This window comes from Panthera onca, chromosome D4 (assembly GCF_046562875.1).
Source record: "Panthera onca isolate mPanOnc1 chromosome D4, mPanOnc1 haplotype 2, whole genome shotgun sequence".
In the NCBI taxonomy this organism is placed as follows: Eukaryota; Metazoa; Chordata; class Mammalia; order Carnivora; family Felidae; genus Panthera; species Panthera onca.
Window position 1 is genome coordinate 32,801,671 of NC_138351.1, and position 121,896 is coordinate 32,923,566.

Genomic DNA, 121,896 nt, shown 5'->3' on the forward strand with positions numbered 1-121,896 from the left:
ACCTCAGCCGCAGCAATTTCTTACTTGACACATCCCCAAAGGCAAGGGAATTAAAAGCAAAAATGAACTATTGGCACCTCATGAAGATAAAAAGCTTCTGCACAGCAAAGGAAACAACCAACAAAACTAAAAAGCAACCAACGGAATGGGAAAATATATTTGCAAATGACATATCGGACAAAGGGCTAGTATTCAAAATGTGTAAAGAGCTCACCAAACTCCACACCCAAAAAACAAATAATCCAGTGAAGAAATGGGCAGAAAACATGAATAGACACTTGTCTAAAGAAGACATCTGGATGGCCAACAGGCACATGAAAAGATGCTCAACATCACTCCTCATCAGGGAAATACAAATCAAAACCACACTCAGATACTACCTCACACCAATCAGAGTGGCCAAAATGAACAAATCAGGAGACTATAGATGCTGGAGAGGATGTGGAGAAATGGTGACCCTCTTGCACTGTTGGTGGGAATGCAAATTGGTGTAGCCACTCTGGAAAACAGTGTGGAGGTTCCTCAAAAAATTAAAAATAGACCTACCCTATGACCCAGAAATAGCACTGCTAGGAATTTACCCAAGGGATGCAGGAGTACTGATGCATAGGGGCACTTGTACCCAATGTTTATAGCAGCACTCTCAACAATAGCTAAATTGTGGATAAAGCCTAAATGTCCATCAACTGATGAATGGATAAAGAAATTGTGGTTTATATACAATGGAGTACTATGTGGCAATGAGAAAGAATGAAATATGGCTCTTCGTAGCAACGTGGATGGAACTGGAGAGTGTTATGCTAAGTGAAATAAGCCATACAGAGAAAGACAGATTCCATATGTTTTCACTCTTATGTGGATCCTGAGAAACTTAACAGAAACCCATGGGGGAGGGAAGGAAAAAAAAAGAAAAAAAAAGAGGTTAGAGTGGGAGAGAGAGCCAAAGCATAAGAGACCCTTAAAAACTGAGAACAAACTGAGGGTTAATGGGGGGTGGGAGGGAGGGGAGGGTAGGTGATGGGCTTTGAAGAGGGCATTTTTGGGATGAGCACTGGGTGTTGTATGGAAACTAATCTGACAATAAATTTCATATAATAAAAAAATAATAAAATGAAATAAATAAAATAAAATAAAATAATTAGCATATTCTCTCAAAAAAAAAATAAACATAGCTAACCATTATGCATAATATGGTTTCTAAGGAGAATGCATCCTGAATTCTATATAGCTTACTTCAAATGGGCCATTGGAATTCTTCCATTCTTACATGAAGACTGCCTGTGCAACATTTAAATGAGGGAGGAAGACACATTGATGTCTTCTAGGACTTTTAGGTTCATAAGACAAGGAAAGATCATGTGTCCTTTTTGCTTGAAAGCTTCCTTATATTGCCTTTTGATCATTCTAGAGGTCAAGGAGTGTGTTCGAAAAAAAAAAGAAATGTTTCAAAAAATGAAATATGTTTCTTTCCTTCTGGCTAGGTCTTGAAGGATTCTGAGGCCACTGACCAACATATCCATTGATTCCTGTAGAGTCAAAAGCAAGGATGTTGTGTCTCACTTGCTTAGAAATATAAAAGAACAAGTAAAAATTGAAAAGAAATTTAATTTTAGCTTCTTTGGACATTTTGATCATGAAAATTGCTAAAATATATCTGATTCAAGTGACCCTCCTTACTGAAGCTTAGAGAATTTTTATCTAAATTTGAGTTATTAAACTTTATTTTATTGTAGCAACTTTAGTATAATTGTAGGTGTGTGTTCATGTGTATATATGTGTGTGTAAGGGAGGGAGGGCAGGAAGAAAATGCAGTCTTCTTAGTAAAACTGAAAGTTTAGTTAACTCTGAAAAGATGCCAATACTATGTGAGCTATAGCTCATTGTTTATATGCAAGCTAGCCACCAAATCATATTTATCCTTTTTGGGAGTCCCTTGGCAAAACAATGCAATCAATTTCTAGTACATGGAAATATTCCTACATTGCAAGGTTCCCCTGCCCACCCCACCCCCCGGGCGGTGGGGCGGGGGGAGAAACATCATTTGAAAATAGCAAGAGATGAAACAGGCATTTTCATATTATGATTTGGTAATTAACATTTTTACATATAAGAAATTCCTACATTGTGCAAGTGGATCGAGGAGGCTCAGCTCAGCCAGCCCAAGAGCTGTGACCAGACCTTCAGCATCATGCACGAGCTGGTGATACATGTCACCATGGAGCATGTAGACAGCCTGGAGCAGAACAACTACATCTGCTACTGGGAAGAGTGCCTTCGTGAGGGCAAGTCCTTCAAGGTGAACTACAAACTGGCCAACCACATTCAAGTGCACAAGGGCCAGAAGCCCTTTCCATACCCCTTCCTGGGCTGTGGGAAGATCTTTGCCTGCTCCAAAAACCACAAAGTCCACAAGAGGATCCATAGAGGGGAGAAGCCTTTCAAATACGAATTTGAAGGCTATAACAGACACTTTGCCAACAGCAGTGACCACAAGAAGCACACACATGTGCACACCTTGGACAAGCCTTTCATCTGCAAAGTGTGCAACAAGTCCTGCACCCAAGCTCCCTGCACAAGTGCATGAAGGTTTATGAATCTCAAGGGTCAGATTCCTCTTCTGCTGCCAGTTCAGGCTATGAATCTGAATCCTCTACTCCACCCACTGTAGCTTCTGCAAACAGCAAAGATACCACTAAAACCCCATCTGCAGTTCAAACTAGCACCAGCCACAACTCTGGACTTCCTCCCAATTTTAACAAATGGTATGTCTGAGGACAAACACAAAAACAAACCCTGTTAACCATAGAATGGACCAAATGGATTTTAAAGAGAAAACTAAGACCAAGCAGATGGAAATGGAGTTTTAAGGCAAGAGGTGGGGTTACATCTTGGTAATTGCATTTGTCTGGGAAGGTTTGGGGGCAAGATCCCAAAGTAGCCATGCCCTTTTCTCAGGATTAGAAAATATGTTTTGGAATTTGAAGGATTTTTTTAAAACTTCTTTTCACTGCTTTTTCTCCCTTTTTTCTTGCTCTCTGCATACCACATTCCTAAACTCCTTCAGTTCATTTTAATGCCTGTCTTGTTTATTGAGAGGAAGTTATAGAAGGCCTGTTCGTGGTGGTGATGTTAAACTGATGGAAATTCTTCACCTTATTGGTGATTGTTTAAATTCTCAGTCTTTTTTTTTAAGTTTATTTATTTATTCTGAGAGAGAGAGAGAGAGAGAGAGAGAGAGGATCCCAAGCAGGCTCTTTGCTGATAGCACGGAGTTCGATCTCACTAACTGTGAGATCATGACCTGAGCCAAAATCAAGAGTCAGATGCCTAACTGAGACACCTGGGTAGGCATTCCTCAACTCTCAAGGTCTTAAAGCATGCTAAAGTCCTGTTATGTCTTGAACTTCTCCTCAAAGCATTACACTTCTGAATGTATTTTTGTCTAAAGGGTCAAAGCTGTTCAGTATTTTTTTCAGGCTGAGGATGTGATGTTATCTCTCCACAGACTGTAACGTTAAGTACACAGTTTCCTTTTGTAACAACTTTTTTTTTGTAAATACATATCCATTGTTGTCATAGTTATCATTTGTAATTTGATTATTGATACAAGTGCCAGAAACTGAACAATATTAATGGAAAAATATTTTCTAACAAATGCTGTACAACTTTTGATTATAACTGCTTTAGCATTAGATTTTATTGTTTTGAAAGAGGAACACAAGTTACAGGTTTTGAGCCACTGATTCCTTTCTCTTGTTTTATAACAGCCACCTTCTACAAAGAGGAGATGTATGCAAATGGATCTTGCTTGTTGGTATTTATAACTCACTCATATTCCTTTCATAATTGTTAAATTAAATTGTTAAATTATTTTCTTATTTCAGTGCAGATTCCTTACAGTGTCAGTTTCCATCTGGGGAGATCCTCCTTTAACTGCAAGTTTAAATGTGTTTGTCCCGGATTTTCAGCATGCAAATCAAATATTACTGATCGGTTTTATTAGTGGCCATAACATCTCAATCTTGTATTTCAAAGACTGAGAGCTGGATTTAATCATCCCTTCCCTACATACATAAACATAAGGTTTAAACTTAAGGTTTATATCCCCTAGTTTTTTTATTACCTTATATAAAAATGAACATTGCAGCAGAATGCATGTCTGTATATATTGAGAGATCACCCTTATACATATATATTTATATATTTTTATCTATGACCTATCTAATCTGCCTATCAAACCTACCTATCTATATATTTTCAAAAGTTACCATATGTCTGAAACAGTGGTGATGAGTAAGGCCAGTTGAGCCATGCTTTCTTATGGTTAAAGTGCTTCATAAAAGAACCAAAGTCCATTTACAATTTTGGAAGGCAAAGTCTGATTTGTTTTACTGTATATAGTTCAATTGATAAATATCACAATTATTCATAACATTTTTATAGCAGCTTTGAAATGACATTGTGGAAAGAAAAAACATTTGCAAAATATGGATTTTTAAAGTTCATGGTGTGTAGGCACAGATGTTAAGAGCATTGTTTACATTAAAATCAATAACAATGAAAAATGGTTATTTGCTTTGTGATAAAATATTAACAATCCGTTTAATCTTCAGTGAAGAAACTCATTTGGGCAAACAGTTATTTTATAGTTGTTATATGTTACTTTTGGGGGAGAAGGTTGGATGAGTAAAGTATCCAGAGACTTTTTAAAACTAATTTAGGGTGCTGTTTAATATTGAGAGCCCAATCTCTACATGAATAACCAGCTTGCAAATGAGCAAATAGAATGGTTGAGATAAGGAATTGTAAATAATTTAGAAATGTAATAAATAGGCTTAAGTACCTCCTCCTCTTGAAGGGGCAATGCTCTAGGTTTTTTGGTGGCAGTCATTTGGTATTCTACATAATAATTTTGAATTATAGAATTTTGTTTATTGTTCTTTTTGAAGAAACAAAATCTTGGCACATCTTTAAAAAAAAGAAAAAAGAAGGAAATGTTCTGCAAATATTTAAAGAGCCTTCATAAGCATGAGCACAGTGATAAAGTCTGATAAACCTTCATGTCATGCATTTATTTGAGTGCTACGTTCTAAGGTCTGTACACCGATTATCTTCTTTAATCCCACCAAAACACTTTAAGGAAGAAATTTCACAAATGTAAAAATTAAGGCAGGAAGATTAAGAAACTTACCCAAATCTCTGCAGCTTGTAAATGGCAGAGTGGACATTTGAGTCCAGGTGTATCTGACTCAGATCCAAGCTCTCAGCTATCTACTGTCTCCCAAATGGCAGAAGTCCTGCTGCCACTACTAAGCATCAGTCATTATTACCAAAGATTGTTTGGGTACTTCTTTATAGTGCAAACATCATGCGTAAAACATTCCCAAAAGTTTCCTCTGTACAAAAAAAGGCACTTGCCAGAGGAAGTATCCCTATACATTAATTGCCAACAACAAATCTTTATAATTAATCTATAATTTTTGTGCAATAGATGATCTTTAAGCAAGTATCTTTTATAAGTAGAATATGAGTAATGCAATCTGCATAAAAATAGTCATGATGTGTGATAAGGATATAGGTGACTTGCTTTGGGGAGCTGACAGAGGGGAACAGGTATGTACACAAACACATGCACATGCCTTGGAAAAGTAGCCTTGCTATCACGAGAGAGACGGAAGCACAGTACGTGCTAGTTTCATTTCTAGCCTTGTACAAAACCTTGTTGATATATTTTTAACCTGTATTTATTTAATTTAATTTAATTTACCTATCTATCTATATTTAAATTGAAATTAGTTAACATATAGTGTAACCTTGGCTTCAGGAATAGAACCCAGTGATTCATCTCTTACATATAACAAGTGCTCATCCCAGAAAAGTGTCCTCCTTAATGCCCATCACCCATTTAACCCATCCCCCCCATCGACCTCCCTTCTAGCAACCCTCAGTTTGTTCTCTGTATTTAAGAGTCTCTTATGGTTTGCCTTCCTCTCAGTTTTTATCTTATTTTTCCCTTGCCTTCCCCTATGTTCATCTGTTGAGTTTCTCAAATTCCACGTATGAATGAAATCATATGATATCTTTCTCTGACTTACTTATTTCCCTAACGACTTGTTAATATTGAAAGGCTCAAGCCTGGTGACCTGAGCTAGGTTATTACATAATCCTCTCTTGAGGCTGTGGCTGAATTGTGATGGAATTTTGGACCACGCCTGCCTCATTTCCCCGCATGATAGCCCATAAAGCTCTAGAGGTGTCAATTCTTCCTCCTAGCAGATAAGCAATACCTATCGGTGGACCTTTATTGCTTCCCCTCTGGGCTTCAGGAGCAGAGCTACCACCCTCCACATCTTTTAAAATGCAGTATGTTAGAAATGCAATCAGTTTGCACCCACCAGCACCTCCCTCCTTCTCCAGTTCCCAACCAAAGCTCTGGATATTCACAAATCATTATGACTGCTTAATTTCAGAGAATTCTGCTGAATTGCCTCTACATTTCTCTGGATTGGTAAATAGGGATGAGCCTAGCTGCCCACAACAGCTGCAAGCCCCAGTAACTATGAAAGCGTGGTCTGTATCTGCATCCCAACCTACACTGACTGGGTGGACCCAACAACAGGAAACTGTCTGTGGGGCTCTGAATTTTCCTTCTGTAGTGTCATATTCTCTGAGCCCAGGAACTAAAGGAAAACAGAGCCATTGCCTTGTTGCCATGGCAACCAAGCAGGTGCTCTGAATCTGGTGGTTCTTAACAAAATGCTCAATTTCTCCTCGCTGGGAGGCAGAGGTTGTTTTAGCTAGGGCAGAAGTTAGATTGCAAGTGCTCAGAACTAGAACAGTGTTTGCCATGTGGCATCAGGAGGTCAGACACACCAGCGAAATCAGACTCCATTAGGGAAAGCTTACAATTGGAAAGCTGGCAAGACAAAGAACTAATACTTAACCCAAATCCAGAGGTTGAGATTGCAGAACCAGGGTTTGAGATTCAGGCAAACTGGAGTTCATTTTACGGAAAGGTAGAATGCAAAGAAAGGTATCCAAGGGCACTGCTGTAAAGAACCTCAATGTGTTTGTAAGTGAAACCAAGACAGTATGAAACATAAACATTTGGGGGCGCCTGGATGGCTCAGTCGGTTAAGCGTCCGACTTCGGCTCAGGTCATGATCTCATGGTCAGTGGGTTCAAGCCCCGCGTCGGGCTCTGTGCTGACAGCTCAGAGCCTGGAGCCTGCTTCAGATTCTGTGTCTCCCTCTCTCTCTGACCCTGCCCCGTTCATGCTCTGTCTCTCTCTGTCTCAAAAATAAATAAACATTAAAAAAAATTTAAAAAAAAAGAAACATAAACATTTGTCAGCTTCATAGCAAAGTGTAGCCTTCTATCTCCTACCCAGCTCTTACGTGAGTTAAAATAGGCTTTGTTTCTAGTTTCAGGCCTGGGGTATACATGGTGAATCATATTATGGAAAAGCTCCTTCCTCAAGTTATGATATTATCTTGGTCTACTTTGGTCTACTTTGACCTCTGCTTCACCACAAACTCACTGAAATCTTAAGCCCCTTCCTTCAGAAGGTCTTCTGTCTCAAAGTTTCACAGATAAGCCTCAGACAAGGTCCTAATCAGCTCTTACTTAAGGCTCTGCAGACCTAAATGCAGTCTGACTGGCAAACAACCATACCAATAAACAAAAATCTAAATTCCTTGTCTTCAAGGCTTATCTCATCAGTTTCATCCTATTACCACAGCCTCCCATGTTTACCTCCTTTCAGCTTCACCAGTCTTTTTGTTCCTCAATCATCCCTACTTCCCACATCACCCATAAACCCAGGCCCTGCCCCAAATCCTGCATTTTATAGCTTTCCTTCCTCCATGCCACTCCCTATAGAATGAGGTCCACAGGCCAAGGGATGTGCCTATCAAAACCCAGTATCTCTCATTCTTCTAAATCACACATGAGATTGCTAGGACCACAGAAAGCTTTTTCCAAACAGCATCAAGCCTCCTCCTAGAGCCTGCAAGGACCTCTTCTGAGGTCTACCCTCCTGAGGCAACCACTCCCACTGGTATGTACATCTGTAGAGTCTGTGTTACAAGCATATCATGGAATATAATGAAATAAAAAATAATTATTAAATAACATGTTTCGTTAGGTCTGTCCAGAAATAAAGGGTCAAATTAAAAGCAGTGTCTTCAACTGTGCCCTGAAGGTCAACTCATTAAGGCTCTGTTAAACCAGAAAGACAGGGAACCTCAGAGCTCAACTTTCCCCCAAGACACCTTGACTGGTCTCCCCTTCAGTCAATGGACTCTGGGTCTATTTAGTTCTAGAAACTGGGTGAGTTTTCATTGTAGCACTGATGTCAGTTTTCCAGCTCTCAAATTTTCTGTTATCCAAATCAAGCAATGCCTGATAGTTCTCCATGTATCTTGCCCCTAAAATACTATGGGTACATCGCGGCCAATACACTCTAACTGCTATTCTGATTTTGATGTCCATTGTGTTAATTATGTACATCTTGCCTCTGAGAATTAAGTCCTGCCATAGGTCTCTGTCATTCTGGAATCCCATTATCCTCATTAATATTAGGCAGCCTAATTTCCATTCCACATCTACAAGCATCACTTGCAGAGAACAGGCACCACTAAGCTTCCTAAAGAAACTGAAATACCCAGCACTAGTATATTTCCTATTGCCTTAGAGATAGGAGTGAGCTCTGAGTCTTTCAGGGAACATAATCAGCAACAGGTTCTCAGGTTGTACATAGTAAATCCATTCTAATATTCTTGCCTTCCTGATCCATATGTCCTCACTGCTCAATATAATGCCAATACAACTGGCAACTTCACCTCACATACCCTGGGCCATTGTCATGACCAAGTTTAAAGAAGCCAACCTGACAGTTTGTTTAGAGCAACTCTAGGTCCTGGAACATTGAATCCTGAGTCATGGAAGATACCCCCATACCTGTGACTTCTCTCCTGTCCAGCCTTATATTCCCCTGATCTGATATTCTCAAAATTCACTCCTATACATATTCCCTTGTTCTCTGCTAATATATGTAATGGCCAGATTCTGTCATTTAATAGGTAGTCTGTTTCTTCCCTAAGCAGGGACTGTACCCTTTCTCTCAGACTATGCTGAATTATGACCCTGGTTATTGGCCTGGATGTGATGAGTTGTGGCAGAAGCAGCTTTTAAAGAGAACAAGTATCATCTTATTAGGCACCTGCTTTAGGTGAGGGCATTGTACAGATTTAGGAAAGGGGAGGGTGTTTTCCTTTAGCAAAGGAAACAGATATATTCCACTGTCCCAGGAATATTTCAGGGAAATTTTTAGTTGAGGGTTCTTAGGTTTACCCATTTAAATATCCTCATAACAGATTTTTTGTGCCCTCTTTCCTACCTGGCTCCTGGTTTTAATATAGTATATACATATTAAGCTACAAATTTAAATTCCTTTATATCTTTACTGTGCTTATAATTAGAATCTGGATCTGATTTTCAACCCATTCTACCCTGAGGCCAGACTGCCATTGATCCTGCTGGTTTTCAGAGGATCCCTTAAGTTAGCCATTAGCTGCCCAGAGTATATAATTTTATTTTATTTTTTTTTCTTTAAGAATTCAGTTTTTTATTGAACAGTTTACAGAAGAGGTTTATTCAGAAAGACCAAAGCCTATGTCATCATCAGACTCCTCTGATTCTTCTTTCTTTGTTTCCACTTTCTTCTCAGCTGGCACAGCCATGGTAGAAGGAGCAGTGCAGTGCCAGCTGCTGGGGCAGGTCCATCAACCCCTACAGTGCAGATGAGGCTCCCAATATTGACATTGGCCATGGCCTTTGCAAACAAGCCCATCCAGAAAGGTTCAACATTTATACCTGCTGCTTTAATAAGGGCATTGATCTTATCCTCTGAGACTGTCACCTCATCATCATGCAGGATGAGGGCCAGTAGATGCAGGTGAGCTCCTAGACAGAGGCCATGGTGTGGGAGACTGCTGAGTGGGCGCTGCTGGGCCACACCCCAATGCAGATTTCCCTGGGAGGAGTAAAGATGGTGGAAAAGTAGGGGGGTTGGGATTTCCCCTCATCCTTCCAACACAATTGTATAGAGGTTAGATCACTTGGAACACAGGCACAAAAACAGACACATAGACCAATGGAATAGAATAGAAACCCCAGAACTAGACCCACAAACGTATGGCCAACTCATCTTTGACAAAGCAGGAAAGAACATCCAATGGACAAAAGACAGTCTCTTTAACAAATGGTGCTGGGAGAACTGGACAGCAACATGCAGAAGGTTGAAACTAGACCACTTTCTCACACCATTCACAAAAATAAACTCAAAATGGATAAAGGACTTGAATGTGAGACAGGAAACCATCAAAACCTTAGAGGAGAAAGCAGGAAAAGACCTCTCTGACCTCAGCGGTAGCAATCTCTTACTCGACACATCCCCAAAGGCAAGGGAATTAGAAGCAAAACTGAACTACTGGGACCTTATGAAGATAAAAAGCTTCTGCACAGCAAGGGAAACAACCAACAAAACTAAAAGGCAACCAACGGAATGGGAAAAGATATTTACAAATGACATATCGGACAAAGGGCTAGTATCCAAAATCTATAAAGAGCTCACCAAACTCTACACCCGGAAAACAAATAACCCAGTGAAGAAATGGGCAGAAAACATGAATAGACACTTCTCTAAAGAAGACATCCAGATGGCCAAGAGGCACATAAAAAGATGCTCAACATCGCTCATCAGGGAAATAAATCAAAACCACACTCAGATATCACCTCACGCCAGTCAGAGTGGCCAAAATGAACAAATCAGGAGAGTATAGATGCTGGAGATGATGTGGAGAAACGGGAACCCTCTTGCACTGTTGGTGGGAATGCAAATTGGTGCAGCCGCTCTGGAAAGCAGTGTGGAGGTTCCTCAGAAAATTAAAAATAGACCTACCCTATGACCCAGCAATAGCACTGCTAGGAATTTATCCAAGGGATACAGGAGTACTGATGCATAGGGGCACTTATACCCCAATGTTTATAGCAGCACTCTCAACAATAGCCAAATTATGGAAAGAGCCTAAATGTCCATCAACTGATGAATGGATAAAGAAATTGTGGTTTATATACACAATGGAATACTACGTGGCAATGAGAAAAAATGAAATATGGTCTTTTGTAGCAACGTGGATGGAACTGGAGAGTGTGATGCTAAGTGAAATAAGCCATACAGAGAAAGACAGATACCATATGGTTTCACTCTTATGTGGATCCTGAGAAACGTAACAGAAACCCATGGGGGAGGGGAAGGGAAAAAAAAAAAAAAGAGGTTAGAGTGGGAGAGAGCCAAAGCATAAGAGACTGTTAAAAACGGAGAACAAACTGAGGGTTGATGGGGGGTGGGAGGGAGGGGAGGGTGGGTGATGGGTATTGAGGAGGGCATCTTTTGGGATGAGCACTGGGTGTTGTATGGAAACCAATCTGACAGTAAATTTCATATATTAATAAATAAATAAATAAATAAATAAATAAAGATCACTTGGAACACCCAGGAATTCAATCTATGGAGTGGCAGAAGGATCTCTACAGGTGGAGGGAAATAAGCTTGGTGAGATCAAAGTGCATGCATGTGCATTGGGGGAGATAAAACAGCTTAGGCGTGAAGGGGAGGGAACTGCTTCTGTGGAGAGACAAAAGGAAGAGAAAGACAGAGGGGATGTGAAATTACGATATTGAAATATTATGAAGGAAAACCTCCCCGGACCAAGGACTGGGGAACGAGAAATACGGAGAGGCCAGTTTCTATTTTCCAAACAGCCCTAGGAGCTGAAATTTCAGAGGTTTCAAAAGTCTGACTTTCTTCAGGCCACAGTTTACAGAAGAGGCATGCACCTGATGGAGAAGGAGCCAGCCCTGGGGTGCTATAGCAATCTCAGGGGAGCACTGGGAGAGGACACTCTCCTTCCTTGTGTTCTGTGGGAAGAGGGTATATTGCCAAGGATGAAAGACCCTGCAGGCACCAGCCAAAGGCCTTTTATCGGCAAGGCACTACACCTGAACAGGGTTTGCGTGGTGCAGGGCCCTTTAAGACATCGGGTTTCGAATGCCAGCTAAGCACCTAGAAGATGAAGGATAACTGTGGAGCCAGGCAAGCTGATCACCCACGCCAGTTCTGTGAGGGCTGCCTGAATAGCATGGTTGGAGACACCCGGTCCAAGAAGGAGAGATTGGAGTGTTGCCATTTTTCTCCCCAACAGCAACACATGGGACTTAAGGGAGCAGCACGGCAGCCCCCGATGGAGGCGGGACCTCTTACACCAAACCCCACCCCTCCTTGCATGGCAACTGCTTACTTGAGGAAGACTGACACTGAGCCAACCAGACGGCCTCTCCTGCAGACCAGCACAGTCACTGGTCCCAGTCACCAAAAGACAACTGTTTTTTGTTTTTGTCTATCTGTTTGTCCGTCTGTCAGTTTGTCTGTTTGGTCTTCTCTTCTCTTTTCTTTTTCCTTCTACCCTCTTCTTTTTCTCTTTTGGAATCAGGTGCATAGTTTCTGATTTGTTTTTGGTCAATTCTTGTTACATATATACATACATATTATATTACATATATTATTACATATATACATATTATATTACATATATACATACACATACATACATATATATACATATGTATGCATATATGTATATACATATGTATGCATATATGTACATATATATATATATATATATACACACACACTATTTTTTTTTCTGTTTTGTTTGTTTAATCAGGCATTTTTACTCTATTGTTTTTATACCTTTTCTATATTTTCTGCTTCTTTGTTTTCCTTTCTTTCTCTGGATTAAGCATTATAGTTTGCTTGACTCTCTGCTTGGTCTTCTTTTCTTCCCTTTCATTTTTCTTTTGTATGGGATCAGGCTTCCCCCTCCTTTCCTGTTTTTCCAGGGTTACCTCAACGAACAAATCAAAGCACACCTAGTTGAAGGTCCAAATACTCCACCACTACTAGCAAGGAGGAGCTTTGCAGAGGACTGACCAGTGGGACAGAGCAGCCAAATACGCAACAACAGAGTGTATGCAACACACTTCAAAAACACTTCCTAAAGTGCCAGGCTCTGGACAGTGTGTGACCCTTTTTTAATATAGTAGTACTTGCAGGTGCAGGACATGTAACAAGTTATTAAAACATGTAAAAGAGGGGCGCCTGGGTGGCTCAGTCGGTTGAGCGTCCGACTTTGGCTCAGGTCATGATCTCAGGGTCCGTGAGTTCCAGCCCCGCGTTGGGCTCTGTGCTGACAGCTCGGAGCCTGGAGCCTGCTTCAGATTCTGTGTCTCCCTCTCTCTCTGACCCTCCACCGTTCATGCTCTGTCTCTCTCTCTATCTCAAAAATAAATAAACATTAAAAAAAAATTTTTTTTAATAAAAAAATAAAACATGTAAAAGACAGAAACCTAGCCAAACTGATGAAATGGAAGAATTTGCCTCAAAAGAAAATTCAGGAAAAAATGACAGAGAATTGTCCAAAACAGATATAAACAATATATCTGAATAAGAATTTAGAATAACAATCATAAGACTAATAGCTGGGCTTGAAAAAAGCATAGAAGACAGGAGAGAATCTATTGCTGCAGAGATCAAAGACCTAAGAAATAGTCACAATGAATTAAGAAATGCTATAAATGAAATGCAAAATAAACTAGGTACAGTGACGGCGAGGATGAAAGAAGCAGAGGAGATAATAGGTGAAACAGAAGATAAAATTATGGAAAATGATGAAGCTGAAAAAAAAAAGGAAAGGAAATTACTAGATCATGAGGGGGAGAATTAGAGAGCTAAGTGATTCCATAAAACAAAACAAATCTGTATTAGAGAAGTTCCAGAAGAAGAGTGAGAGAAAGGGGCAGAAGGTTTATTTGAACAAATTATAGCGGAGAACTACCCTAATCTGGAGAAGAAAACAAGCAACCAAGTCCAGGAGGCACAGAGAATTCCCTTCACAATAAAAAAAAACAGGTTAACACCATGACATATCATAGTGAAACTGGCAAAATACAAAGATAGAGAATTCTGAAAGCAGCTAATGGCAAAAGATCCTTAACCTACAAGGTTAGTCACATACAGGTAGTAGCAGACCTATCCACTGAAACTTGGCAGGCCAGAAGGGAGAGGCAGGAAATATTCAATGTGCTGAATTGGAAAAATATACAGCTAAGAATCCTTTATCCAGCAAGTCTGTCTTTCAGAATAGAAGGAAAGATAAAGACTTTCCCAGACAAACAAAAACTAAAGGAGTTTATGACCATTAAACCAAAGCAGACTTTGCTTCCCTGGAAAGATCAACTACTTTAGAGGCAGCTAAGGAAAATATGCTGCCCTCCACCTTGCATCTCCTCCCAACTAACCACAGGCAAAACTTCATTAATTGTGATTTCACTGCCAGGGATCATTTAATACCCCACTTACCACCAGAAATAGGATCTTTATTGTCTTTAGTTAAGTAGGTAACCCAACTCAAAAATTCCATCCTGAGGGTTTTCTTTTTAGGGCTAATCCTGGAATCCATTTTCTTAGCCTCAATTTCCAAAAAAAAAAAAAACCAGGGCCTGAGGCAAAAATTTTGTGCTAATGTTTTATTGGGGAGTGCAATCTCAGGGAAGCAAGAATGAAGAAAAAGAGAATTCCATCAGGTAAGGAGAGAAGGCAAACACAATAGTACATCACTTAGCTGATCATAGCTTCAAAAAGCACACAATGGATTGCTCAGTGTCACAGGACCTCTCTAGAAAAGGCCATATGGAGCCATCATGTCTTGAAATCTTCTGTTAGAAAGAAAGATAGGCAATTTACCTGCTGATTCCTTCCTGTTTCCTGTTTTCCTTTACTCAAGTTTGCCCACACAGCATTAATGCCCCTGCACTTCCACATTGCCTCTGAATGTCCGCTGGTTCCAGATGGATTAGACAAGACCCTAGAGCTACTGTGATAAGCAACCAAGAACCGTGGAACCTGTGGGGTTGAATTAATCTGAGAAGATCCATAAGCTATGTCTGGTACAGCCATAGCACAAATGGGGACGTGGGGGAAATATCATCTCACAACTAGATCCATTCCAACTTATTATGAAAACTGCCAAAAAGAAACAAAGCCAGACTCTAGTTAAAGGCAGTAAAGACAGATTTACTCAATAACTACTGCAGTTGGGAAAAGAATCCACTATAAATTGAGTTTAGCTTTGATTCATGTAGAAGTGACTAGGCATTTTAAAGGGAGAATGAGGGAGTAAGGAAAAAGAATAAGTAGGAGCTTGACAGTCTGGAAAATGGGAGATTACAAAAAAGTCAGTAGGTAAGTTGGTCAATGTGAACAGGCCATCTGAGTTTGCTAACTGGTACTTATCAAAGTTAGGCTTCTACCCTCTCACAGAGACTGGGAGTCAGTGGCCCTATTGTCAGGTGTTGACTGAAATAAACAGTAAATTATTTTGGCAGACTTGAGCTCTCCCAAGCAGGAACTTCCCAGGTATATGGCTTTGAGCTTGTAGAAACCTGCTAGAGTTTGTTCCAGTCTTGGGGGTGCTGGGAGACAGTGAATAAAATTGTTTATGCTGAGAGTCTGCAGTCTTTATAAACCAAGGTTGAGGCCTGGTGGAAAAGAGGTCTTAAGGGGACCCTGAATATGGTCAAGGAAAGAATCTCTCAGAACATCATGTACTACAGACTAAGGTGTCTGATACACAGCACTGTCTGACATCAGCCAATTCTCTAGTCGTTAAGTCCCAAATTATGAATACAAAAGCAAGCCTTATAAAGATGATGCCTTTTACTGCAATCCCTTTATCTTTTATGTCAACCATTTTTTTAACTTCTTGAGGGATGATAACAATTTTAAATGAAAAGATGTATATAATAAATCATTCAATAAATATTAGTTCCTTTATATGTTGAACTTCACTAAGAGACCCTCTGATACCAAATCTTTGTTCCCAAGGGTAATTCCCTCACAAAATGTCATCTTCAGTGAAGCCCTGGACTTTAAGCCTGAAGCTCATGTATATTTACTCCCACACTTCTCTGAGAAAGCTGAGGCCTTTAACACTTCCTGCCTGACTCACAGATGGAAGCCTCAGGCACCTTAAAATAAGACTCCTACTTCAGTCTCCTAGAGCCAGAAAGTCTCTTTACTTTTCAACCCTTCCCGGACCTCTGGGCATTCTCTCCTCCTAACATCCATTAACACCATCAGGCCAGCCTTGGCTTCCAGGCTAACTCAGTGTCCTAGGGCCCTAGGTTGGCAAGAAAATTTCAGAAACATTTATCCCAGTGAAAAAAATCATCTTCCTTTGCAGCTGACTACCACCTCTCAAACCCGAAAAAAAACCAAGAAAACCTGATAAAAATCCCCTTGTTCACCACCATTCTTCTTTGCAAGACACTAGGTAGCTACACTGCAATTTAGTCAAGATTAATTAAGGCCCTAAACCTCTAAAAGTGTTAGTAAATTAACTGTGGTTTTCTACTATCAAAAAAAAAAAAAGAGTATTTTGTTGTTCTTGTTTTAGGAGATAATGAGCGTTATCTCCTTATTATAAATTCAGGTTTTAGTATCATTGGCTTATAAGAGACATGGTTTTTAGAGAACAAATTCTTTCATTTACCTTACTGTAGGTTTATTTAAATTCTGTTTAATAGCAAAGTGACTTGGATAAAAACTAAAGTGAGATTGCCCCTATGAAATTGTTTAATACATAAGAAAGAATGTATTCCATATCAGAATGCCTAAAATAAAAAAGACAAGAAATAGTAAGTGTTGGCGAGGATATGGAGAAAAAGGAACCCTCATACTGAAAGGGCGGGCCTATGCCGGCAGACTCCATCTTATTCTGTGTCCTTCACCTTGACCACACCTCCTCCCCTTGAGCAACCCCCCCCCCCACCTGCCTAATAGGACTCGGACCCTTCCCCAGCCAATCGGCTGAGGCCACAGCCATTACCTCACCAACTGCCCCTAGGCCCCAATAAAACCTTTGTCCTTTTGAAAGTCACTCTCTCTCCCCAGTATCTCACCGCTGGGTCGGTGCAGGTAGGGGATTGAGCTCGGGCTAGCTCGAATAAAGGCTCTTTTGCTTTTGCATCGGCCTCGCTCCCTAGTGGTCTTTGGGGATCACGAATTCTGGGCATAACAATACACTATTGGTGGGAATGTAAATTGGTACAGCTGCTGTGAAAAGCAGAATGGAGGTTCTTCAAAAACTTAAAAATAGAAATACTATATAATCCAATAATTCCACTACTGGGTATTTACCCAAAGAAAACAAAAGAGTAATTTGAAAAGATATATGCACCACTATGTTTATTGCAGCATTACTTATAATAGATAAGATATGGAAGCAATTTAAGTGTCCATCAATAGATGAATAAATAATATGTGATATATATATGACATATATATTACATGACATATATATTACATATATAACAAAATATTACACAGTCATGAAAAGGGATGAGATTGTGCTATTTGTGACAATACGGATGGACCTAGAGGATATTATGCTAAGTGAAATAAGCCAAACTGAGAGAGATAAATACTGTATGATTTCATTTATATGTGGAATATGAATGAAAAAACAAAACAAATGAATAAACAAACAAAAAGCCCAACCATACATATAAATACAGAGAACAAACTGATGGTTGCCAGAGAGAAGGCAGATGGGAAGGATGAGCAAATTGAGTGAAGGGGTGGGAGATGCAAGTTTCTGGTTATGGAATGAATAAATCACAGCATAAGGAATATAGTCAATGATATTGTAATAGCATTGTATGGTGACAGCTACACTTGTGGTGAGCATAGCATAACATATAGAAAACTTGAATCACTAGGTTTTACACCTGAAACTAACAAAATATTGTATGTCAAATATACTCAAATTTAAAAATTAAAAAAAAAAAAGAATCTGAGTTACCTCTGAATCCTAATCCAACTCTGAAAAACCCTACCTTGTGTGCTTTAGAGGATCTACTCCTTACTGCTAAGATGCATTTAAATTTTTCAAATATCTAGTTTTCATTTTTTTTAAATAAATCTGAATATTTAGATTGCCAAAATCTCTATCACAGAAAAGCTAGACCAAGAGAATTCTTTTCCAAAAAGTTATCTCTCCAGAGTTAATCAAGGAGGGATTAATCAAGGAGGAGAAATGACCTAGATGAATTTTTTTGTTACCTTAACCAAATTTTTTTAGAAGACTGTGGGTTAATTAGAATCATAAAATCTCATCCTTGAGTTAAATATTTTGACCTGATCACTTTGGTTGATATTTTGCAAATTCTTGGGACTTGCCCCAAATCAGAATATGTTAAAATGGTGTGTTAAGAATCTGCATTTTTAACAAGCTGTGTAAGTGATTCTTATATCCACTGAAGTTTGAGAACTAGAATGGAAGGAGACAGGCCCTCATATACTGCTGATAAGAGGGCAAGTCAATGGAACTTTATTGGAAAGCAGTTTAGTAGAAACTCTCTCAACCAATCCTGAATTAACTAAATTATTAGATAAACTGACACTGTATTCTTTCTATAAAACACACTGATGGCCTGGACCCATTGGGTCCAGCTACTTTATAGGCTTTATAGGCTACTCTTTGATCTGCTCTTGACATTTTGAATTTTCTTTTTATCAAGAGTCAGTGCTTTTTATTTTAACACTTTTATGTCAATTGTACTTGTTTTGCAATTATGTTATTTAATCGTATTATGTAAAAGAAAAGAAAAAGAGATGTTTCAGGGAAAACTAAATGAAATGCTTTGGATAGATTCTAAAGACATACCACACACACAAAAATGTCAAAATAGGAGCAAAATATAGGAGGAGGAATATATATTTTTTTCAGTTTTTGCCCCACCTTAAAAAAAAGGAAACTAAAAACCCTAAACAATTCATTGCAGATGTCATTTATCCAACAAAGATTACGTGGAACTTTAATCATGGGTCCCATTGTCAACAACAACAGCAACAAGAATAAATTCCATTGACCTAAAAACAAATTTTAAAATTTCATTCAAATGGGTGAATGAATACATTTGTAATTTATATTTTCTAAGTAAAAGTAAAATGCTTAAGATACATGTATAGATTTTATACATATATATGCTTGTCTGTGTGTATAAATATATATAATAATATACATAATATTTTTATGACTTCCCTCTTTAGCCACCTATTTTGATTAATAGGCCATTTACCAGCTTTTATTTCTTTGGTTAAGAGGGCTTCTACCTTTCAAAATATGCATGTTCTTTAATCCAGTGAATATATATCTAGGAACTTATTCTAAACAAATATCATTTATCACTTATAAGGATAGATAGGGATAGATATGTAAATATACAGATATAGCTATAGATATGCGTATGTGTGCATGTGTGTTCATGTAGGTATTTTTTATACGAGCAAAACTTAGAAGCTTCCCAAATATCCACCATTGGGAGTTTGTTAAATATGTTATCCATTCAATAGATATTATGCAAAACCATCAAAAATATCAAAATAGATCTCTATATAATAACAAACATTGTTCAGGTTATTCTGTTAAGTGTTAAGTAAACATTACATACACATAGAAAAATGACTAGAGTATTTATATTAAAAAATTCACAGTGGTGGGGCACCTGGGTGGCTAGTCAGTTAAGCATCTGACTTCAGCTCAGGTCATGATCTCATGGTTTGTGAGTTCGAGTCCCGCATCAGGTGAGCTTGAGCCCCGCTTCTGGTGGACATGAGCCCCACTTTGGGTGAGCCCCACTTCTCTCTCTCTCTCTCTCTCTCTCCCCCCACCTTGGGATTCTCTCTCCCTCTGCCCTTTGCTCACTTGAGCCCTCTCTCTCTCTCTCTCTCAAAAAAAAAAAAAAAAATTCACGGTGTTTTTTTCTAAGAGATGGTAGAAATTCAAGTGATTTTCCCCCATTCTGTTTATCTCTAATTTCTACAATGAATATGTATTGTCTAGGTACTAAAGATAATAAAAGACAAATGAAAAACTTTGGGGCTGAGAAAGAAAATAATTTCTGTTTTAAAACTGACCAATTCTGATTCTTTGACTACTTAAAATCATATTTATCTTTGTGGACCTCAATAGAAATTACAACAATATTCTCTAAATTTTCTCCTAAAAAGTTGTCTTTAGAACATACTTATCATAATGGGCGTTCTGTGGTTACTTCAACAGATTTTTATCACTGCTTTATATCATTGAAGGGCATTTATTTACCAATGTCAGAAGGGGGAGTGGGGGAAAGACTTTCTTTCTTTCTTTCTTTTTTCATAAGCCATTCTAGAAACCATTAAAGTTAGACATACAGATATATAAACTTTTTTTTTCTCTCAGAAAATATCATTAAACAGCAAAAACAAAAATAGATGAATTTTCCAGGAAAATTAAAATATTTACAGTGGATAAAACCTGTGGTTATCCATGCTTGCAAAATGAACAGATTGCAAATTTTTCTACCTTTAATTTTAAAAGCAAACTTAAAGTGTCTTTTATATCTATAGCTTTATGGGATCATAATATCATATTTTAAACTCTAATGAAGGGTTTGGACTGTCAAAATAGGAAGAATTTCTCTGAGAACAAGCACACCAAACTTGCCAGCACGCAAGAGCCACTCCAGATTTGCAGAAAAACCACAGGCTTCTTCTCTGGCATCCATGCCATGTTTATTTCAAAAGTAGGAAAGCCAAATCAGAGCAGCAATCATCTTTTAACATGATTTATCTCAGTACTCTTTCCTCATTTTCTAAAAAAATAGCTATTCTTAAAACATACGTATCGTTTCTATCTCTTTAGGTCATATATACAAAGTTCTTTGTTCTCTCATTACATATTTTTAGAACTTATTTATTTACATTTTTGAGTTCTTTGCTTTTTTAAGGAAAGTGCATCTTAACTATTTAGCTTTAGAAAGCAAAATTCTTTAGGTATTTTAGGGTTTAACATGATTCATTAAAAGGAAAAGTTCTGAAAAATATCTCATCTAGATTTTCTTAGATTTGCAAAGCAAAAAAGATCAGGTCATTACATTCTTTCTCACAGTTGTTTTTGTTATTTATTTGCCAATGGTTTTACTAACATTTAAGATAACTGAATTTTCTAAGATTAATATTCAACATCTGGTTATAATTCTTTCAGCTCTTAGCAATCTGAGGTTCTACCTGGCTGAAGTAAACTTTAAAATCCCTAAATTAGTTCCAAGGTTTTTTCCAATAGCAATTCATCCTTTACTTAAGGTATTTTGTTGTTTATAATTAGCAGTAAGTTGCAATCTTAAAAGGCAAGTGGGTAATGATAAACTTCAAGTTCATGAGTGTGGCAATATCCTATGAACTGAATTATGTCCCCCTCCCCTCAAACTTCATGTTGAAGTCATAACCCCCAATATGACTGTATTTGAAGACACAGCCTTCCAAGAAGTAACTAAGGTCAAGCAGGTCATATGGGTAGGACCCTAATTGATATGAATGATATCCTTATAAGAGGGAAAGGCATTAGGAATGCACATGTACAGAGAAAAGACCATGTGAAGACAAAGCAACCAGGTGGCCATCTGCAAGCCACAAAGAATGGCCACAGGAGAATCAAACCTGCTTGATTCAAGACCACCTTGAACGTGGACTTCAAGCCTACAAACTGTGAGAAAATAAATTTCTGTTGTTTAAGCCACCTAGTTTGTGGTATTTTGTTATGGCAACCCTAGCAAACTAATACAATATCTGAAGCATTCAAGTATTTTTGAGCCACAAATAAATGCCTACTAATGAGGATAGGAAAAAAAAAAAAAAAAACGACTTCAGGAATTCTGCAAATAATTTAACAGAAAATAATAAACTGGTTCCATACACAGTAGCAGATACAATGACCATGTAGGTCTGGATGCTTTAATGACCATGGTTGAATTGACTGCTCCAAAATGGGGCCACATTCAGAGTTACCATCTTAATCACTACATATGGATTAGGACTGAGCCCAGAAAAGACAGAAGGAAATCATGCTACATTTAGTATTAGCCTGATTGGACTTTCTGCTTCAAAGGAGACATTCAGGAGAATACATTCTATTTTTACTAACATTCCAAGACTATGGGACATATAAAAAAAATCTTCCAGTAATATTTGAAGGGTTGTTTTGTTGAAATTACTGAATACAAAATCTGACAAGGGCAAGCCCCTGACTCAATTACATTTACTCTTGTTGAGTTTCTTTTGTCATTTTTGACAATTAAAATGTATTTAGCCTATTTGCTGACTATGGATACAGTTGGTGAAGATATGCACAATTTAAACCACATTTATTTCTAATCCATGATTTCCCCCACTGATCTATGAATAATTTGGAATAATTTAAATCCTCAAGGAATATACTTTAAGTATAACCCCACTCTTTAAAATTTGTACCTTGTTTCAATTTGTTCTCATACTTTCATGATAACAGTAAGCTAAATGCAAATGCATTTTAGCTCTTTATTTTGACTTTTTAAAATTGTCACGCATTTTAAAATTGAAACACGCATGGGATGTTTCAAAATATGGTAAAAAATCCAATAGGTTGCTTTCTTTATGATCTACTCATTTACATGTCATTCAGTCTCTTCTTCAAAGATCCAAAACCACACTGTGAGCCAAGTGTCTGCTCATTCTCCCTCATCTTTCCCAGCCCTGCCTTACCTCAGAGGGTTTGTCTCCCACCCCCACCTGCATTTGTCTATGTTGCAGCAGCTTCTCTGTTGTCACATAGTGGGGTTCGACTCACTTCACTCCTGGTGGCCTCGTAATTTCTAGGATCATCGTCCTCCCTCTCTATACCCTGTGGTTCCAGTTACACTGACCTCAGAGATGGTAAGGCTGCTCTTCCGTTTACTGCCTTGTCTCTTAATTCCCTTGCCACTGTCCCCACAACACCCCTAACATAAGGCTGCAGAATGGGTACTATGTTTTTCTGAAGAATTCGGAGAAAGGTAAAGTGAATTAAAGTGTAGGAAAAAACATAGAACCAGACGCTACATGGTCCAAAAAACAGAAATAAGTGTCCCCTTGACAGAGCAGCATAGTTCCTAGACTTCCTTCCATCACCCTCCTTCAAAGGTCACTTTGCCTCAGAGATCCCCTCCATTTACCTTCACACTGAGATTCTAACCCTACTTTAGAGTGATGTACTGGTCCTAGGCTCTGTGCCTTGTGCCCCACTTCCACCTAGAGCAATTCACTTGAAGGTAAACATTTCCCCAAAATTGCATTGTTATATCTAGAATAATAGTACTCAGTATCTTCAGCAGAATTTGGGAACTTAGAGCATACACTTTTGCTATTTTACAGGAAAGCTATGCCTCCTAGCTCCCCCTATGGGAATCTAGTAGAAAACACACATGCACCCTCATAGACACTCATGGGCACACATACATGCATCACGTGTGCGCACAACATGTGCACACACAGGGTCACACACATTCACACACATATGCTTGTGCACACACCACCATACCTTCCCCAAAATACAGAACAACCAACCTCTCATCAATATCCTTAATCGCAGAACCTGCAGAAGCTTTTAAATTTTGCTTTTCTTTACCTTTGACCAGATCAAACTCTTATACTGGGATTTCTCCCTAATAAATCTCTGAAAAAGGAGAGAGAAAAGCAGAAGGTTTTTTAATTTCTCTCTACAGATCAACTCTGAAGCCTGGGGTAGAATTTACATTTTCATTTGTATTACCCATAGAAATAAGAAGTCCACTTTTTCTAAGAAGGATATCCATATAACTATGTGAGTGTAGGTATAATATAAACATTTGATATACATAAAATGAACACATCAGAAGTAATTTTTCCATATATAAACCCGCCTGTGGCCACTACCCAGATCACAATATAGAATATTACTATCACCGAGAAGTTTCTCTTACCCAGACGTTTTCTCAGTCAACATTGCCAATTCCTTCACTCCCCAAAGGTTTGACTTCTAACACTATGAATTAAATTTGCATTTTCTTGAATTTTATATAAGGAGACATATAGCATATGCTTTTTGTGCCTGCCTTCATTTACTCAGCATAATTTTTTTGAGATTCATTCATGTGTGGCATATATTAATAGTCCATTCTTTTTTATTGCTCTGTAGTATTCCATGGTATAAATATATTAAAATTTGTTCATTCATTCTCATATGTATAGATATTTAGGTGGTTTCCAACCTGGAGCTATTATAACTAAGGCTACTACAAGCATTCTTGCACATTTCTTATTGGACATACGCACTAATTTTTATGGCATATATACCTATGAGTGGAATTGCTCTTAGGGTGGGTAGGTAGAAACTGCCCAGGTTTCAAATTTGGTTGAATCAATTTGCATTCCCACCTGCATGGTATGAAAGTCCCAGTTGCTCTTTACTCTTGTTAACACTCAACATTATCAGTCTTTTTATTTTTAGTCCATTCTCCTGGGACTTGTGGTAAGTTTTAAGAAACTAAGCATTGTTGTGATATTCTTTTTAATGTTTTTAAATGTTTATTTATTTGTGTGAGAGAGACATAGCGTGAGAAGGGAAAGGGCATAGAGAGAGGGAGACACAGAACCCAAGGCAGGCTCCAGGCTCTGAGCTGTCAGCACAGAGTCTGACACCGTGCTCGAACCCACGAATCGAATCGCGAGATCATGACCTGAGCCAACATGGGATGCTTAGCCAACTGAGCTGCCCAAGTGCCCCTGTTGTGATGTTTTTAAAAACATTTTTTATTGCTATGAATTTAAAACAAATACCACAATCTGTGGTAGAATGAGAGATTGGAGTATTATGAAAAATAGAGTGATAAGCTTACTAATGCTAGAAAAGTATACCAATGGATAAATATTACTTCTAGGATTAGTAGGAGATGGTGATTAGATTTAGATTTAGATTAATTACAAAAATGGCCATAATTATTTCCCTCCCTACCCCTTTATGAGTCTTTGCAGCTCCTCCTGTCAAGAAGAAGAGTCCATTTTTTCTCTCCTTGAATTTGGGCTGGCTTTTTGACAGCTTTGGTCAATACTGATGAATTGACATTGTGCCAATTCTAAGCCTAGGCCTCAAGAGGCCTTGCAGGGCTCCACTGGCTTTCTCAGAACCCTGCACATTCACTATCTGAACAAGTCCAGGCTAGACCCTAATGGTGCAGTGACAGATCATTTCAAGTCAGGCCATTCTAGATCAGCCAGCCATCATCTGAAACCTGAAGAACTGCTCAGCTGAGCCTAGTCCACATTGTTAACATTGAGAATTATGAGTTAAAAAAATGGCTGTTTTTTTTAAGCCTGTGAGTTTTGGAGTGGCTTGTTGTGCTGCAAAATCTAACAAATATAGGAAGTATATCGCGAGTCCTTGATGAAGAAAAAATTCTTAATTATCATTATGAAAAACTCAAACATAAATTGTTTCTGAGTCCTGCCAATAGTTGCTGCTGCTAATGATACTCAATATTCACTGAATAGCATGTTAAGTACTTACATATATCTCATTTATTCTTACCATAAATCTATTAGGTACCTAAATGATTACAGTTGAGAAAACTGAGGCTTGCCTCACAGAGTTGATTCCAAAGCTGTCTCCAAAGCTTAAGCTATGAGCCACTGCACCACGAGCTAAGAACTATTGGTTTACTCTAACCCAATACTACTTTTATTGCTCATTACAATTTACAGATAGGAAATTGATAGCCAAGAAAAACTACAATTTGCTCAAAGCTCTCTCTGCTATCTCTTACTCTAGTCTTTCACTAAAATTCTTTGTAGTCTATAAATTATATTAATGTTCATAATAAAAAATCTTCATGGTAGTTTGTAAAAGAAAATATGTGAGCCAAATATCCTTTATTTTTTTAGTCGCATTTTTAAAATTAATTTTTTTTTAATTTACATCCAAATTAGTTAGCATATAGTGCAACAATAATTTCAGGGGTAGATTCCTTAATCCCCCTTACCCATTTAGCCCATTCCTCCTCCCAAAGCCCCTCCAGTAACCCTCTGTCTGTTCCCCATATTTAGGAGTCTTATGTTTTGTCCCCCTCCCTATTTTTATATTATTTTTGCTTCCCTTCCCTTACATTCATCTGTTCTGTGTCTTATTTTTTTTAATTTTTTTAATGCTAACTTATTTTTGAGAGAGAGAGAGAGACAGAGCACAAGTGGGGGAGGGACAGAGAGAGAGGGAGACACAGAATCCAAAGCAGGCTCCAGGGTCTGAGCTGTCAGCACAGAGCCCAACGCGGGGCTCAAACCCACGAGCTGTGAGATCATGACCTGAGCTGAAGTCGGACGCTGAACCGACTGAGCCACCCAGGTGCCCCTGTTCTGTGTCTTTAAGTCCTCATGTGATACTTGTCTTTCTCTGACTAATTACACTTAGCATAATACCTTCTAGTTCCATCTACATAGTTGCAAATGGGAAGATTTCATTCTTTTTGGTCATTGAGTATTACTCTATTGTATATATATACCACACCTTCTTTATCCATTCATCCATCGATGGACATTTGGGCTCTTTCCATACTTTGGCTACTGTTGATAGTGCTGCTGTAAACATTGGGGTGCATGTGTCCCTTCAACACAGCATACCTGTATCCCTTGGATAAATACCTAGTAGTATAATTGCTGGGTCGTAGGGTAGTTCTACTTTTAATTTTTTGAGAAACCTCCATACTGTTTTCCAGAGTGGCTGCACCAGATTGCATTCCCACCAGCAATGCAAAAGAGATCCTCTTTCTCCGCATCCTCACCAACATCTGTTGTTGCCTGAGTTGTTAATGTTAGCCATTCTGACAGGTGTGAGGTGGTATCTCATTGTAGTTTTGATTTGTATTTCCCTGATGATGAGTGATGTTGAGCATTTTTTCATGTGTCAGTTGGCCATCTGGATGTCTTCTTTGGTAAAGTGTCTGTTCATGTCTTTTGCCCATTTCTTCACTGGATTGTTTGTTTTTTGGGTGTTGAGTTTGTTAAGTTATTTACAGATTTTGGATACTAACCTTTTATCTGATATGTCATTTGCAAATATCTTCTCCCATTTTGTCGGTTGCCTTTTAGTTTGATTTAGTTTTAGTATGATTGTTTTCTTTGCTGTGCAGAAGCTTCTTATTTTGATGAGGTCCCAATAGTTCATTTTTGCTTTTGTTTCCTTTGCCTCTGGAGACATGTTGAGTAAGAAATTGCTGTGGCCAAGATCAAAGAGGTTTTTGCCTGCTTTCTCCTCCAGGATTTTGATGGCTTCCTGTCTTACATTGAGATCTTTCATCCATTTTGAGTTTATTTTTGTGTATGGTGTAAGAAAGTGGTCCAGGTTCGTTCTTCTACATGTCGCTGTCCAGTTTTCCCAGCACCACTTGCTGAAGAGACTGTCTTTATTCTATTAGATATCCTTTCCTGCTTTGTCAGAGATTAGTTGGCCATACGTTTGTGGGTCCATTTCTGGGTTCTCTATTCTGTTCCATTGATCTGAGTGTCTGTTTTTGTGCCAATACCATACTGTCTTGATGACTGCAGCTTTGTAGTACAGCTTGAAGTCTGATTGTGATGCCTCCTGCTTTGGTTTTCTTTTTAAGATTGCTTTGGCTATTTGGGGTCTTTTCTGGTTCCATACAAATTTTATGATTATTTGTTCTAGCTCTGTGAAGAATGCTGGCGTTATTTTGATAGGGATTGCATTTAATATGTAGATTGCTTTGGGTAGTACTGACATTTTAACAATATTTGTTCTTCCTATCCACGTGCAAGAAATATTTTTCCATTTTGTTTGTATCTTCCTCAGTTTCTTTCATAAGCTTTCTACAGTTTTCAGTGTATAGATTTTTCACCTCTTTGGTTAGATTTATTCCTAGGTATTTTATGGGTTTTGGTGCAATTGTAAATGGGATCGACTCCTTGATTTCTCTTTCTGTTGCTTCATTGTTGGTGTATAAGAATGCAAACAATTTCTGTGCATTGGTTTTATATCCTGAAACTTTACTGAATTTATGAATCAGTTCTAGCAGGTTTTTGGTGGAATATTTTGAGTTTTCCATATACAGTATCATGTCATCTGCAAAGAGTGAAAGTTTGACCTTCTCCTGGCCAATTTGGATGCCTTTTACTTCTTTGTGTTGTCTGATTGCAGAGGCTAAGACTTCCAATACTATGTTGAGTAGCAGTGGTGAGAGTGGACATCCCTGACTTATTCCTGACTTTAGGGGGAAAGCTCTCAGTTTTTCCCCATTAAGGATGATATTAGCGTTGGGTCTTTTGTATATGGCTTTTATGATCTTGAGGTATGATCCTTGTATCCCTACTTTGAGGGTTTTTATCAAGAAAAGATGCTGTATTTTGTCAAATGCTTTCTCTGCATCTATTGAGAGGATCATATGGTTCTTGTCCTTTCTTCTATTGATGTGATGAATCACACTGATTGTTTCATGGATATTGAATCAGCCCTGTATCCCAGGTATAAATCCCACTTGGTCATGGTGAATAATTTTAAATGTATTGTTGGATCCAGTTGGCTAATATCTTGTTGAGGATTTTTACATCCATGTTCATCAGGGAAATTGATCTATAGTTCTTTTTAGTGGGGTCTCTATCTGGTTTTGGAATCAAGGTAATGCTGGCTTAGGTTAAATATCCTTTTAAAAAAACCCTCTCTTTTGGATGCCTGGGTGGCTCAGTCAGTTAAGCGTCTGACTTCGGCTCAGGTCATGATCTCATGGTTTGTGAGTTCGAGTCCCGCATCCAATGAGCTTGAGCCCTACATCAGGTAAGCTTGTGTCCCTCTTCGAGTAAAACATGAGCCCCTTTTCAGGTGAGCCCCACTTCTCTCTCTCACTCTCTGTCTCTTTTTCTTTCTGTGCCTCTTGTGGGATTCTCTCTCTCTCTCTCTCTCTGCCCCTTGCTCACTTGCACCCTCTCTCTCTCTCTCTCTCTAAAAAACAAACAAAACAAAAAAAAAACCTCTTTCAACAACCTAAAGGTAATAACAAAATTCCTCACTGTATGGAAACTTTATAAAATACAATTTTAATAGTATAGTTTTGTAGGGAGTACATTAGATATATTTGGTTTATTTGTATGTTTTAAACATCATTTTAGGTACCAGGTAGAAAATGAGACTGTTATATCACTGTAAATATTTTTGCAATTGTTTTGTGATTTTTTTTTTGGCTTTGCAAAGTTATGTTTTAGATTTTAAATTTGGATTCTGGGAATGAGAAGAGAGAAGGCAAACAGTAGATCTTTCTGAGTTTTGGAAATCCTCTGGGATTTCACAAGAGGCTAGAAACCTTCTTAAAGTGCCTTGTAAGTATTATGATTTATTTGTTGAACTAATGAAACACAATAATAATTTAGATATATGTAAATTTGCCAAGCAAAGTTAGCACTTCATAATTCATCTCCATCTTGAGCTGACGGGAACCCTATCAGAAAGAGCTTCCTCAAGCTCATAAACATAAATCCGTAAATCCATAAATGGATTTAAAATGACAACAGTGCTTCCCATTACAATTTCTTTATTATCTGAAATCACCAACAGAATCATTTGAAAACCAGCATAAATTCTATTGACAGAATGCATTCATGAATTGTGACAAAAACAAAGTGCCTACTCAATGAGACTTTGTCTCATTTGTTTCTTGCGGCGTTCTGTATTTTGGACACAGAAATCAAGGCTCGGAGAAATTAATTAAGTTGCCCAAATGCTATGACACTGGTAATTAGCAGATTGCAGGTTTAAATTCAAGTGTCCCTGATTTTGGAGCCCATGATCTTTCCATTATAATACACACTTTAAAAAAAATTTTTTTAACGTTCTTATTTATTTTTGAGAGACAGAGTGTTATGTGGGGGAGGGGCAGAGAGAGAAGGAGACACATAATCTGAAGCAGGCTCCAGGCTCTGAACTGTCAACACAGAGCCTGACATGGGGCTCAAACTCATGAACTGTGAGATCATGACCGGAGCCAAAGTCAGATGCTTAACCAACTGAGCCACCCAAGTGTCCCTATGCTACGCAATTTCATTAAACCTACATTAAACAAACTAATTACTAAACGGATATAGATCAATTACAAAGGGTTTCTTGCTCAGGCAAATCAGCAAAATAGCATCAACATGTGTTTTCAACTGGAAAATGGGGGGAAACACCCTACTATAGAAAGTGTTTATGTTAATAAGTTTTCCCCTTCACAGGCAGTAAATCCTAATAGCAAATTAAATATTATATTAATGAAATTGAAACACTGTATTTTCTCTCTCTGTACTATTCTAGAGAAAAATCTATTTTTTGATTATGTCAATTTTCTTGTTCGTCATAAATAGCAATAGTTTTAAAGCTGTTTAACCTCTTAAAACCTGGTAATTTAGATTATAAGAAAATGTACAGAAAAGTTTTTTCTAGTAAAAATTATAATTATCTGTATAAAAGAATACATGATTTATCTGCCTCCCTGCAAAGAAGAGGTAGGAGAGCATGAAGAAATGCTCTGTGGTAAGTTGGTGTAGCATGATGAAGAAAGAGGAATCTCCATATTTAGAGGCCTACAGATTACACAAATTTGTTTTTTGTTCCAATTAGATACCTGAATAGACTCTAATTTCTCCCTCCCTCCCTTCCATCCTTCAACAACCACTTATTAAATATATCTAGGTACCACGCACTGAATTTTGTGTTGGAAACAAAGATAATGAGACTGACTCCTTGTCCTCTAGGGAATAAAAAATTTAATGGGGCAAGACAGTCATGCAAACAAATAATTACAGCTCTGAGTTAAGTGTTAAGAGTAGAGACATGATCTAATTATGAGAATACAGGAGAAGCATTTCCTTCAGCTGGGGAGTATCAGGAAAGGCAGCCTGGAAGAAATGGCATTTGAGGGAAATCTTGACATAAATGTTCTAGGCAGAGAAGTCATGGTAAGAAAGCGCCAGGTCAAGTTCAAAAGATAGTGGCTAGAGGGGTCTAAAGATAGGAATTTGCTGACCTTTATCCTCAAGAATAAAAGATGAAAACAAGAGTCAAGTGAGGCTTCCCACAAATCAAAATTTAGCAAATCTGCCAATTTTATTCCTAAGTCAGTGTTGCTCAAAACTTCTTAAGGCAGAGGAGTATGATAGGGATGGGGTTGGAGATGGGTTATAACCTAGAGTAAGTTTTAGGGAACATGAGATATCTGTAGTATTATAATTGTTATATTAGGGCTTAGGTAAGCAATGCTGCACTCTGAATTTATTTTTATAAAATAAAGTTTAATCAGAACATAGGCACACTGAGCCATGTCTAGGTGGCTCAGTCTGTTGAGCATCTGACTCTTGATTTTGGCCCAGGTCATGATCCCAGGCTTGTGGAAATGAGCCCCATTTTGGGTTCCATGCTAGGCATGGAGCCTGCTTGAGATTCTCTCTCTCCCCCCTCTGTCCCTCTCCCCAACTCATGCACTCTCTCTCTCTCTCTCTCAAAAAAAAAAAAAAAAAAAAAAAAAGAGAACACAGTCACATCATTCATTTACATATTGAATAGAGCTGCTTTTGTATTGCAACTGTACAATGAAAAGTTGCAAGACATCGCTTGTCCAGAAAACATATTTACCATATGAACCTTTAAGAGAGTTTGTACTAGAGTTATATAGTAACATAAATAAATCTCAGAAAAAAAATTGAGTTAAAACATAAATTTCAATATTATAAAGAATCATGTTATATAAACCTTAAAAAGACATCAAAGTTGTTTGCTATTTTTAGAAATACATGTATTTTTTTTACACTCATTTATTTTTGATAGAGACAGAGCACAAATGGGGGAGGGGCAGAGAGACACAGAATCTGAAGCAGGCCCAGGGTCTGAGCCATCATGTACATGTATTAAAAGCATAAAGACAGGCCTAATAATAATAAATATCCAATTCAAGACAATGTTTATCTGTTTGAAAAAGGAAGAGAATGTAAGCAGAGAGGGTTTTAACTACTCGAAATATTTTATTTCCAAAGCAAGGTGGTGAATACAAGAGTGTCTATTATATTATTCTCTGTATCTTTTTTGTATTACTGATGTATTTCATAATTTATTTTTGTTAAAATTTTTTTCTAATGTTTATTTAATTTTTGAGACAGACAGACAGACAGTGTGAGCAGGGGAGGGGCACAGAGAAAAGGTGACACAGAATCTGAAGCAGGCTCCGGGCTCTGAGCCATCAGCACAGCTCCCAACACGGAGCTCGAACCACGAACTGTGAGATCATGACATGAGCCTAAGTCGGATGCTTAATTGACTGAGTCATCCAGGTGCCCCTGTATGTCATAATTTAAAAACTCTTTGGTTATACAAAAAATTAGATGAAGTTATGCTACAGTTCTACTTCCTCAAAATGGCTGCAACAATATCTTCCATCCCATATGTTCTTCTTACATGATTTTGATACCCCTCCCATCGAGAGATGGGGTATCTATCCTGTCCCCCTGACATTGAGTGGGCTTTTGTGAATGTTTTAGTCAAAAGATTATGGTGGAATGATGCTATATGTCTTTCAAACAAAGCCATAAAAAGTGATACAGCTTATACTTTGCTGAGTGCAATTCTCACCCTTGAAGTCTTCAACTACCGTGTAAGAAGCCTAAGTACTCTAAGGCAGCCATGCTGTGAGAAAGCCCAAACTAGCCCAAAGAGAGAGATCACATGGAGAAGTCTGAGGGAAAGTCTCCTAGGGAGAGATGCCTAGCTAATCCCCAACTTCTCTAGTCCTCATTGTTCCAGTTTGAGCTGCATCTGATTATAATAGCTTAATGAATTCTGAGCCAGAACTCAGGCTCTCCAACTGAGCCAATTCAGAACTCCTATGCCACAGAAGCTGTGTAGTCACTATTGCTATTTTAAACCTCTAAAATTTGTTTCACAGAGCAAGTTGTAACTAGCACTGACCCCGTAATCAGAAAGTTGAGCCCTAACTGCCTTCAATGGGGGAATCTCAGCTGAATTGATCCAAAGACCATCAGAAAGGTTCAGCAATAGGAGGACCAATTTTATAGGGCAGGAAGGGTGCCTGGCTGGCTCAGTCTGTAGCCCATGCTATTCTTGATCTCAAGGTTGTGAATTTGAGCCCCACGTTGAGTGTAGAGATTACTTAAAAATAAAATCTTAAGAAAATTTTTTTTGGAAGTCAAGAGAAAACATGTGACTGAAAACATGGATAAATTTTAAGTCTTTGGTGAGAATCCCAGGTCCCCACTTCTATGTGAGCCATCAAAGAACCAGATACACTGCAGGGTAGGATAAGGATTATTCTCTGAACAAAGTGAATGGAGAAGCCTTGACAGAAACAAAAGAGGGGTGGCTGAAGAGTAAAGAACTCTGGCAAAAGAGGAAGAACACAGTGGGTCACATGTCTGTGTCCAAATCACTTTCTCATTCGTTAAAGACAAGGTAGACCGGAATGATCTCTAAAGCAGATGTGCACAGTAAAAATCTGTGATTCTATCAAAAAGAAAGAGCATACCCTTCAAAACATAGCTAATTTAAGTAATAAGCCACAATATGAAGTGTTTTTTAGTCAATGGAAATTCTAGTTCACTTCTCATAACGTGTAGTTCTTTTAGAAATAGCACTAGAGATTATAACAAAATCTTCAATTAAAAGGGTATGGATGGGCCATGGTATAAATCTAGGGCTGTAGAGCTGTTACAATTTGTAGACCCAAAGCAACAAGAGAAAGGAAAGATTATCAGAACATGCAAAAGTGAGTCATGTAGAGTAGGCCACTGTGAGAGGAATAGTGACTTCCCAGGAAGGCAACAGCTAGAGGTGAACTTTCAGAGGGGGAAGCCAGAAGAATAAATATGCTGACCTTATTCTTCCAGTTTACTGTCTGTGCTTCCTCCCTACTGGCTAGATTCAATTGGAAACCTGAGAGCACTGATTCCATTGATGTATTCCTTGCCCTTAGACTCCAGGAGAGCAAGCAGGTAGCTCTGGTGGAACAAAAGGAAGACCACCAACATAGAGATGCTGATGAAAAGATGATAATCCCACCTTCAAAGAGGAAATTGAAATTCATTTTTAATGTATATGAAAGTTCTTGAGTTTGAACAGTAGGTGAGAAAACTGGAGATATTCTGTGGTATGAGGAGTCTAGAATAATTAGTTCAAAAACCAATCTTTTTCTGTTTTGCCTGTTTTGACTTGCAGAAATATTGAGTCATGACTGATGGCATAAATTTTAGTATTTACTCTTTATCCGTGAAAATAATTCCTCTTCTCTTCGATTATTCACATCCAAGTTGTGTCAGCTATACATGTGATAATAAGGTATGTTTATGTCAGAACTGTCTCATATTTTGTTTTTTGTCAGAGAACTTCTATCTTGCTTTTGCAACTTAGGAATTTTCCTAAGCAGGAAAAAGCACTGTAGGGAAAGAGGTAAAACCTTAGTTACAATATGTACTGTGCAATGAAATACAGAAACACATTTTGTTACATACAGAATGTATTGTTACATACAGAATGTATTTTGTTACATACAGAATCACTATTTGCAATTACTTATTTATATCCTAAGTAACTTACTACACACACAAGCTTATGTTTCCAGAAGTAATTAATTTGTTCTCCACATGACAAATATATCTTTTCTGGGTCTCACACCTCTAAGTCCTGTCCTACCAATCCTTTAGGATCTATATTGACTAAATTAACATAAATCCCACACATTCCAAATAGATACCACTCTTGACAGTTGTCTTTTCCCCCCAAGAGTTCTCCTCTACATTAACAAGGATAAATCCCCTCATGGGGGTGAGTACAGAGGTCTTGACTAGTTCCTCTGTCAGAACTTTTCTACTTCCCTTAAAAACTTTGGACTTATTTTTCCAATGGTCAGTTACATATCTCCATCTAGGTCAGTTTAAGAGCATCACCATTTACCCAAGCCAACTCATTTTTCTCCTAGACTAGAAACTTGGGAATTATTCTCAGCATTTCACATTTCCACAACCCTCATATTCACACATTTTACAAGTGTGAATGAACAAGGGTTCATTTTCTAGAATATTCTGGAATCTACCCTTTCTTCTCTTAGCCACTGCCACAAAATTTCACTGAAAATGACACAATTGCTTCTTCACTAAACTTTCTGACTTCATCTCCCTTTCCTTTCCCTGTCCCTTAGTTTTTCCCTAAGACATCCTACAACAAACCTTGTACTGTCTTTCCAGATGCATATTTAATCACATTGGTGGGCTCCCTAAAATTTTAGTTTCTCCATGGGGCCCACAAAACCTACTGCTTTGAATGCTAATCTTCACACTCTGCCCTTCTCTATTTAGTCAACCTTTCTCTGATATGCGATCTCTTCTGACCTGTAAAAATTCATACCCTCAGTCTGTGCTTATGCACTCTCCCCTCTTTGGGCATTCTCTGCTTATCTAAATCCTCTCCATAATAATAGCATGAAAATAATTTATTGTGTGCTACCAATGAATGGGTACTACGTTAAACACTATATATTCATTAAATGTTGTAAGCACTATTTTACACTGAGGAAATTAAATAATTTGTTCAAGATCACATTTGAAGTAAATGTCAACACTAGGATTATAATTCAGATCTATCTCAACCCATGAGTTGAACATTTAAATTCTGTCCCCATTACAATATAACATCTAACTCAGGTCAAGCTGTACCCCATCCTTACACTCTAGTGTAAGTGTAGTCCTCCTTCTCTCATTGCTAATTACTGCTTAAACTGACAGCAAACTATTTTATACTAAATGATTCTTTAGTATTTTCATTTTTCTAAATCTTACCTAAACTAGGTTGTAAATTCTCTGTACACAGAGAATTAAAGAAACTCTTAACATGCCTCCACAAGGGTATAGCATATTCTTTTTAAAAAAAAAAAACTTAATGTTTATTTTTGAGAGTATGAGTGTGAGCCGGGGAAGGGCAGAGAGGGAGTGGGACACAGAATCTGAAGCAGGCTCCAGGCTCTAAGCTGTCAGCACAGAGCCTGACACCTGCCCAAATCCTACAAACCATGGGATCATGACTTGAGCCACGCAGGTGCCCCTAGCGTATTCTTTTCATAGCAAATAGCTATCCCTTATTGAGGCAGGTTAGAAGTGTGCTTTACATATCTCCATCATCTCATTTACACATATAATGAATATTCAATATTTGCTTTACTTAAATCAGGAGCAGACAAGATGAATTATGTTTAGAGGATATAAGTGAATGTAAAATTTTCAGCAAGAGCAGACACCCAAAATATGTGTATGTATTCCATTTTTTCTGTCTCTTCCATGTTGGGTCATCCTTTTTTAATGTTACTCTGGACTTCTCTGTACTTGTAATTATTTGAACTGGTTTTTACAAAAATGCTGCTCTGCCTTTATGGTAATAATTAGCATCAGACTGAATATTCAAGTTACGGATTTTGGCAAATATAAAGTCCAAATCTTGTTATATATATATATATATATATATATATATATATATATATATATATAATTTTATACCTATATCTCTAAAGTATTTCTACTTTCATATGTTAAGCAATGCTGCGATAGGCCTATTTCTGAGAATTTACTCCTGGTAGGATCTTGGGAGTTTTTTCCTCTGAGGGGTGTAGTTCCGCATCCTTTGTTAAGTGTTTTCCATGACCCCTCCATCCCTTAGGTCAAAAGCGCACCAGTAAGGAAGGTCCACAAACAACGTCCTGGAGAGCGGCCCACCGGGCGACCCACAGAGGTCTAGGTGTGACCTCATTGGATCGGAGAGATAGCAGCTGGACCAGCGGCCTGCGGAACTGAAGCCGCCACCTCTGTCCAGCTGTGGAAAACCGCAGGAAGCAGGTTTCCACGCGAAGGCAGCATTCGGGCCCGGCGGGAAGTTAGCGAAGCAGGATCCTGGGTCCTTTCCTGGGCAGCGGGCCCCGCCAGGCCCCATTGGCGGGCAGTGTCCCGCCGAGCGCGGTGGGACAGGCTCACTTCCTTGGGTGCTTTCTCAGAAATCTAGGCCGTGCCCACCCGCACCCCCATTTTCATGATCATACAAGTGGACGCCAGAGTTTATTTTGGACATGTTTTTGAGATCACATAAGCTGTATCCACTAGACCTGAGGAGTTGCTCAGTCCCAAAACCGGTACTAAGCCGGGAACCCCTGTGGTAGGCTTTGTAACGGCCCGAAACCCAAAGGCTAGAGGGCGTGTTCAGGGCCCAGGTGCAGGCCTAGAGACATGTAACTGCTCTCGGCAGCCCCGCCCCTCAACCCGCCCTCCCCGCACCCTCCCATCTTAGTTCTCTCTGGTCTGTAGCTTCTTCCCTCGCTGCTTCCTCTTTAAGGCGGAACCGGCCGTCGATCTCGCGAGATCCGGGTTGGCGCCGTGACCTCCATGTGGGAGCTAGAGCTCTCTATAAGTAAACACTCCGCGCGGCGCAGACAAGGCTTCTTCCTATTTGTGAGGCGGCGGTTGCGGTAGTGGCGTACCCTGCGACTGGTTCCGGTTTCCTTTCCTTCTTGGCTCCGCTGGGCGGGCGTGAGGTCTAGCAGTCGCCGCCGCCAGTGGGGCCCAGCGTCTGGTCGGTTTCCTCCGTTTGTGCGCGCGCTCGCCCGCCACCCGCAGAGAGCCGGAGCCTCTGGGGAAGTCGCACGGGCCGGGCGGGGCGCGGCGTCCGAAGAGGGGGGGAGACAAAGCCCGGCCAGCCCCCTTTCCCGGAGCCAAGATGTGGATCCAGGTTCGCACCATCGACGGCTCCCAGACGCGCACCATTGAGGACGTGTCTCGCAAAGCCACAATTGAGGAGCTGCGCGAACGGGTGTGGGCGCTCTTCGACGTGCGGCCCGAGTGCCAGCGCCTGTTCTACCGGGGCAAGCAGGTGAGGCGTGCCCACCGCACCCTCTCGGGAAGCCCGGGCTTCCAGGGCGCCTCCAAAACGCGTGGGCTCGGCGGGCCGGAGGGCTTGGTGCGCAGCGCGTGTAGAGAGCACCTGGCTCCTCCTGGGATGGGCAGCTCGCGAGGCTCATAGCGCAGGCCCAGGGCCCGCCGAGGGGGTGCAGCGGGTCCCTACCAGCTCGTTGTGGAAGTGCGCCTAGAGGGGTGAGAGGAGGGGACGCCCAGAGCGCGGAGACCTCACCCCTCTTTCTCAGCTGGGCAACAGCAGCTCGCAGCAGAGCCCGCTAGAGCGTCTGGGTTCCCTCGCTTCCCGCGCTCAGTGGGGTCCGGCGCCCCTGGAGGCGGGGAGGGCAGCTGGCTCTGGCGGCCATGCCACGGTGCGGGTGGGGAGGGCTGACCCGGCTAACGGCTCGCAGTGCTTCCGCGGCTCGCAGATAGGAGACGGGAAACTTAAAAATCGCTTCCTCTTTGGCACAAGATCTCTAGTTCTGCCTGCTCGCTGTGAAGGGTTTTGAACACACTGAAGATTCGAAGGTTTTCCAAAACTTCTGGCTCCCCTCCTTCACCTTCTCTTCTAAAGTTGAAATCTGTCTTCAAGATTGGAGACTTGGGCTGAAGGAGCGAGCTCTTGATGTAATTCGGAATCGGGTTTAAGCTGCCAGGTATAGGCAAGGGGGATTATTTTCACAGTGGAAAAGAGTACGAAAGGCTGTTTTATTCTTCCTGTTCTCACTTTCTAATGTCCCCCTCACCCAACCTTTTAACACTGCAACTGGACCATAACCAGCGGTACGTACAAGGCTGAAAGTGGTATTGGCAGTGAGTGAGGGTGTTTGTGGGTGTCTCTAGTAGTTACATGCATGGTATGGCCTTGCCCTGACATATTGAATATTTTACCTATACCAGAAGTCTCTCATGGTCTATACCTAGAGGCAGGTCTCTATTTTGTCTTTGCCTTATTATCATTTTTTAATTCACTAAAAAAGGTGGCATTCTCCAGTTGGGTAGACCACAGTTTGGCTCCAGTTCTGTGGTTTGGAATAAATGTAGCTTGTTGATTTGGTGGAAGTAACGTTTTTTTTGTTTTGTTTTTTTAATTTTTTAATTTTTTTTTATTTTTGAGAGAGACAGAGACAGAATGCAAGTGGGTTGGGGCAGAGAGAGAGGGAGGCACAGACTCCGAAGCAGGCTCCAGATTCTGAGCTGTCAGCACAGAGCCTGACACGGGGCTCGAACTCTGGAGCTGTGAGATCAGGACCTGAGCTGAAGTCGGCCACCCAACCTACTAGCCACCCAGGCACCCCAACGTTTTCCTATAGCCACAAAGGATTTGAAAGGAATATTTTTCTTCTCTTCATAGGTTTAGCTTCAAAAACTACCCAGAAATTTCAGAGTAACAAGATTATACTCAGAGAAAGAGCCAAGGTTATTTTAATTTGTTTTTATTTTTAATTTATTTTAATTTTTTTTTTAATGTCTACTTATTATTGAAAGAGCATGAGCAGGGGAGGAGGGGCAGAGAGGGGGAAGCACAGAATCTGAAGCAGGCTCCAGGCCCTGAGCTGTCAGCACACAGCCGGATGAGGGCTCGAACTCACAAACCGCGAGATGGTGACCTGTGCCACCCAGGCGCCCCTATTTTGTTTCCAAATAAGTGGTAGCATCTTTATATGTGTTTGCAGCTCTTTTACGTCGATCATTTACTGTTTGGCTTGTAAAACACATGTTCAATTTTTAGTTGTAAATCTTGCTTTTGAAATCGTGTATGTTAAACCCCATGTAGCTTTATATTGCTGTACCTCCAGTGATCCCTTTTTTATCTTTTGGTCAAAGATGAAAATTAGGTTATCAAGTCTTCTGAGTTTTATTTTCTAGCTAGGGATAATAGTACATGAATTCTGGGATACTTAGGTGACTTCAGCACGAGAGAGAAATGAAGCATGAGAATATATTCCTGGGCAACACGCCTAAAGTCTAATTATCAAATATGCAAAAAGAGAACCTGCACATGGCTGTCTTGAGGAAAAAGTAGAAATAGAGTTACATTTAGGTCAACAAAGTAGACTTCCAGTAAACCAGGAAGTCAGTTCCAGGTTTAGGGAAAAACTGTTCAGGGTAATTATCCTTTTGTACTTCTTCCCCCAGGACTCTTAACTCACTACTTTGATTTCTTCAGCTCAGTGATAAACCAGTAGGGATGAGGAATGGACCTTCGGTGCCCCATTGAGTTGAAGACAGAAGGATGACACTGCTCTGTTTTGTTTACTTCTTTGTGAGCTAAGTAGCCATGGCAGTGATTATTATCTCTTTGGAGTTCACAGTGCGTGGAGAGAGTAGTATGTCTATAGCAGACAACTACTGGATTAGCATCACAGGGCTTTCTCTCACTTGTAAACTGCCTTTGTGCTTATCAGAAAAAGGCACCCCTTACTACATAGTGAGAAAAAAAGTCATAGATAAATTTATGGTGTCTGTGATGTAAGTGGTACCCTTTCTCCCTTATTCCCCACCCCTTTTTGTTAGGACTGTTACTTATAGTCTTTGGTATATATCACTTGTGGATATTTATTATAGATGCTCAGCTCACCCCAGAATTGCAAGTGGTTGAATATAACAAGACCGCATGGGAGATTCTCATGACCACCAGAGTTGAAAAATAGTCGGTCTCCTAATTTCTTACTCTTCAAAGTATGGTCCCTGAATCAGCAGGACCTGCAGCCTTAGCTTCACCTGGGAGCCTCACGCTACACCTATCGAAGTAGAATCCATATTTTTAATAAGATCCCCAGGTGATCTCTATGCAAATTAAATTTGAGAAGCAGAGTAATTGATTCCACTTTTGTGGGTCAAAATAGCAGTTCTGGGCTGTGAGTTCTGGTTAGAGTAGGGTAACCTCACTTGGACATTATTCTGGGAGTTTGAGTGTGCATCCTGGGGATTGGATCTTTAGGGAAGAGTTAGGTTGATGGATCTCTAAATATTTTGAAAATCCGGAGCTTTCCTACTTTTAAAGGAATTTCTTCCCTCCTCTTTTTTTCATTTGTATCACTGTAGATGGGACATGAACCAAAGCTGAAGAAAAACAGAGTAGTTGCTTTTGCCCCTAGATTCTGTTTTCACATGGATTACAAAGTAAAAGTTTTTGCCTATTTAAAGGGGAAAGAGAATGTGTATGTCATATTTATATTATATATGTGATGGGAAAGATACATAAAAGTTGTCAACCTCATGCCCTTTACCTGCATTCTTTATCAGTAACCCCTTTGGAATGAATTCTCCTCCCCTGACTTCTCAGCAATTGTCAGTTGGTGTTTGCTTCCTAGTTTTCCCTTGCATCACTTTTCTAGTTCTTGCTGTTACCTGGAATTTCTGACTTCAACCCAATACAAATTGAAGACTGCAGTCTAGCAAAAAAAACCAAAAAACAATAATAAAAAAATTCTAGGGCCATTCCTGCCTTTCTAGTATTCTAAGACTGTGCCCCTGTCTTCTAGGATGGCAGTCGGAAATGTTTTCAGCTATGAGACATTGATGGACTATAGTTACATGCCTGAAACGCATAGGTGTTTATAATTTCTAAGTGACTCAATCTCTTTCTTACAGTATAATATAAATGACAGTAATTCCAGTCTGCACTTTCATTAATTTGGGGGCACTTCACTACTTTTCAAGTAACATTCATTCCAACATTATTCACAATAGCCTAGCTGTGTGGAAGTTACTATGCAATGGCTGATAATCACTTTTTTTTGAAAACTGAATACCTATGAATTAGGGAAGGAGTAGATAATCTGGGTAAAAGTGACTCTCCTAGCAAGCATGAATAATTGAAGGAAAAGTTACATGTTAATGTAAACCTAACTTCTATTATAGGGCCTCATGCCTTGATATGCTTCGTGTTTTACTACACACATTGCTTTTCCTTTCAAACGAAATCCCATTTGAAGCAGCTTATGTTATTTGGACCAATCACTTGGTAGAAACTAGTCAGAGGTATTGAATATGAGAATGTCCCCACTATCGCTCTGACTCTTGTGCCTCAGATTTCAATGGAAAAATGTTTATGGAAGCACTTTGGATTTCCAGTTATTTTACTGCCTTCACAGCTCTCTTCATTTTAGGAAATGTCCTTCCAGTTAATTTATATGTACTGTACTGTTTTGGTTTGGTTTGCATGCCCTATAAATGTTAACAGAGTTTTTATTTTCTGCTTTGAACACTGTCATAATGTGCAATAGTTGTATGTTTGATCAAATTGTACTTTTTTAACTATTCCAGAACTAGTATGTTCTCACCTTTTTTGGGGGAAAGGAGTATTGGAGAATGTCAAATGAAGGTGTGAATGTTTCAAATGAAAAAGGTGTTCTTTTTGCTCCTTGAGTTTGTTTTCTCCAGGAATTCAGGATTAGAGGAAGTTGTTGTTTGCTAATATTGCTTACCTTATTTATTTTTTATTTTTTTATTTTTTCAGTATATGAAATTTATTGTCAAATTGGTTTCCATACAACACCCAGTGCTCATCCCAAAAGGTGCCCTCCTCAATACCCATCACCCACCCTCCCCTCCCTCCCACCCCCCATCAACCCTCAGTTTGTTCTCAGTTTTTAACAGTCTCTTATGCTTTGGCTCTCTCCCACTCTAACTTCTTTTTTTTTTTTCCTTCCCCTCCCCCATGGGTTTCTGTTAAGTGTCTCAGGATCCACATAAGAGTGAACACATATAGTATCTGTCTTTCTCAGTATGGCTTATTTCACTTAGCATAACACTCACCAGTTCCTTCCACGTTGCTACAAAAGGCCATATTTCATTCTTTCTCATTGCCACATAGTACTCCTTTGTGTATATAAACCACAATTTCTTTATCCATTCATCAGTTGATGGACATTTAGGCTCTTTCCATAATTTGGCTATTGTTGAGAGTGCTGCTATAAACATTGGGGTACAAGTGCCCCTATGCATCAGTACTCCTTTGCTTACCTTATTTAAAAACAAAACAGTCTCTAATCCCTATAGGGATTTATCTGCTTATTGACCTGAGAGACTCCTTAGGCTTATTTGGAATAAGTATGTTAACTAACCTGTGAGATGGTGTCTAATTCCCCCCTGGGAAATTTGTGAATTTTTTGATCCCATATTGTAGTTAAAACTGTAACACCTGTAATGTGCAGGATTGTGCTAGATGTGTTTTGGGACCACTTGAATTAAAATTACTCATCTAGTACATTTAGTAAGTCTATCAATATTTATGGATAAACTTTCATTCTTTGGTGGATTTTGGAAATATGGCCTTATTGTGTTAGGGAGTTGAGGATTGGTGACAGGAATGATATACAAAGAGGGGGAAATGAATAGTGATTAAATTAGTAATGTTTCTGGGGAAATGATAGTTTTGATATTTATGGAGTTTGGTTTTATTATTGTATCATGGTGAAATAGCCAACTGACTTTATAAAGAAACAAAATGGAGACTTTTAGTTTTCGAGGGTTTCTATAACAAAGTACCAAAACTTACATGGCTTAAAACGATAGAAATTTATTGTCTTCTATTTCCAGAGGCTATGAGTCTGAAATCAAAATATCATCAGGGTCATGTTTCCTGGTTCTAATAGAGAATCCTTGTTTCCTTCAGCTTCTAGTGTTTGCCAGCAATCCATTGTTAAGTTCCTTGGCTTGTAGGTGCATTGCTCCAGTCAGGTGGCTGCCTCCACATCTTCCTTCTGTGTTTGTTTCTGTGTTCCAAATTTAAACTTTTTATGAGGATGTCAATTACAGTGGTTTAGAGCCCACTCATATGACCTAATTTTAATTGATTACTTCTGTAAAGATCCTGTTTCCAAATAAAGTCACATACTGAGATATTTGGGATTAGGACTTCCGCAAATTGGGGAGGTGGGCAAGGTCTCTACCAAAATATGGGTAAGTTGCAAGATAATTTATTCACTATTCATCCTGGAAGACTTTTCATGATACAACTTGACAACCTTTACAAATAGAATTAGAGAACTTTAGGCAAGTGGAATACCATGAACAATAATTGTAATTATTCTTCAATTTTTTTTTGATTTAAAAAAAAATTACTGTGCTTCAGAAACATAAAATTTTTAACTTAATGTCTTTATGAACACAAGATCATAAAACCTCTTACTTTCAAAATTCACCTTCCTTTCTTACAGTGGATTCAGATACTGTTAATTAAAATAAATAAGACCTGGTGAGAAATCTAGAGTTTTTCTGCCTGGGTGTTGAAGTCACAGAAGCAATGGTACATTCTTGGTTTCAGTGGCTATCCGTCTTCCTGATAGGTAATACAGAATGATTCTTAAGAATTTATTGAGGTCCTGAGAAGATGCTGACATCTGAGGCCATAAAGTAGTAGGAATGGTTTTAAGTTCACTAAATTGCATTGCTATGAATTTTGTTTTAATAATTTGGCTAGGACAGTTGAGTAACTAAAGATGTAGAAAGATCAAATTTTTAGAGAAGCATTTTAATCTTTTTTATTCTTTTTTTCTAGTTGGAAAATGGATATACTTTATTTGACTATGATGTTGGACTGAATGACATAATTCAGCTACTAGTTCGCCCAGACCCTGATCTTCCTAGCACATCTAAACAGACTGATGTACAGGCCAAACCCTGTTCTAATAGCCCACCTAAAGTAAAGAAAACCCCAAGGGTGGGACTTTCTGGTCAGCCGTCTACATCAACTTGTGATTTTCTTATTGATCCTGGCATTGGGCTATATAAGGTATGTTGTCTTCTTTAGACTTCATAGTTGTGAGAATACAGATGTCTGTTCTCTTTAGAATGTTTCAAATGGCAATCAATCTTCACTTATTTGCAAGTAAAGACTGAGCTGTTGATACTTTAACTTTTAAAAGTAGTCTTTAAAAATTGTGAAGTATATAGATAAATGTATATAAAATGTATAAGTACAGTTTAAAGAATATAAAACAAAAACCTATGTAATTGCAGTGAGGTTAAGTAGAATAATGCCAGTTCCTTTTTAAAGCCTTTTGTGTGCCTCTCCCAGAACATATCTCCCTCTTATCTGAAGAGGTAAACTATCATGATCATTTTGTTTTGTTTTTCTTTAGTGTTACTACTTATGTTACCTCTAAAAAAATGATTTGCTTTGCCTATATTTGAAGTCTATCTAATGGAATTCTACTTTTTCACAGCTTTGATTCTCATGCATATAGTTGTATTTTACTTTTCATGATTACATTATTCTATTAACATGCTACAGTATATTTAATCCATGATTAATAGATACATTTGGACTTTTCCCAGTTTCAGCTATTTTGAACCTTTGTGTATCTAGGTGCACATGTTCTAGAATTTCATTAGGAATTTTTGTCTAGAAATAGTGCTCGTTCACTCACAGGATGCTGCATAACTGCTGTCTACTGTGTTCCATTGGTCTGCTTGTGTATTTCTGTGCTTATACTATTCTAAGTACTAGTAGCCTAGTAGACTGTTACCTCCCTACCCCCAATCTCCCAGATCTATTCCTAGTCAAGGGTGTCTTGCTTAACACTTGGATGTAAGAATTTTAAAATTAGTTTGCCAAAACTCTGCAGATAAATAATATGGGATTTTGATGGGAACTGAATCTATAGAGTAACTTGGAGAATTGACCTTCATTCTTGAACATAATGTCTCCATCAACTTCGATCTTTACCTCATTATCAGTTTTCTCTATATATCTTATTCTAGTAGCTGCATTTTTAAATGCTATTATAAATGGTTATCTTTTAAAATTGTGATTTGTTTGCATACATATGGAAGTGCAATTGATAATATTTATTGACCCTTGTATCTACCAACTTTTTCAAATTCTAATAAATTTTGTAGAAATAATTGACAGTTTCCTTCATCCTTTTCTATCCTTAAAACTATTTTTCTTCATTCATACTGGTTGGGACAAATTGGGACCTAGACTCAATTTTTTAGAGCATTTTTAAGGCGAAAATTTAAAAAATTGGTAGCTGAAATAAATTATTTAAGAAAATGCAAATAGAGATAATTTTTGATCTAAGGAGAAATGCAGAAAGTCCATATGTATATAGAATCAAGAAAACCCACCAAGACCTATATCTCCAAAGTACCTGGTCTAGATGGCTACACTGATAAATTACCTTAAACCTCTATTGTATTATCTAAATTGACCCACATCTTAAAAAAAAGGAAAGCTTCCAGTTGCTTTTTAAATTTAATATAATGCTGATTCTAAAACATGACAAAAAGGACACCAGTATCACTAAGTTATTGATGTAAAACCTAAGTTATATTTAGCAAATAAAACTATGATTATATGTTAAAAGAACATAATACCTTGACCAAGTATGGTTTGTCAAGAAGTGGGGTAGTTCATTATTTGGATTTTTTTTTTAAATAGAAGTTTCAAGTTATATAGCTTTATAGTTTGCCACCTAAAATTCAGGTGTACAGCTTTATAATTTGATAACACTACGAGGTGATCACCACGAGTCTAGTTACCTTCTGTTACCACACAGTTGACTCCCTTCACCCATTTCACCCAACCCCCAATATAGTAATATAATTCATCATATTAATAAATAAGTGATCTAATCTTAAAAGGGGGGGTCCATTTCTAAATTTTAAAAAATCCTTGGTAAGTGAAACAAGGGGAGTGGATGAATATTTTAAACCATACTTCATATAATAGTGGGGAAAAGCCAAAAGCCTTCCCATTAAAGACAGGAGCCACAGAAGTCAGTTAATGCTGTTACTTAACGTCTTTCTAGATGATGCAGATAGGCAGGAGAACAACAAAGTGTAAATATTGGAGAAGGCAAAGTTATTTATGGATATATGGAAAGACTAAGATAAACCTATTAGAAGGATGTGAACAGTCAGTAAGGTGGCTCTTTAAATACCAATAGCTTTCCTTGTTACCATCATTTAGTAAAAGAAAAAAAACTTACAATAAGAAAATGTAAAGTCTGGGAATAAATTAACATGATATGAGCAAGACATATCAATTAAAACTTTTATGGGGGTGCCTGGGTGGCTCAGTCGGTTAAGCATCCAACTTCAGCTCAGGTCATGATCTCACAGCTTGTGAGTTTGAGCCCCGCGTCAGGCTCTGTGCTGACAGCTCAGAGCCTGGAGCCTGCTTCGGATTCTGTGTCCCTCTCGTTCAGCCCCTCACCTGCTTATGCTCTCTCTTTCTAAAAATAAATAAAACATTAAAATAAATAAATTTAAAAAAACTTTTATGTAGTACTCAAAATTTAGACAGAATTATTAATATTGAAAGTCCCCTTTTGGAGATTTCATCCCTCTGAGTAACCAGTATTTTCTATGTTTTTTTTCTAAATAAATTTGTTATTTTAGGACAATTTTAGATTTATAGCATAATTGGGAAGATACTAGAATTTTCCATATATTACACACCTGGTTTGCCCTGTTAACTTTAGCATTTTACATTAATGATACTATGGTACATTAGTTATAATTAATGAACCCTGTCTCCTTAGCTTCTATCTAATGTCCTTTTTCTATTCCAGAATCCCATCTAGGGTACCATATTTACATTAGTGTGATAGAGAATGGTTGTTGAATTTCCTTAGGCTCCTCTTGGCTGTGACAGTTTTTCAGACTTTTCTTTTTGATGACCTTGACAGTTTCGAGGAGTACTGGTCAGATACTTTGTAAAATACCCTTCTATTAGTATTCATCTTGTTTTCCTCATCATTAGACTGGATTTACATATTTTTGGAGGAAAACCACAGAAGTATAGTGCTATTTTCATCACATCCTATGTAGGGCACAAGCTATCAGCATTCCATTTGCTAATTATAGCTTGGGTTTTTACATCAGTAGTTAAGTTATCCCTGTTGCTATGAACCTTAATTACCTGGCTGAGGTAACATTTGTCAAGTTTCTTCACTGTGAAGTTACTCTTCCCCTCCCCCTTTTTCCATGCTGTAGTCTTTGAGATGAAGTCCCTACCTGTAGCCCAAACTTAAGGAGGGAGTTATGAACTCTACTTCATGAAGGGTAGATTACCTACAAAATGTATTGGGAATTCTACATGAGAGACTGATCTCTTTTCCCCCATTTATTTTTTGTTAGTCATTTATTCACATCAGTAGGGATATTTTTTTCCACATATCCCTTCAGTATACCTCCATTTTTGTGGGGTTTTTTGTTTTTGTTAAAGCACCTTCTTTCTGGCCCTAGAAGTTGCTCCAGGCTCATCTTAGTTATTTCTGCCCCAGCCCTGGAATCAACCATTTCCTTAAGGAGCCTTGATTCTTTAATTGGGGAATGGTATTAGAAACCAAGATCTGGGGACTAGGTATGCTTCTTGCTACTGGAGTATCATTGCTCTTATTACCCTTAGATGCCAGACTAAGGAGGTTTATGTATGTATATATAATTCCTGTATATCCATATATCCATAAATATGTATGTAGCCATCTGTATCTATGTTAAGTTTACATTTTGACTTCTTGGCTAAGGGTAACAGTTGAGAAGCTGCTACATTTGACTTGATAGATTTTGGGCAGTGAAGGTATAGAATTTATTTTCATAGGAGGGCCAGCTTATGTATTGTCCAGGTTAAGCTGTCTAGTCAACTTAAATTCTTTCTGTTTAGCATATTTCTCAGTACCCTTCCATGTCTCCAACCAAATTCAGAAGACCATTATGAGAAACTGCTTTTCTCAGCAGATCTATGCATTTCATTTTCAGTATTACTACTTTGCCCACTATTTCTAGCACCTAACTTTTTTTAATACATTTTTTTTTCTTCTTTTTTTTTTCTTTTTAAAGAGGATTTTATGTATAGGACACAGGAGTATTTTTTGTCGGTTTTTTTTTTTTTTTTAAAGCTTTACATCCAGTGTGGGGCTTGAGTAATGGCCCTGAGGTCAAGAGTCATATGCTCTACTGACTTGAGCTGGTCAATCACCCCTCATGTACCTAACTTTTTAAACAACTCTTATATTTCATGTTAATATATAGCGTAGAGGTTAAGGTATTCAGTTTTGTCATCAGACTTGCTTTCAAATTCCAGTTCAGCTGCTTCCCAGTGGTACAAATGTGGCAAGTTTTACATGGTCTCCCTTTCCTCATTTAGGAAACACATGAAACACACATACAAGCTGGAACTTAAACTCTCAAAAGGCTGTTATTTGTAATGTTTAGTCAGAGCTGCATTTAACTTACTAGTTGAAGAGAGTAACAGATTTATTTGCTTTTTTCATTAAGCTTAGTAATTGTCATAGGTATTTGAAATTTTCACTGATTTTTTTTTTTTTTTTTTTTGATGTAGAAGTGCTTATTTCTGGGTAATTCATTCATCGAATAAATGGTTATCTAGTATATATTTGTACTAGATATTAGAGATGCAAGGATAAACAAATGATATTGCCCCCTGTTTTCATGGAATGTTGTTAGCTATTAAAACTTATCTTTGGCTAACCTGAAAACTCTTAGAAGCTGCTACCTTTAAATTGGTTTGTTTTGAATATTTTCCTTTAAGCAAGTCTCATCAAAATTAAATTGTTCCTAGCTCAGTAAAATTGGGAGGGTTTTTTTTGCCTTTATCTTGAATTACTGCTTATGTCACTTTTGCTTTGCAAAGATTTTCCTTTCATAGACATAGGACTGTCTGTAATTAAAATTGCTTTATGGATGAGCAAACAGATTTGGGGCTTTCCTTTTTGCCTAAACTTTTCTTTGGACCTCAAGTGGATACAAAAAAATGCATTTTCAAGTTAGTATCTCAAAAGTGGCAAGGGTAAACATTTAAACTTAATACATGAAGATAGAATTTTAATGAAATTCTTACCCACCGTCATTCTTGTTTCGCCCTATTTGGTAACTGAGCAACATTTGGTCAGTTTCAGACATCTTTTCATAATGAAACTAGGTATCATTATCACACTCAGCCTGTGGAAGATTGTGCAGAGGCTGGGTCCATCCGTTCCCATTGTTTCTGAGAGGTAATTTTCTCAAACAAAGTGGACTTTTAATACCTAAATAGAGTTTGGTTCTGGTTTTTGGATGCAGAAGCTTTGAATGACTCACAGTAGATCCTACTGTTGAAATGACTGTCATCTTGGCCTAAATAACTCTGGAATGATGATGCTAATAAGCCCTTTAGAGTTTAGTTAAGTGTGTGGCACTGTTAAATTTTACATATATTCTAATGCTCATTATAGGAAATAAAGGAAAGAGGAAACTTCACAATAATTACTAAGTAAAATTCCTGGATACTTTAGTATTTTCTTTTACATATAGTGCAGCTCTTCTTGATTTTTAACCTTTTTGATTATGAAGTGTAATAGACAATACAAAAAAGTAGAGCTTAGTGAAATATTATGAAGTCAATGTCTGTAAATACCACCAAATTAGGAAATATAAAGCAGTCCCCCATGAACTTCCCAGGGGCCCCCTCTTGATTCTTACTCCCTCCTCCCTAGTTGTAACTAATACCCAAACTTCTAAAAAAATTTTTTTAAATGTTTATTTATTATTGAGGGACAGAGAGAGACAGAGCATGAACATGGGAGAGACAGAGAAAGTGGGGAGACACAGAATCTGAAGCAGGCTCCAGGCTCTGAGCTGTCAGCACAGAGCCTGACGTGGGGGTCGAACTCACAAACCACAAGATCCTGACCTGAGCTGAAGTTGGACACTTAACTGACTGAGCCACCCAGGCGCCCCACTAATAACCCAAATTTCTATGGTAATTATTTCTTCACTTTTTATTAACTTTATCCTATTATTACCCTTTAATAACCTCTTAATAACCTTTAACCTATATTGGCATCCCTTATTTTCTTTCTGAACTCTATGTAAATGGAACCACATTGTTCTCTGATTTGTAAATTTTAGAAAACAACATGATATAGTGAGAGAGTCCCAGAGTCAGAGAAACCTGTATCAGCTTTATCACAGTTCCCACTTCTAGCTGTGTATCTTCTGAGGACTAGTGTATTTACTTCTGTACCTCATTCGAAAATAAGAATGACTTTGTATTATAGTTATTAAAGGAGTTAATGAGCATAATTATAAACTGCTAATATCTTTACTAAGAAGACTATGGTATTAAGACTATACTGAGGTTTAATGAGTCTTATAATTGGACATACTGATACTTAGCAGAAGGAGGCAAAGTTGTTTCATTTGTGTCTATGCTTGCTAGGTTGGCACATCATGTGGATTTTGTCACCCAATCTCTTAATACACAGCAAAGTATATAAAGATGCTGAGGTGAGGGAGGTTAAGTAATTTGTTCTAGGTTATATCTAGTAGATGTTAGAGACAAACTTAAACCTAGGTTTATCTGCAGAGCTGGTGTGTTTTAAACAGAACATATAAAGTGCTTAGGAGTACACCTGGCATATAGTAAATTTTCTAGTATTTGTTGATATTTCATTTTTTAATGATTTCTCCTTGCCTCCCATACTTCCTTTTTTTCTTTTTTTATATCACCTACTTGGATGTGGTAGATTCTTCTCTGAATGTGGCTATGTTTTTTATATTTACCTAATTTATATAATTGGGTTTGTTTTGTTTTTAACTTTATCTAATGACTTCAGCTCAAACACCTCTCCCCCATTAATTTGTTTTCCTGTATCTTTACATGTTTTGATGTTTTGACCTCTTTGGGGGAGGTACTTGCTGGCTGAGGATAGATTACCTCTTTCTAGATAGACCATAAACAACTTGTCAGTGAGCCCACCTTCCCCTCCCACCCACACCATGGTGATAGGAAGATTTTTATATAAGAATTCCGTTTGTTTATTCAGGGTAGAGGTGTTTAGATTTTGTATTTCTTTTTATTTTATTGCAGTATAGTTAACACAGTTATATCAGCTTCACATGTGCAGTATAGTGATGCAACATTCTGTATATTAGTGCTCATAATGATGAGTGTACTCTTTAATCCCTATCACCTATTTCCCTTTTTTTTTTTTAAAGTTTATTTATTTATTTTGAGAGTGCGTGCAGAGGGTGGGATGAGAGAAGGCACCATGCTTGATCTCATGAACCCACGAATGAGTTCATGACCTGAGTTGAAATCAAGAGTCTGATGCTTAACCCAGGCACCCCAACCCATCACCTATTTCATCCATCCCCCGCTCACTTCCGGTTTGATAACCACCAGGCTGTTCTCTGTAGTTCAGTCTGTTTCATGGTTTGTCTCTCTCTTTTTTTTTTCTTTTGTTCATTTGTTTTCTTAAATTCCACATGAGTGAAATCATGGAATTTGCCTTTCTCTGACTGACATTTAGCATTGTACTCTCTAGCTCCATCCATGTTATTGCAAATAATAATAAATAAAGGAATGCAAAGATTTCATTCCTTTTTAATGGCTGAATAATACTACATGTGTGTGTCTGTGTCTGTGTGTGTATACACCATGTCTTTATTCATTTATCTATGGATACTTGGGCTACTTCTATAATTTCGCTGTTGTAAATAATGGTGGAACATGGGTGAATATAGCCTTTCAAATTAGTGTTTTTGTATCCTTTATAAACACCCAGTAGTGTGCTTTACTGAATAATAAGGTAGTTTTATTTTTAACTTTTTGAGGAACCTCTATACTGTTATCTACAATGGCTGCATCAGTTTGTACTCCCACCAACAGTGCAGGAGGGTTCCCCTTTCTCCACATCCTCACCCACATTGGGTGCTTTTTGTGTTTTTGATTTTAGCCATTTTGACAGGTGTAAGGTAATATCTCCTTGTAGTTTTGATTTGCATTTCCCTGATGATAAGTGATGTTGAGCATCTTTTCACATGTTTGTTGGCCATCTGTATGTCTTTTTTGGAGACATGTCTATTCATGTCATCTGCCCATCTTTTAATTGGATTGTTTGTTTTTTGAGTATTAAGTTTTATCAGTTCTTTATATATTTTGGACACTAATCCTTTATTGGATATGTCATTTGCCAATATCTTTTCCCATTCATTAGGTTGCCTTTGAGTTTTGTTGATTGTTTCCTTCACTATGCAGAAGTTTTTTTATTTTAATGTAGTCGTAGTTGTTTATTTTTCCTTTTATTTCCCTTCCCTGAGTATAGTGATTTATGACAAATCATATGGCCATACTGAGGAGATACTATGGCCAGTGTCGGAGACACTACTGCCTGTGCTCCCTTCTAGGATTTTGATGATTTTAGGTCCCACATTAGAATTTATTTTTGTGTTTGGTGTAAGAATGTTGTCCAGTGTCATTCTTTTGTATGTGGCTGTCCAGTTCTTCCAACACCATTTGTTGAGGAGACTTTTTCCCATTGGATCTTTATTCTTCCTTTGTCAACAATTAAATGACCATATAATTATGGGTTTATTTCTGGGTTTTCTGTTCTGTTCCATTGACCCATATGTCTGTTTTTGTGTCAGCACCATACTAGGTGTTTTTGGGTTTTTTGTTTTTATTTTTTGATTTGAGAGAGTGCAAGCAGGAGAAAGGAGCAGAGGGAGAGACAGCAGATCTTAAGCAGGCTCCATGCTCAGCACAGAGCCTGATGCAGGGCTTGATCCCACGACCCTGGGATCATGACCTAAACTGAAATTAAGAGTTGAACGTGCAACTCACTGAGCCACCCAGGTGCCCCAGTATCATACTGCTTTAATTATTATCTCTTTTTGTAGTATAACTTGAAATCTGGAATTGTGATACTTCCAGCTTTGTTTTTCTTTTTTCAACATTGCTTTGGCTACTCGAGGTCTTTTTTTGGTTCCATAGAAATTTTAAGATTTTTTTTTTCTAGTTCTATGAAAAATGCTGTTGGTATTTTGATAGGGATTGTGTTGAATCTGTAGATTGCTTTGGATAGTCTAGACGTTTTAACAGTATTTGTTCTTCTAATTCATGAGCATGGAATGTCTTTCTGTCTTTGTGTCTTGAATTTTTTTCATCAGTGTTTTATAGTTTTCAGAGTACAGGTCTTTCACCTCTTTGGTTAAGTTTATTCCTGGATAATTTTATTATTTTTGGTGCAACTGTAAATGAGATTATTTTCTTTTCTGCTATTTCCTTATTAGTGTATAGAAATGCAATAACAACAAAAAGAAATGCAACAGAGTTCTGTACATTGATCTTGTATCCTATGACTTTACTGAATTCATTTATCACTAACAGGTATTTGGTGGAGTCTTTCAAGTTTTCTGTGTATAGTATGTCATCTGCAAATAATGAGAGTTTGACTTCTTCCTTGCCATTTGGATGCCTTTTTTTTAAAAAATTTTTTTTTTTTAACATTTATTTATTTTTGAGACAGAGACAGAGCATGAATGGGGCAGGGTCAGAGAGAGGGAGACACAGAATCTGAAACAGGCTCCAGGCTCTGAGCTGTCAGCACAAGAGCCTGATGCGGGGCTTGAACCCACGGACCGTGAGATCATGACCTTGAGCCGAAGTCGGCCGCTTAACCGACTGAGCCACCCAGGCGGCCCCATTTGGATGCCTTTTATTTATTTGTCTAATTGCTGTAGCTAGGGCTTCCAGTGCTAATTTGAATAAAAGTGGTGAGAGTGGACATCCTTGTCTCGTTCTTGACCTCGGAACAACTCTGTTTTTCACCATTGAGTGTGTTAGCTGTGGGTTTTTCACATAAGGCCATTATTACTGAGATATGTTTCATCTAGACCTACTTTACAGAGGGTTTTTTTATCATAACATATCCTAACTTTTTATCAATCAGTTCTGAATTTGAACTGGATTACCATGAAATCCAAGAAATTTACCATGGCAGTATCCTATTTTCATGTTAATCATATTAAGTACCGTCTTCTATACTATATTCAAAACCTAGGCTTTACCTTTAACTTCTTGCATGCATTTTGACACATTCAAATTTGACCTAGTTTAGTATGTCCACATAATGTGCTAAAACCTTACTTTTTAATTAAAAGGCATTTTTTCCCCACCCAGGTTATATACATTGTCATATGCTTAATGAAAATTTGTAGATCTTGTTTACAATTATAAGTCTCAGGTTGCTGTACTCAAAAGATGTCCTACCTCTTTGAGATAGTAAGTTCTCTTATGTGTGATGTATAAGCAATGGGAGTATTTTTAGATTTCCTTATGTTTCCTGTTACTATTTCAGTATCCATTGCATGCCACATTTTCTTCTATAATTATGTAGTGCTACATACAATCTTATATTTTGATTTGCTGTGAAAGAATAGTCTCAGTTTATTCTCCCAAGTATGATAGACCTTAACTTTAGTTTTTGTTTTACCTAATGTTGCCTGTAAGAAAGTAAATGTCTTTAAATTTGTCAGTGACTATTGAAGAAAAGCATTTGTGTCCAAATGAATTAATTTGTGTAAAGTATGTCGTGTTTCAGCTCTGATTCTTTCTTATGTCTAGACTGGTTTACCCTTACATCTTTTTCTGTCCTCCTAAACTCTTTGTTCTCATATTATGTCAGATGTTATTATGTCTTTGAAACTTTTCATTTGCTGTTGTATTCATTATTTACAGTACTTTTGGTCAGATATTATACCTCTAATGGCAGTGATTGTTAATATTTTTTGGTTTTGTCTATAGTCTACCTTGTATGTTAGCTTGGTAGTTTGAAACCTTTATATATATACATATATATTTTATTTATATGTACATATACATGTATATTTTATTTATTTATTTATTTATTATTTACTTATTTATTTTGAGAGAGAGAGCGACCATGAGCCAGGGAGGTACAGAGAGAGAGGGAGAGAATCCCCAGTAGGCTTCATGCTGTCAGCGTGGAGCCTGATACGGGCTGGAACTCAACGACTCGTGAGATTGTGACCTGAGCCAAAGTCGGACGCTTAACTGACTGAGCCACCCAGGCGCCCCTGATAGTCATATTTTCTAATGTACAGTTTTCCTTTTGTCAGATTGCATGGTTTAGTTCTGAATCATCCACTAGACCTGAGTTACATCTATTTTGCATCTTATACATCTGTTCTCTTTTTTATTTTCTTTGTTCTTTGAAATACTAAATAATGTATTTGTTAGTGAATTATTAACAGGTAGTGGAACTTACCCCATTTTATATATATAGGTTCACTAGATTCTTCTCTTTATTCATGTGTATAATTTCCCCCATTTTCAAGTTTCTTCTGTTTAATACTTAACTGTTTTCTGTTGAACTGACTATATAAGTTATTGCTAGGATTCTGAAGAAATTAATGGAGCAAATCAATAACAGCCACAATACTATGAAGTCCCTGCTTTTCACTAAGTGAAATACTTATTTAATGACTTGCTAGAACAACTCTTGGGAACACAAGAATGATATTTTTAAAAGTCTAATGTAGACCCAGGCAAGGAGTAAAAGAAAACATCTATTTCATTGAACAAAATTGGAAGGAAAGTTAATTTTCATATTAGTAAATAACAGATTTCACAGTATAGTCCAAAAAGAATAGTTCTGATCTAATCTTTGAAATTAAACATGAATAGCTGCAAATGTTATTAACCTTGATAATTCTCACAGTAACTTGAGTTATAGTATGGTTTTTGAAGCAATAGATGAAATTAAGCTTCATTAACTAATTTTAAACTTTTTTTAGGTAAATGAATTGGTGGATGCCAGAGATGTCGGCCTTGGTGCTTGGTTTGAAGCCCGTATACGTAGTGTTACTAGAGCTTCTGATGGACATTCACGTGGCAAAACTCCACTGAAGAATGGCAGTTCTTGTAAAAGGACTAATGGAAATGTAAATCATAATTCCAAAGAGAACACAAATAAATTGGACAGTGTGCCCTCTACGTCTAATTCAGACTCTGTTGCTGCTGATGAAGACGTTATTTATCATATCGAGTATGATGAGTAAGTGCTCATGCTATTGAGGACTTCATTCATATTTTTGTTTATAGAAGCAAAGCCTTCCATCCAAGATTGTTTTCAAATAATAATCTCTCTGGAGAAATCTTTTAGGGGTCATGTTCAGTCTGTTATCCTTTGTTTAATGGTTGTAATAAGGGCTTCTTAATGCTTAGTCATCTCTGGCTCCTAAGTGGTTTGTTGTTTTTGGTATCTTAATACCTGGCTTAATTTAGCATGTAATAGTTTCTCTTTGTCTCTTCCTCTGTGATATTAGTGGGTTTTTTTGTTTATGTGTATTCAGTAATGTTTTAGAAAGCATGTAATAACATGTAGAGTAGTAGCTTTTAGGATGAGGTTAAGAATGTTTGTTGAATAGCTTACTGAGAAAATTCACATACACAGTTTACCCATTTAAAGGGTACAGTTCAGTGTTTTTAGTGTATTCACAGGATTGTTCATGACCACAAAGTAATTTTTGAAGATTTTTATTCCTTCCCCACAAAAATCCCCATACCCAGCAGTCACTCCCTTCTCCCCCTCTCCCAATGAAATGTTTTTAAATGTTCATTTGAAAACTGTTAAGAACTTGCCTTGAGGGTCAAGATTCTAAAACGGAATTTTTTTTTTTTTTTAATTACCTATTTTCAAAATCCTACTATAAAAGTTACCATTGGGGCAGATTTAGTATTTATTCAACACACTAAATGAACTTGAGTCATCATGATAACCTTAATGTGTGGAAATATTAGACTACCAAATCTTTATCTAGTATAAGAGTTCAGTATCCAAAACTAGTTGTGATTTTTCTTGCCATAAAATGGTATAAAATACTTTGCTGTTAACCCAGAGTTCCAGGATACCTGGAAAGGGGTCAAAAGTAGATCACTTTAATCTACTTTTCTGATATTTCTTATGGTTTTGGCTAACTTGCCAACGTTGCTTATTTCAAATGAGACTTCCTACAACAAATAGGACATCATATAACCAACAACTAGAATGAATATTAAGATCTAGAATTGGCCAGAACTGGCATTATTGGTAAATCAAGGCTGAGATAGAAAGGGTTTGGAGTTGGTGTGTTGGTTGTAATCAGTTTATGAGTTTATGAATGATGTAGCAAAGAGTCAAGAATACTGTATAGGGAACTTAAGCTCTCTGTATATTTGCTATCAATAATTAGAGTTCCTGATTTGCTTTGAGTTTTATTTCTTAGAGAATAGAAGAAATAATCCAGTAAAGCATCTAGTATTGGCAAAGTATATTGTACAGAATGGCATGGCAAAGAAATAGGGTATTAAGCTTTAAACACTAAGCAAACCAAGGCTTATTAAATTTTCAACAGTTTAGGGGCTCTTGCTATTGGAGTAGGACTTTTCCAGGGATAGGCCTGAGTTTGGTGTAATTAGGGCACAAATCACTGTACCTCAGCATTGATTTGGCTGGGGTTTTTTTGTTGTTGTTTTGTTTTTTGTTTTTTTAAAGAAGGAGATATTTGTCTTCATTAGAATAAATGTTAGTCTTCTCATGCTTATTGGGTTTAGACTCTCTTTTACTAAAATTAATTTGTCCTAAATACTTTTATGTGTTATAATTAAATGTGTCACTGTTGGCAACTTAAAAGATATAATAGTTGAACTATCTTTAAGAGATAAAAGATGACAGAAGCTTAGTGGTAGGTAAATGTCATTTACATCTTTAAAAGGAGAAAAAGACTATATAAAACAAAGTATAAAATAGATGAGCTTCTGGATAAGAATCTCAAATAACAGAAGGTTGGTATAGACATGACCCAATAAAGATGGATAGCAAATCTTGTTAATCTTGTTTCCCATGGTTACTGGAAAAGTAAGTTAAAAACTATAGTAAAGTACATAATGATCTTACTAAGCTAATAAAAAAGTTCTTGATTCCTTGGATGGAGCATACATTGTGTAGTGCTTTTGGAGTGTATGGCTTAGCAGCAGTAATAGAATTTTATTGAGTAGTAAGTTCCAAGTGAATCAGTAGAATATGGCTATTAGATACTTAAACTGGGGGCACCTGGGTGGCTCAGTCAGTTAAGTGTTCAACCCTTGGTTTCTGCTCAGTTTGTGATTTACAGTTTCGTGAGTTCGAGCCCTGTATCGGCTGTCAGTGCAGAGCCTGCTTGGGGTTCTCTCTCCCTCTCTTCCCCCACTCCCACTGTCTCTCTCAAAATAAATAAACTTAATTTAAAAATGCACTGTAAGGATGTTTTATCATCCTTAGAAACCTAGAAAATATCTAGAATAAGCCCAGTAATGTTACTGTTGTGCTGGACTGGTTATTCCCTCCTTGGAATATTTTTTTCCATCTCTCATGCTTTAAGAATACCAACAGGACCAGGGCGCCAGGGTGGCTCAGTCAGTTAAGTGTCCGAGTTGGGCTCAGGACATGATCTCGCAGTCCCTGAGTTGGAGCCCCCTGTCTGGCTCTGTGCTAACAGCTCTGAGCCTGGAGCCTGCTTCAGGTTCTGTGTCTCCCTTCCTCTCTCTCTCTCTCTCTCTCTCTCTCTCTCTCCCTCTCTCTCCCTCCCTCCCTCCCTCCCTCCCTCTCCCTCTCCCTCTCTCCCTCTCTCCCTCTCTCCCTCTCCCCCTCTCCCTCTCTCCCTCTCCCTCCCTTTCTCTCTCTCTCTCTCTCTCTCTCTCTGCCCTTCCCCTACTCACACTCTGTCTCTTAAAAATAAATAAACATTAAAAAAAATTTTTTTTAAATTCATACAGCTCATAAAATCTCTTATGGTTTGCTTCTCTCTGTTTTTATCTTATTTTTCCTTCCCTTCCCCTATGTTCATCTGTTTTGTTTCTTAAATTCCACATGAGTGGAATCATATGTATTTGTCTTTCTCTGACTGACTTATTTCGCTTCGTATAATACATTCTAGTTCCATCCACATTGTTGTAAATAGCAAGATTTCATTCTTTTTGATCACTGAGTAATATTCCGTTGTGTGTGTGTGTGTGTGTGTGTGTGTGTGTGTGTGTACATATGTATGTATATACACACCACATCTTTATCCATTGTCAGTTTTTAGACATTTGGGCTTTCTATAATTTGGCTATTGGTAGTGCTGATATAAACATTGGGTGCACGTGCCCCTTCAAATCAGCATTTTGTACCCTTTGGGTAAATACCTAATAGCCCAATTGCTGCGTTGTAGGGTAGCTCTGTTTTTAGTTTTTTGAGGAAATTCCATACTCTTTTCCAGAGTGGCTGCTCCAGTTTGCATTCCCACCAATAGTGCAAGAGCGTTCCCCTTTTAGAGATCTTGATTTCTAAATTTTACCTGATTTCTACGAAGAGAAATCTAGAAAACACCTAGTAGTTTGAATAAGGAAGTATATATGTAAACATGGAAAATGTTTATGGAAGTTATTTTTTTAAAGATTTTATTTTTAAGTAATTTCTACACCCAATATGGGGCTCGAACTCGCAACCCCGAGATCAAGGGTTGCATGCTCCACTGACTGAGCGAGCCAGGAGCCCCTTCTATACCATATGTTAAGAAAGAGTAATTATTCAGCAAAGTTCAAATCCTTAAACATTGTTAAGAGTTTTCATAATCACATGAAAACTGTGTGGTCTTCCATGCTCTTACGGTGTTCCCTCACTCGCTCTCGCTCTCCCTCTCTCTCTTCCTCTCCCACTTAAAATAGCAATGTCAGTTTACCTCAGAAACCAAGGTTCTTTTTGTTTTGATTTTTTAGTAAATTATTTTGAAGTATTCTTTTTAAAGTATACTAGCTTAATTTAATAATTATCTTTTTTTTTTAAATTTTTTTTTTAACCTTTTATTTATTTTTGAGACAGGGAGAGACAGAGCATGAACAGGGGAGGGTCAGAGAGAGGGAGACACAGAATCCGAAACAGGCTCCAGGCTCTGAGCTGTCAGCACAGAGCCCGACACAGGGCTCGAACTCACAGACCGCGAGATCATGACCTGAGCCAAAGTCGGCCGCTCAACCGACTGAGCCACCCAGGCGCCCCATAATTATCTTGTACAGTGCCTGACACAGTATTATTCTAACAAGTACTCTACCTGGATTGTTTTTATATAATCCTTATAAAAACTCAGTGATGTACATACTTTTTTATGTGGTAAGTGGAAATAACTGAGATTTAAGAGTAACTTGCCTAATGTTGGACAGCTAGTAAGTGGTAGATCCCAATTCAGGAAAGCACATACTTGGCAACCACTCTACCATACTGTGATTTTGAGAGAAGCATTCTTATAAAATATCTATATATTGCATATAGGGTTGTTAACATAATTAAAATGTTTTCTGTCAATCTTTCCAATTACGATTGCTTTTTGCAGAACAGATACCTTGAACCAAAGTTCTTTACCTGTCCATGAATGCCTTTGTGCCCTTTTTCTCCGGGGATAATCCACAGCTCATTAGTGTTACACGACATTTAAATAGGTTAAACTGCTTTTAACAGTGTCAAGGCTCTACCGTGGGATTGAAATCAGATGGAAATTCCATAGCATCACTTAGGACTTGCAGGGTAACTTATGCTAGGCTGTAATTAAAAGCTCATCTGGGAAGTGTCCTAGGATAATGTCATTGCTTTCAGCATTCTTTAAGATTTTTCAAGCTATTCCTACCCTGTGGTGCATGCCTTTGAGTACCTTTGCGTAGCCTTCATTATTGCACAGAATCACTGAGCCAGTTCTAAATAAAATCAAGTGGTATTTTAGATAAAAGTAGTTTTTCTATAAGGGAGCAGCACTGATTTTCTTAACTGTATTGATATAGTGATCTATTTCTGAAGGAGTCCCAAAAATATTTTAAGCAGTTTCAAGATGTAATGGTTTCTGGGTTTTGATGAGAGAGAGTAGGAGATTTTTAATCAAGTCAGTGTCCTGTTGGTATTGAGTATAGGGAGCAACAATGAGAGGTCCAAACTGTCCTATTGTTATGTGTATTTCCAAAGACTTAGACTATTTTCCTTCCAACTTTCTCTGACATGCCATTTTCTGAATGGATTATAATCAGAAGGAGGCAGAAGAAGTTAGGGCTGTAACTTTATCATTGCTCTTCTGCTTACTGCTTAGAAGAATGACTTTACATATTGATTTCACCTTTTCCTTTTGTTTTTGTTTTTGTTTTTTTTTTTTAGTGTGTGTGTGGTAACAGGGGAGGAGCAGAGGGAGACAGAGAATCTCAAGCAGGCTCCGTGCTCAGCACAGAGCCCGATGCAGGGCTTGATCCCACAACTCTGGGATCATGACCTGAGCCAAAATCAAGAGGCTCAACCAACTGAGCCACCGAGGCACCCTCACCTTTTTAAATTTATACATTGTCCCTTTACATTAGTGTTTCTCAAAAGGCTGGTCAGCAGCACTTCAGATTCATGGAGGAAAGTTGTTTAAAATGTAGATTCCAGAGAGACACTAAATTCACCCCCACTCCTGTATAGGGTGGACCTGGGGTAGGACCCAGGAATCTGCTTTTCAAATAGGTACCCCAGAGACCTGTTAAGTTTTCAGTGTGGTAGTTCTTTCATAGTTCAGGCATTAGAATCAGAATTTGGTTTGAATTCTAGGTCTTTGGTTTATTGGTAAGTTTTTGTTTTGTTTGAACTCTTGCAGCTTTAATTTCTTTATCTTCAAGTAAATATCTACTTGACCTATGCTTTTTTCCCTAATAATGTTGAAAAGTACCCAGTAATAATAGAATCAAACTTTCTACATTTCATTTATTAAAGCCAGGTTGGTAGATACTCTTAAATAATAGAGTTTTATCTTTAACATAGGTATTTAACATAATTATGTTGTTTATATTATTAAAATATAACGGTAGTTATCTACCATTGTTAATGTCTTATACAAATGATATTACCGTGTAATATGTAAAGCCCTACTATAAGCAATTATAAGTTATTCTTAATTGTCTGAGTATGCTTTGCATTTAAGGTGTGACATTTTATTAAGGTGTTACATTAAGGTGTAACATTTTAGTAATGTTATCAATTAGAATAAGAAATGCTTTTTGCATGCGGTATGACATTAAAGACGTGCTAAACTAGAACATGCCTCCAGGTGAATGGTGTTCTTATTTAAGCACGCTGTCTCCAGGAAGCCACGTTTTGAAGGAAAGTTTCAGTGATACCACTTTGTTAATACAGTTTGAGTCTAAAATTAGCATTAGCCTACAAGCCCCATAAGGAAATGTAGTAATAAACCTATTTTTGAAGAATAATACTCAATTTCCCTTAAATTTAACTCCCCTGTCTTTACTCAGTGGTGGTTTTTTGAGTTGAAAACAGACTTGGCTTTTGCTAAGATTTCACATAGTTTAGAATAATCAAAAGCATGTACTCTGAAGGATAGCTCTAAAAGATATCCAAATATTTGGAGCAGTGCGAATGTTACTGAAGAAACTTAAGCTTAGGGATTTTTAAAAATTTTAATTTAAGTATAGTTAACATACAATGTTATATTAGTTTCAGGTGTACAACATAGTGATTCAACAATAAACAGGGATTTTTTTATAATTTTTTTCTCAATATTTATTTTTGAGAGAGAAGGGGGTGGGGCAGAGAGAGAGAGAAGGAGACTGAGGATCCGAAGGATCTGTGCTGACAACCCAGAACCTAATGAAGGGCTTGAACTCACAAACCGTGAGATCATGACCTGAGCTGAAGTTGGGCGCTTAACCGACTGAGCCACCTAGGCACCCCTAAGCTTACAGATTTTTAAGCTTATCTAAGTAGTCTAAACTCTAAAGAATGCAAGTAGCTAACTAGAACGATTTATCTTACATTAGAGTAAAACCTTGACTTTAGGTTCTGAGAACAGGAAGTCATGTAATATAAGAGAAAGAAGGACCCTAGTTTCATACTTTGGTACGTTATAGAGTTGGCCCTCGGCACCATGTAGGTAAAGTTGACCTTGATAGATTCCTGTCTCTCTGTGTTTCAGTCTTTGAGGATGTCTTGAGCCCTGTTTTAGAAGTTGTTCAGTCATCCAACATTTTGTAAAATATTTCAGTCGCCTACAGTTTTCCCCTGTGCAAATGCTGAAAAAAGTCCGCAGCTTGGGCCAATTTGCAGAGGTTGTCTTCAACTATACACTGGACCTCAAGGGATGGGGAGAATGGTGTTTTGGGGACTGCCTATCGCTGTCTTGAGTACTGGCGTAATTAACAGTTGAACTGACTACAGGTTTTTTGTTTTTTGGGTTTTTTTTTTAATTTTTTTTTTTTTAACGTTTGTTTATTTTTGAGACAGAGAGAGACAGAGCATGAATGGGGGGAGGGTCAGAGAGAGGGAGACACAGAATCCGAAGGAGGCTCCAGGCTCTGAGCTGTCAGCACAGAGCCCGACGCGGGGCTCGAACTTGTGAACCACGAGATCATGACCTGAGCCAAAGTCGGACACTTAACCGACTGAGCCACCCAGGCACCCCAGGGTTTTTGTTTTTAAGAACATCAAAAACAATCTTTAAAAAGCCGGTATTAGCTCTTCATAGAATTCTGTGGTCCTGCTTAAGTATCTAGCTCAAGGAAGGAGACTCAGAAGGATCTTTTCGAAATATAATGGTCATAGTTTATTACAGTTGATTAAGAGCCTTAGTTATATAAAAGTAGACTTTGTTATTTAATGCATTACATCTTTCCAAACATTTGTAGACCTGGTATATCCCAAACACACTTAAGTTTGAACATGGTACCTGCTCCTCAATGAAAAGTCGTAAGTACTGTGATAGAAATACGCACCCCTAGCTTTTAGAGTACCTAGGGCTCTAAGAGTACAAGGTAGAGGAGATAACTTTTGTATTCCTGAAGGAGAATAGCAGGGTACCAAGGATAAGTAGGGAACATAACAGGGTTACCTGAGGGTAGATTACTGTAGCTGGAGTGTAGGAGGTATATGGTGAGTAGTAAGCAGTAAAACTAAAGGTGAGTAAAGACTTTTCATTTAAACATGGCAGATTAAGATGGCTGTTTGTCTCCACTTCTTAAACCCTCCTAGAAGACAGTAAAAGAATAGATGCAAAAACCCCAAGGATAACAAATGAAATAGGAATAAAGGACACAGAAAAGAAAGCAGCTAACTTTTGGAAGGTACGAAGCTAATAGGTAAATGATACCTAACTTAGCAGGCTGGAGAAAACTGGAACCTAAAGGATGAGAAGCCAACAACAAGCAACTAAATTGGCATTGAAGAACCTTTGGAAGGCTCAGGCCTTGGATTTACGAGCTACTTTGGAGGTAGGCATATGGAACAAAACTGAGAACAAGAGGATTGGTTAATTTATATGAAAGAGCATTTTAACTACTCCCACCCTGCTCAGAGTTTAAACCAAGGAAGAGGGAGACCGTGTTAGGAAAATAAGAAGTAATGAAAGGAGATCCCAGCATGAAGCTGTGGAACAGGTATAGGCTTACAGAGCACAGAGCACACTAGTCCAGGTTAGACTAGGGTGAGGTCTCTAAAAAAGATGAAAGATTGGTTGAGTGCCTGAAATGTCTGAATGTACAGGAGTTTTAACAGGGGCAGAATGGAGGTAAAGTAATGATAAACACAGAACAGTTAAGCATTCAACAGAAAACAAAGCTGTAGAAGAAAGGACAGGTATTAAAGCATACTTTATTTTCTTGTGATTACTATTTAATCAACATGTTTTAAAAATCATAAAAAACATAGTTTTATAAAGTTTGTATAATATTCTTAAGAGCAACAAAAAGTTTGGGGTGCCTGGGTGGCTCAGTTGGTGAAGCATCTGACTCGATTTCAGCTTAGGTCATGATCTCAAGTTGGGGAGTTCAAGCCCCACGTGAGGCTCTGCACTTACAGCTCCAAGCCTGCTTTGGATTCTCCCATCTTTCTTTCTCTCTGCCTCTCCCCTGCTCTCTCATTCTCTCTCTCTCTGTCTCTCAAAAACAAACAAACATTAAAAAAAAAAAAAAAACACAAGAAAAAGTTTGTTGAAGGAGAATGGGATTTAGATCATCAGAGTTGGAATCATGTCTCTGCTTCCTGCTCCTGTCCAGAAAACCTCTGTGCCTCATCTGTAAAATGGGGCTTAGAATAGCATACCTCTGTTCCAAGGATTGTAAATATATGTGCACACTTAAAGCAGCACTATGTGTTAGCAATTATAAAGAAGAGGAGAATGGAGACAAATGAACTATACATGGGGACTGGGTAGAATAATAGTTTAAAGTAAAAAATCAAAGTTTAAGCATGTTATTAAAAAATACAGATGTAAATAAAAGAAATAGCTAAGAATTGAAAATGGTTGCATCTGGGGAATATGAGCCAGGAATATGGTGGGCTAGGGCAGGCTATTTATCCTCACAGTAAGCCATGAGTGTTAACTTTTTGGATTTTGTACATATATGGGAAAACTGAAAAAGCAGGATGAGCCTTTTGTTTGGATTTTAACCTGAACCACAAAGCATTGTATTATTTATTATAGAAATCTTTAAATTTATTCAGAGATTGAGAGAAAAGTATAACAAACCCATGCCCTAGCTTCAACCATTATGAACTCCTAGCCAGTGTTGTTTAAACCAGCATCCTCAGGCACCACTGGATTATTTTGTTTTTTTTTTTTTTTTTAATTTTTTTTTTCAACGTTTTTTATTTATTTTTGGGACGAGAGAGACAGAGCATGAACGGGGGAGGGGCAGAGAGAGGGAGACACAGAATCGGAAACAGGCTCCAGGCTCCGAGCCATCAGCCCAGAGCCTGACGCGGGGCTCAAACTCACAGACCGCGAGATCGTGACCTGGCTGAAGTCGGACGCTCAACCGACTGCGCCACCCAGGCGCCCCCACCACTGGATTATTTTGAAGCAAGTCTCAAACCTTACCTCATCTCAACCAGTAAATGGTCTTATAGATGGCCTTAGTAGCTATGGTGGGTGCACTGCTCCCTTCAGAAAAAAACAAAAACAAAAAAATGACTAGCTGCAAGGAATGAATGCAGTTAGCTGATAACTTTTAGCAACAGCACTTAGATAGCTGCCGCAGTGTTTGAGCCAAGATCACGCTCTCCAGGCATCCTCCAGTGAGTTAGTGTGTGTGACCTGGCAGTTTCTGCTCACTATGGGACCATGTAGTCAGTTTCTGTACAGGGCTCACTGTTGGACTGGTCAACTTTGTCAGAGTTGTACCACATTCTGATGCTTTTCTTGCCCAACTCTCCTTTCTTCTTTCAAAGTGATGGATCAACATGGTCTAAGGGCTTTTGCTATCTAGTCCAACTCTTTCTCCATAGCTTTTAAAGGTTCACCTTCATCTTAACATCTCGGGGCATTCAGCTGGCAAAATAGCTGACAGGATTCTTTTTAAAGTGTATAAGAGAAGAACTAACATATCAGATCTCAGGCTGATATTCTTTAAAAGGTCTGTTTGTACGGTGGACCTTTGGCTGGTGTTTGAGAAATTCACTTTCAAGAGGATTCTTACCATTCCCTGACTTAAAAAAACAAACTCACTGTGTCTAAACTGCAGACAGTATGGTTTATACTGAACACCTGCTTCTGGGAGTCTGGAATTTTGGTACATGGTAGGAATTGAGTGCTTATGTGACCAGCCCCTAATAAAAATCTTGAGTATTCTTTACTACACATCCCTGGTACATAATACTTCACACGTGTTGTCATAATTTGTTGCTGGAGGAATTAAGCATATTTTGTGTGATTCCACTGGGAGAGGATTCTGAGCTTGTACCTGATTTCTTCTGATTTCACCGCATGTGCCTTTTTTCCTTTGCTGATTTTGCTTTGTATCCTTTCACTGCAGTAAATCATAGCCATGGAAACAACCTTGTGAAAAAGAGTCCTGTGAGTTTCCGTAGTAAATCACTGAATCTTGGGGACCCTAGCAAGCCAACAAATCCCACATGAAATTTGTAATGATTCATGAATATCAAATGACCAGTCAATAGTCTGGTCTTTTCAAAAAATATATTTAGGTTGTCCAAATAGGGATCAAAAGCAAAATAAATCTACCCATTGCATTTAATTGATAGGTTAAGTTTCAACCTACAGATTTCACCCATTTTTCTCCCTTGCTAATTTATTTGCACAAGGCAAGTGACAGTTTATTCAGTTTTCAAAGTCTGGGCTTTCCTGATTACAACCCTGTAGTGGTATTTAACTTTTTTTTTCTGTTAATGTTAGTTTCCTGAAAGCTTATTAAAATTCCTTATTTGATAAGACTAGTTGAGAGATGATGTTTACTTACCTTTTGTAAGATACGGGGAGGCACATAATACCTGCTTTTTTCTCTTTTTTTGTCTTAAGATTTCGGTGTTGTCATCCTGATCCATTTATTGTGAAATTTGCTATTAGCTTTTTTTTAAAATTTTTTAAATGTTTTCATTTATTTTTGGAGGAGAGTGAGACAGCATGAGCGGGGGAAGCGGAAAGAGAGAGGGAGACACAGAATTTGAAGCAGGCTCCAGGCTCTGAGCTGTCAGCACAGAGCCCCATGTGGGGCTCGAACTCACGAACTGTAAGATCATGACCTGAGCCGAAGTCAGATGCTTAACCGACTGAGCCACCCAGGCACCCTACTGTTAGCTTTTAATGGTTCTACAGCTATTTACCTGTATCCACTATTTTGTTGTCTTGCAAAAAGGATGATACCTCATTCTATCTTTCCCTCATTTACTAGCTATAATTCTTTCATAAAGAACTTTAACAAGCAATTGGTTCATATATAAAAGGATAAACTATTGATTCCTGAACTTTTTGAGTGTTAAGAGTAAGTTCTTTATCATCCTCCAAAGGTTGGTCAACAAGATTAAAAATCTTAAGTGTCATTATGAATAGATTTTAACCTGATTTAAAGCTCTTTGTGCCCAAATTGTCCCCTCTCTGGCCTGGGGAGGCTCCTTTGGGTTGATTTTCACACAACAGTTCTTGAGGGCTTTTTGCAAATAGGTACAGCAGGAGTCCCCAGCTCTTCTATTTCCTTCACAGGCCTGGATTCAGCCATTTCTTCGTGGAGTTCTAGTTCTTTTTAGAGATGGTATTTAGAGTGCATAGTCTGGGCTGCTCCATACTTGTTTAATCATATTTTTAGGTTTTCTGACTGGACACAGCTGGGAAATACTAAATATACCATAATTTTATATTGATATTATTTCTAGTTAAATTTAAAGGGTTATACCTTAATCTCTTTAATCTTCCATTTATTATTTTTTCTCTTGAAAATTTCAGCATGGTTCCTAATAACACCATTGATTTGCTTTATCCTATTCATTGTAGTTTCAGAATAGGCAGTAGTAATATTGCAAACAATATGATTATTGGAAAGTTGGTGCTTTTGTTTTTTACTTTATGTCCTTCGGAAACAACCCTGTATGGGATGTGTACTGTTAATTTAGTGTTTTTAAAGTGATTCCTGTCTATGTATTTAAGCCATCGTGCTTTTGATTTTAAGGAATTTCTTACATTTTTTTTATATTTTGCTTTTATAAAACATTACATGATCTATAGGTAAATCTCCAAAACAAGATATATGAATAGAAGTGTCCATCCCGGTTTCTTCTATTTCTTACCTCTTTTTATAGTAACTATGTTTATTAGTTTTGGTTTATCCTTCTGTTTCAAAATAAACATATATACGTATATATACACATACATACACTCACATCTATTTTTATATGTATACAAGTGTATTTTTATGTTTGCATTTCCACACACTTATTAGGTATAAAGTAGCACACTATAAACTTGTTTGCATCTTGCTTTTTTTTTTTTAAGTTACTATAGAGCTCTCCATATATATTATTTCACTGTAGACAATTCTGTTCCTTTTTATAGGAACATAATATTCCGTTATGTAATTGTATCATGTTATTTCAAGTGGTTTTCTACTATGGACATTTGATTGTTTCTAGTCTTGCTATTATAGATAGTACATATATAAATAGGCTTGTGTATGTGTCCTTTTTTCTTTTTAATGTTTATTTCTGAAAGAGTGGGAATGGTGGAGGGGCAGAGATAGAGGGGACAGAGGATCCAAAGCAGGCTCTGCACTGACTGCAGAGAGCCTGATGTAGGGCTTAGACTCACAAACCATGAGATCATGACCTGAGCCAAAGTCAGATGCTCAACTGACTGAGCCACCAGGGCGTCCACCAATGTGTCCTTTCACAAGGATTTTTGTTATCTATGTTTGGGATGGATTCCTAGACGTAGAATTCTGGATCAAAAGGTAAACATAGGCAATTTTGCTGGTTATTGCTAAATTTCTCTTTACAAGGGGACAATACTACTTTGTATTCCCATCGGCAATGTTTGAGAATACTTGTTTTCCTTCAACCTGTGAACAGACCATTATCAAACTTCAAAAAATATTTTGAGGTATGATCATAAAGACAGGGAGCTATGTTGGGCTTTGACAATAGTCTTAGAGAAATGCAGGTCTTCACTAAGGAGGTACAATTACATTAAAGTAGTGTCAAAGGTATAGCATAAGGAGGACTTATTTACTGGATGAAGCCATTATAAGAGGAATTGGGTAATTCCTGAGTTTCTGGGAATATGAATAGTTTGCTCAGAGAATACCAAACATCAGATTATAGGATGGGAAAATTCCATCTTAGTTGCCTTGAATTTGAAGTGCTTCTGAGATACCTGTTAGAAATGTTGGATATGTGAGTCTGAAGAAAATTGGGATTATAGTAGAGTTTATGTGTTCCTATTCTGTTTACGCTAAGATGTCTGTAGATGAAGATGCTCAGGTAAATAGTAATAATATTTGAGTGTTTGGCATGCTCTTGATTTTGGTAAGGGTAGTTTTATGTGCCCCTTCCATGTTTGTGTTTATACACAACATTGACTTAGCATCTTTTTGTGGCTGGAATTAGAAGAAGTATACTTAATTTTCATGACTTACCTTCTATAGACTAGTAGTATATACATATAGAGTATATGTATGTATAATTCTGTTATGAAATTGTACAAATTTATTTCCATGGCAAATATAGCTTATATTCCCTTGCTGTGGTGTATGGGATGATTTATTTTGCCTTGTCTCTGATAAACATGATTTTATATACAAATTTGAAACTTTGGTCAAGTTTTCTACTTTAAAATATTTCCTTAGTATCTACTTTTGACAAACTTAGGCAAATGGAGAATTGTTTTGCCATTGAAATATGCTTTCTTCCTGTATTAAACATACAGAGATACATGATAATGTCATGATGTCAAAGTATAATTTTCACATTACAGCTGAAAAAGGAATCTCATCTAAAAGAATAGTTTTCTTATATGGTCTTAAGAATATTGAAGCAGGAAACAAGTTCACAAACTTCAAAATTAGAGAAGTCCTAAAAAAAATCTAGTTTAACTTCATTTTACAGATTAGGAGAAATGTTGGTTATTTTTGTGACCAAACCATTGTGAAACAACATGAGTGTATAAGCCCCAAGTGTTAGAGACTTCTAAATTTAGATTTGACCATTAAAATTTTTTTAAATGTTTATTTTTGAGAGAGAGAGACAGAGCACAAGCAGGGGAGGGCAGAGAGAGAGACACACAGAATCCAAAGCAGGCTCCAGGCTCTGGGCTGTTTGCACGGAGCCCAACACAGGGCTTGAACTAATGAACCATGAGATCATGACCTGAGCCAGAGTCTGACGCTTAACTGACTGAGCCACTCAGACGCCCCAAGATTTGACCATTAAAAAATGGGATTGAAATAGAAGAGCAGAACCATAAACCTGATGTTGTAATTGTCAGTTTCTTTCTTTATGATTATTTCTGTGGGATAATAACAATATCTTAACTAACATTTACTTAGCCTATTATGTACTATTGTAAGCACTTTACAAGTCTTCTCATTTTAGTTCTCAAAACAACCACATGACATACAGTTAGTTATCATTAAGCTACATTTTACACATGACAGAGTATTAGTAAGGGTACAGAATTTTCCCAGGGAGTCCCAATAGCAGGAAGCTAAAATGGGAATTTAAACTCAGTCAGTGAAGGCACCAGGATGATAAAGGACTCAAAACCTTTTTCTGTAAGTTGAAGGTATTTTTACTTAGAAGAGAAGATTGAGGGTGGTGGGGACATTGAGACCATCAAATATTAAGTCTTCTGTGGATAGAGTATATGGATTCCTTCATGGAATTTGGGCATAGAATGAGTTCCAAAGCTTATGTTTGATCCAGTATCAAGTATGTTCTCCTTTTTATGTCAGAGCTATGTGAAGATAGAATGGCTTTTCTTAGGGTTAAAATTTACCCCCTTGGGGCACCTGGGTGGCTCCGTCAGTGAAGCAGTGGTCTCTTGGTTTCAGCTCAGGCCGTGACCTCACTATTCACAGGTTAGAGCCCTGCATCAGGCTTCACACTGAAGGTGCAGGGCCTGCTTGGGATTCTCTTTCTGTGCCTCCCCTGCTCGCACTCTCTCAAATAAATTTGAAAAAACAACAACAAAAAAAAACTGCCCTCTCATCACAGTCCAAGCAGAGGTTACGTGATTTTTTGGAAGGCTTGTGGTAGAAGGGAATTAAGGCAATAAGAAGGTAAATAGACGAGATCCACTTTGAGGCCCTTTGCTAATCCTGAGATTTTTGGATGATTAACTAAAGATCCCACCTAGAATTAATACCCATTTACTCTAAATGAGTTAAATATACTGTGAGAGTCATAGGCTTTCATAGTACTTGGCTTCTTCAGAAGAACCAAGGCTTTCTGCTAGAGATGCTTCCAATTTCAGACCCACTTACATTTTGAGCAGGCCACTCAGTTGGCTAAGGGTTAATGGTCTTTACTCTTAGTTTCTACCTTCTTAATACTGTCACAGTAGGCTATGCTACTTATTCTTGTATTCTTAGAGCACACTAGGTTATCAGACTCGAGCATGCTTTTCAGTTACTAAGAGGATTTGTGAAATCAATTGCTAGGCTTTATTCCCAGATTATCTGACTCATTAGATCCAAAGTAGAGCCCAAGAATTTGCATTTGTAGCATATTCCCAGATGATGTTGATTCTGTTGATCATACTTTGAGAAACACCATTATATTACAGTAGTTTGGCCTACCCAAAGGATTGAGCTTTACAGGAGTAGGAACCAGACATTACTCATTTCTTTGCCCCCTACTCCCAAGCAATACATAGGGGCAACCGGTCTTAATTTTATAGAAACCACTACAGACTGTTACATTGCTGTCTTTGGCCTTGTTGATACCAGAGGTTAGGACTGAAAATTTAGAAAACTTCTAAAGCTTTAGGTTCAGATCAGTTTTGTTTTTTATGTTAAGCTTACCATTAGAAGCACAAAATCAAGACTCTGCTAGAATTATTTCACACAGTTCCACTCTCTGATATATACAAGTTTCTTTTTCTTTTTTTTTTTTTTTTGCCATTACTAGACTACATGGCTACATGTAAGAACTAGAATTTTACCTCTCTCTTTCTGGAAAAACAGGCTATTGAAATGTGCTAAGTTGTGTAAAGCAAACAGCAAATCTCAAACTGATTTCAAGTTCAGGAAGAGGTCCACATCTAGTCCCGTTAAAGTAATTTTTTTTAACATTTATTTATTTTTGAGAGAGAGAGACACACAGAGCATGAGTGGAGGAGGGACAGAGAGAGAGAGACAGAGACAGAATCTGAAACAGGCTCCAGGCTCTGAGTTCTCAGAACAGAGCCTAAGGCAGGGCTCAAACTCACAAACCGTGAGATCATGACCTGAGCCAAAGTCAGACACTTAACTGACTGAGCCACCCAGGTACCCACTGTTAAAGTAATTCTTAAGTTTAGGTTAAAAAAATGGAATAAGAAGAACTTGTGTTTTTTACCTACCCCTACCCGCACCCCTCAAGCTAGCAAAGAATGTCTTACTAAAATTTTAGCAAGAACTTTATTCTGGCAATTAAAATCATGAAAAGATGTCATTTAAGTTAAATTAAGAATGATTTGATTCTTTATATGTTGCATATAGGTTTCGTCTTTGGTAGTAATCATAAGCAGCATTCTTTTTTTTTTGTTTAATGTTTTTAATGTTTTTTTATTTATTTTTGAGAGCAAGAGAGAGACAGAGTGTGAGTGGGGAGGGGCAGAGAGAGGGAGACAGAATCTGAAGCAGGCTCCAGGCTCTGAGCTCTCAGCACAGAGCCTGATGTGGAGCTTGAACCCACAAACTGTGAGATCATGACCTGAGCCCAAGTCTGACGCTTAACTGACGAGCCACCCAGGCCCCCCATAAGCAACATTCTTATGTGATTCTTCTCTTTTTCTCTCCTCAGATATCCAGAAAGTGGTACTGTAGAAATAAATGTCAAGGATCTTCGACCACGAGCTAGAACCAATTTGAAATGGAATGAACTAAATATTGGTGATGTGGTAATGGTTAATTACTCTGTAGAAAATCCTAGTAACAGAGGATTTTGGTTTGATGCAGAAATTACTGCACTGAAGACCATCTCAAGAACCAAAAAAGAACTTCGTGTGAATATTATCTTAGGGTAAGATGCTCTACACTGATACCCTATAATTACTGAAGTAATCAAGGAATGTAATTCTTAGGTATTACTCACATGTTCCTCAGTAAAAAAGATGTAATCTATGAAAGATAAAAATTTACATACTAAAAGAGAACTATTTTATACAAATTCTTGAGATTTTTTTCTTTTCTTTTTTTTTTTTTTTTATAAGAATGGCCCTTAAATGTCTATCACTGCTTTAAGACTGGAGATACTATTTGAAAGCATCTTGGAAATAACTGAGTATTAGAGAAATCCTTGCTTACCTCACAGAGGATGTATGTTGATGTAGTAGCAGTGACTATCAGCCTAATCAGCTATCTGCAGTACTTGTAAGACTAGCTGAAATTTTCCTTCATAGTAATTTTCTTAAGTTTACAGAATTTAACAAGCTTAACGAAGAGAATTCAAAATGTAAAACGTCACCCAAAATGCCAAATTACTTAACCGCTATTTCCATCATTAATTCACTAATTTACTTTTTGAAAAGCCTCTTAAACTGTTTCTAGTTCTTACAATGTTTAAGTAAACAATCTTGGATTATGTATTTTGTGCTCTGCTTTTTTTGTAGAATGAATTCTTAGAAGAACATTTCTGTTGAGCAGTGGGGATTCTAGAATGACCCTGGCAGTTGTGCGTGTGTGTGTGTGTGTGTGTGTGTGTGTGTGTGTGTGTGTGTATAAATATGTATGTATTTATATACGAAGCAGCCACACTAACGCTTGTCAAATTCTGATTAACAGAATTATTATATATAATATATATTGGATAGATAATAATTTATATGTTAAATATAATGGCTGTGTTCTATCTTGTAACAAATCAGAGGTCAAGCATCTGCTTATGATTAGTAATACAAAGTAGGAGTCTATAAACTATAGCCTACTGGCTACCTGATTTTAGGAAAATAGTTTTTGGAATTCCTATCCATTTGCACATGATCTATGGCTGTTTTTGTATTGAAAAACATTGTTCAGTGATTGCAATGCATACCATTACAGTAATGTGTACTGAAAATATAAGACTCCCTGGCTTGCAAAATCTAAAGTACTTACTTTCTGACTCTTGATGAAAAAGTTTGCTGACTCTTACAATAAAGAAAAATAATGTGAGGTGCTGATAATAACTTATACTTTAGAAAATGGTTTCTGAACTTTCTACAAACAGAATCACACTTCCAGGTAAAGATGTAACTCACAGACTTCCAAGCAGCTTGAAATTCTGATAAGGATATAAATCATGAAGAAAAAGAAAAGGCATCTATATAAATTGGTTATATAGGGAGCCTTATAATGTACTTGAGTACAGGAAGTACAAAAACAGCATGTATACTTAATAGGAAGAGGTAACAGTACTCATAGAGTTAAAAAACAAAACAAAAAAAAAAAAAAACAGCTCACTATTTAAAAAGTTTTCCCTTAGTGATTCTGAAGTACAGTTAGAGTGGAGCACCCTGGCTTTAGGGACTAGAACTACAATTGAGTGGAAATTATAGATAGGCAAACAATTAGAACAATTATGTGATGCCTCTCCCAGTAGTGCAACATGCCGTCCTGTAACACGTTATGTTCTGTCATTTAAGGTTTTTTTAAAAAAATTTTTATTTAAAATTTATTTTATTACATTTACTTATTTTTGAGAGACAGTGAGAGCATGAGCAGGGGAGGGGCAGAGAGAGTGGGAGACACAGAATCTGAAGCAGGCTCCAAGCTCTGAGGAAGCATTCAGCACAGAACCCGACTCAGGGCTCAAACCCACAAACCATGAGATCATGACCTGAGCCAAAGTCAGACACTTAACTGACTGAGCCACCCAGGCGCCCCTGTCATTTAAGTATTTACTAGATGTGTTAGGAACATGAGAGCCAAAAAGGAGCCAGTGTGGTATGTGGCTTGTGGATAGAATTTTTTTTTCCCCATGTTTAAAAGTCTTTTCTCATTACTAGAAAGAGTGGATAAAAAATCAGAATGAAGGTATAAATGTATTCTGACATTGATAGTTTGGAGCTGTTCCAAACTTTGCTGTTGTGACATTATCCCCGTGTTCTGGTGCTTATGTGCATTAATTTCTGTGGGATGCATCTTGTCTAGAAGTAGAATTGCTGGATTGTAAAACCTGTACATCTTTAATAGGTAGGACCAAATATTTAAGGGGCTGTATCACATTACACTTCTATAGCAGTATTAGAGGTCTCATTGCTCTGCATTTTCATCCACACTTAATTTTGTTAGACTTGAATTTTTGGTAATCAGGTGGGTGTAGAATAAAATAGTGTATCATTATGGTTTTGATTTGTATTTCCTTGACTACTAAGGAGATTGATAACCTTATGTTTATCGTCAATTTAGATATCTTTTGTGAGGACTCTGTTCCAAACATAAATGTTTTGTTGTTACTAGGCAGTCTGTTATTAGGTAGTCTGTATTACTGATTTTTTTTTATATTACTAATTTCTTAGGAGTTCTAATTGGGGGGCTTGGCCATTTCAGTTATATGTAGAGAAAATATCTTTTATTGCTTTTTTCATGTTATGAATAATATTCTTAACCTTAAAACTATCTGAGGTGATGGAAGTTAACTTTTTGTGGTAATCATTTGTCAGTATATGTATCTATCAAATCATTATGGTGTATAGTTACACAGTTTATGTCAATTACATCTCAATAAAACATGGCGTTGGCAGGGGAAAAACTTTTTCTGCCCAGAATGCATTATTATTTTAAGCAGCTTTGTGGTTTTATCTTTCTTTAGTAGGCCTTTAATCCATTTGAAGTAGGTTTTTGTGTACAGTGTGAGGGTTTGACTTACCTTGAGATATATGGATAATCATTTTTCCTAGCATCATTTATTAAAAAGCCCATTTTGGGGGGCACCTGGGCGGCTCAGTTGGTTGGGTGTCTGACTTCAGCTCAGGACATGATCTTACAGTTCATGGGTTCGAGCCCTGCATGGGGTTCTGTGCTGACAGCTCAGAGCCTGTAACCTGCTTTGGATTCTGTCTCCCTCTCTCTGCCCCTCCCCCACTTGCATTCTGTCTCTGTCTCTCAAAAAATGAATAAACATTAAAAAAAAAAAAATGAAGGGGTGTCTGGGTGGCTCAGTCAGTTGGGCATCTGACTTCAGCTTAGGTCATGATCTCACCGTTTGTGAGTTTGAGCTCTGCTGACAGCTCAGAGCCTGCTTCAGATCCTGTGTCTCCCTCTCTCTCTGCCCCTTCTCTGCTTGTTCTCTCTATCAGTAATGAAAAAAAAATTTTTTGACAATTAAAAAAAAATAAAAAGCCCATTTTTGAGGGAGAGAGGCTAAAATAAAACCCACTTTTCCCTCACTGATTTTCAGTATCCCCTCATATCAAGTGACTATATTTGATGCATCCATCTGATGTCTGTTCTATACCATGGGTCTATGTTGTGTGTCCTGATAGCAGTTCCACACTTTAATGATATGATACAACAGGGCTTCCTACCTTGCTCTTCAGTAGTTCTCTATTTTCTTAGGTCTGTGTGCTTTTATTTGAATTTTCCAAGTCATCTTGGTAATTTAAACATAAAAACCATTGGGAATTTAATACGTATTGTGTTGACTCTAATCCATGAATGTGCCTGTTCTCCATTTATTTAGGTCTTTAATGTGTTTTTCTCATGTTTTTATTAGGTTGAACCACATAAAATGTCTTTGTAGGTTCAAAATAATTGAATGTTGGCAATTATATGGTAGATCCTGATTTAATGCCGTCCAGAGATCTGATCTTATATGGGTGTCTGTTATCCTTATTTAACTTCAGGTACTACTTGTTATTCCTGTAAATGGTATTTTTATTTCATTTTCCTTTATTAGTGGTATACAAGTAACCTTTGATCTTGGATCTAGTAGCCTTACTAGATTTATTAGTTTTAATTTACATGTCGATTTTTTGGGGAATCTTTATGATTATAATCATCATGTGTGAATTATGACATTTTTGTCTTTTGATTTCTTTTATTCACCAACTGCATTTTAGTATGTTGTTGAAAGGAAGTGATGATAGCAGGCATCTTTTTTCTCCTTTATCTCTATAAAAAAAACTTTCAAAATCTCACCAATATCTATAGTGTTTGACATAAGTATTTTGTGGATACTTTGTGTGGGATTTTTGCATTGTGTTAATGAGTAAAATTTGCATGTTAGTTTTCCTATTTAACTGTCCTTCACAAATTATTCAGATTTTATAAAATAATGAGAATATTCTTTTATGGTGGAGTTTTGTTTCCTTTTCTTGAATGGTATAACTTCTCACTAAAGCCTTCTTTGTGGGAAGGATTTTTATAATTGGTTAATTTCTATAATGATCATAGGGCAATCCAGATTTTCTACTTCTTGAAATAGAATTTTTTTTTTTAAGGAACTTGATTTTATCTAAATTTTATTTAAACTTCAGCTTTGATACTCTCTATTGTATTGAAGGTGCAAAGGAAGTAGTAAATATAGGACATGATTTTTAATCTGCCTTGGATATTTGATAAGGGAACTCGGAGTTAAAGTTCATGCTTGTTTCTATTTTTAATCTGTGACTACTAAAAAGTGAATATGCTTAAACTGTCTAGCGATCAAATTCTATTTTTAGCTTATCATTTTCTGTTTATATTTTAGCTTTGAAAAAAATTCAGAACAAAAGTTTAGGAGTTTTAAGTCCATTTTTCAAAATACTTTGTTCAGTTTCTATTGTGATGCATATTCATTTAATACCACATGAAGTTATGTTAGTTTAGATATTTATAAGTAGAATTTGAGGGGCACCTGGGTGGCTCAGACCGTTAAGTGTCCAACACTTGGTTTTGGCTCAGGTCCTGATCTCAGAGTTTGTAAGATTGAGCCCAGAGATAGGCTTGTGCCCTGACAGCACCAAGCCTGCTTGGGATTCTCTCTCTCTCCCTACCCCTATACCCCTCCCCTGCTCCTCCTCCACTCATGTGCGCATGTGCGCTCTCTCTCAAATTTTTTTAACAAAAACTTAGCCTTTAAAGACAAAAAAGTAGAATTTGAATCCTATAGGAAGAAAATCCTTTATCTAAAGCTAAAGTAAGCTATGGATGTACTTTATTTTCAGTGTCCTTTTTCTTTTTTTTTTTTTTTTTGGGACAGAGAGAGACAGAGCATGAACGGGGGAGGGGCAGAGAGAGAGGGAGACACAGAATCGGAAACAGGCTCCAGGCTCCAAGCCATCAGCCCAGAGCCTGACGCGGGGCTCGAACTCACGGACCGCGAGATCGTGACCTGGCTGAAGTCGGACGCTTAACCGACTGCGCCACCCAGGCGCCCCTCAGTGTCCTTTTTCTAGGGCTTTTTACTTACTAAATTTTATCCAACTCGTTTATCATCACATCTCTTTAGTGATATTCTTATTATTGTACCATTCTTACACTACAATTTTGGTGTCCATATCAAGTTATAAATCAAAGTTTACTGTATTTTAACCATATTGGCCTCTTTGTGGTGCTTAATCATATGAACATGCTTCTGCTTCAGAGCCCTTGCCATTTGCTGTTCTTCTGCCTGGTCTGCTCCACACATATCCTTATTTGGCTTGCTCTGTGTCTTGTCTTGGTTGTTTGTTCAGACATCACTTCAAAAGAAGCTTTTAATGTTGTATAACATTACGTATGTACATGCAGGGCATTGAATTGTTTCCTTACTCTTTCTTTGTGGTATTATCACCTGAGATTTCTCTCTCTTGCCCTACTTGTAGTAGTTTCCTGTTGTTGCTGCAACAAATTCATAAATTTAAATGGCTTAAATAGTAGAACTTACCATTTTATAGTTCTGTAAGTCAGAAGTCTTATATGGATTTCACTGGACTAAAAGTGTCAGCAGAGATGTGTCACTTTTTGGAGAATCTAAGGGAGAATCTGTTTCCTTGCCTTTTCCAGATTTTACAGTCCTCCCAATGCCTTGGCCCATGGCCTACTTCTCCCATTTTATTTATTTATTTTATTTATTTATTTTTTTTAATAACTGTTTCTTTTTTTTTTTTTTTTTAATTTTTTCCCAACGTTTTTTTTTTTTATTTTATTTATTTTTGGGACAGAGAGAGACAGAGCATGAACGGGGGAGGGGCAGAGAGAGAGGGAGACACAGAATCGGAAATAGGCTCCAGGCTCCGAGCCATCAGCCCAGAGCCTGACGCGGGGCTCGAACTCACGGACCGCGAGATCGTGACCTGGCTGAAGTCGGACGCTTAACCGACTGCGCCACCCAGGCGCCCTACTTCTCCCATTTTAACGTTGCATATCTCTGACTCACTTCCCTCTTCTACTTTTAAGTTCCCCTGTAATTACCTTGGGCCTACCTGGTTAATCCTATTTCAAGGTAATTAACTTAATCATGTCTACAAATTCTCTTTTGCCATGTAGTATAATATTCACGTGTTCCCGTACTTAGGGCATAGATATCTTTGGCACCCATCATTCTGCCTGTCATACCACTGAAATGTTAGTGCCTTGACTTTTGTTGGCTGTGTGCCAGGCCCTGTTCTAGGCATTAGTTATAATGAATATTAAGTAAATAGAGTATTTCATAGAATTGGAGATTAACGGTTTTCTTTATTTTACCATCTCAAATTAAAATATCTTGCTATTGGACCAAAGTTGTGTTCTTTAAGAGATTGAGTTTGAGTTTGCATCTACAAACCTGCATGAATCCTACCTTGTGGTTCAGTTCCTGGGATACTTTTTCTACTTATACCCACTGATAACATTGAAATGGTCATGTTTATTTTTTATCTCTACCTGCTAGGTGGTTTATTTACCATTTATCTTAAACTGTGAGAAGAGCCGTTTGGTGTCCTAGCTTTGAGGGTGTTTCTTAGATGTCTCATCTCAAATTTTTTTCTTTTTTATGATTTCATAAAATAGTGTGCCTTATAGTTGTCTTCCATTTAGAGTCCTAACTTTGGGAGTTCTTCTTAGACTACCCCATTGCAGGCCAGTTCTTTTTTGGTAGTACATAAAATAATGTATTTTATAATTGGTGGTTTATTAGATTCAGTTTTGGCTTCATCAGTTTTGTTCAGAGGAAATCGGTATGGTAAGCCTTCAACTGAAATGATAGATAAATGAAAAGGTGATTCTAGTTTTGAATCTGTTTTTGTGATATTTATTGTACCACCTAATGAAGTACATGGAAGGTTTCTGTTTCCAGGTAGGATGGAATAGCTGGCAGTAGATTAGCATTTTTACCTAAAACTAGAAGAGCCAGCTCAAATAACATTATCATCTGTTATGTTAATGAAGCAGAGAGGTAAGGAGAACTACCAGAGCCTATGACTCTGGAATGGGAAGAACCTTAGAAAGCAGTTGGTTTTTGTAGTTGCTTTTTGCCCTGGGAACCCTTGCTAATAATTATGGATGTAGAGCAGATCTAGTTGAAAGCAGCTGGGGGCAGGGTGGAGACTGAGCTTTTGGCAGATGTTGGGGATGTTTCACACATATGGCCTGTTTTCCTCACATGACTTTTGCTAAATACTGGGGTTTTGCTGGGCAGGAGGCTAAAAATGTAAGTAAAAAGCACAGTGGAGTTTTCAGTAGTCTTCGAAGGCAAACAGATTTTGTGATCACTGGGTGAAATGGTCCCACAGAGTATACAAAAGGCTCTTAGTTGAAAACTGGATGGCTAAGACAAATATGTAGACTACATTTTGTAAACAGGCCTTGCCTCAGCATAGTTGCTGAATAAAATGTTAAATCACCACAGTATCTTCCCAGCACGAGGAAGATTGGTCTGAAGCCTCCTCTAATGTTTTATACTTATATTGTTGAATATTTTTGTTTGGTTTGATAACATCTTTATCTCGGCTTCATTTTTTATAATATGTTTTCATTAGAACTGTATTTCTAAGTTGAGAAATTTTTTGTCCATGTTTTCAGATGCTGTTCTATTATGTTCTAGCTTACATTGTTTCTGATGAAACTTGGCTCATATTCCTTTTGTTTTTATCTTTAGTTTTCAGCATTATTGCAATATGCGATTATATTTTCTTTATATTTATCTTGCCATGGAACCAAAAGTATGGTACCAAAAGGTAGGGCCACATAATCAAAAACCAGAAGAAAAATCAATAATAAAAATGGACCCATAGGTGATACTGATAATTCACGTTATCAGACAGGATTTTAGAATAATTATGATTAATATGCTCAAGAAAATAAATGAAGGTGGAGAATTTCAACTGAGAATTGGAATCTATAAAAAAATCACTGGGAATCGATAAGATAATTACTCTAGAACTGAAAAATACAGTATCTGAAACTAAGACTTCATTAGATTGGCTTAATAGCAGAAGATAGGAGTAGTGATAGGCAAGTCAGTGAAAAATATCAAAACTGAAACATGGAAAAAAATTATGAGAAACAACACAGAAAAGACTGTCGGACACATGGGACCTGGCAAAAGGTATGCATTACATCTATTTGTTGTTCCCAAAGAAGAGAAGGGTGAAAACAATATTTGAAAAACTAATAACTAGAATTTCCAAAAATGGGAGAAGATAGTCCAAATTGAAGCCCTGTGAACCCTAACCAGGATAAATACAAAGAACACACTGTGGCATATTGCAATAATGCTGCTGAAAACTAAAGATAAAAACGAATATGAGCTGAGTTTTCATCAGAAACGATGTAAGCTAGAACACAATGGAACAACATATGAGAACACTGATAAAAAATGTTAGAAATACATTTCTAATGAAAATAGATTACAAAAATGAAGCAAGATAAAGATGTTATCAAACCAAACCTAAGAATCCAAACCCTTTTGTCCTGCTGGTGGGAATGCAAAATGGTGCAGCCGTTCTGGAAAACAGATGGAGGTTCCTCAAAAAATTAAAAATAGAACTACTCTACGACCCAGCAATTGCACTGCTATGTATTTATCCAAAGGATACAGGTGTGCTGTTTCAGAGGAGCACATGCCACCCCAAGGTTTACAGCAGCACTGTCGACAATAGCTAAAATATGAAAAGAGTACAAATGTCCGTTGACAGATAAATGGATAAAGAATGGATAAAGAAGATGTGGTATATATTACTCAACAATCAAAAAGAATGAAATCTTGCCATTTGCAACAACATGGATGGAACTAGAGTATATTATCCTAAGTGAAAGTAGTCAGAGAAAGACAAATATCATATGACTTTACGCATATGAGGACTTCAAGATACAAAACAGATGAACATAGGGGAAGGGAAGCAAAAATAATATAAAAACAGGGAGGGGGACAAAACATAAAAGATTCTTAAATACAGAGAACAAACAGGGTTGCTGGAGGGGTTGTGGGTGGGGGGATGGGCTAAATGAGAAGGGGCATTAAGGAGACACTTGTTGGGATGAGCACTGGGTGTCATATATAGTGGATGAATCACTGGATTCTACTCCTGAAATCATTATTGCACTATATGCTAACTAACTTGAATGTAAATTTTAAAATAAATTTTAAAAAAAATCCTAGGAAAAAAAAAGACATAAAAAAAAAAAAACAACAACCTAAGAATCCAATACCAACATACTACACTAAAAGAAATACTAAAGAGACATGAAATACAGGAAAGAAAATACATAGGAAGGGTAACTGTATGAGTAAGTTCAAATAAACTATTCACAACACACAATAATAGTGAAGTTTAAAATATGTGTAAAATAAAATGCAGGACAACCACAAAAGATGGAAGTTGGTAAATGAAGCTATGAAATTCTGATATGATCAGAGAAGTAGTGAGAACTTAAAAGTAGATTGATTTTTACCTGGTATATTCTCTAAGAGCCACCACATTAAAGTAATATTTTAATACATAATTAAATATTAAAAGATTAAAAAATAGGGTAAAATGGAATAATTATTAGAATAATTCAAAAGAAAGCAATCAAGAAGAGTAAAAGAAACAAAAAGGTAGATAAAATAGAAAACATATAGTAAAATGGTAGAAACAAACCCAGATATGTCAGCCATTGTATTAACTATATGTGAGCTAAATATTAAAGATCACCAGAGGAGATAAAAACAAAACCCATATGCTGCTTATAAGAAAGACTCCTTAAATATGAAGTCACACAAGTTGAAATTACAAGGATAGATGGAATTCTAGAAAGATGACAACAGCATAGATTTTTAATCTCCCTAGATATTCTCATACAAACATAGAACAACTAAAATATCTAACCCGAAAGTCATGGGCAACATTTATAACCATTCAGGGAATTGTGGTATCCCCTACAAACACCAAAATAGCTGGTGGGATAAACAACTGATAGCTATGAGACCTGTGTGATATCAACACCATACAAGAGGTAGGAGAGGGTAACTATAGCATATGTGATGAACCCAAGCACACTGAAATAATAAAACTAGTTCAGCAAGCTGTTTTGAGAATAACAGTTATGGTGTTCATCTTTCAAAATAACCTGCAGTGATTCCTGCTTCCTGGTATACCACTATTAACAGTTTTACCAAAAAATGAACTGGATTTGATTAAGCATTTCTAAATGCAAGGGTTGGCCATTGTTTTGTGCAAAGGGCCAGATGGTAGCTTTAACCTTTGGCGGCCAAATGGTCTCCACCATCACAACTATTCTGCCACTATAATACGAAATGAACTATAGAGAATGCATAAATGAGTAGTTTTTCCAGTAGAACTTTATTTATAAAAATAGGCAGCAGACTAGGGTTTTTTGACCTCTACTCTGGATCCAACTACTAACTTACTAGAAATACAAATGATGGGGAAAAAACCTATTTAAACTACACTTTGGGAATGCACATATCAAAATCAAGTCTGCGGGGAAACTCTATAGGACAAATAATAGCAGTTCTTCAACAAATTGTAAGCAAGAAAAAGATTGCATGGAAATTGATAGGTTAGAATCTTTAAAGCACAGGTAGAACTGTATATATCATATGCTTAGGCAGATAAGTGATAAGACTAAGAAAATTAAGGTAAATAAAACTCTTGAAAGGGAATAATGAGATTGGGAGGGAGCATGTCAAGTGCTTCTGAGGTAAACAGTTCTATTTCCTGTCATGATTGATGACTGCAAGAATGTATACCTTATAATTGGCTATACTACACATTTGTCTATGCAGTTTTCTGCATTTGTGAATATTTGACATTAAAAGTTTTAAAAGGTGAAAGAATAGAAAAAGTTACCAAGCAAATTCTAACCAAAAAAAAGTACACTTTTGATATAGAATGCGTTACAGAGATACAGAGCCATTTTATGACAGTTTAAGAATCCTAAATCTCTGTGTACCCAATAACAAAACTTCAAAAATATAAACCAAAGTTGACATGTTAAAAGGAGAAATCCACATATAAGTCCATAGTCACAGCCGGAAAGTTTGAAGAAGCTTATGCAAACAGGTATAAACTGTGTCTATGAGGAGTATGGCTTGGTATCTGAAGGACTTTTCTTTTTAATAAGAGGTCAACTTTTTACCCAGAAACTTACTGTATTTACTGGAAATATATTTAAATCTTTTATTTTGATTGATAGAGTATCATTTTATCTAGTATTTAATTTATAAGAAAACTGTCTTGTTCCTAGATAATCTAGGTGAAGTCTATAAATTTTTTTCCTAATATTACACTAAAGTTACACTTAATTTTGAATAGTAACTAGTCACTATTTGACTTTACCTGCCATTGGAAAGCTCAAAGTGATTGGAATAGCTATAGTCCCAATTTGTAAATAGACAAAGTTCAGTGGGTTTCCTAAATGACTCTTAATTATTTGTATATGATTTAGATTTTGCTGGCAGAAGTTAACTTTTCTTCTTTTTTTAAACAGGGGTTCTGAAGGAAAATTAAATGACTGCCAGATAAGATTTGTAAATGAAATCTTTAAGATCGAGAAACCTGGAGCACATCCCCTCTCACTGGCAGATGGAAAGTTTTTAAGTATGAATTTTTCTTATGGATTTAGATTACATATATTGTACTTGATTGGTATTTTAACCACCCAGGGAATAACTTCCGAGAAAGTATAAAGCTGCTGCAGATCATACAAATTTATTTTCATGACCACAGTTTTGATCTAAGATCCTTTCTGGTTTAGTGAATTTTTCTCAAATGATAAGATTTGTTTTTAAAAAAACAAATTTTTTTTCTCACCTTGGCATTTTATTGCCATTTTCTTGTTTCGCTTATTATAAATCTGTCCAAATAACATTTCAGTAATTTTGTGGCTACTTAGATTGATTTTTAATAATGAGACTTACTTTCGTATGAGTAGAGCCTGACAGTAATGATGGTTAAACTTTGAATTTCTGGGAGGTAATAAATGAGGTTTAAATAATCATGAGAATATTAGAACGTAGCCCTACCTTTTCACTGTGCATATTGTATTTGCTTAATATCATACAGCTGGTTGGTAACAAAGGTAGGGCAAGATTTTAGGTCTTTTAATTCATGATTGAATTGCTATCTTTCCAAATAGATTACTGTTTCATACTTTCTTCTGAATTTTTTGTGGGAAGCAATTTATTGGCTTTATGCCACATGTCAATGTCCAGTATTTTTTGTTTGTTTTTTAAGATTTAAGTAATCTCTACACCTAACGTGGGGCTCAAACTTACAACCCTGAGATCAAGAGTTGAATGCTGTATCTACTGAGCCAGGTGCCCCCAATTTCTAGTATATTTTAGAAAAATAAAGTTTTTAGGCAGACTAAAACGTTCTGCCTAACCTCTTCTTACCACAATTGTGCAAGATTACAGCAAGACAAGACCTTTAACAGATCAGTAAATAGACTTTCATGTTACCAGTCTAAGCCATTCTCATTTTTTGAGACTGCAATGTTGATGTATCTAGATTTGAATTAAGAACCTTTAGGAGTACTCTGTCAGGCTCTGTGCTGACAGCTGGAGCTGCTTCAGATTCTGTCTCTCCCTCTCTGGCCCCTCCCTTGCTCATGGTCTGTCTGTCTCTCAAAAATAAATACACATAAAAAAATTTTTTTTTTTAAAGAACCTTTAGGTGTACTCTGTAGGAGTACTTGTGTGGTTATATCCTAGGATTACAGGTAACTTGAGTAATTTGAGTAAACCTTTTTAATGTAACTTAGTCATTCTCAGTAAAACAGTGCAAAACCAAGATAGATAAGGTTTTTGTCATCTTTCTATTCTCAGTACTTCTGCATGTATTCTGTTCCCTCTCATTCTCCATATATCTCTTCTCTGCCTAATGCTACTCACATTATAGCTACAACTTGTATGTGAAGAAATCATTTCAGAGCCACAGCCAGACTGCCACTGATCATATCACTCTTCATACCAAAAATCTAAGCATGCCAAAGGCATGTTTTTAGGTCTGTCATGCATCCATTACTTCTATGTTGTCATAGCTCCCTTAGTGAAAGTAAAACAAAATTGTAATCTGCCATTCATTAGCAACAATAGAGTCGAAATCGACTCTTGATTTCAGCTCAGATCATGATTCTCAGGGTCGTGAGATTGAGCCCCATATTGTGAAGACTGTTTAAGATTCATTCTCTCTCTCTCCCTCCCTCTCTTTCTCTTTCCCTCTCTCCCCGTCCCCCTCCCCCTCCCTCCCTCCCTCCCTCCACTTCCCTCACTTGCACTCTCTCTCTCTCAAAAATAAAATAAAATAAAATAAAATAAAATAAAATAAAATAAGGCAGTCACCAGTTAGAAAGATAGTGCTGAAATCAGTGCCTTTTCTCTTCCCCCTCTCTTATTTTTCAGATATGGCTTCCCATTTCCCTTATATTGCTAGATCAGTTCTGATATGGTAAATTTCCTCACAAATATGTTGTGTACATTTGTCAGAAATTCAAAATATAAAACAATATTAATTTAAAAATAGAACTCCCAAGAAGTAATCAGTCAAACTATGTATATCATCCTAGACCTCTTCCTCTATCTACATAATTCATCTGCAAAATTCTGCAGGGGGTGCCTGGGTGGCTCAGGTCGTGATCTCACAGGTTCGTGAATTTAAGCCCTGCATCAAGCTGGCTGCTCTCAGCATGGAGCTTGCTTTCAGATCCTCTGTCTTCTCTCTTCTGCCGTCACTTGTGTTCTCTCTCTCTCTCTCTCTCTCTCTCTCTCTCTCAAAGATTAATAAACATTAAAAAAAAATTCTGTAGTCCTTTTTGAATTTTATATAAATTTACCTTAGTTTTCATAAAATCTTCCCAACCATTTCTCTTGACGTTTTAATTTTTGGTATTGTGAACATAAAGATTTTTTAGTATATATACTGTATATTTTAAAATTTCAAGGGAACAGTTGGGTAGAAGGTGTTTGGATTTTAGTAGGTTGCCAGAGTTCTGAACCAATTGACAAATAAGATAAAAAAATCAACTGGGTTAGAAATGCTATTTCTAGGGGTGCCTGGGTGTTTTAGTCAGTTAAATGTCCAACTCTTGATTTTGACTCAGGTTATGATCTTAACATTTGTAACATCAGCTCTATGCTGACTATGGAGCTTGCTTGGGATTCTCTCTCCCTCTCCCTCTGCCCTTCCTGGCTCATGCGTGCATGTGCTCTCTTTCTCAAATAAATTTTAAAGACAAATAAAGAAATGCTATTTCTATTATGTTAAAAAGTATGTTGGGGGCATAACTTGAATAAGAACCAGAATGGGCTTGCTAACTCTTAACAGCCCTCCCCTTCCTACTTTAGCCTATTCAAGGAAAGGTTTGGGTCTGCAGAGTACATGGTATTTAATAGTTCCACTTATTAAGTAGTTAGATCCAAACGACTTTAACAGAATGTAGTATTCCCTTGAAATTTATTTTTTTATTATGAATATCATTGTCAAATTGGCTTACATACAACACCCAGTGCACATCCCAACAAGTGCCCTTCTCCATGCCCATCACCCATTTTCCCCTCTCCCCTACTCCCCCATCCCATCCACCCTCAGTTTGTTCTCTGTATTTAAGAGTCTCTTGTGGTTTGCCTCCCTCCCTCTCTGTTTGTAACTATTTTTTCCCCTCCCCTTCCCTCATGGTCTTTCCTTGAAAGTTAAAGATACCTTATGATGCCCTGGTGAGTTCACTGTATTGCCCCTGGACATTTGGGGAACTTCCAGCTAGCCAATACAAATTTTTAAGGCAAAAGTATACATTATCCCCATGGTTGCAGGTAATGATGCCCGCTGTGCCTGTGCTTTATCCCTGTAATTTTGGTAAGTATAGAATGAAGCTCAGGGGGCGCCTGGGTGGCTCGGTCGGTTAAGCGTCTGACTTCAGCTCAGGTCATGATCTCACAGACCGTGAGTTGGAGCCCCGCGTCAGGCTCTGGGCTGATGGCTCAGAGCCTGGAGCCTGCTTCCGATTCTGTGTCTCCTTCTCTGTCTGCCCCTCCCCCGTTCATGCTCTGTCTCTCTCTGTCTCAAAAATAAACTTAAAAAAAAAAAAAAAATTTAGAATGAAGCTCAGGCATTTATTCTTAAAGTCCCACACTTGATTATTCTTTGTGATTTTTTTTCTGTTCATTAAGAAAAGCTGTATGCTATCTATTTTCATGCGTTTTTCTTTACAAGATTCATAGATAATAAAAATTATTTTAAGACTGAGCTTGTTATAATTTTGTTCTTACTAGGGAAAAATGATCCTGAGTGTGATATTTGTGGTGGAGATCCAAGTAAGAAGTGCCGTTCTTGCTCCTGTCATATATGTGGTGGGAAACAGGAACCCAACATGCAGCTTCTATGTGATGAATGTAACATGGCCTATCATATTTACTGCCTGAATCCACCTTTGGATAAGGTCCCTGAAGAGGAATACTGGTATGATTATCAGGGGTTTTTTGTTATTACTGTGTTAAGAATTGAATGTGAAATATGTATTTAAACCACAAAAAGATTTCTTAAGATATGTAATGTGTATTAAAGCACTTAAAATTTTATAGCCAGTGGTTTATTGGCATTGATAACTTTGATTATTATCACAGCTTATGAACCAGTCTCTAGCTGTTTTTAATCCCTGCAGTCCTTCCTCTAATATGGAGTCTGTGTTCTTTCAAAAATGCAAATCTGATTGTGTTAATTCCTTTGCTTCTCAGGTTTTATGTTGCCATGCAAGGCCTTGCACAATATTTTTTTAGTTGATTTCTCCAGGTGCATTTCTTACCATTTTCCTCTTCATTTTCCCAAATACTCTACAGTCTAGCCAGATTAAGTATCTTTCAGCTCCTTAAGTAAGTCCAGGTCTTTCTCTCCTCTGGGTTTTTATACTTGACACATTTTCTCTTTGAAACCTATACATCTTTGCTTAACTTTAGGATATTTATCCTTCAGGTTTTCACTTAACTGTGATTCCATCTGGGAAGCCTTTTTGGGTGGCCTCTCTATCCCTCAGCTATTTTAGATGTGCCTGTTATAGTACTTAATAGTTATTTAAGTGCTTAATATATGCTAGATGCTAACAAAGTGTTTTACATGGATTATTGTATTTAATCCTATGAGGTTAATAAGTGGAACCAGGCACTAAGGTTAAATATACCAGCCAAAATCTATGCTAAGTAGTCTTAGCTACAAAACAAAATCATTAGAAAAGAGACTGGGAAGAACATGCTCAAAGTAATAATGAACTTTTTCATGTCATAATAAGTTTTTTCTTCTTAAGCTTTGGACTATTGCTGGCGTGGAGGGTTAAGTTAAGGAATGACATACTCAGAAGTACGGGCATTCCTCAGAGATAGTACAGGTTCCAGAACAGTCTGGTAAAGTAAATATCACAATAAGGCAAGTCAGATGAGCTTTTTTGTTTCTCAGTGCATATAAAATTGATGTTTACACATGATGCTGTAGCCTATTAAGTGTGCAAAATACTTTATTGCTAAAAATGCTAGCCATCATCTGAGTTTTCAGCAGGTCTTAATCACTGATCACAGATCACCCTGACAACATAATAATATTGAAAAAGTTTGAAATATTGTGAGAATTACCCAAATGTGACACAGAGACAGAAAGTGAGCAAATGCTATTGGAAAAATCACACCAATAGACTTGCTCGATGCAGTGTTGCCACAAACCTTCAGTTTGTAAAAAACAAACAAAAAACCACACAGTATCTGCAAAGTGCAATAAAATGAAGTGTGCTTGTAATAACATTACAATTAGGTAGCTGGTGTTACTGTAAAGAATAGATTGTTTTCTTCCCTTTGGCCTATCCCCATCTGTTGGGAGGGTTGTTACTGTATTACCACAGAGGCTGTAAGGGTGGGTGGAGGGAAGGGATGTAACTTCTTCCTTTCACCCCCTTCCTCTGCCTTGCGTGGTCACAGCCTGAATTTTACCATCTGTAAACATATTTCCTCTAAAATCTCATATATTTTTCTTCCCTTTTGTTTCTGTGGACAGTATGTTCCTGCTTCTCTAAAATGCGAGCCCTTCTGTCTGCTCTCACAGTTCCGTATCCCTTTGCCTTTTCAGGAACTTCATTCCTACAGTGAATTCCTCTCCCAGATTGCCATTGCTGGGTTATTCTCAGTATCCTATAATCTATTCAGTCACACACACACACCCTTCCCTTGATCCCATTTCTTTGCTTCCTTTATGGCAAAGCTTCTCAAGAACTGTCTGCATTGGTAATTTCCATTTCCTCTCCTCCTGTTCATACTTCAGCTCTCCAATTGGACTTTCCTTCTCACAACTCCACTATATTTGTTTAAGTTAGGCTCACAGACACATTCCGTGTTGCCAAATCCATTGGTCCTGTCTAAACCCTCTCCTTACTTATACTTATCAGCTCTCTGTCTTTATAGATTTTATGATACCATATGACCTAATTTTCATCCTACTCCACTGGCCTTTCCTTCTTAATCTCTTGTTGGTTTTCTCATATCTACCAGATTTTGGAGTTTTCCAAAACTATTCCAGCACTATTCACTTGCTTTTTGTTCTTCATGCTTGCTCCCTAGATGACCTCATCCTATCATGAGACTTTAAATATGAAGCTAATGGTTCTAAATTTTTGATATCTTCATAGCTAATCTTCCCTGGGCTCTGTATTCCTGTATTCATTCAATTGCTTACTTGACAAGTATCACAAAAGTAGTCCAGCTGGAGATCTTGATTTCCATAAACATACCCCCTAATTCCTATATATATATATTCCTATATTAGCTGTGATAGACTATACGTTTTGACTTGGAGAGTTCTAATAACTAATTTAGATGGGGAGATGTATCAGTTGTATAGTTGAACAGTCTAGGATCATCTATTCTTGCTACTTTTGTTTTAATAATAGGAACTTCAAATGAGTAAATTCCATTCTCCAGGTTAGTGATAAGATCAGAGCGCATGCTGCCATTTGAATTGGACAGCTCTGGCTTTTGAACTGAATTTGAGATTCTATGATATTATAATCTTTCACATTCTTTAAAGGAATGATAAGGGTTTTTTTTTTTTGCTACCTTAACCATATAAATATTTTGAAAAGTTTAATACTAAAATGCCAGCTGAACATCTATATTATACACCAACTATTACATCTTAAAACATTTTCTGACCTAGAAAGGCCATTCTGTTACTGGCTTTAATATGGTATATTAAAATTCCTTTCTCTTTTAAAGGTATTGTCCTTCCTGTAAAACTGATTCCAGTGAAGTTGTAAAGGCTGGTGAAAGACTCAAGATGAGTAAAAAGAAAGCAAAGATGCCATCAGCTAGTACTGAAAGCCGGAGAGACTGGGGCAGGGTAAGGAAGAAAGTCATCTTTCCTTCTTAGCTATAATGTTTTAACTGTAATGCAAGTTATAACTGTTTGATACCAACAGTAGTAGTGACATAAATTACATTTGCTGTATCAGAAATATTAAATAATTTTATTGTTTATTTGCTATAACTTAATTATGTGTTAATTAAATCATATAAATTATGTATTAATTATGCAGTTAGGTTTCTGTTTTGTTCTCATTTTATTTGACTTTAAGATTTGGCTTTAAGGGTAGACATAACCAATTTGTCAAACAACTTGTTCTATAACTTGTAGGGGATGGCCTGTGTTGGTCGCACTAGAGAATGTACTATTGTTCCTTCTAATCATTATGGACCTATTCCTGGGATTCCTGTTGGATCAACATGGAGATTTAGAGTTCAGGTATGTTTTTAAATTGACTTTGTTGAAAGGGTAAAGTTGTAAAAAATTGTAGCAGTGTCAGTATCTATTGATTATAAGTGGGCTAATCTAGGTTGTATCGCATGGCATTCAGTTGTTACAATGAAAGATTCTCTATAGGATGAGTAGACTCTTCCACATAGTTTAACAGGTCCATACATCATGGAATTAGGCATCAGCTGTGCTTTTTTTAATCATTTTTACTGTTTTCTAGATATGACAGTTAACATTATTAAACTTTCTAGAGAATTTTTCTTGCTGAGAATTTAATATTTGAAATATTAGGGGTTTCTTTCTTTAAAATTTGTGGTAAGTTCTCATTTAATGTTGTTGAAGTCCAAGAAAGCTCATTCCGGGTGTTTTGTTTGTAGCTTATCCTCCGGAATGAATGTTAAGTTGTTGGTCAGAGGAAGTGCCAGGTGATCCAATGATAAAATCACTTGTCACATCTTTTCCTGTTGTATCCATTTCTAATTTGTTATTATAAAGGTAATTTTATCGTTATAGAGATTTTAAAAGTTTTTTGTCCTCATTTTCTGTTTCTCAGGCACCACCACTTTGAAGTTTTAGCTGTTTCTTCTAGATTTACCTCCTTATTTCTAAGTAGCATGTTTATACTGCTTTTGTCTTTGTATTTTAGTTTTATTAACTTCTTTCTATGGTTGATGAGCATTAAGTTTAACACACTGTGTGTCTTCCCATGTTTGCAATGGTTATATTACAATTTTGGCTAAATACATATGCATGTTGTATAGTATGACTCAAATCTTTAAATACAGTAAAAAATACTACAAATAAATACAATATAATATAAATACAATAAAAAGTACACTTAGCATATTTTTAATTGCCTTGGGTTTTTGTTTGCTTCATTCTTTTTTTATATACCTATCACTAATTCATTCCCAAACTTTAAAAGCCCCCATTAATACTGTCTCAGATGCGTTTGCAGTTGTTAGCCTGAGCAGTTAGAAGAATGGATTTGCCATTTAGGAAGTGGGGAAGAATCAGAAGAGATTTATTGTCATCAGGATTGATGAGATTGAGAATCAGGTGGTCCCATCTTCTGAAGTACCTGGTGTTTTCAAGGCTTACACTCAGGTTCTGAGGCTTTTATTAGCTTCTCACTGGCTTCTAATGTGTGTCTTTCCCTGCCCCACTGTGCACCGTCCAGGGAATTTGAGGAACACAAAGTAATGCTGTTTTAGTGAGCCAAAATTGAAGACCTATGGGGAGAAGCAATAGGCCATTGAAGTAGTAGAATAGCATGATTAAACTAACGAATTGGGTAGCATGTTTGGGTAACATTGAGTAGTTTTGGTTCAAACATTTGCTCTATGAAGGAGAAGCTGGAGGAGATAAGAGTTAAGGCTGGGAACACACAGAAGAATGAAACTGGACCACTTTCTTACACCACACACAAACATAAATTAAAAATGGATGAAAGATCTAAATGTGAGACAGGAAACCATCAAAATCCTAGAAGAGAAAACAGGCAGCAACCTCTTTGACTTCAGCCACAGCAGCTTCTTACTTGACATGTCTCCGGAGGCAAGGGAAATAAAAGCAAAAAATGAACTGTTGAGACCTCATCAAGATAAAAAGCTTCTACACAGCAAGGGGCACAGTCAACAAAAGTAAAAGGCAAGCAACAGAATGGGAGAAGATATTTTTAAATGACACATCAGTTAAAGGGTTAGTATCCAAAATCTAAAAAGAACTTACCAAACTCAGCACCCAAAAAAGAAATAATCCAGTGAAGAAATGGGCAGAAGACATGAATAGACCCTTTTCCAAAGAAGACATCCAGGTGGCCAGCAGACACATGAAAAGATGCTCAACATCACTCATCATGAGGGAAATACAAACCAAAACCACATTGAGATACCACCTCATACCAGTTAGAGTGGCTAAATTTAACAACTTAGACAGCAACAGATGTTGGCAAGGATATAGAGAAAGGGGAACTTTCTTGCTCTGTTGGTCGGAATGCAAACTGGTGGAGTCACTCTGGAAAACAGTGTGGAGGTTCCTCAAAAAATTAAAAATAGAAGTACCCTACAACTCAGCAGTAGCTCTACTAGCAATTTATCCTGAGGATACAGGAGTGCTGATTCATAAGGGCACATGTACCCCAATGTTTATAACAGTGCTATCAACAATAGCCAAATTATGGAAAGAGCCCAAATCAACTGATGAATGGATTAAAAGATGTGGTGTATGTATGTGTGTGTGTGTGTATATATATATACACACACAAACAAACACACACACACACACATACACATATATACACACATACACACACACACAATAGAATACTACTCAGCAATTTAAAAGAATGAAATCTTGCCATTTGCAACAATATGGATGGAACTGGAGGGTATTATGCTAAGTGAAATAAGTCAGTCAGAAATAGATAATTATATGATTTTCACTCATATGTATGTGGAATTTGAGAAACAGAAGAACATAGAGGAAGGGAAAAAAAATAAGTTACAGAGATAGAGGCAAACCATAAAAGACTCTTCAATACAGAGAACAAACTGAGGGTTGATGGGGTGGGGGGTTGAGGGGGCAGGAAAAATGGGAGATGGGCATTGAGGAGGGCACTTGTTGGGATGAGCACTGGGTGTTGTATGTAAGTGATCAATCACGGGAATCTAATCCTGAAGCCAAGACTACACTGTATACAGTGTTAGCTAACGTTGCGATAAATTACTTTAAAAAAAAAAAAAAGTTAAGGCTGGGAAAGCAGATAGGAGCCAGATTGAGAGAGAGTAATGTGTAATACTTAATTTGGGCTTGGTATACAATAAGACCATTTAATATATTTTAAGCAGTTGAATATTAAAAGCAGAATTGTTCTTACAAGTATTTTCTGTTTGTGATCGGTAGAATGGGGTTTGAAGGGAAAAAACTGGAGGCAGTGAAAAAGGGGGGTTAATAACATTCATGACTCAAACTAAGATTATAGCAGAAGTAGAAAAGTAAAGACTTGAGAGATTTAGGAGATTGAATCAGCAGTATTTGTGACCAAATGTGTTTTAAGAATAGAGAAGAATGATGCAAAAATGACTGTTGCCTTTCTCATGTGGCTAGGGAGCAGTGCCATAATTAAAGACAAGAAATAAGATGGGGAGGGATCTGGGCCACTGATAGCAAATTCTGTTTGACCCAAGTTGAGCTGGAATGACCGGTAGACATAAAATGATGATTATTTAATAATTATTTTGAAACTTGGAATTCTAGATCTGAGCAGTTTTAAGAGTCATCAGCTTAGTACCTAGGGGATATGTAGTAAGAAAGAAAGTCGGGGAGGAAAGATAGAACTCTGGGTGACATTCAGTTCTTAGTTGGAGGGTTTTAGGATCCAATAATATATACGAAAGCATTTTGTAAACATAACTGTTCAAAGGTATTTTGAGACTCTCTTTATTTCATAGGTGAGCGAAGCGGGTGTCCATAGGCCCCATGTTGGTGGAATTCATGGTCGAAGTAATGATGGGGCTTATTCTCTTGTCCTTGCTGGTGGATTTGCGGATGAAGTAGTAAGTCATAATACAACCTTGTTCTTTAGAACCATTCTTAATCATTCAGTAAAATACAGAAGTTTTGTGTAGGGTGTATAAAACCCCATCTTTTTTTAGCATAGTTTTTATGTTGAAGTGGTCACTTCTATATAAGTTATAAGAAAAGTCAATTGACAGTCTTTAATCTTTACAAGTGTTGATTTATGTATACATGTGGTTGCTGATTATTGCAATGAAAACATACTTCACAGAGCTCATTTTTTTATTAAACTTTTTATTTTGGGATATTGCAGATTGACATGTAGCATTAGAAATACTACAGAGATCTCTGTGCTCTTTACCCATTTTCCTCCCAATGGTAACATCTTGCAAAACTGTAGTACAGTATCACAACCAGGATATTGACATATTGATATATTCAGGTCACTGAACATTTTCCCTTAACCACAAGTATCCCTCATTGTGCCCTTTGATAACCACACATACTGTATCTGCTCTCCCTCAACCCATCCCTAACCCCTGACAACCACTAATCTGTTCTCCATTCCTATAATTTTGTTGCTTCAAAGATTTTTATAATTGGGGACATCTGGGCGTCTCAGTCCATTATGTGTTTGACTCTTGATTTTGGCTCAGGTTATGATCTCACGGTTGTGAGGCTGGACTCCACACTGATCATGGAGCCTGCTTAAGATTCTCTCTCACTCTCCCTCTGCCCCTCCCCCATTTACACACTCTCACTCTCTCAAAAAAAAAAAATAAATAAATAATTTTTATGAGTGGAATCATACAGTATGTGACCTTTGGGAATGGTACTTTTTGCCCAGCATAATTCTCAAATTGTGGCATGTATTAATATTTTATTCCTTTTTTATTGCTGAGTAGTATTCCATGATATAGGTATAACACAGTTTGTTTAACCATTCACTCATTGAAGAACATTCAGGTTGTTACAGTTTTTGACTTTACAGATGACTGTGATAAATGTTTGAGTACAGGCTTTTGTTGTTTTTTGTTTTTTATAAACGTAACTCTTGATTTCTCTGTGATGAATGCCCAGAAGTGTACTGTTGTGTTATATGGTAGTTGAACATTTAGTTTTTTTAGGAAGCTGCCAAATTGTTTTCCAGAGGGATTATACTACTTTACATTCCTATTATCAGTGTGTAAGTGATTCAGTTTCTCTACATTCTTACCAGCATTCAGTGTTGTTGCTTTATTTTACTTTAGCCATTCTGATAGGTATGTAGTGAGATCTCATTGTGGTTTTAGTTGACAGTTCCCAAATGGCTGATGATGTTAGGCATGATTTATTTGCTTTTTTGCTGTGTGTATAGCCTCCTTGGTGGTATATCTTCAGGTCGTTTGCCCATTTTTCTAATTGGGTCACGTTTGGTTTGCTGTTCATTAAATGTGTACTTTACATGTATTTTCTCCCATTCTGTTTCATTGGTTTGTTTTCATGGTATATTATAATGATGAATTAGAGTAGCTATGGAGAAGCCAAGATGTAGTATGCTTTCAGACAAAGGTAGAAAAGTTTGCCATTTTTCTGACTGGCAGATTTGGCAGTACATTTGCATTAGCATGGCAAAGGAAACTGAAAATGGAAATATTCAAGTTAAGTCTTTGAGTACTCCTTTAACATGTATATTTTGAAGTTGTATTTTTCAGAAATACAAAGGGTGTTGTATAGTTTATTACAGTAGGCACTTATTTTTTTTTAAGGCTCTGTAAGAAAACAAGCCAAGAGTAGAAACTCTTTAATATGTTTTTAGCATCGACCCAGTTGTGTTTGATCTGGAGTCTCACATTTGTGTGTGAGACTTGCCTAATTATTTTACCCCAGTGAACCTCAGTTTCCCCATGTGTAAAATAGAGAAAATAGTATCACCATTTTATATCAAAATAATTGATGTTAAATGAGGTAATTTATGTAATCTTGGAACATAACAAGAATTCAAACAATTGTATTGTCTATAGCAGATTATCTTAAATATATGAAACATAAACATGTAAAGTTGAAAATGAGTGCCAATTGAATTCAGGTGGGTATTATTACTTCCCTTTTTCCCCATCTTTTGAATATAGTTACTAATCAAACATTAAACATTTGCAGTACTGATGAGTTCTCAATGATGTGTATTAAGCAGTTAAAGAATGTTAAATAATGTAAGAATATTTTAAGGCTAAAACACATAGGCTTAGTTCACCAACTAAGATGTATCTGGAGATGTTAATATATTTTATAAGCATTTTCAATCTTTTCCTCTTTTATCATAGGCAGATCATATGTACAGAAATAGGTGGAGGAAACCTGAATAAGCTTTTTTTTTTTTTTTTTTTTTTTTTTAGAAAATGATTTGTTTTGAAACCTTTAATTTAGTATAACATCCATGTAACCAGTGATCTTTGTTCTGTCCAGATGAATGGACATGAAACTACTGAATACCTGTTGATAAACTGGTTAATATTTTAGTCTAGTAACTTGACAATCAAATGCTAGTTTTAGTGCCCTTTGTGACCTCACTTAAGGAATGAGGATCCACAAAGCTGGTCTGCCTTTTAGTTGTCTTGAGAAGTAGTTTGCTTAGTGATAGGAACAGATTCTGGAACTAAACAGTTAGGGTTTGTGTCCTGGTGCCATCTCTTACTAGCTAAGTGACTTTAGGGAAGTTAACGAACCTCTTCCTCATCTATAAAATAAGGCTTTATGATACTTTACATCACAGGGTTGATGTGAGGGTAAAAAGAATCCATGTAAAATCTTAGCCTAACCACACACACACACACACACACACACACACACACACACACACACAGTAAGTGGAAGTGTTACCAGCAGTAGTGGTAGTACCCAGTTTTGCAAACATGTAAGGAGTATTAGAAGAGAGAAACTCACAGAAATTGCAACTGTATTCTATCTAAATAGCCTTGAATTAAGGAATCATCAAAGGTGTCTGAGAAAAGTTTAATGATGTTAACTATGCTTTAGGATATTTATCTGATAGTCTTTGGCGGGGGGTGTTGAGAAGATTTGAGATGAACTCCTTTTGCTTGATAAAGATGATGGCAGGAATGGGAACATCCAGCTTATTGTGTTAGACAGCTGCTTTACAACTTGAAAAAAGAGTAGAGACTGGGAAATTGAGTCACTGTGGGGCAGTGGTATGTCCCCTCTATAAATGATGACTTCTTATGTGAGGGGTTCTCAAACAGCAGTCTTCTTTAGGCTACTGGCTCACAGGGGTACATGGACTTAAAGATGTAATAAATTTGGGCTGATCATTTTTCTTTAGGAAAATTAGTCTGAACTAATACCGACTGAGCTCTGACAGTCTGACAATTCTTTTTTCCCCAGTGACAATTAAAGTTTCTATTGGTGTGACGATTAAAGTAAGGATGAGTTAATGACATAGAATACAATATGAGGTAGAATAACTATTTTTACTTATTTGCTGCTTGAAAAATAATCAGAAATGTTTTTGTTCTTTCGTTTTAAACGGTACTGAGCTTAGATTGTCCCTATTATTCTCTCCTAGTCCCCACTCCCTTTTCCTTGCACTGCCACAATTCTAACTTCAAAAGTTGACAGAGTTGGGGTGCCTGGGTGGCTCAGTCAGTTCAGTGTCCAACTCCTGATTTTGGTTCAGGTCATGAGCCTTAGTCTTTAAGATATAGTCCTCAGTATTGGATCAACAAAAACTGAAGTCAAGGTTTTTAGACAGATAAGAACACTTACTAGACCATGAGATTTTGGGGGCACCTGGGTGGCTCAGTCAGTTAAGCATCCGACTTCAGCTCAGGTCATGATCTCACGGTTCATGAATTAGAGCCCCGGGTCATGAGTTAGAGCCCCGTGCAGGGTTCTGTGCTGACAGCTCAGAGCCTGGAGCCTGTTTCAAATTCTGTGTCTCCCTCTCTCTCTGCCCCTCCCCAGCTCACACTCTGTCTCTCTCCATCTCTCAAAAGTGAATAAACATTTAAAAAAAATTTTTTTTAAACATGAAATTTTAGTTTTGACTTTATCCAAAGGAAAAACAAGATACAAAATAATTGACCTTTATTACAGACAAGGATTTAATAGAGAACACTTCATTATCTTGAGTTCAGTCTAAACTAATTAAAATCTTGCAATAAAGAAGTAACACTAATGGGTGGGGGAATGGGCAAGATGAGTGAAGAGGAGTAAGAGATAGAATCTTCTAGTTATGGAATTACTAAGTCATGGGAATATAAAAGACAGCATAAGTAATATAGTCAATGGTTATATTAGCATTGTATGGTGATAGATGGTAGCTACACTTGGGGTTAGCATAGAGTAATGTGTAATTTTGTTGAATCACTATGTTGGATGCCTGAGACTAATGTTATATTGTGTGCCAACTATAACAATAATTAAAAAAAAGAACCACTATTTTGATAGTGCTAATAGAATTAATTTGTATACTGATACTCTTCTCAATTGATTTTGAGTACTGATTCAGATAGAAACTTAGTAATATCAATATAAATTTATAGCTATTACAGAGATATTTGTGGAGCTAGTTTATGTAATACCTACTTCCTTTGGCATGTTTTTTTCACATTTACTAGATACTTTATACAGAGTTTAGTTTTCAAATTCTTTTCCAATGTTCTTTTTAATGCTAGGTGATTTTTTTTATCTCAGTGTGATTTGAGTGAACCTGTACAGCGTGAAATGTGGGGAACTTAGTATTCTGTAAGGATTTTAATTTTGAAATTTAACAGCAAACTTGGGTATGACATCGATTGCTGATGGGAAATCAGATTTACTGAAATGATATTCTGTAAAAACCTACAAGCTAATATTGATGTTTATTTTAATACCGTTGAATTAAATGAAATAATATTCCCAGTCCATAAGACCTTATTTTCTAACATTCTTTTTTTTAATTTTTTTAAATGTTTGTTTGTTTATAATGTTTATTTGTTTTTGAGAGAGAAAGACAGACAGAACAAAAGCAGGGAAGGGGCAGAGAGAGAGGGAGACACAGAATCCGAAGCAGGCTCCAGGCTCTGAGTTGTCAGCACAGAGCCTGACGTGGGGCTCAAACTCACGAACCGCAGGATCACAACCTGAGCCAAAGCTGGCCGCTTACCCGACTGAGCCACCCAGGAGCCCGTTTTCTAACATTCTGTAGATTATTGGCTTATATGTATAGCATGAGAATAGCCACATTTAGAAGTATTGGAAGCTATAACTTTAAAATGATCAACTTGATAACTTGATATAACTTGAAGGTATACTACATCCACCGCATTTAAATTTTGTCTGATTTTGGTATATACCTTGAGAGTACGTGTAAATTCATAACATCCTAACCAAGTGCTCTGACTGTAAAACAAGAATTAGTGAAATTATATTTGGGCTTAGGTATCTTAATGTTGAAATTTTTCTCCTGTAGGACCGAGGTGATGAATTCACATACACTGGGAGTGGTGGTAAAAATCTTGCTGGTAATAAAAGAATTGGTGCACCATCAGCTGATCAAACATTAACAAACATGAACAGGTATTCTTTACTGTTAGAGTTTGTAAAGTCTATTTATTTGGGCTTTGTATAAAAGTTTGATTATATTAATATAATTTGTAAGTTATTCTGTAGGGCAGAATCTTAAATTGAGAGTTAAAGATCTAAATTTAAAATCCCATTATCTGATTATATAATTGTTTATAAGTATTGTAACTTATTTCTTTATATTTTGTAAATAACATAATTCCCAGTCTTAATACATGTGCTTTACATTTTAAAACATGTTGAAACCTTTGAAGGAAGGGAATCTAATATAAGTGATATTGAGAACAAGGTGGCTTATCTACTACCTCATGGATCAAAGTTATGTTTTACCCAACACAGATTTGTCTTTTAAAGTAACAAACTTCTTTTTAGAGGAAACTCACCAATATGAAGTAGGTTTAAGATTGGGAGCCCACATTTGTGGGCATAAGTGAAATATCAGATAAACTTAAAGCTATACTCAAGGTGCTTTTAGGATTTATAATGTCTTTTAAGTGTTAGAATGTTTAGTTATAAAAGTGACCTTTTCTAACCAAATGCTTATAAAGCATTACAAAAGAGCCACCTTGTGCTGACCTTTGTTCTATGGTATTAATGATATGCCAGCTTCCATGGGAGCAGAAAACTTGATGACTTCAAAATGTTTTAGTTCATAAATGCATGCTAATAGCAATAATAATAAAGTGACCCAGATCATCAGATAGCAACAACCACATTATAACTTGTCATAATTTTTAGATCAATTTCATAAAGTCAAAATTTTTATATCCTATTGTTACAAGTGTTTTATGGATTATTGAGTAAAAATGAGTATTTTTCTTTGAATCTGAATCACTCGGTTTTAAGTAGTGTGCCCTTAATTTCTGATTACCGTGTGAAGTAAAGAATATACCAGTATGATTTCAAGAATTTGTTGCATACCAAATTACATAGTCTGTTTTTATGTCTTCCTTCTCTATTATTTCTGACAGTAGGATTATTTAACTGAACCAGCAGAGGAGACAGGTCAGATTTGCTGGTGAAACATTCCTGAAGTAGGAGTCCAGTCCCTAGTCTTTTTCTAGCGAGAAAGCAGCTCTTTAGGAGGAATGATCTTAAAAGGAGTTAGAAATATTTTGATGTTTTTGTCAGTGAAAGTATATCTTGAATTTTTAAAAGTGCTTTTTTAAGTTGTCTCATCTGAAGATTATATTTACCCTTTAATAATAATGAATTATTTTGATTGAATGAGATTTGTTTCCTAACTACCTGCACTTGTAATGTAAATGGTAAATATTTTTCAAGCTTTTAAAGAATCTAAGTATAACCCTGTTTACCATTATGTTACAATCTCAGAAAATAATTGACAAGTTGTAAAAATGTTTGTATTTAAGAGAAGGTAGTGAAAATAAAATTCTGACTGAAAACAATTTAGGATTGACTTACCGTAGGGACTCTGACATCCATTCAGTTAATTTATACGTTAAGTTTTGAGTACACATTGTGATTATAAAGACCTCTTGAGCAAAGATACATATATGTTTCATAAACATGAAAACCAAGATCAAAGACCCTTAGCTCTGACCCATATTACACTTTTTCCTGACTAGTGTATGGTCCAGTTTATTTTTCCTTCTCCACTAAAAGGGAGTTTGACCCTTGCTTCTTGCTTTGAGAAGGTTGTTCCTATTTCTTCTCAGCTCTTTCACTTTATGAAACTGAAGTGGGCAGCAAGGTATCCTGGCCTTCCTTTATCAGGGCAGTTAGAAACAACCAGTTGAGCTGCAGACTAATGGTAAAGCCTTGTTTTGCATAGTTTGATCTTCTTGGAATCTCTTCACATACTTGAACAACCTACATACTTAATGTGAAAATAGAAGTGAGTTATTAATGCCAGTTAGTGGTGACAGTTCTGACTAAAGGTCCTTGTAAGTACCAAACCATTCTGTTCATTCTGTTCATGTGAAAATAGTACTTATTCTTTTCCTTGCTCTTTAAGAAGATGAAGTATGTATATCTCAATAGGTATTCCATAAATAAGATATAATACTAACACTAGAAGATTGGATACATTTTCTTCTACCTCCCAGAGATTTAATGCATCTCCCTTTGAGATAAAAAAAAAAAACATAACTTGGTAAACTCCAACTATTTGACCACATTTATGAAAGTTTTTTTGTTTTTTGTTTTTTAACAAAACACTGTATTTACTTTAACAATATAACTGTGATGAAGAGATTTGGGTAGATTAGACATTTCATCTTACGGTCAATTTCATTTGAAGCTGCATAAAAAGAATTATGCCCTGAAAAAGTATTTTGTATCATATCTGAATTTACCAAATTGGGTGTGTGTGTTTTTAACCTTACATGTTCTCAGTGGTGTCTTGTCACTTAAGTTAGGAAGTAGGTATCTCAGAGGAAGAATACTAATTTTAAATAGTTTCTGATTTGGTGGGGACTTCGGGGTTTTTTTGTTTGGTTTGGTTTTTTTTGTTGTTTTTGTTTTTTTTGGCAGGACTAAGTTCTCCCAAGAAAGGTCTTCTAACATAACCTTACTGATTAATTACTACTAAGTGAGTACACATACTAAGGAAGCTTCAAGTAAATCAGGTGCTGCTTCTCACTCAGTGTTCCTCCTTGTTCATGTGTCATCATAAAAATAGTGATCTGGAGGAGCCAAAAATCTTTATTATCATGATTTAGTGCAGGCATTTGATTGCTTCAGTTTTATTTAAACTTACCTTTTTACTAGAAATCTTTAAACGATAATTTCATATTAAAATTGTTCTTTAATAACTTTTAAACGGTAAGGAATCTCTATCATCTGGAATGTGGAAAGTAGACCTAGAAAGGTCATTTGTACCTTGCTGACAAATTTATTTTTCTGGATTTCTTTCTACATTATTCCAGCAATATACTTCACTCCCTCCCTTATCAAAAATAACTACTACAACAATCACTTGCTTTAGTGTCCAACTTTCTCCCTTCCCTCGTTATTTAAAAAAAAATTCCATGTATTTCTAGTTGTTTTCTATTATACGTGGCACAGATGTTATTACTTTCAGAAGAACCCTACAGGCTATCTGAGAACCAATCCCCTGGCTTGGGGGTGACATCAGAAAACTGATTTGTCTTCTCTGCTGGTGGGGGAAAGCATAATCCTATTATCTGGAATAATATGGAAAGAATCATAGAATCTTAACTATCAGGTAAGGCATAATTCACCTTTTAATTGAGCTAATAATGCGATTATATACTTAAAGATTACTTGGTATAAAGACTTTGTTTTATTTTTTAGGGCATTGGCCCTAAACTGTGATGCTCCATTGGATGATAAAATTGGAGCAGAGTCTCGGAATTGGAGAGCTGGTAAGCCAGTCAGAGTGATACGCAGTTTTAAAGGGAGGAAGATCAGCAAATATGCTCCTGAAGAAGGCAACAGATATGATGGCATTTATAAGGTGCTCTATCTGGCATGACATCTTGTTAGTCATTTTTCCTGGGCTTTCAAGACAGGGTTGCCACAGGGAACAACCCTACAGTGGGTGGGCTAAAGGAAGTAGTAGACCACTTTAGTTGGTATCTCTACTTTTTCTGGAAATGTAACAGATACACAAAGTGAGCTCCTAACTTTGATATTTTTTCTCTTAATGCTTATTTGAAGTCCATAAGGGCAGAGTTCTGTTTTAGGTTAAGTTTTTTATAAGTATATATTCTCTGTGATAAAACTATTTAAATAACATGGGCATCATAGATACTGATTGTTATATCTTTCAGAATTATTTTAATTATAATAGATTTTCAGAGCCAAGCACATTATAATTGTTCAGATAGGTTGTATTGTTTTAAAAAATGGAGGCATTTACTGCCACCATTTTTATATCGTATTATGCGAGATTCTATTATTCAGCATAATCTTGTTAATATTTCAAACTTATAGCAATGGGTACTTATGTGGGAACTACCTTAATTAAAAATCAAGGTAAAAACAGTATTCTAGTGATTTTTTATTTACTATTCTTAAAGCAAGTATCTTTTGAAGTTGTATTCAGTTAGGTCAAGTGTACTTAGTTAAACTAGTAATGTGGCATTATGAATAAGTCTAAATATTAAATCTCAAACTAGTACCGAAATAATTATGATTTAGGTGGTGAAATACTGGCCAGAGATTTCATCAAGCCATGGATTCTTGGTTTGGCGCTACCTTTTAAGAAGAGATGATGTTGAACCTGCTCCTTGGACCTCAGAAGGAATAGAACGGTCAAGGAGACTATGTCTACGTTTACAGGTTAGATTACATTTGTCTAGGCTACCTGTATGCTCATAAAAACACACACCTCTGTAGTATCTTTGTGCCTTAACACTGGATACAGCTCACAGCAATTGATCAGTGGACTGTAAGGGGTGAGGAATGAAATCATTCAAGTATACAGAAGGAAAACAAATAAAAAGGTAGTAGCATTCTAGGTGTCAAACTGCTCTAAGACCAAGAATTGTGCTTGGGAAAAACCAAGCCTTCAATGAAAAGTAAAAAAGTTGTAATTCAATTTGGAAATGACTTGAACAATGAAGGAGAGGGATACATAAAATTAATATAGAGAAGACCTTAAGAAGGGAAGTTTATCATAGAGGGCACAGGGGGTGTGTCTCTGGTAGGGGAAGGGGGAGGTGGCTTATAAGAGTGGTCTGCTTCTCCTACCCTTCTCACTTTTCCTCACCCCTTTTTTCTCTTCCCCCTCAAAGCTGCTTCCCTGTCCTGTCACCACCTTTAGTGCTTTGCCTTTTTTTTCCCCTTTGCCCATGTTCAGCTGTTAACCCATATAAGACTTTGTTGGTTTTGTATGCATAATGGATGGTATGGCTACATTCCCCCGTCCACTGCCTATGCACCCTAGACTTTGTCCCTGACACTGACTTCAGAGCATGGTTTGAGTTCATCTTCCATCATTCCCCATTGTTGTGCTTCCTGTAAAGACTACCAGCTTTTCATTTCCCCTGGCTCTGCCCACACTGCATGTGTAGGGACTGAACTATGGGCAAGTGTCTGACCACCCAGGCAGGTGAGTGTGTGTTTTCTAGTGCAAGTCTGTGTCTGTTTTTGTTTTCTTTTTAAACTTGTAGAATTGATTGTTTAAATGAGACCCATCAGCTGATAAAATAACTGCCAATATTCTTTTTATAACTTAATATAAAAAAATAACTTGTTAAATCCATTTTCAAAAGAATTTTTCAGATTCATTGTTCAGCAGAGCAATGCTCTAGATAGGTTAGATTTGAAACTAAGCAGAAGCATGTAAGCTCATCTACTATGATGAAGTTAAAAACATCATTGATGGGGCCTGAAACATGTTGAGCTTTAAATATCAGTGTTATCAACAAAGCATGTTCTCCCCATAAGGGTAGCCAGTAAAACACAAATAGTTAGAATTTTATTCCTTAAAGTCTAACCTTTAGCTGATAAAGAATTCAGTAATTTAGTGTCTTTAGGTCCTCTAAAAGCCCCTGTGCCCCACCTTATTTTGGGAGATAAGAAATTTGACCCTTAATGTTGCGGGTGGGTTTGTTTTGTTTTGTTTTTTAAAGATTGGCTCCACAATTGAGTGTACTACCATCTCTGTGAGTACCATATTGTGCTGTGTGGTTGATCTCATTTACCTTCATATCTAGATTCTTTAATTTCTTCCTCACACTTTTCAAGCCACCTAGTCAAACCTCCTGAAAACTTGTCTTTCCTCTTTTAGATCTGAAACTAAGATTATTATTTTATAAAATGGAATGTTTAACAGTCAAAACTACATGGTTTTACACTGAATTGGGGATTTTAATAGTCTTCTGTCCTTTAAATGTTTGTTTCCTTTATATAAAGTCTTTCAGTTTAGGGAAAATACAGACTCTTACCCCACCTCCCCTTTTTTAATTTCTCAGCAGCATCTAGAACCCCTTTTCTCTGTGAAACTTAAATCTGTATTGTACTTTTTCCCCCAACAGTATCCAGTAGGTTACCCTTCAGATAAGGAGGGGAAGAAGACTAAAGGACAGTCAAAGAAGCAGGCTAGTGGAGCTTCAAAAAGGCCAACTACAGATGGTAGGTAATGATTGCAAACATAAGTCCTAAAATCATAGTTTCTAATAAAGAAAAATATTAAGAGAAAAATTTGAGAAACTCCTAAGAAATTAAAAGCAAAGTGAAGGATTTTTTGGGGGTGGAGGGGTAGTGGGGGGCTTTCTGTGTATTTTAATAGTGTCAGAGCCAAAATAGCAGCAAACATAGTATTCTAAACTCCATCGGAAGTTAGATGCTGCTGTGTGTAGGTTATCTTCATGCTAAACATTAACTGGTACCAGTTAACTCTTAGGTCTCATAGTTGTGCTTAGAACCGCTAGTAAACCTGCTTATGTATTTTTAAATAAATCTAGATGATTGTCCAAGTGCCTCCAAAGTGTTAAAAACATCAGATTCAGCAGAAGCAGTTGAGGCTTTCCAACTAACCCCTCAACAACAACATCTAATCAGAGAAGATCACCAAAACCAGAAGCTATGGGATGAAGTGCTTGCATCTCTTGTGGAAGGTCCAGTATGTAAAGATTTTTTAAATAATAATGATTTATTATTGACATGATGAAAAATAATTTTCCTTTGCAAGTCAGTCAAAACTTGACGTTTTTATGTAATCATCTCATCCAGTGTCACTTTCAGAAATAATCTAAGGTAATACTTAAATGCTCTTAGGTGGATTTTAGGCCTCTTAGTTGTTGGTTTTGACCTCTTTGTGCCTGAACTTAATCATTTATGTTGAAGGCACTATTCATGGGAAGAATTTTCAGTTGTGTAAACACACTTAATTTAAAACTCATCAGGAAATTTTTTGCTATAGTTCAAAGTTATCTGATGATGGCATAAGTCTTAAGCAATTCAGCACATGTTTAACCTGTTTGTAAAATAAACCAGTGTTGATTTATTTAAATACTTTATATGTTTTGGATTTTTTTTCCCATTTTTGGTAATCATGAAATTTTAAAGTGAAAAGAAATTACAACTGATGTGTGTGGATTTTGTGTTAAGCTATGTTTTGCAAATGAGGCTTCCTTATCAAATCCTAAAAGCTGGAGTTTTCAAATGTGAATTGGCTATTCCTTCTTTGTTCACTTGCTTTTATTTATGTCTTAATTTATTTGCTTAAAATTAGAATATTCTGTTTATTAGATATTAACCCCTTGTCAGGTGTAACATAATTACTTCTCTGCATTTTTTCCTCTGTGCAGCTATTGTGAGTGAACCTTAGTATCTTCTCTTGAAGTTTTATCCTGTCATCTTCTACTAATTTTCTTCTTTCCAGTGCTCCTTTTATTTCTGTCAGTGTATTAGCCAGAATTTCTCATATGTCTGAAATCGGGTTAGTTAAGATCTATCTTTCTATCTAAATTTAGAACTCTGAATTTTTGTGTTGCTTTTTGTTTGAGAAATAGTCATCAATATTAAGGAAGAATGTTCCCTGATATAATTTTTAAACATTTATTTATTTATTTCTATGTGTGTGTCTGTGTGTGTGTGTGTGTGTATACATATTTTTTTTAAGATTTCATATTTCAGTAATCTCTGTACCCAGCACAAGGATTGAACTCAGAACCCTGAGATCTACCCTGGCTCTACCGATTGAGCCAGCCAGACGCCTTACTTATTTTTTAACTTATTTTTGAGTAACACCCAAAAATGGGGCTCAAACTCATGACACCAAGATCAAGATGCTCATGCTCTACAGAGGCAGCCAGATGCCCCTAATTTTTAAAGTTTTAGAAATGGGTGAAATTTATCAAATACCCTTTAGGAGTCATCATTTCCTTTGCTTATATATATGATAATGGGTTATTCTTGGTAAAATGAAGCTTACATGTTTGGAGGACAGAAGGAAAGTGATTGAGCTCTGTGTGAAGTGTTACTTGCTTTTTAGCCAAGAGACCCAGACATAGTGAGAGTCTGACCCTGGTAGGTCATTTTTACTTAGAGAAAGTAAGGGGCAGCAAACAGTTATTGATCATAGTCTAAATATTCTCTAGTTGGAGGGGTACAGCTGGTGGTTAGGTGGATAACGTGGGTGAGTTCCAGCTGTGGGTGGGCAGGAGACAAAGTAGCAGATACAGGTGGAGGAAAAAGCTACCTGAGTGTACATGGAAGTTCTCTTGCACATCTATTGACTGGTTTGGATGTGTGTATTGGGCTTCAGTGTAAGACTGCTAATATGTGTATACTGTTTATCAATTAAAAAAAATTATTGAAGTGATTGAGTCCTGTGAGACTTGGCAATTGTATGCAAACCAAGTATACTTGTCAGTTCTTTCAATGTAACTTTAATATGAAATAAAGTCAATAATTGACAGTTCTCAAGCCACAATTTTAAAAAAGGTGGGAGCACCTGGGTGGCTCAGTTGGTTAAGCATCTGACTCTTGGTTTCACTCAGGTCAAGATCTTGCGTTTTTGTGGGTTCCAGCCCCTCATAAGGCTTCACGCTGACAGTATGGAGCCTGCTTGGTATTCTGTCTCTTCTCTCTGCCCCTCCCCCACTCTCACTGTCTGTCTCTGTCTCTCTCTCTCTCTCTCTCAAATAAACTTAAAAAAAAAGACAAAATTGTATCCAGTAGGTTATCCTCTGTTGGCAGGATCTTGCATGCCTGGGTGAGATGATTATGAGCTTGCTGCTATTGATTACTCTGGATGTGTATGTACTATTGTTGTGAACAGCTTTTATGCCCATTCTCTTCAGATAAGCCAGGAACACATTTATTAAGCCAGAAAAACCAAGTGTTGGCCAATGGTGGCTTTAAAATAAGTGCATATGTTATGTATATGTGAGTATATTTTTATCCCAATACCTTCCCAAGGCCCTACATGATCTGGCATGGGCCCTCTCAGGCCCAAACGCTTCAGCCATATTTAAACACGCTCTGTGCTATTTAAACACGCTCAGCCTGTTCCTTCTCCTAGGCCCTTAGACCCATACTATCTCTCTGACTAGAAAATTCTTTACACCTTCATGTCGTTCACTCCTTCTTCTCTGTAAGTCTCTGCAAAGTACAGGTCTTCACAAAGGTCTTCCTTGGCTACGCTTTCTAAAACAGCCACTCTTTTACTCTGTTGCTTTAGTTTGCTTTGTTTGCTCAGTTATTACTATCTGAAATTGATTTTGTAAAGTTCCATGAAAGGAGAGACTTTGCATTTTTGTCACCACGATGCAGATGAGTACCTAGCCCATTGTAGAAATTTCAAATATCTTAGTACATATTACAAGTATCATGGAGATGCCAGGGAAATTAGCAGTCATTAACAAAGTAGTTTGTTGTGTGTTGGGGGGGTGTACTTAGTATTAAAGTTTGAGTTTTTTCCATATCTCCTCCCATTTTATTCTTCCAGTATATTGTATAATATTTTGTTACTAATTCACTTGACTTTTATAATGTCCATAAATAAGTTAGTTTCAAGATATAACTTTGAAATGGGATCTTTGGTTTAATTTTAACTTGAAACTCTTGTAAATTCTGCTTTTTTATTGACAGAAAAAAACATAAAATATTTTCCCATATTACCAGAAATAACTGAACAGAAGATTAGCCTTGTGACTATTCAAAACTCTACTTACCTTTCTAGTTTAAAAGAAATAGTTGGGTAAAATGGAACCAGTAATCGCTTTTGATGAGTATAAGAGTACCCATTTGGTCATATTTGCTTTAGATGGCTCTACCGTTTATAATTTAGTCCCAATTTGAGTAAACATTGGCATCAGGAAAATATGGGATTTTTGGATTGAGGCAAAATATCACAGAAGATAATCCTAGGAGAATAAATATGTTGATTCTTTGGAGTATTAGATACTACAGAGTATTATTGCCTAATGCTTTTATTTATTTATTTATTTATTTATTTATTTATTTATTTATTTAGCTAAAAAATAAATATTGAAGTTTCTTAACAGCAAAAGATTAAATAAATAATGTGTTCATATTACTGGAATACCACCCACCCAGCTTTTTTGAAAAGAGACATCTATATGTAATGACCTTGAGACAAGCTATCCATGATTGATATTTTTCCCCCTTTTAAGTTTTTATTTAAATTCTAGTTTAACACATGTCCATGACTGTGTTAAAGGCAAAAATAGTAATCTCTGGAATATGAGGTTTAAGGGGAGACATTCACTTTTTAATGCCATATATTTTCACTTTGCAGCTTTTCCAAACCAATTATAAGATTTAAAACTAATGTGTATATATTATGGAATGAAGTTTCTTCGGTTTTATATTTTCATATTTGCTTATGGTTACCGTTACTTTTTTTTAATACAAAATGTGTTAAATGTGACAAAGACATTTTTTCCCTAATTACTTATAATCTTAGTAGTTTTTTACAAAGCTAACCTTTTTTTTTTCTTCCCCCTGGGTGCCATTCTAGAATTTTCTGAAAAAATTGGAACAATCTTTTATGTGTGTCTGCTGCCAGGAGCTAGTTTACCAGCCTGTGACAACAGATTGCCTCCATAATGTCTGTAAAGTAAGTAGGTTTCTTTCTCATTTTCCCTTGTTAGGACAGAGGGCAACTAACCTCCAAACAGTTTTAGCACGTGAAACATTTTTCCATGCAGCAGAATAGTTGTGGAACCTTGCCAGTTAAGAAACATTTCATTACATTTTGGCAGTAATGCATGTTTTAATTTATTTTAATTTTATTACTATAGACAGTAATAGTCAAATATGTATTCTATAGTCAAAGGTATTGTATCATGTTTGGAATTGTTGAGAATTTGAAATGGAGAAGAAAGTAAGGTATCATTGCTATTTTTGTTATAGCTTATGTATGTTTTATATATTATAGTGCAGACTGAAATAATTCCATCCACTTAATGAAACCTAAAACAGATTCTGTCTGGTAGCATTTCCAGAGGAGTTGAATATTGCATTATTAGTGTGGTGTAAAGGGGAAGATTGAGTTTTAGTCAAACCAAGGTTGGAATCCTGCTCTACTGCTCAGTGCTTGTGTGTCCTGACCTAGCTTCTGAATTTTAATTTCTTTTGTAACATGGAAACAAATCTTCCACATATGTGTTTGTGCCTGACCCATATATTTCTGGAAGACACATTCTATGTTAAGTGATTTGATAAGATATATAACTTAGTTCTAAGCAGGGAAATCCTAAATTTCTTTTAGGTGTTCTGTTATGAAGGAACAGGATTAAAATCCAACGTAGGTGAGGTTAGTGAAAATCATACATAAATTCTAACACTCTCATTTTATTGGATGAGGAAATTAAAGCACTCAAAATTAAGGTCATTTACCTGAAGTCTCACAATATGTGCTGGAAGTGGAACTTAAAGCCATGTCTATAGACTAGTTTTCAGAGTGCAGATTCAGGCCTTTACAGTTCATCTTAAGTTTCTAGTACCTATTTAAAAGCATAAGCCATTGACTTTTCTACATGCTATACTCTGATGAAATTGGGTATGTTTTTGTTTCTGTTTTGATTTTGCCTTAGGATTGCTTACAGCGCTCCTTTAAGGCTCAAGTTTTCTCCTGCCCTGCTTGCCGGCATGATCTTGGCCAGAATTATCTCATGATTCCCAATGAGATTCTGCAGACTCTACTTGACCTTTTCTTCCCTGGCTACAGCAAAGGACGATGATTTGTCTACTACTGTGTTGCTCTTGGTGGCTTTTTGGACAATAAAGAATCTAAAATGGTTGGGGGGAGGGGGCGGGGAGGGTGGAAGCGCTATGGTGGACCATATCTCTCACGTTCTGAAGCAGCTAATCCTCTTTCCTACATAGCCATTATCTTGTGTGTGTAGTGAGAGGCCCATTTCTCAACTGTCTTTTAAATATCAAAAGGTAGTTCCTGTCAGTAACAACTAGTTTTAAATCAGTAAAAAGTCAAAGCCTCAGCTCTAGTTGATATCCAAGTTATGATTTATTTTGCAACTACCTCAGGACAGAAAAGACATATGGGGATTTTTTAAATCATTGAGTAATTAAATGAAGTTTTAGCTACGCACTGCCTCCCAAATATTAGTTGTGCCTGGTTCATGTAATTTGATTTTACAGAAAAGGAAATGACACTCGAGATCTTTGGAACGCAGCTTCTGTATTGTGCATAATACATTTTTAATGTCTTCTTCCATTACAATGTGTTTTGCAAGGACAAGTTCATTTTTTAGCCCATTTTGTGAGCTCCATTGTGCTTTTTTTCTGGTGTTTTATGCAAGTTGACTACTAATGACTAATGAGAACAATATGAATGCATTGTTGCTGCATTAGTGTAATGTGGTGTGGTTTTGCACTTAAAAGAGGTATTCAGATGCTCTAGTTGTAAATGTTCATGAAAAGCCTCTTCTGTACTAGTCAAACTGCTTTTAGTGAGTCTCACCAGTGGTTTTACATCTGCAGAGCATTGAGGGCTGGGCTTGACTTTTGAGAGGACTGAAATTGCTTCATATTGTGATCCTAAATTTTATATTCACTATATTCCCTAAAGTATACATTAATAAATATTTTATGACCAGAAAAATAGCTCATCTTACTTCACTTTTCTACATTTGTCTGGCTTGTAAGTATGTATTTTTAAGAAGTAATCACTTCCAGAAGTAATCACTTCCAGAGTATTTCATTGTGCATTTTAAAATAGACATTTTGTACAATTCTCTATTCTTGATTTTTGGTAATAAGAACTAGTATGAACTAAGGACAGGTTTCACCTTATGTTTGATTTTTCTTTTTTAATTTTACTAAATTAGAAAAATTTTCTATAATAACTTGTCTTATGTTCAATTTTAGCATCAGTGCTACTTCTTATTTCACAGACATGAGAATATGCCAAAACATTGTTCTGGTCTCTGAAAGTATATTGTTTTCATCAGAGTAAAGTTTTAATATGATTGAATCAGTTTTTCTATTCCTGAATTCAGAGCCATATATAATGCCAATATTTATTGAGTATATGTGTGTTTATTTAATCCTTCTGACAACCTTAGAGGCAGTCCTGTTATCCCCATCTTATGGATGAACCTCAGAGGTACAGAAAGGTTAAGAAACTTGCCAAAGTTCAGGGGCTTCTGGGTGGCTCAGTCAGTTAAACGTCTGACTTCAGCTCAGGTCATGATCTCACAGTTGGTGGGTTCAAGCCCCACGTTGGGCTCTGTGCTGACAGCTCGGAGCCCAAAGCCTACTTCTGATCCTGTGTCTCCCTTTCTCTCTGCCATTCCCCTGTTCACTCTCTGTCTCTCTCTCTCTCTCTGTCTCTTTCTCTCTCTCTCTCAAAAATAAATAAACATTTAAAAAAAAAAAAAAAAAAGGAACTTGCCAAAGTTCATACCTCAGGGAAGTGGCACAGCTGTGCTAAAAACAGGCAATGTAAGCCCAGGTGCTGGCAGTCTTTACTGTTGGGCTATAAAGGATCTCACATCAAAATCAAGTTCTGGGGAACACTTACAGCATAGTGATTGGAATGGTTGTCACTTTGGGCTTGTTTTTAACAGACATTGGAATCATTTTTATTTTGAAGGATCTAATTTAAATAGAACCTTTTTAGATTGAAATGAATCATTAAATTGCATCATCTAGTGTATTCCCTTTGGCACTGGCCATCTCTTGCATGAAGGGTGGGGAACATCTCCCAGTTTCAGCTACGTGAACTGGATTGTTCTGCTTTTATTGGCAAAATAAATGATTTCAATAGTTAGGCTATATTTTGTCTTTTTTTTAATTTTCATTTTTAACGTTTATTTACTTCTGAGAGACAGAGCATGAGTGGGGAAGGGGCAGAAAGAGAGAGAGACACAGAGTCTGAAGCAGGCCCCAGGCTCTGAGCTGTCAGCACAGAGCCCGACGCGGGGCTTGAACTCATGAACTGCGAGATCATGACCTGAGCCTAAGTCAGACACTCAACTGACTGAGCCACCCAGGCACCCCTATGCTATGTTTTGTCTTAACTTTGCTATAACATTATAGACTAGGAAAGAAAGCTGATTCCAGCTTAACATGTTCAGGAGTCCAGGACGGCCCCAAACTAAGCAATTTTATTTTGCTTTTAAACTTTTTTAAAAGACTTCGTTTGTTTTTACATAAATATTTCAGTTTACTCTAAAAGATACAGGAAATAACCACAATACCATTGTCATACATGTAAAGAAAAAAAACGTTATTATCAAATATCTAGTAAATATTCAAAATTCCATTGTCTCAAATGTCATATATAGATATTTTAGGTTAGTTTGTTTGCATCAGGATCCAAATGAGGACCTTACATTGTTGTTAATTGCTATCACTTAAGTATCTTTTAGTCTGTATATATCCCCTCTATCAATTTTCCTTTACTTTTTGTGATTTGTATGTTTAAATTATTCTAGAGTCTGACAGAGTAAGATATTGCTGACAATAACCATGTGGTATGGTTTAACCTGTTTCTCTTTTATGTAAATTGGTAGTTAGAATTCAAGCATGACCAGATTTAGGTGTGAGGGGTTTTTTTGGCAAGATTTCTTCATAGGTGATATGGTTATCCCTTCAGATACTACATAGTATCTGGTTGTCTCAGGCTTAAATTTGAAAGAGGAGCTTTTCACTGGATTCTGGTACATGTAGTAGGTTACAGTGATTACTATTAAGTACTCAGCCACTTTCATATGGGTAGAGTTTTTTTTCTTAAATTTTCTTAGATTAAGAAGGGCCTCTAGTTATAGACTCATTTCTAAATAATATGGCTCACTCAACAAATACGTGCATCCAGGTATGTTTAAGAATGTTAGGTAAGGGCATCTGGGTGGCTTAGTTAAGTGCTGATCAGACTCTTAATTGCAGCTCAGGTCATGATCTCAGTTTGTGAGATTGAGCGCCATGTTGGGCTCTATGCAGACAACTCAGAGCCATCATGGGATTCTCTCTCTCTCTCTCCCTCTCTTTCTCTGCCCTTCCCCTTCGCAAGCCCTCTCTCAAAATAAACAAACATTAAAAAAAAAAAAAAAAAAGGCACCTGGGTGGCTCAGTTAAGCATCCGACTCTTGACTTTGGCTCAGGTCACGATCTCGGTTTGCAAGTTGGAGCCCCACTTCAGGTTCTGTGCCAACAGCACAGATCCTGCTTGGGATTCTTTCTGTCCCTCCCCCAGTCACATGCTCTTTTTCTCTCAAATAAACATTGAAAAACAAAATGAAACAAAATAATATTAAGTAAGCTTTGGGGAGGTAGCAATCTAAAACACCGTAAGCTCTCTCACAAACTTGTTAGGACAGTTTGGCTAACAGAAAAGGGCCCTGCCTGTAACTTAAAAGCTTTGGATTTTAGTGTAGAGTCTACATACAAATTGGATAGAGATCTGTTCTGACTTGTCCACTGTGTGGCATTTCTATTTTTGCTTATTAGGGATCAAACCTTTCCCTATTCTTCAGAGCACCCTGAAAAGATAGAGCTCATGACTACCTGATTTGAGGGAACTGAGCTTGATGGTCTACTCATCACCAGCTTACGCTGGGAAGAGTGTTTTGTGCTTAACTGTTGTATGCTGGCTGATCCCCATATCAGACCTTTAAATCCTTGAAGGAACTAATTATTTAGTAACCTGGATTAATCAGACGCTACACACACACAAAAAAAGAAACCAACACTAGACACAAGATATCAAGAACTAGCTAGAGGGACCAGACAGGCAGACCAAATGACTACTATTGAAAGAATGAATGAAAGAATGTCACACTATATCCTCAAGTATAAAATTGCATTGCATTGATAGAATAACAACAAGCTGCTGTGTGAAGAGTAGTTTGAGATTAAAATTCTTGTAAATAAATGAAAACAATATAGACAAAACAGAATAGACAAAATCTGAACATATTACTGGGTATTCCATTATATATGGATATTCCAAAATTTGTTAATGTATCTGCTAATGGATATATGAGTTTCCAGGATATTGCTGTATAAAGCTGCTTCATGGGTATTTGGAAAATAGTTGAAAGTTTCCTATAAATTAAATATGTTCTTACTATGCAACCCACCAATTTCATTAGTATTTACTCAAGATAAATTAAGAGATATTCGAAAGTGGTTTATACCATTTTACATTCCTGCCAGTCATGTATGGGAATCTAGTTGCCCCACATTCTCACTAACACTCATTTTTGCCCTTTCATTATAATCATTCTAGGGGACGTGTAATTTCTGTAGGACACAAGAGTGGATTGAATATTTACTGACCAGAATGAGGGTAGTCATTGGTACTGTACTCCTGGTATTTCTGACTCTCAAGGGCATGTTAGAATTGTACATCTTAGCCTCCTTGTGGCTGGCTATAGTCATGTGACCAGTTAATCATTGAACTGTAACAAATGCTGTGTGTCACTTCTAGGCAGAGCATTTCATTGCCCCTCCAGAGTTTTCTTTGCCCTTTCATGGGGATCAGTAGCACCAAGACAGCTTTTCTCATAACCTGGGTCCCAGAATGAGAATAATACAGAGGCCCACCCCACCCCCAGCCAAGCCATGATTAACATGTAACCATAAGTGAAAAGTAAATCTTCAGACCCTAAGATTTTTGAGTTAACACAATATGACCAAGACAACATGACCTGTTAGAAGCCAGAGGTGCCAGCTAAGCTACTTCTGGATTCCAGACCCACAGAAACTATGATAAGGAATGTTGTTTTAATTACTAAACTTTGGGGTAATTTGTTATGCAGCAAAAGATGACTAATACAGATAGGGTAACCCTAAGTGTCAGTTCGTCAGGACAAACCAAGTTTTATTGTTTGTTCCAGAGTGATTATGAATACCATTCACTTTTCCTCTTTTAAAGTGGTCAAGTTTAGGAAAGATTACCTTATTCATAGACTCAATTAAGATCTCTAATGACCTAACCCTGACACTTTGTTTCTGAAAATATTCTTTCCCTACCATACCCAAGAATTTAACTCAATACCATTTTTTTTCCTTGAGAAAATACAGGGGTTTTTTTTTTGTTTTGTTCTGTTTTGTTTTTTAAATCTCTGGTGAATTGCCATAGATGAGAAACGATACCGGTAGAAAGCATAGCAATCCCATGAACATTTTGCCTGGAAATGGTCTCCAAAAAACTTGTAACTAGAACTCTACTAGACACTAGGAAAAATTTTTGAGGTGCCCTTCCCTTCTCACATATATCTGTTCTTCATTCTGTTTGTGTGAAGATCGTGAACTATATTATATTGCTCAAATGCTTTAGTTAGAATTTGCCTGATTGGTTATTAAGAAATCACAGTAAAAGTTGCATGAGTTTTTGAGCTTGGTTATCTATTAAGAAATCACAGTAAAAGTTGCATGAGTTTTTGAGCTTGTTTGCAACCACCACTAAACTATATAGACTACACATTTTAATTTTGGTCCCAGATATTTATTTACCAAAAATTCACACAAACACATCTTAACAAATCTATAAGTCCTTATAAAATACTTATAAAATATAATACTTATAAAAGTACTTCAGTTTTCTAGAGAATACCCCCGACTCACTTTTTTTCACTTTTTATTTTAAATTTATTGTACACTGACAAGTTCTAGAGTTCTTGTGTACTCTTCACTTACTTTTACCTTAAAGATACATCTTCTATAGCCACAATAAGTTATCAAAACCAGGAAATTGATACTGGTGCAATAATATAAATTTATAGATCTTACTCAGATCTCATCAGTTTTTACATGAAGTCATTTTAGACAAATCTAGTTCTGACATTTTATACATGTATAGATGGGTGTAACTGTATATTTAAAGGTTCCATCACAGGGCACCTGGGTGGCTCGGTTGAGCATCCAACTTCCACTTAGGTCATGATCTTGCAGTTGGTGGGTTTGAGCCCCACAACGTGCTCGGTGCTGACAGCTCAGAGCCTAGAGCCTGCTTCAGATTCTGTGTCTCCCTCTCTCTCTGCCCCTCCCCCACTCACTCTGTCTCTCTCTCTCTCAAAAATAAACATTAAAAAAAGATATTTCAATGTTCTATCACAAAAAAATTGCTTCATGCTATCCACTTCATAGTCACACCCTTTCACTAACCCTAACTCCTGACAATCGCTAATAAGTTCTCCATGAATATAATTTTGTCATTTCAAGAAAGTTATATCAGTGGAAACATACAGTATGTAACTTTTTGAGATTTATGTGTTTTTTTCCCCATAGCATGATAACCTTGAGATCCACCTAAGTCATTGCATATATTGATAGTTTCATTCTTTCTATTACTGAGGAGTAGTCAGTTTTATCTTCTATTAACCCATCAATGGGCTTTGAGGTTGTTTCTAGTTTTTGCCTATAAGGCAAAAAAAAAAAAAAAAAAAAAAAAAATCATACAGGTTATTGTGTGAACACAAGTCTTCATTTCTCTAGGATACATACACAGCACAATTCTGGGTTATATTGTGTGTGTGTGTTTTACTTTATAAGAAACTGCTAAACAGGTTTCCAGAGTGGCTGTACCATTTTGCATTCCTGAGAGACCCAATTGTTCAGTGTTCTTGCCAGTACTTGTTATTGTCAGTATTTTTTTCTTTTAGTAATTCTAATAGATGTGTAGGAGTATCATCATGGCTTTCTTTTGCATTTCCCTAATAGCTGATGATTTAATCTTTCATGTGCTTATTTACCATCCGGTATATTCATGAAGTGTCTGTTTAAATTTTTTGTCTGTTTTCTAGTTGGATTGTTTCTAATGTTGAGTTTAGAATTTTTTTTTTTTTAATGTTTATTTTTGAGAGAAAAAGATCGAGCATGAGCAGGGAGGGGCAAAGAGAGAGGGAAACACAGAATCCAAAGCAGGCCCCAGGCTCCGAGCTGTCAACACAGAGCCTGATGCAGGGCTTGAACCTACGAACTGTGAGATCATGACCTGAGCCAAAGTCGGATGCTTAACCGACTGAGCCACCCAGGCACCCCTAGAATTCTTAATATGAGCACTAGTCCTTTGTCAGATATGTGAATTTCAGAATATTTTTATCCCAGTCTGTGACTCATATTTTCGTTAAGAGAGTGTTTCTCGGAGAAAAAGTCTTTAATTTTGATGAAGTCTATCTGATTTATCAGTTTTTTATTTTATGGGTCATGTTTCTAGGGTTAAACAACTCTAGAGGAACATAATTTATTACTTTTACTCAGATACTTTCCATTATTCTTTACAAGCCTGATTTTCCGCTTTTCTGTTATTTCCTTTCTGTATGAAGAATTTACTATAAGAATTCTTATAGATCAGATCTATAAGTGACAACTTCTCTTTGTTTTCCTTCATCCAAGAAAGTCTATTTCACTTTTACTCTGGGAGATCTTTTCACAGGATATCGAATTCTGGTTGGCAGTTCTTCTAGCACTTGAAAATATCTTGCCACTTCGTTCTGGCCTCTATGGTTTCTGATAACAAGTCTGCTGTTGAGGCATGGAAACCCCAATCATAAAACACATATCTTGTC

General features: G+C 37.0%; 1 protein-coding gene and 1 pseudogene across 2 annotated transcripts; one reads left to right on the forward strand and one right to left on the reverse strand.

Moving 5' to 3' along the window:
- Window positions 1-9,604: 9,604 nt before the first annotated feature.
- LOC132676441 (large ribosomal subunit protein P1 pseudogene) lies at window positions 9,605-9,981 on the reverse strand (annotated as a pseudogene).
- A 27,362-nt stretch (window positions 9,982-37,343) lies between these two features.
- Window positions 37,344-120,426, forward strand: UHRF2 (ubiquitin like with PHD and ring finger domains 2). 2 transcript variants are annotated; one of them, XR_014135945.1, is made up of 17 exons: window positions 37,344-37,934; window positions 44,466-44,699; window positions 56,519-56,778; window positions 74,029-74,247; window positions 86,079-86,188; window positions 89,860-90,046; window positions 92,836-92,959; window positions 93,254-93,361; window positions 96,826-96,930; window positions 102,342-102,448; window positions 105,734-105,896; window positions 106,583-106,723; window positions 108,424-108,520; window positions 108,853-109,010; window positions 112,878-112,976; window positions 113,956-119,716; window positions 119,767-120,426. XR_014135945.1 is itself a non-coding variant. In XM_060609800.3 (16 exons), exons 1-16 carry the CDS (start codon window positions 37,782-37,784, stop codon window positions 114,100-114,102), a joined length of 2,412 nt encoding a protein of 803 aa, XP_060465783.1. In that variant the 5' UTR covers window positions 37,344-37,781; the 3' UTR covers window positions 114,103-120,426. The 2 variants fall into 2 exon arrangements, 1 of the variants encoding a protein (XP_060465783.1); XM_060609800.3 differs by having other exon boundaries at window positions 113,956-120,426.
- Window positions 120,427-121,896: the final 1,470 nt, after the last annotated feature.

What these genes read in the sequence shown, in the direction of transcription:
- UHRF2 (XM_060609800.3), top strand. Translation starts at nt 37,782, where the DNA reads ATGTGGATCCAGGTTCGCACCATCGACGGCTCCCAGACGCGCACCATT. An exon ending in AAAAAGGCCAACTACAGATG is followed by an intron (nt 108,521 to 108,852) that starts GTAGGTAATGAT and finishes AAATAAATCTAG; the next exon opens with ATGATTGTCCAAGTGCCTCC. An exon ending in CATCTCTTGTGGAAGGTCCA is followed by an intron (nt 109,011 to 112,877) that starts GTATGTAAAGAT and finishes GTGCCATTCTAG; the next exon opens with AATTTTCTGAAAAAATTGGA.